The 144,179-nt window shown below is 40.5% G+C and overlaps 2 protein-coding genes and 1 non-coding gene across 6 annotated transcripts in view; 1 reads left to right on the forward strand and 2 right to left on the reverse strand.

The window, feature by feature from the left end:
• Positions 1 to 18,687: 18,687 nt before the first annotated feature.
• AFTPH (aftiphilin) lies at positions 18,688 to 87,770 on the reverse strand. 4 transcript variants are annotated; one of them, XM_087436660.1, is made up of 11 exons: positions 87,528 to 87,770; positions 61,636 to 61,737; positions 57,538 to 59,501; positions 45,080 to 45,231; positions 42,732 to 42,858; positions 42,264 to 42,320; positions 38,285 to 38,407; positions 32,187 to 32,247; positions 30,575 to 30,658; positions 26,543 to 26,666; positions 18,688 to 19,814 (listed from the first exon to the last, which is right to left on the reverse strand). In XM_087436660.1, exons 3-11 carry the CDS (start codon positions 59,467 to 59,469, stop codon positions 19,670 to 19,672), a joined length of 2,805 nt encoding a protein of 934 aa, XP_087292786.1. In that variant the 5' UTR covers positions 59,470 to 59,501; positions 61,636 to 61,737; positions 87,528 to 87,770; the 3' UTR covers positions 18,688 to 19,669. The 4 variants fall into 4 exon arrangements, 3 of the variants coding, with proteins under 3 accessions (XP_087292786.1, XP_004435679.1, XP_004435680.1); XM_004435622.3 differs by lacking the exon at positions 61,636 to 61,737; XM_004435623.3 differs by lacking the exons at positions 30,575 to 30,658; positions 61,636 to 61,737 and having other exon boundaries at positions 87,528 to 87,769.
• Positions 87,771 to 140,659: 52,889 nt separating this feature from the next.
• LOC147915944 (U2 spliceosomal RNA) lies at positions 140,660 to 140,841 on the forward strand. Its single transcript, XR_015553710.1, has one exon. It is a non-coding gene; the product is annotated as a U2 spliceosomal RNA (small nuclear RNA).
• Positions 140,842 to 140,879: 38 nt separating this feature from the next.
• Positions 140,880 to 144,179, reverse strand: part of LGALSL (galectin like) — a 7,768-nt gene continuing 4,468 nt past the window's right edge. The window contains exon 5 of the mRNA XM_004435624.3: positions 140,880 to 144,179. This exon is cut by the window's right edge and continues 91 nt beyond it. Coding sequence (XP_004435681.1) covers positions 144,127 to 144,179 — 53 coding nt within the window. The 3' untranslated portion in view covers positions 140,880 to 144,126.

The raw sequence follows: 144,179 nt of genomic DNA on the forward strand, positions 1-144,179 counted from the left end.
CAAGCCCACAGAAGAAGGAGCACCCCTCCACCTGCGCCCAGCACCCTGCCCTAGGCCACACCCAACCTCCCTGCTTTCTCTCCCACCCTCTCCCTCTGAACCCCATGCTCCCCTCATCCATTCCCCACAGTCCTTGAGCTTTCCCACTCAGATGACTAACATTTTTCCTGTATATCTAATTTTTATTGAGCCCTCACTTTGTGCCAGGGCCCATACTTCACCACCATGACCTTATTAATTGTTCACAGGGATGTTTTTGTTATCCCATGTTACAGATGAGGAAAGTCAGACTTGTTCAGCATAACTTGCCCAAAGTCACAGGGCATTAGGGAGCCCAGCTGGACTGTCACGCCATTTTGTATCATATACCTGACCCTCTATGTGCCTGTCCCCAAGGAGCTTAAATTCCAGTAGATGTGCTCCCTCCCTCCACTGGGCTCCCACTGCACCTTGCTCTGCTCTTCAGCATTTATCCCACCCTGCCTTGCGTTGGTATTTTCTGGGTACCTCTTATCTCCTTTGGCCATGAGTTGCCCCAGGGCAGCAAGTGTGTCTTTGTATCTCATTCATCTTTGAGTCTGGTACAATGCTTAGAACATTGTAGATTCTTAAATTATTTTTCTAATTCTAAAGTAACATGTGCTCATTATAGAAAAAGAAATAGAAAACACAGAAAAAGTAACGCAGAAAGCAAATAGCACCTATGATCCCACCACCCAGAGAAAACCTTGGTTAATATTTTGGTGAATTTCCTCCCAGTCCTTTTATACATACATATTTTTGCTCAGATAAATAATATGTATTTTGCGTAAACTAGACTTCATACAATACTATTTGCTATGCTGCTTTTTCACCTTATGAACAATTCCCACGTCATTAGAAATTCTTTGAAAATGGGACTTTTTTTTTGAGGAATATTGGCCCTGAGCTAACATCTATTGCCAATCTTCCTCCTTTTTTCCTTTTTTCTCCCCAAAGCCACAGTAGATGGTTGTATGTCATAGTTGTACACCCTTCTAGTTGCTCAATGTGGGACGCCCCCTCAGCGTGGCTTGATGAGCCGTGAGCAGGTCCGCGCCGGGATCTGAACCTGCGAACCCCAGGCCGCCGAACTTAACCGCTACCAGGCCAGCCCCTGAAAATGGGATTTTTTTTTTTTTTTTCCCCTAAAGCCCCAGGCAATAGTTGTATGTCATAGTTGCACATTCTTCTAGTTGCTGTATGTGGGACACGGCCTCAGCATGGCCGGAGAAGCAGTGCGTCTGTGCGCGCCCGGGATCCGAACCCGGGCAGCCTGCATCGGAGCGCACGCACTTAACCGCTAAGCCACAGGGCCAGCCCATGAAAATGGGATTTTTGATGGCTAGAGATTATTCTCTCATGTGACGGTGCCCATCTTGTTTAAGCCACTCCCATATTGTTGTGGTTCATTTACAGCCTCTCTGATTATTCCCATAAGAGAAATACCTGAAGCGAAATTGTTGGGACAAGGAGAAGGGATATTTCCAAGGCTCTTGACGTATCACAGTTGGCTCTGAACAAACCCCTGCTCTATCAAACCCTCTCCTAGCCTCACCCACCCAGGTGGACCCACCGACCAGCCAGAAGGCCCCATCCCCTAGGTCCCCCTCTCATTCCCAAACCCCCTGCCCTTTCAAACACAGAAGCAGGTGGGAGTGTCACCTGGGAGATGGGACTTGACCGACCTGGCCAATCTACACCCAAATCTCCCCCTCTCTCTGATCTGGACTCCATCGTCAGAATTACTCCTTTGGGTTAAGGGGATTGGGGCTCAAAGACCACTGGTTGTAAAATGGACTTCCAGTTGGAGACATTCCACTGAACCATGGCCACTGGGCTAACCTTCCGTCACTAAGTTAACGCGGAGACTTGGGCCTCAGGAAGTGGGAGACATTACAGAGTTATGCATGTTTTAAATTTCATTGAAAACATTATGTAAAAATATTAAAGAATATTCTTGGAAAAAAGACAAAATATGGCCACATCTTTTTCATTTTTCCACATTTTTCTAGGTGAGAGAAGTAGTCTCTTCTTATGAAATGCGAATAACCTTCAGTGAACCTTTTGATCGGTACCTTCAAATGTATCCCAACCTTCTTGGATAGATTTTCATTGAGCCTGTGAATGACATCCATGAAGCAGTGGCTCAGTTCTCCAGCAGACGGACATGTGAGCCGCGCCAGGTGCCACGAGCCCCTCAGGGGCCATCACAATAGAGGCAGAGCGCTTTTCCAGCTCCACTGCAAACAGTCTGGGATTTAATCTAAAGAGATGCTAAGTGGATCAATTCTTTGAGGAAATTTGTGTCAATTTCCAAGTCACTCCTGGTCATGATCCAGGAAAGACAATTTTTATTCAAGAACCCAGGGCTGCCTGCAGGAACAATTCTCCCTGTCTCACTGGTCAATAATCAGCACAGGTGATGGCTGCGCAGAACAGCCCGCTAATTGAGGAAACAAACACAGGATCGGTGGCCTCAGAGAACTCAGTCCACCCTCCCAGTGGAGCCGGACGGGCGGTGTCCGTGCTCCATCCAGAGCTGCGGTTCTCAAACTTTCGGCGTGCTGACAGTCTACCGAAGGCCTGCGGACACAGCTTTTTGGGGCCAGAGAGTCTGATTCAGTAGGTCTGGGCCGGCCGGAGTTTGCATTTCTAAGTTTCAGGGGGATGCTGACGCTGCTGGTCCCAGGGCCACACTTCGAGGACGCTGGCCCAGTAGGTCAGAGGGAGAGAGCCGGGGATGGCGCCCCAGGCAGACGGGACCGGGCTCAGATGCCGGGGTGCAGCGGGGAGCCAGCGTGCGGGCGGAGGCGGTCGGGGCAGCGGTGGGTGGGGGCGCGGACCCGGCCCGGGGGCCAGGACAGGGAAGCGGGAAGCTGGAAGCTCGGGCGCCGGGCTTGGTGCGGTTCCGCCGCGCGGGGCTCGGGTCCAGCGACCGGGCCGGCTCGGGTGGCACGGGGGCAGCGGGCGCCTCGGGCGCGTGGGCCGAGCAGGCTGTGCCCAGTGACCGGCGGGCAGGAGCCTCCCCCCGCCACCCTGGGCGCAATGGCGGCCCGTCCGCCCTCCCCGACCCGGCCCAGTGGCCAGACCCGGCTGCGCGCCCCCTCGGCTTCCAGTCCTCCGGCGCCCCCGGGCAGGAGGGAGAGCTGGAGTCCCACGCGCCGGGACAAAGGCGAGAGGAGGGACGGCCGCTGAAGCTTCCCTCCCGACTGTCCAGACAGACTGAGTCCCTGCCTCTCAAACCCTTCCTCTGCCCCAGCTGCCTGTCCCTGGAGCTCAGGGCTCTCCTCCTCGCCCGCAGGAAGAGAGAGAAAGCTCTGCATGCACCCCCTACCCACACCCCCACTGGCCACGCGTCTAGAGACCTGTGTTCTCTCTCCAGAGCCGTTCCTCAGGGCAATGTGGCCTGGAAAGCTCACTGTACCTCCCTGGCCTCAGTTTCTCCTTGGGTAAAGCATATGGGTTGGGGGGGAGGGGATGGTTTCTGAGGTTCCTTCCAACTTTAGAGAGCTATGATTCTCCACCTTGATGTGTAAGTGGCAGGTGGTGGGATGGGGTCTGGCGCAGGGAGGAGAACAGGGGTTGGGTACAGGCAGGGGCTCTGCGGTGGTGGAGGGAAAGAAGAGAGGAGGCCCTGCAGTCCTGGCCTCCAAGAGGGGGTTGGCTGAGCCCTTGCCCATCCATCAGGGAAGGTCCCATGGGAATCCCCTCACTATCTGGGTGCCTGGTTTGCAGTCACGTGTTGCTCGAGGATGAGAGAAGCAACAGGAAGGAACATGCAGGCTTGACTGGAAAATCCAGCTGGGCAGGAGATGGCCCATGGCTGTCTCACACTGGAGGCTGAAGTCTTGCTTGGCCCTGTCCCTGTGTCACAGGCCCTGCTGGATCTGGAGGAGCCTGGTCCAGGGATGCGGCTGCCATCCAGCTAAGAGCTCCTGAGCAGAAAGTCTAGTAGCTTTTAGCTTTATGACCTCACACATGTGCTCCCAAGACTGTGTGGAAATGACAGTATTTTAGACTTAAATCCGTTTTCCTATTGATTTACTCAATGAGTTCAAAGATGCTAGTTCTTAATTTATAAGCTTGGCAGCAGCTTCCAACACATTAACCCAAAGGCCTTCCTGTCCTCCCCAGCCCACTCCTGCCCGCTCTGCAGGAAGAGAAGCTCCCACAAAATGTCCAGATGGTTCAGAGAAGTATATAAGACAGATTGCAAATGGCAGAAACGTCCCTCCAGGTAGCTTAAAGATATACATACATATATAATATATAAATTTATATAGTGTTTTATATGTATATTTGGCTCAGAGAACCTAGATAAAGGTTGAATACTGGTAGGAATGGTAGAGATGTTGGGCCCTGAATGCCGTAGGACTCTCGGATGGCTGCTCCCAAGCTCAACAACTTGAAGTCTGCAACTTTTCTCCAAAATTCTAGAGCAAGGCACTCCTTAGCCAACCACACAGAACATTTGAGAAAGGTCTGTGGAGGCCCAGACTGATTCACCCAGGCCCTGGGTGCAAGGAGAGGCTCCTCTGGACCAGAACATGTGAAGGGCATGGAGAGCCTACTCTCTGGTAGTGGCTCCAGGCTACAAAGACCCCCACTCCCCAGGACTGATGAAGCCCACACGGTTCTCAAGCTGGGACCTACCAGCCAGTTCTCCCTGAGAACTGAGACCAGAGGGGTGGGGCCAGTCTCCCCGAAGGGCTGGCCACGTGGGAATTTGACCTGTTCAGCAGAAATGTTTAAGGTCATTGTGTGCGGTGGTGTGGATTGTGCACTGCAGCTCCAAGGGTGCCATTTGTACTGTTGCCTCTGTGAAGGCGACCCCTGGAGTTGTGCAGTGCACAGTGCATGTGGCCCTCGAGGCATCCCTGTTTCTTTTCAGGACAACCAGGCAGTCTGATGATCTTTAGAAAGAGAGCTTCCTGAGGTACCTGCACACACATGGCCTTATAAAAGAGACACCAGGCAATGGGACGGTGACTTGATTTCTCTGGGGGCCACACTGAGCTCTCAAGCGGTGGTACGCGGCGCTGGCCATTGCTGTAAACACAGATGGAAGCATTGCTTCTAGCCCCACCTGCTCTGTGAGCTGCTGAGAGCTGCCTTGCAGCAGCTGGGAACATTCCAGGAGTGGAACGAGTATTGGATTTGTAGTTAGAAACCCCAAGTCTTCATGACAGAGGAGCCATGTGACCTTGGTCAAGTGTCCTTCTCTGTATTCGTTTCCTAGGGCTGAGTAACAAATTACCACAAACCAGGAGGATTAAAACAACAGAAATTTATTCTCTCACGGTTATGGAGGGCAGAAGTGTAAATTCAGGATGTCTGCAGGGTTGGTTCCTCCTGGAGGCTCTGGGGGAGAAACTGCCTTGTGCCTTTCTCCTAGCTTCTGGCAGTTGCTAGCAATCCTTGCATTCCTTGACTGGCACACACTCGACTCCAATCTCTGCTCCATCTTCACCTCGCATTCTCCCTTCCTCTTCTCTCTCTCTGAAAAAATGGAATGGAATTGAATTTTTTATCGTGGGAAAATATCCACAGCATAAAACTTACCATTTTAACCAATTTTAAATATATGGTTCAATGGCATTAAGTACATTCACATCCCTTCCTCTTTTACAAAGACACTTGACATTGGATTTAGAACCCTCCCTAATCCAGGATGATCTCATTCTGAGATCCTTAACTTAATTACATCTGCAAAGACTTTTTCCAAATAAGGTCATCTTCACAGGTTCTGGAGAGACATCTCTTTTGAGGGGGCCACCAGTCAACCTAATCCAGCCTCCAAGCCTCAGGTTTCTCGTCTATGAGATGGGCTTCATCTCCTCATACTTCCTTCTCTAGCTCCTTTGCAGGATGGTTGTAGGGACTGCGGTGCCATCTATGCCGAGGGGTTGGTGGCAGGAGGCCTGACCTGTCCTATAACTGCCCTGTGTGTGGCCCCTAATGAGCCTGGTCTCCACATGGCCTGAGTTCTGGCACTGAGGGGATTCCCTCTCCCCATGAGAGAGGCCTCTCCTGCAGAACTGTAAATAGACACCTGGTCGATCAAAGTGGGACAAGGGACCCAAGTAGGAGCGTCGGGGTGGGGGCAGGCTGGGGAAGCTGCCTTGTGAATGGCTCTCTACCCATAGAAGGCACTCCTTGGGGGACCCCCGTGCCTTCAATGCAGAAGGGGGAATGAGAGTGGGTGTTAACCTTGAGACTGGGGCTCCATCCCCATCACCACAAGCCATCTCTCCTGGGCTGGGGCCTCTGGAAGGAGGCAAAATGATGGGGCCAGGGCTAGGACCCCTGCTTTTTGGCCCCCAGGAGCTGGCCCCCAGGCACCCGCATCTGAACTTGGTGGCCTTCCAGATTCCCACTGATCTGTGCTCAACTCCTCCCCTGGTCACCCCTGCCCAGAGTGACCTCTGGCCCCTCTGAATTCCTCTGACTTGTCTTCAGCTCTCAGCCCTCACAGCCCTCAGGGTGTGGACAGCCCGAGATGACCTTGGGCAAACTTCCCAACCTCAGTTTTATCACCTGCCAAATGGAGATCATCACAGTAGATACTTCAGGGGGTGGTTGTGAGGCTCCAATGAGATAACAGAGCCTGAGATGTCCCTTAGGCACACGGACCTGGAGCCAGATCCTCGGGTTTAAATCCCGTCTGCTGAGGGTTTGGGGCAAGTTAACTTAACCTCTCTGGGTGTCAGTTTTATCATCTGTAAGGCGAGATGAGAATAATGGTACCTGCATACCGTGTATTAAATGAGTGAATACATGGAAAGCACCTTGAACAGTGCCTGGCACACTGCGTACTAGGTCAGAGCCAGCTGTTGTTGTTGTTGTTATAGAGCTTAACACCATGCTGTGCATGTAGGAAGCCCTCAAGAAATAACTTAAAACAAAACAAAACAAAACACCCCACCCTACATCCTCCCGTTGGGCCATGTCTCCCCAGTTAGCCTGGGCTCCTGAGTGGGATGGGGGTACAGCAGGAGTTTGACACAACTCTGTTGATTCACATATCCTGACAGGCTGACAGGTGCTGTCTCTGTCTTCTTTACCTTTTCTTTTGGTGGTGGTGGGTGGGGGTGCAGTGTCACAAACTCTGTTGGGAAACCGATGAAAGCTACGAAACTGAGAAAGCTCTCCCCAGAAAGGAGCTCAGAAGCAAATATTCACAATATGTTGCACAGAGTTTCAGGGGATCCCTGGACCCCCTGAGGGCCGGGATGAGAAGCCCATCTTTAGATGACACACCCTCCCATGTCTCCAACAAACAAAAGGTGGCCCTCCTCCTTCACTCATCAGTGGGCTGCACCCTGGCCTCCCCTCACAGCTCCCAGGCCCCCCATTACCTTTCCCCAGGCCCCTGGCTCAGCGCCCACTCTAAGCCACGACCCTTGGCTGGGAGTTGAATACAGCACCTGTTCAGCATTTGAGGGCTAAAACAGAAAAAGCAGGGCCGGCCCCGTGGCTTAGCGGTTAAGTGCGCGCGCTCCGCTGCTGGCGGCCTGGGTTTGGATCCCGGGCTGCACCGACGCACCGCTTCTCTGGCCATGCTGAGGCCGCATCCCACATACAGCAACTAGAAGGCTGTGCAACTATGACATACAACTATCTACTGGGGCTTTGGGGGAAATAAATAAATAAATAAATAAAATTAAAAAAAATAAATAAATAAAACAGAAAAAGCAGACACAACTTTTAAAAAATCAGACAGAAGGAGTCATCCTCCAAGCCAGACGCCATAATTCACAGGCTCTTATTTGCTGAGTGGGACTAAATGGTATTTATGGCCAAGAGCGTGGACTCACCCCGACTTGAGCGGTCCAGGCATTGCCCAGACTCTGGCGGCAGCAGGGAGAGACCCGAGGGCTGGGAGATCAGACAACGTGCAGGGGGGAGATTTTTTTGTTGTTGTTCACAATTGATGATAGATTTTTTACCCACTTGATGGTAAGTGTAGCTTCAGAATTTTAGTACGTGTTTCTGGGAAGATAATAACCTCAAACAATTTCTGTTTACTTGAGGTCAGTTATGTGCTTGGAATTGGGCTATTTGCTGTGGGACCTATTTAGTCATTCTTCATTCATTCAGGGTTTATTAGGTGCCTTCCTTCCACGAGAAGCTGTTCTAGGCACTGGGGATAAACAGTGAGCAAGGCAATAAAGGGCCCTGTCCTAATGAGGTTTACAGTCTTGGCTGGAAAGACAGATGACACAAAGTAAACAGTGAATATATGTCGGATGGTAATGCCTGCTGAGAAGAAAAACACAGCAGGCAGGAGCTAGAGAGGGCTGGACGTGCTATTTTAGCTAGTGTTCAGGAAAGGTTTCTTTGAGCAGAGGCCAAAGGAGTGAGGGCGGGAGCCGTGAAGAAGGGCCCAGGGAGGAAGGAGGGCCATCCACCAGGTGGCCAGTCCTGGTTGAGTTGGGACAGCCCAGCATGACTGGTGACCCACAGGGCCGGTTCCCACAGCTGGGGTTTCTGGATGACAAGGCTGCTGAACGCCCCCAGCCCTCTGCCGGAACCTTTCCTGGGGCACATAGGTCCTTCCAGGCTGTGTGCTGGGCCTCCCTGCCATGCTGAGAGCACCGTGAGGGCTGTTTCCTTCTCATCCTTACCTCTCCTTATTGTACCTGCACTTTACAAAACCCAAAAAACTTCTGAAAGCTGGATGAAGTTGGCAGTGTTTCAAGACATTGACCTTTAGGAAGGCTATACTATTTGCTGTAGACTGAATGTTGATGTCCTCCCAAAATTTATATGTGAAATCCTAAACCCCAGTGTGATGGTAGTTGGAGGTGGGACCAATCATGGGTGATTAGGTCATGAGGGTGGAGCCCTCGTGATGGGATGAGTGCCCTTCTAAGAGACCCCAGAGAGCTCCCTTGCCCCTTCTGCCATGTGAGGGTGCAGTGAAAGACAGCTGTCTATGAACCAGGAAGCAGGCAGGCTGTCACCAGAACCTTGCCAAGCTGGTGCCTTGATCTTGGACTTTTCAGCCTCCAGAATTGTGAGAAATAAGTTTCTGTTGTTTATAAGCCCAACTTATGGGTGGGTGTAAATACCACACAGTCTATGGTATTTTTATCAAAGCAGCTTGAAGGGACTAAGACACTGTTAGAGGAAATATAGGGGACAGAGGGAGAAGCCCAATGACACCAGGAGGAAACAATCAGATAAATCCAGAATGTGGGAGAGTCTGCAAGACAACTGGCCTGGTCTCTTCACAAAAGTCAATGTAATAAAAAATACAAGGAAGAGAGAATTGTTCTAGATGAAAAGGAACATACAATCAAATGGGAGGCATCGTCCCTGAGCAGACCCTGGTTTGAACAGGCAAACTATAGGAGACCTTTTAGGGACACTTTGTGGAATTCGAATAGACTGGGTTTCAAATGGTATTCAGAAATTATTGTGAATTTTCTTTGGTGTGATATGGTATTGCAGTTAGAGAGGAGAATATCCCTTTATTTTGGTATGATGGTGGTGTGTGGGAGTGATGTGATGATGTCCATAATTTATTCTGAAATTGTTCAGCAAAGTAAATAAGTAAATAAAATCTAAGATATCTAAGGTTAGAGATGGCTCAAAGGAGGAGAATGAGATGCCTCAAGGGACATGGCTCTCTTTCCTGGGCTTGGCCGAGCCCAAATGCTTGACAAACCCCAGGGCGTGCACTTTCTGTGTGTGCAGGAAGGGAATGTGGCACAGAGGGGCTTAATCGAAGTTGAATGAATGAAAGGAATGAATGAAAGTGTTTGTGGGATTCACCTCCTAGGATGGGCTCTGGCTGAGCAACCCCTGCCACTCCACATGTTTACATCCCACCTACCCTTCAAGCCCACCACAAGGCAGTTGAAAACATGGGCAGACCGTCATGGAAGTGCCTGGGAGGGCCCTCTGAGGTCTCTGTGGATGATTCCAGGCACCGCTGCCAACTCCCCTCCCCGAGCCCCTTCAGCCTCTCCTGGCAGCCCCATCGTGGAGCTCGGTTCCTTCCGTAGCCTCACTGTTCGGGTCAAGAGTAGGTTGCTCGTAATCACTCGATCATGAACGCTGGCCTGCTGGTCCCCAATTATTTCGTTGAATCAGGTGCTACATCTTAAACAGCCTTGTACCCCAAAAGGCTCCCAAGTCAGGCGAGAAACATTGTCTATTGTAGACACCCAATAAGAACTTGGTGTCCTAAATAATAATAATAATGATACCTAACCTTACTGAGCACTTAGTATTTCCAAGTGTTATATTAAGTGTTTAACACAAATTATCTCTTTACTTCTCCTAAGAAGCCCGTTTTGGTGTTTTTTACTTTAATTCCGATCCCTTTTTGCAGACTGGTTCATAGGCTCACACTTAGGAAGTGGCAGTGCCTGGATTCAACTCTGGTTGCCTCCTTCCTGCTTCTCCCCCAGGAACCATGTTCAGGCCACCTCTTCTGTGCCCTTGGAGGCTCAGGGTTCCTCTGTTGTGGGGCTGGTGATGCTTGAGGACAGCTGCAAGGAAAGCCAGGAGCCACCAGGGCCCAAGAGCTGCGACTCCAGGTAGGTTCTCTGTCCCCACCAAGCTCCGGGTTGAAATGATTATCTGAAGGAAGAGCTCTTCCTCTCCCTTCACAGCCCTTCAGACGCACACCACAGGGCAACTGGAAGTCAGGCGGACTGACAAGTGTCACCTTTTATAGAAGTGCCTGGGAAGACCCTTTCCCCAGCTGTCAGCCCCGTGGAGGTGCCACCATGGCAGACACTCCTCTTAAGCTAGGGAAATGGTCATGTCTTCAAGTGCCTTTGGCTTTCCTGTCGGTCATTAGGGACAGGGATTCCTGGCGGGTCCCCACCAGCGTCTCAGCCAGGACAGATTGCCATTTCTCGCCTTTGCTGCTCTCTCAGGGCTGGCTGCCCATCCATCTCCCGGTCAGTGGAAGCTGATATTAGATAAATACCAGTTGTCACTGGTGGGCTCTGCCCAGATTTTCCACCTCCGAATGCATCCTTTCAACAGGTATCTGGTGACACAGGGCCCATGAGGTCCTGCCTGCCTCACAGATGTTAGGTTCCAGCCACAAAACCAAAAAAAAAACCTGGGGTGGGAAAGAAGAGTCCAGATTTCACTGAAAATGAAGCTTTCCAGGGCTGCTGACTCAGGAGTTTTCTTTCCAAACATCTGAAACAGCAAACAGATTGTAAATTACAAGGGAGTTACAAGATAGTAGCTGAAGGGAAACAACGCCTCCCTGTTTTCTGGGTGGTTGTTGTTGCTGCACCAACAGGACCCAGGCAGCAACAAAGGTGATGAAACAGGGTGGAGGAGAGGGGGTTTGAATGGAATAGGGGTGCTCGGCAAACATTAGGGTCCTGGGGAGAGTTCAGACCCCTTCTCTGCGCCAAGGAGAGCAGTTTATTCTGACAGGAGGTGGAACGCTTGTCTGGGTCATTCTTCTGAGCCAATGAATTAATGATTCCCACCCAGATCAAAGATCAGGCTCCCAAAGCAACTCAGCAAAAAGAAAGTGAAGCACACTGTGACCCCACTTGAAGTGATGTTTCCCACGGCCGAGGTGTGAGGTGAGGAGCTGGACGGTCCCTGGGCCACGCTTCTCCCCTCCCACTGAGTAAAAATAGATTTCAGTAAAATGTCTCCAGTCAGCCGAGGCTTGAGTTTATAATGAAAGGAGAGCCCCTGGTGTAGCTTGTTCTGGCAATAATCGTGCTGAATTTGGGGTCCTGGGGCCATGATGAGGAGCCTGGGCCCAGAACCTCAAATTTAGGAGTGAGTCGCCCTACCAGGACCACACCACCTCCAGCCCCAGCGTGGAAGTCCTGCTTTGGATAACAGAAAGGAGGAAAAGGAGTGAAGTAAATGGGATGTTGAAAGCTGATGGCAGGGCAGGTTTCAATATGGAGCGTACCTTCAGGTATGCTTGTTGTGTCACTTGAATTTAATGACTATCAGTATGACACCTTCTTTCAGGAGTATCAAGCTTTGTCTGAGGACCCAAGAGCGTGGTCATCTGAGCCCCTCTGAGCCACCCTCAGGCCTCGCTCAGGGACCCAGAGGCATCTGTATCGATTTCCCATAAACATCCACTCAGGACACCCTCTGGGGAACTGTCAAGATGAGTCCAGGTTTGGGAGTCTCCTACAGAGCTGAGTACTTTTCAGCTGGGGCCCGCCTGGTGGTGTGGGCTATGGAGCTGTGCCCTAGGAGCGGCCGGTGTCACCCCACGTCCAGCCCCTGCTTGCCGCTTGCGCAAGGCAGGGATTCAGGCAAAAACAAACCAACCAAAACAAACAGCTGTTGGCAAAATGGAAACCCCATGGGGTTGGGGTTGGTGTTTGGGGGCTGATTCAGAGCTTGGAGAATCGAGTCGGTATTCAAGAGAACAGGACGTTTTTTTGGAAAAATTCAGATGGGGGTTGAAGTGGGGTTCACAATATTTGCAGGCAAAGACAAAGTACAGATTCTGGAAGGATGCCTGTCCATTTCACTGAGGAGGCTCATGCAAAAACTGGTTTAGGAAGCAAATAAGGTGAAAGTCTGTCCATGTGCTAGGCACTGTGCCAGGGACCAGGGGGACAAACCTGAGTCAGACCCCGTCTCTGCCCTCAAGGAGCTCACAGCCTGAGGGAGAAAGATGAGCGGAGATGAGCGGAGTGGTCGTCATAAAGCAAGGCGACACCCTCATCACACCGAGAGGCTGATAGTCTGCGGTTAAGCATTCAGCCTCTGGAATCAGACAGACTGAGTTTTAGACTCTTCTGCTTTCTGGCTGAGTGGCCTTGGGGAAGTTACCTAATGTTCCAAGTGTGGGTTTCCTCACTAGTAAACTGGGAATAAGTACAGTTCTGGTACTTCTTAGGGTTACTGGGAGGATTCAGAGAGAGAATGCGTGCAGAGCATCGTGTCTGGTACTCAGCAGCGCTCTGAATAATGTAAACTAGGTTTATCATGAGTGTTATGGTATCAGAGAGGTTTGCCAAGCACTCTGGGAGGCTAGAGAGCTGGCTTTCTGGGGAGGGACGGGGCGGGGGTCCAGAAAAGCTCTCAGAGGAAGTGATGCTGACCCGATGGTGAGACAGAGCATCCCTGTGAGGGGGGCGTTGGGTGCCTGGCGAGGAGCTGGCTGTCCAGGCAGGAGCCCACGGTGCGGAGGGGACGCATGTGCGACATGCCAGGGAGTTAAGACCTTGTTGGGGAGGCAAAGCGGTACCGTAAAGGATTTTTAACAGGAAAAGAGCATTCTGTCGTCGTAGTGGAAGATTCGATGGGAAGGGAGGAAAGGCGGGGAATTCTGGTCAGTGCGGAGGCTGTTGCAGTAGTCACATGAGAGACTGGGGGCCCTGAAGGAGGCAATGGCTATTTAGGAGGGATAATTGATAGGACTCCAGAACCAATAGGATCAGGGATGAGGAAGGGGAGCAGGCTGAGAGTGAGTTGGGAGTTTGGGCAGCAACTGGAGAAAGGACCACCAAGGCCAGCAATGGGGCAGGGGTGTGGGTGGAGAGCTGGGCAGGCAGGTGAGAGCACGGACCTGTGGCGCACGGGCTTGGTGTCTGGGGTCTGTGGGACGTCTGGGTGGGGAGGGCCGGAGGCTGTGAGAATCTCCGTGCAGAGCTCAGGGGAGGGGCGAGGATGCGGATCTCCAACAAGAACATTTATCACCTGTTCTGACGGAGGATGCCATGTAGGAAATACCATGAAGAGCATGGCAGCCCCTTTTCTGAGGCAGACACAGCACTGATGACACACAACCTCCTCATTCTCACTCCTTGACCCTGTGACCTTTTGTAACCCTAGTCACTGACCCTCAGGAGAGAGACAGTGGCACGGGAGCGGTCATAGGCTTGGGTCAAAGGCGAGGACAGCGGGTGAAAGCCGAAGGAGCTCCAGTTACAGTTCACAACGAAACTCAGGGTGTAGACAAGGTGACCATCGTTTTAGTCCCCAAATGCTCCTTTCCCAGGAAGGAAGGGTGCAGTTTTGAAAGAGGTAAATAAATAAAATAAAATAAAATAAAATAAAATAAAATAAAAAAGATAAAAAAAAATAAAACGCTTATCTGAGGTGATATGAAGTGCTGTCCTCAGAGGGGGTCCAGGCTGAAAAGATGAACTAAAGTGACGGATGACTGAAACCTCAGAGATCTATTAAGGGCGGCCTGAGGATTCTGGAGGTCAGGCTGACTTTGACTTACCCTCGGGAGGACAGCCATATTCTCCTGCCATTAGCCTTTGATCTGCATGGAACACTGACCTGGATGAATAATGAAAATGCAAAGTGATTTACTGAGTGCTTACTATGTGCCCATGGCTATGTGGATTATCCTCATCTAATCTCCCATCCTGAGTAGATGTCATTTTCTCTTCCACCTGTTTTCTCACCCTTATGCTTCTTTTGAAGCACTAGTCACAGAAATTTTCAAGCTGGATGAGGTGCTGGAGATCCATGAAAGGCCACAGGTATAGTGTGGCCGTGCGTGGCAAGGCTTCGCCTGTTCTTAGGGTCTGCGGGCAAGGTGGAGAAATGTGGGTGTCACTGTGTTGAGAAGCCCCAGGCAGAGTCTCCTGGCTCAGTGGGAGAGGAGGTGCGGAGATTTGTGACGGTCAACACTTGGGTCGGGGATTGGATCACGAGGGGTATTTATCAATCTGTGGGTGACAAAGCTGAGGAAGGAGGGAGAGGCTATATACTGCATGGTAGAATTGGGGAGAATTGGGTGAAGGGGGTCAAAAGGTAAAAAATAGAAGAGAAAGAGATTTGGTGAGATGGACAGGCTGAAATAATCATCTAAAGCTAATAAAATAAAGTTGTAAAAGGATAAATGTAGAACTCTGTTTTTAGATTTAAAAACTCAATGACCACAAGTAGATAAGTGGATGATAGAGAAAATCTGGCTTGATGGCAGTTATGGAGAAAAGGCTGTTCACACAGTGAGTTAAAGATGCAACGTTGTTGCCGTATACAGTAATGTGATTTTAGGCCACTTTTAAAAGAAGTGTCTGAAATAAAATAAGTATGAGCCCCATGCCAGTGACGAAGCAACATCTGATCCAGTCTGGGGAGCACATTTTAGGAGGAACTTCAGCAAACTGGAACAACATCCAGAGGGGAATGTTTATGGTAAAGGCCTGGAAACCATGTCATCATGGGAGACCTGGTAGAAGGTGGGGATGCGGAACATGATAGTTGTCTTCAGATATTTATGGAAAAGGGATTAGGTTTATCTCATGCGGCTTGAGAGGAGGTACCTTGAACCAATAGGAGGTTATGGGGAAGCAAGTTTCCCCTCAATAGAAGTCCTAACAATCAATAGTGGCCACCAAAGCACGTGTGGTGGGGGGCTGCCTTGTGAGACTCTGAGCCCACATAAGGTCCCAGCAAATGTTCAGGCAAAGGCTGGACTGGCTACCCATTCAGAGGGGAGATGCAGGAGGGTGTAAATGAAAAGGCAAAGAGTCAGGGAAACTGGATTCAGGTCCTGCCTCTGGTTATAGATGTGTAATGTTGTGCAAGCCAATTTCCTTTTATGGGCTTCAATTTCTTCAGCTCTGAGAATTTAATCATCATTGGCTTTGAACTTTTGGTAGCAATGGAACCATTTTATCAAGTGAAATCTTCCGCAATCCACCCCCCCCCCCCCAACCCCCCGGCCTCCGAACATACAAGCCCAGTGTGTTACTACTGGACAGCCCCCTCAAGGCAGGGGGAGCCCTTCCCCCCGGAACACTGCAGGGCTCTTGGGAGTGGTTTGCAAAGCACTGGACCAGCTGATCTTCCAGCCCCAAACTTCCATGATTCCCTAAGGTTTCTTCGTACCTTAGTTTTCAATTCTATAGACCCCAACCATTCATTTTATGCATGAAGTACCTGAGACTTAGAAAAGGGATCTAGCCAAGAGCTTACGGCTGATCAGTGGCAGAGCTATATTTAGAATACACAACTCCTAGCCTATCTGGGGCCCCTGCTATCTCACCAAGCTGCTCCCTACTATCATCCATGATTTGTCTTAGCATTTGTTCCCCCAAGGTCCCAGCAAACCTGTGCTGCTCTCTACAGATTCTCTCTCCCTTGGAAAAGCACCAGGAAGGCAACAGATCCAGTCTGACGCATCGCTGCAGCCTGAGACAATGACGCTGGAATTCATTTCTCTATGTATTACTTTAACTCAATGAAATACTGTGTGTATGAGATGACAAGTGAAAAATAGGTGTGGTGCCAACTTCCGGTTGTCCTACATTATCTGTTCACTCTTTCTTCCTTACACTAGAATCCCTTTTAGATGGCAGCTCAGAATAAAAGTATTTCCCAGTTTCTTTTGCAGCTAGATATGGTGCTGCAACTGAGTTCTGGCCAATAGATTGTAATTAGAAATCTTGTGTATACATTATGGGAAGTGTCTTTAATGAGAGGGAGAATGCCCTTCTTCACCCTTTCTTCCATGATGCCTGGAATGCAGGCATGGTGGCTGTACCGTCAACAGCCACCTTGGACCATAAGGTAGAAACCTTATGTTGAGAAAAGTGGAACAAGATAGTAAGAGCTTCAGTCTCTAATGATCTTATGAAGCCCCATTAACAGCCGCAGACTGCTTTCCTCTTGTTTTACAGGCAAGAGAAATAAACTTCTACTATTTAAGCCACCATTACCGTTTTTCATCAATTCTGTCCTTGACTGTAGACAGCAGTAGTTATACATCACTAGGAAAAAGAAACCACTGCCAACTAAATGGATACCCCCTCTGATTGTATGACACATTCCAATTTCAGAGAAGAAGTTCAAATGTGACACAAGTGTGAGTCTTAGTACATGAAATGTAGTATTTTGGGTTTTTGTTACTCATAGCCAAGCCTAATCCTAACTGGTTCAAGAAACATGAGGGAACGAAAGGATGCCAAGTTCTAAATAAAGAACATGATAATCAAGTAGAGGGAAGAACAAGTTTCTATATAAAAGAATGACTCATAAAAATAGTAGTGACACATGACTCAATGTAGGGACAGTTCTTCTCTCCTTCCCAGTCTGGCTTGGATTGACTGGGGAATTATGTTTGCCTACTTGGATTTGGCCATCAAGTGAGACGACACGCAAGGGGATGAGTGAGCTGGCTTTAAGATATCAAGGACACACAGCTGATTGCTAAGCTAGTCTCCACTGTGTGTGATTTGGCTTTTAGGGTCTCAGACTCATTGGTTTCTTCTCCCCAACTCTGCAGGGTCCTCCTGGTCGACTTGGAGAAAACCAAATGGGCAGCTGCTTGGTGATGATCAAAACAAGCTTGCAGCCAGCAGGCTCTCCCTTAGCTGAGACCCCAGGGAGACGCTCAAGGCTCTGCCGGCACCAGCCACTGCTATTGCTTTCTGGTCTGGTGCAAAGATGAGCACTTTTGGTCCTCAAGGTTAGAGTCCTGACTTTAACCTATGACAATCCAATATTAATGTACCTGTTGTGATTAAAACATCAAAGGCCAGTATGATAAACAAAAGGGAAATCTAAAAGTGGATGTAAGATAAAATATCCATTTTGTGTGTCACTAAAGCAGGATCACTTTCATGAGGAAGGCCCACTTGCTTGTTTTTAAATAATAATGCAATAACTTGTTATTTTAAGTGATCCTTTCTCCTGTGACTGCTTCTTGAATCTCCTGGGACTCCAGGGGCCTTCACAGGCTTTGCTGACTCTGTGCTCTGGATATCATTTATTGACTGTCTCCTCATGTAACAAGTGTTTTACATTTATTATTTAATATATCAACCCCACAGGTAGGCAATATCATTCCCATTTTTAAAGATAATATAATTAAGGCTCAGAGAAGTTGATTAACTTTCTCACAGTAACACAGCTAATAAATGGGCTCTGAACTTAGGCTGGTGAAGGCTGCCATTATAATTTAGTTGTAACGTACTGCAGACGCAGCCTTTTAAGTTTCAATTACTGAAATGTGTAAAGTTCTGCTGGGGAATACTTTTATCTTTCCATTCAGAATGTCCACTGGGGACTGAAAACTTGTGACTATTCTGGAGGAAAGCCTTCTCTGAAAAAGACAAAAACAAGTTGGGGAAACAGTGGGAGATGGACTAGATAAGCATCATCACTCCATGCCATACTTAAATTACACTTAGGCAACTGTTCCAACGGCCTGTGTAATAACCTGGCAACACAGGAATCTCTGTCAATGACGGAGGTGCAAAAGGGCTTCACAGGAACATTCTCCTAGCAGATAAGGTGGACCACCGTCGGGCTGACCGCCTACTTCTAATGAAGTATGTCATGTGATCTTCTGCTGAAGCAATATCTAATAACATTTTAAAGTTACTTTCAGAAATTTTCTGCTCACCTTAATTTCATACATATATTTGTTTTGGAAAGAAAAAAATCCTCTATATATCCCTATTTAACCTTGCCAATTCTGAAGAAGATATGTCATAATGAATCATAGGAATTTCTTTTATGATCTCATGTTCTACATAAAAACAGCTCTGCTACTAAAAGTACTGATCCAATTCTTATGGGCCAGATCTAATTCCTTCTGGTTTCAAACAAAGTGGAAGCCCTACCAAATGATTTCCTCTGGATTGAAATACGTTAAAACGGAATGAAACTTCACATCCAAACTCATTACATTTTCCCTCAGATACCAAAGTATAAAGACACCAGGCAAAATTTGTTTTAAATTATTTTATTTTTGTGTAAGCTAAAAGGAAATTTACACACTGAAATCTCAAAAGACCTTGGGCATGCACATTAACCTTGTTAGAGGTTCTTCTACATGTCTCTCTTTTTTCCATAGGAATTTCCCCAAACATTTAAAACCCATAGTTTTTACTGTATATACAGCCTAAACCATAGCAATCTATGATTATGTCATTTTACACTGTGCAAAATCCTCAAAAAATAGTGGTACGATAGAACAAAAAAATCAGTAACAAGTAAATTTCATTGTAAGACATTCATATATTTTGGTCCTTCTCCAAACCAAAATGATTTAAAACAGAGACAATCTCTTTAAACCCCTCCAATCAAGTTCTGACAATGATCCATACGCCATAACAAAAGAGCAATCGATGAAGTACCTTGCAAGAGGTCAAACAGCAATATGCCAGATTGAAAAGATTCAACGAGTGCAAAAGTTTTAACAAAAGCCAGATCTGCAACAAATCCACCACATATAAAATTAAAAAAAGAAATTTAAATGGGTACGTTGGAGCTTATTTATGATAGCAAAAGTAATTCAACATATGAAAAATTAATATAGGACATTCAATGCAATCTGAAAAGACTGAAGGGGATTTCACAGACAGTGGAGATTTGAGTTTTTAATTTTCTTTTTTTTATTTCAAAAGTTTTGTAAGAAGGACACCACCAGTGTATTTCACAAAGACATAAATGTATACACCCCAGCAACACAAAAAGAATAAATCTTCAAAAATGTTCACCCCCGATTATTTACATTTTTTTCTAATATAAATTTAGGACTTCAGTATGTAAATAAATATACATTACTATGTATACCTTTCTAGTGCGGCTTACCAACAAATCAGCTGAACTTGAATTTTTTTTTTAATTAGAGCAGGTATGCTTTTGATGGTAGGGAAGGGATGGAGGGAAGGAAAAGCAATTGGAACTGTCCAGTTCACATCAGCTATCAGTCTGCTTTCTCCCGGGAGCGTGTGGAAGGTGTCAGTGTGGCCGGGAACATCAACACCTTGGCATGCATGAACGTTAGGTCAGGAAGGCTAGCGATCACCTTGACGGCTTCTTCACTCAGGTGCTCTTCTCTTTTCGGTTTCCTATTGACAAAGGGAAAAAGAGAAGTGGGTTAATGTGATTTTGCTGTAGGTCAAATGGGAGAAAATTCACTCTCAAGAAAGATCGTTAGCGATCTGCGGGAACCTGAGTATCTTTTCCTCTGCCAGTTCCTGAACCTTGTAATACTTGTGTGTTGTGTGCTTCCTGTGCCAGATGCCAAACCTCCTCTGAAGAAGCATGCCCTGTTTCTGTGTGTTCATGATAGCCGGGCACGTACATACAGATATCCACATGGACCTGTGTACAGCTCACAGCTTTACTGAAGGCCAGAAGCATCTACCCAGACATACTTTCAAAATGTTACTAAGCATAAATACAATGCTAAGCCCTAATAACACTCCGCCCAACTGGATTTCCCCTGTCCCTCTGTGAAACTCCAAAATTACCTCAACGTAAAACAAAGTATGTCTGGCACAAGACCTCGTAAGTCATTTTAACCTCAGGCTTTCTTCATGCCCAATGGGGAATTCCAGGAGAGAAAGCCCTCAGCTGAAAAACACCCAGTCTCAGCCCCACTGGGACAAAGACAACAGGCCCAAAAGCAGCAGCACGAGGGCCAGCTGCTGACGTTGAGAAGGACGTCCTTCCAGGCAGGAAGGACTCAGGGAGATGGGAGATGCTGAAATCCCATGGGTCCTGTAGATAGAGTACATTTACTGCACCAGCCCCCGTACGAGAAGTGGGCAGTTTGGTGCCTGGCACAGACAGGAAGAACTGGTGACCCAGCAGGTGAGGTGTAGAAAATGCCACCTGAGCCTCAAATGCGGCTCAAATGGAGCATATGACGGTAGTCCAATCTTCATTTTTTCCAGAATGTGAAATATACTGAAAGAATAGTTGTAGTCATACAGATACTAATTTTAGACCAAGTTCATTTAAAATTGTTGGCTCTCCAAAGCTCAATTTTCTTTCATGGTAAAGGATAATTGGTGTTAGGGGTGACACAAGTTATTTCTTCCACCTGCATATTTTCTTTGTCGTTGGGATGGGGAGTGGGAAGTCAGGAGATGAAGCAAGAAAGGAAAGAGAGATGTAGGTCTTTATTTTATACCTAGACTTTTCTGTTACCACTTTTGAAGTTAGGCTGAAATCAACAGATTTTATAGAATGACTGAAAAATCAAACATCAGACTTTTAGGACAAAAGGGGGTCAGCCTCAGGCACACTGAAACTATTAGCAGATCAACCAATACTGAACTCAGTTCTAGGGTTTCTCAGAAGAAGGGAATAGCAATCCAAAATTTTTCTGATTAAAACCTAGACTTTTGGGCCGGCCCCGTGGCTTAGCGGTTAAGTGCTCGCGCTCCGCTGCTGGCGGCCCGGGTTCGGATCCTGGGCGCGCACCGACACACCACTTCTCCGGCTATGCTGAGGCCGCGTCCCACATACAGCAACTAGAAGAATGTGCAGCTGTGACATACAACTATCTACTGGGGCTTTGGGGGGAAAAAAATAAATAAATAAAATCTTTAAAAAAAAAAAAAAAAAAAACCTAGACTTTTTAATTGCATTTAAATGGTGGCAAAACTATTAGGTGGATGTTTGATGGGGAAATGGATATCTGCATCATTCCAAAATAAAACCAGATAGTTCATTTTTTAGTCTTAAAGTGAAAAACTGGAAGTGTGTAATGGAAAAGGTCAGCATCTCACCAGTGGTCAATCTTAGCATCACTAAGAGTGGAGTCAACCAGATGTCACGTAGCTTCTGATGAGATATAACACCTATGATGTATTCTAGCCAAAATGTTTTGCCTGAATCCATCAAACTTATGGATATAATGTTCAGTTTACAGGAAATCAGGGGAATAGAGAAACATATTAAATACTACTTGAAGGAAGCAAATAGACAAATCCAGAGGTTGTCTGCAGGACAAAGGGACTGATCTTTTTAACAAGCTAGTATTAAACTGAAAAACAAACAAAAAGAGATGTGGATAGATATGCTAGGTTAAAGGAGACTTAAGAGCCATGATAGCCAGGTATAACAGTCCTCTGCTTTGTCCAAACCAATATTCAATTTATGTGAAACTGGAATATAGCCTGGGTATAGAAAATGAAAATTTACTGAAATTGACAGATGGAGATCACTGCCTGCAAGAGTACATTCAACTCAGCACAGACTATAAAATCTCATTTTTGGTTAAAACAACATACATAGGTGTATATTTGCATAGAAAAAGATCTGAAAGAATACGCACTAAGTTATACTGATCTGCGTGGTAAGAATGTGATACTTTAATGTTTAACTTTTGTTTGTATTTTTTAACTTTCTATAATATATCTTACTGCTTCTGTAATGATAAAAGGTTATTAAAAACAGTAACCGAAAAATTGCACCTAAATGCAAAGACTTGCTCTTTGTGGAGTGCAGTTGGAGTGTGGGAAAGGAGAGCAAGGAAGAAGCTTTCACCCAAGGAACGGTTGGTAAAGATTATTCTTGAGTTTCCATCAATGGCCTTATTTCAGAGGCACTACTTAGAGGCAATATGAAATTGTAATTAAAAAATAAGAAAAAAAAAACAGGGCCAGCCCGGTGGTGTAGCAGTTAAGTGCATACGCTCTGCTTTGGCAGCCCAGGATTTGCGGGTTCAGATCCTGGGCGTGCACCGCACCACCTGTCGAGCCACGCTGTGGTGGCATCCCATATAAAGCAGAGGAAGATGGGCACGGATATTAGCCCAGGACCAGTCTTCCCCAGCAAAAAAGAGTGGGATTGGCAGATGTTAGCTTAGGGCTGATCTTCCTCTCACACACACAAAAAAGAAAAAAAGTTTACATAGTTTATAGTTTGTGCATTTATCTACAGTCACTGTGCAATGATGTGATCTAGTTTTTTTAAGAATATAAGAAGAAAATGCTTGAGGAGAAGTTGAAAATAAAAAGTTATATCATGAACTTTTCCCAAAGCCAAAGCCAGTGACCTAATTTTGATATATATTCTCTCTAGCTAAGATTTATCTTTTTTGTCAATGGAATACAATTGAGAGCCCAGAAATAAACCCATACATTTCTGGTAAATTGATTTTTAACAAGGGTGCCAAGACCATTCAATAGGAAAATAATAGTCTTTTCAACAAACAGTGCTGGATATCCACATGCAAAAGAATGAAGTTGGACCTCTACCTCACACCATACTAAAATACTTGAAATGGATCAAGACCTAAATCTAAGAGTTGAAGCTGTAAAACTCTTAGAAGAAAACACAGGTGTAAATCTTCCTGACCTTGAAGTAGGCACTGGTTTCTGGGACAGCTATAATCAAAAAGTCAGACAGTAACAAGCCTTGGTGAGAATATGGAGAAATTGGAACCCTTGTACATTATTGGTGGGAATGTAAAATGGTGCTGCCACTTTGGAAAACAGTTTGGCAGTTCCTCAAAAGTTAAACATAGAGTTACCATATGACCCAGTAGTTTCACTCCCAAGAAAATGAAAACATTTGTCCATGTAAGAAGTTCTACACGAATGTTTATAGCAGCATTATGCACAACAGTCTAAAAGTGAAAAAAACCCAAATATCCATCAACTGATGAATGGAGAAGCAAAATGTGCTATATCCATAAAATGGAAGATTATGCGGCCATAAAAAGGAATGAAAGGTAATGACACACGCAACAACATGGCTGAACTTGAAAACATGATGCTAAGCGAAAGAGGCTAGACACCAAAGGTTGCATATTGTATGATTCCATTTATATGAAATAACCAGAATAGGCAAATCTATAGAGACAGAAGGCAGATTAGTGGTTGCCAGGGGCTGGGAAAAGTGACAGATAGGGAGTGACTACTAATGGGTATGGAGTTTCTTTTTGGGGTGATATAAATGTTCTGGAATTAGTGGTGATGGTTGCACAACCCTGTGAATATACTAAAAACCACTGCATTGTTCACTTGAGAAGGGTGAATTTTATGGTATGTAAATTATATCTCAATTAAAAGGTCAAAAAAGAAAAAAAGATGTATTCCTTTGGGCAACTAGTCCTTTTGCTTATATAAACTTCAGTTAGAGATCTGTAGCTACTAACTAGCTGGCCACCCACTGATTAAGATTAGGAAGTAATTTTTCTCTATATTAGAAAAGGAGTAAGCAAGAAGATGGAACTATTTTAAAATGAAGAACTTGCATTTCTTTAAAGAGTGAGAAGTCACTTTTACAACCTGCGTATGGAGAGAAGAGCACACGTACCTTCTCTTCCATATGCAAAGGCACTTGGAAACAGTATGGGATGCTGTTTGTTACATGTCAAATTCCTCTGCCTAGACCACTGTTTCTTCACCTCTTCTAACCCTACGGTCCCTCAGTGCTTTTGTACTCTATCTTCTGTATTGTCAACAGCCAAGAAGATTTTGCTGAGCTTTACTTGCTGTAGTTTATTTTATTCAAAAACAAAAAGAAAAATGAAACAAAACCTAAAACAACAAAGACACTGAAATTTTCTGAAACTATATATGCCACCCACCTTTCTCTTCCCTGTACGACTGAGACTCATTCATGGGGACATTTTACGGTATTACCTTCTAATTATAAGACTTGTGAATGTTTGCACTTCTTGCCATTTTTAAATAATTCCTCAAAACAGAAAATACAAAGTTGGCAACTGTTTTCTTTTCAATTTGTTGTGTTTTAAACATGAAGCTGGACAGGTACTACAGAGTAATTCAGTAATTCACTGCAGCTATAACACTGACCCTAGGATACACACTGTAGTTTCAGTTCATTCCATAATAGTACAGAATAAGGGAAAAAATGAAAATAACTTCTTAAAGTGATAGGAGTTGCAAAAGTTCCCTAGTGTACAGCATGTTTAAAGGATGAGTTAAAAGTTAGGAGAGCAAGCAAGTTAACAATACGGATTAGAGCTCCTCCTAATGGCACAAAGAATTAATTCTCATCATTGGGACTTGAAAACTCAACTACAGTTCCTTCAGTGAGACTGCAGAGAAAAAAAGGTAAGGAAATAGTAGGACTGTCCTTAGAAAAGATTGTCTTAAAAATAGCAGGGGAAATCTCAACAATAAAAGCGCAAGTCAAATGTGCATTAGCTTTTAGTTAACATATATGGATGAGAAATTTGTATGAGAAGAATTTCAATTTGAAAATATGATTTGGAAAGAGAAAAAATAAGACAGCAAGCAAAAAAATCCACCACAGCTTCACTTCCAAGCAGGCTCACTTGATAGGAGGCTTTAGCAGTGCCAGGTGGTGTTACCACAAAGAAACAGGGCAGTGAGAAGAATAGAGAGGATCTGTGGACAAACAAGGATGCACAGGCTACCCCTCCATTCCAGGAAAAGTTAAAGGTATCCATAATTATAAAACAAATAATAATGGCTTTTCATAATTATAAATATTAATAACAATAAATATCTGTTGAATGAATAGATACTTATGCTCACAATACAGTTTAAAAGGCAATGTGATAATTCAAGCCAAAGTTTTAAGACAGGTAAGCATTTATTATTCACAAGAAAAAAAGGCTTTTTTAAATAGATGTTTTTCTACAGAAGAAATGATTTAAAAGATAAATTTGGAGCCAGCTCTGATGGCCCAGTGGTTAAAGTTTGACGTGCTCCGCCTCGGCAGCCCGGGGACAGTTGCGGGGCGAGGAACCAGACCACTCATCTGTCAGTGGCCATGCTGTAGCAGCAGCTCACATAGAAGAAGTAGAAGGACTGACAACCAGAATATACAAATATGTACTGGGGAGGGAAAAAGAAAAAAGAGAGGAAGATTGGCAACAGATGTTAGCTCAGGGTGAACATTTCTCAGCAGGAAAAAAAAAGATAAATTTGAATTTGACATTTAAGTGGAACATATTTATTCAAGAGAAAAAGCTATCATACTTCTGCCAAAGTGGGCAACTAACAGGTAAATATTTCTTCTTGAAAATGCTGAGGAATCATGGAGTTGGGACAGCAGAGTTGGTGTGCCAGTCAACCAGTATTTGCTCTTGCAGTAGTGATTTCCTGGTTCATAATGACTACCTTCTTATAGGAACTGGCTTATTCTTATGGCTAACATGTCAAAGCAATGGCTTATTCCAGTGCTTAATTATGTAAAACTAAAAGTTTCCTGAATCCTAAACACAAGGCCCAAGTGACATTCCTTGTATCTGGTTCCAAAACTGAGAGATAATAACTGTTTTTCTAGAGGCCATACCCTGGAAGGGCCTCCCAGAAAGCTTGGTAAAGCAAGGCTTTCACATCCCAAATCAGAGGTGCTACACATCAGCAAAAATTCAGAAAATAAAACAGTGGCCATCCCCTACTCTATCTTAGCCCAGAAGTGAAAAGATTAGCCTAAGTAACTCTGGGAGTGTGAAACTGGGTTCCCAAAGATGATCATTTCAGTAGTTAGGAAAGGAAAGGGGGAATGTTTCTACAGTGGCTTTATGATCTCAATACTTAACCAGAATTCATCTCTACGAGTTGGAGGTGGCGGGGGGGAGGGGAGGGGGCACAGAAGAGAGAAAACCACATCTGTCAGCCCTTTCCAGTCTCTTATGAAATAGCTCTGCTCTAATAAAGTTCGTAATTAAACACATTTTGACACTATTTTCTGGAATTAGTCATTAATTGGTTTTTACAAATATAAAGTGAATCTTAATACAATATATTGAAATACTGCCAACTTATTTGCTTTCCTATTTGGGCTGTTTTGTTTAACACAGAATTAAATTAGGGTGTAATCAACACTAGACGTTTACCTGGTAGATGTGCTTGTCTTCTCCACTGTGGACATGAGTCTCGCAAATGCATCAGTCACTTTGAGGCTTGAGGTGGAGATTTCCAGCTTAGAAGTTGTTAACTCATACAACTCGGGATCCACACCTTATAGTATAAAATGATAGTCAGTGATGGCAAGCTGCAATAGGTTACTCAACTAGCCACAATCCAAGATGCAAAAGGCAGTTATCTGTAAACATCTGAGTCTTTTAGAAGCACAACACATCTTTAGAACACTGTAATATTGCATTTATTTTTTAAATTATAAATTCTTTCTAGAGTTTTTATAAATAGGGAAAATAGTTTAAAAATTCCTTTAAAATACTTTAAAATTCCTTAAATACTTTAAAAATTTGGTATCAATATAGCCTTAATTAATCTAACATTTATGTAGTAGATATCATGCAAATACTTCTAAAATTTTTCTATTGCTATAGAAAACTACCTCAGTTTTGGATTAGTTGGTGATACAAAAGTTATCAATGTTTTATAAATAGAGTGCACATGATTTGTTATATGACACCTCAATTTTTAAATTGACTGATTAACCTCATTTTTTGAAACTCTCTCCCCCTACACCTCCCTGATCATTTTCTTCTCCATTATTTTCTTCCACACCAAAAGATCAGGAAGCTAATATAGAGTCTCAAATATGGTAAATGATTTGGTTAGTTTAATATATTCTGACCATCTGAGGACATGAAATATTACTCAAAGCATCAAATCATTACTAAAGATAAATTATATACCACATTGTTCTTTCTTCAGGTAAGAAGAAAGGAGGGTAAAGTATTCTCAGAAAAATTAATAAAAGCACTACTTTTGAACAAAATGAAAATTGTCTCAAGGGTTAATTATATTTCCATAGTTTCATATCTGAATATAGTAGCTAATAGTTCAAATATCTTGTTAGAGGAAATTCAAAATGAAGCTGAGTTAGATTTATTGCAGTCTATAAAAATCCTCCCCTATCTGACCTCACTGAAATATACATATTTTTATATTTCCCTTGAATACAGACATATTAAATAACCACGATGACTACAAAAACACTGAAAATAACAAATAGTTTCAACTCAAGCTAAATTTTGGATAATAAAGACAATCAGATAAACAAATATTAATCCTACCCTCTCTCTGGCACCAGCAAATTAACTGGAGATAAAAAGCTCAGTAGTTTCAGCGTGTAACAGAAAAGCAGACTGTAAAAAGAACGTCTTATGGTTTCATCAATTTTTACTTATTACTTCTAAACAAGCCCTAAAGATCAGCAAAGAACATTATATACAAATGAAAATATTGATATTAACACGTTTCCTCCTTTTAAGATATTTCAAGGTTAAGAAAAAAATCAGGAACTGCCTTCTATTACCCAACTTTGCAGATGATTAGCAGATGTAAACACAGATCTCAGATGTTTACAGAAATCAAACAAGCAAAAGCAGCTTCCACAGTTCATGTCCAATAAGGGAGGAAGGCTATAGAAAATGTTTGTTGACTCTCTCAAGTTCTTAATATATTATTAAGGTACAGTTTCAAAGTATATTTAAAAAGGGCTTTTCTTTGTATTTCTCTAAGTATATACATTGCAATTAAAACATAAAAAATTGTAGATGTCTGTAAGAGACCAAAGGAACCCAAAGTACCTCCTTCCTCCACTGTGAAAGGTTAGATTTCAAATAACCACCACATTTAAGTTGATGTCTAATGAAGAATGCAGAATAAACAACTGCATTCTGATTGGCAACAAGAAAGTGCTAGTAAAAACTTGGTGGGTTTGTAAAACACCGGCCACTTGGCTGTCAAACAGTAACGTGGGAGATTTAAAAAACAACAACAACAAAAATAGACCCCACCCCCCGCAGAAGGTACTATATTGTATATTTTTCAAAAACAAGATAACTATTATACTCTACACTAATAGTTGGAGAGTAATTTTTTTAATGGAAGAGTTTGTTTGTTTTTAAGAACCTTAATGAGGCATAGTTACATAACTAAAGCTAGCCAACCAAGTTCTATGCCAACCTCTTAAAGTCTCACACACAAAATAATTAAATAACCGCAAGCTAAGACAAAATGACTTTCCCAGAAACAAGTCAGAAAAAGTGCAAGCAAGTGGTGAAATGGAATACTAAGAAAGGTGTTGATACCTTTATTAACCTGTAGCTTGATGTTAAGTTTTAACAAAACCCAATAGCAATAAAAAGAAGCCAAAGCAAATTTATAGTAATCAAGTTTATACAGCAGCTAGAGCATATTAATGAAAACGGAATGAAAATATTTAAAAGGTTCCAAAGTAATGAGGACTGCATTTGAGCATGCTAATTTCACTTCCATTACAGCTCTAAGCTTCTGAAACTACTTGCTCTTCTTGAAGTTGTGTATACTGAGCCTGGTTATCAGGCCATTTCTGTACTTCTTTATAAATTGGTCAGATTACTTGTGCTCCTATGGATGGTTTTTAACTGAGTTTGAAATGTAACCAAAAATTAAACTTAAACCAGGTTTTAGGCATCCAAAAATAGTGACCTCATTTAAATTATAATACAGTTCATGACAAAACAAAGCTGAGAGCAAATTAAAAATGGGAGCTTGGTAATTCATTCTTGGGAATACAGTAATAAGGAAACTGATACACAAGTTTTTTGTTGTTTTCTTTTCACCCATTAAGTAATAAAAACAACTAATTAGCTCACCCAGGTCATTCCATAGTTCAAATGTATTTAGAAATAATTTAAGTAATAATAAAATATCATTTTGAAGTCAAACCAGGCACAGATTGGTTTTTCGTATACTTGTAAAATCTTGAAAACAATGAAAATGATAACCAGGGGCTTAGATTTGAGGAATCCAGTCATTCTACCAAATGACCTTGGAACTTCCTTATAGCAGGATCAGATTTCCATAACCAGATTTTGGGGAAGGGCATCCTGGGTTCACGCTTACCCTTAGCTGACTCTGTCTCCCCCATTTCCCCACCTTGGCTCCTAAACTGCTGGGAATGGGTGGCAGGGTAGTGGAATAGAACAAAACCAGCAAATTCTCAGACACCAGGCTGGCTGTGTAACTGGCTACTAGTAGGGACAGAGAGGGATCCTTGCTGTGCATTCTGGGCATCAGCAACTATATGGCACCCCGACAGCTGTCTGGTGATCAATGGGCATGATTACCAGATCACAAGTTGGGATGACACGGACTCATTAACATCATATTAAATAAAATGTAAACATAAAAATGTCATTATATTTTAATCTTTTATTCAGTTAGAAAATGACAAAGTACATTAGTCCTTTGGTCAATGAACTGAACTTTTGCAGGGCTGAAAATTAATTTAACAGGCACTCCAGTAAGTTTTAATTTCTAGCTTTTAGTATCTCACAGCAATTATTTTCTATTAACTCTTGTAACACTTTTTTTTTTCCTCCATGGAAAACTAACAGTATACTTTCTATTTAAGAGCTACATAAAAACAGTAATAGTTCTATGTGGGACTATAAACTAAGTGCTGAACTCTAACATTCTGGATACCTTTAGCAGCACTAATAAACAACAAATTGAATGTTAGAATTTGTAAAGGTTCTATCATCACAGGCGACACAATGTAGTCATCTTTATGTACTAAAGTATTCTTATATATCTAAACTTGTATTTTTCAAATGGCTTTATAGAATATGCTTTTAAAAATAAGCATATAAAATATCACAATTTTCACTCACAGGAAAAAAAACCCTCTGCCTTTAACTGTCTAAGGACATTAGGGCTGTTTTATTTCTAGAAACTACTTTCAGCTCTGAATAGTACACTCTGAGTGAGACTTCCTTAAAATACATTTCACATAAGTCATTTGTTACAGTCAGATACCTAGAAAATAACAATAGATAGATGAAAGAAAATTATTAGAAAGACATGATAGAGAATACACTCTAGTTGTTTCCTTGTTTATAGGAAAGTCAAGTGATGTGGTCATGCTTTTAGTAAATAAACTAGAATTGTGGTTTGAACACTCTGCTGACCTGGGATTGTGGTGCTGCTGCTAGAGCTACTGTCATCCACGGGCCCAAAGAAATCAAGGTTCAGAAGAGTGGAACCTCCACTAGCTTGAAATTCAGTGACCGTGTTGGTAGTCAGCCACACAGAAGGTAAGCCAAGGGAGGAGGGGTTATGTGTAAAAAGGGGTAAGACACACACTTGAACATGCAGGTTATAATTAGTAATCATTACACATTTTAAAATCAACATTAAAACAATGTATACAGTATTAGTTTTTCATTCCTAAGGACATTTCTAAAGTAACAATTTAATTCAATGTACATCTTCTCATGTACAATGTAAGTAATTTAACACTTAGTAAGGTTTTAGTTAGGAGTTCAGTTCTTTCCATCAAAACTCGAAGCCATACCAGAAAGACCAAGGGGAAAGTGTACCCGTTAAAGGGAAACAATACTTTAATCTCAACCCAACATTAAATCACTGTACATGCCCAAATCAATATTTCATGTTAGTAATGCTGGTTTCTAATTAATGATTTTTAAAAAGTGACAAAGCTGTCAGTTTCAGGACACGCACCAATACATTAACTTAGTTGAAAATAACATAATAAGGAATGTCATAACTGCCCTACCCTGATGTGCAACCTCAAGCTGTACTGTTCCCCTTTAACTCTGGAACAGTAATCAGAAATAGTATACATTTTTAAAGAAGTTGTTTGTTAATAAAAAGCATGATGATTTGACTGAATAAGACACCAGACAACAGCAAAAGGTGCATCCAGGCTTTCCTTCAGCACTGTTATTCAATTGGATGCTTTCCAGATATCCTAGGACCCCCACTCTAAGGCAAAGCTGATAGAATGACAGGTGTTTTAGACAATGGCTCAAACAACTGATGAAGTATAAGGAGTAAGAGTAATTGTATCTCAGGGTCCAATTAAAACTTGTGGTGTCAACACACTGGAAAACTAGCATTTATGTTATTTTAAAGACCCCACATTACTGGAATAAATTACTCCTTTTTCAGTATTCTCTCTTAAAGCCATGAGTGAAACCACTTATTTCTGGAACTATCTACTAGTACTTTGAGATAAGTTTTAGAAAAGGATCATGAAAACCATTCATTTTTCCATTTACATATAATTGCTCTATAAAATATTATTAAATCTGAAAACTACTTTGAGTCAACAAACATGGACCTATTTGCACATTGTTTTTGGTTAAATAATTGTGCTTTGTGCTTTAAAGCAGCCTCTAGCCACAAGACTTTGCATCCAAGAAAATTCCATAAATTAAAACTACAGAAACAAATTTCAAGTAAATTGATCCTACCTAAAATATCATTTAAACTACCTAGATACTTGTAAAAAATAAAGAAGCCTGTTTTTGACTTAACATAAAGAAACTAAAATTTTACCTAGCTACTACTACCTATATTTGGACATTAATACTGTTAATAATAGTAAAGGTTGGTTTCTTGAGCAATTACTATTCAGAAAGAAAGCCTGAATTTCCAAAGATAAGAATAAGAAGTTATGTTCAAACAAAAATGGAAATCAGCAGAGAGAAGTTTGTCTGAACTTTGTAGCTTTCTTAACTCTAGCTCTGGTGCTAGAGGCTCTACGGAGAGACGTACCATCTAAAGGGTTAGTAAGGCCACTGCTACTCCAGTCAAACTGGACGGGTGGTAGAGACTCCTAGAGTTGAAAACCAAAAAATCAAAATTAATCAGTACAGGTTGCAGCAATGTAAAGAATCCTTTAAAAAACTATTATAGCAAGATCATTAGCCGATAAAATACCTAAAGACAAAATTGGGATAATTTACAATTTCAGGTTACCTGCAAATATTAACAAAAACTGAAATTGCAAAATTTACAAACAGTACAGCTTGTTGACATTAAAAAGTTATATCTGAAAAATGGAATTATCTTTACATTTTCAAACAGAAATTTATGGACTGATTTTATGTCAAGATTTCAATCTATTCTCAAATCATAATTTAGACTATTGCCTTGATTACAATAAAAATATTAAAATGTTAAAAACCATCACTGACTTTTTTCACTAAAGAGTCATCTACTTTATTTTAAATGACTAGCCACTTAAAGTTTTTAAATAGACCGTATAATGCAATAGAGAAGGTACCATACTGAAAGTGAGGAGATTTGCGTTATTCAAGACTGAGTAATTACTAGGTAACTAGTTATATGACGATGTAAGGTTAATTTAGTGAGTCTCTTTATATATAAAATGAGAAGGTTCAAAGCCCAAGGTCTCTGGTTCTTTACAATTTTCCAAACTATAAAAGAAATTATGAGCCAGAAAATGGGAACTACATTTACAAATTAAAAAAAAAATTTTATCAACTTCTCTAATTTAGAAATTACTTATAATCAGTATCAGAGTTTATTTTTAAGATAATATACTAAAAAGCATACTCAGAACTCATTTGAGGGGTTGGCCTCATGGCGTAGTGGTTAAGTGCGCGCACTCTGCTGCTGGCGGCCCGGGGTTCGGATCCCAGCCGGGCACAGATGCACCGCTTGTCAGGCCATGCTGTGGCGGCGTCCCATATAAAGTGGAGGAAGATGGGCACAGATGTTAGCTCAGGGCCAGTCTTCCTCAGCAAAAAGAGGAGGATTGGCATGGATGTTAGCTCAGGGCTGATCTTCCTCACAAAATAAATAAAATAAAATAAAATAAAAAATAATTTCTCATTAAAAAAAAAAAAGAACTCATTTGAATCTTCTAGGTTTTTAAATTTTGTTAATTGCCAAGCACAAAGATAAAATGAACAAATGGTATATATAAGATGGAAGTTAGTATAAGACATTTAAAAAATAAGCATTGCTTTAAGAATATTCTTGATGATGAAAAATTAATTTTTTTGGTTTTCTTTCTTCTTTTATTTTGGGAGTGTGTTGACAACACTTACTGAAATAACCAGTATTTCATTAGACTTAATATCAACATGTCGTCTTTTTTATTTTGGATTGCTTACCACTATGCTTTACTGTGAGGGAGGTACTATTAAAACTTTATACCCCTTTTTTTTTCCTGTATAGATAAAGGCATTGTTCCCTGTAGGAAAGGAGCATGAATCAGTTATTTAGGAAAATTTAATCCCATGATATCATAATACAATTGTCTTGCTAACTGGGATACCAATGATAGGCATGTTACTATAAGCATTTAGTCTCCCCAAATTCAGGTCAGGCCTGGAGGTTGAGGGGGGGAGGTATAAACAAAGCAAAATGCTAACATTAGTGGATGCCAGTGGTTAGGGTTAGTTGTGGGGGGTGCAGACGTGGGGGGTACTATTAACGGTGCTCTTTGTGGTGACAGAAGAGTTCTGTATCTTGACTGTGGTGGTGCTTACGTGAATCTACCCAAGTGACAAAATGACATATAACTATTCACACATATTGTACAAATGTCATATTCCTGATTTTGATACTGTACTATAATTATGTAATCATGGGGGAGACTGGTGAAGGGTACAAGCCACCTCTTCTGTACTTTCTTTGCAACTTCCCATGAATCTATAATTATTGCAAATAAAATTAAAAAAAATAATGCCGGTGAAAATCTAGTATACGATCTACTGCAAAACTAATAAACAACATTTAGAAAAGATCAAAGATCAAACAAACAAACAAAAAGCTCTAGGCATTCCGATAGATTCAACTTATATTATTCTACTTCTAGATCAGTAACACCTTTAGTCATATTCAGCATTGACTGGATGGACAAAACCCAGGTTTACGCTATAACAAAATTTCTGGGTAAATGGAGCACAGCTCTTTCATTAACATGTTTTATCTAAATGATATCAAGTAGCTGGATGCTTAGAAATATTTCAGTGATTTGCTGGAATTTAGGTTCCCATACAGGTGGGTGGCATTTTGAAGACACAGCCAATATTATAATAATGAGGTGCTAAAACATGAATCAACATTTAGTGGAAATGAGACAGATGAAAAACAGGATACTAAGCAATTACAGGCTAACTAAAGGCATTGACAAGTAAGGCAACTCAAAGAGAAAGCACAGAGAATGAAGCATTTTAAAACAACTTGGAGCAATGTGGTGTGAATGATTACAGTAGAGACAAAAGCACTAAGGAAACAAGGTCATAATAAAAAGTGCAAAACAATGGAGACTAGAGACAGGACACTTGGGTTGTAGTCCTAGCAGTACCACTGACGCATGATTTTGGGTAAATCACTGAGCCCTTCCAAATATGTCTTCTTATTGTAAAAAGAGAGCACAGTACTAGATAATCATTTTTTCTGTCTTCTAACTCTATAATTCTGATTCACAACTGAAACAGCCACATCAAGTAGCCTAAGTGAAGAAGTCTGCTAGTGGTGACTAGTCGGGTAACTGCTAGCCAGAAAGGTGACTCTACTCAACAGTAAAGTGTGGTTAAAGTATTGATCTTACTAAGAGGGGAATCAGTAATGGCACCATGAATGGTGTGACTTTGAAATTCAGTGGATAAAGAATAAAAACAAAAACAACAACAAAAGTACCACTACTGTTTTTTTTACCTATAAGCTGTCTTTTCAGGTAAAAGTATCTTAGAAAAAACACGATCAACAGCTGTTAATAGTTATTAAATTCCTAAACAAGAGATGCAACGATTATAAGATTGAGTACAAACAAATTTGCAAGAAAAAATAAAAATTCAATGGGTACCAAAATTGAGATAGAATAGACGGATCAAAAATCCAGTAGTCATAACAAGAATTATATAATTATGCTAAGTTTGAAAGTCGCTGTTTAGTGATGCCAGATACAGAAACATAAAAGCAATGTTTGGTATATATGTTTTTTGAAAAAAAAAATCAGGTATTGAACAGGCCTGTCCTGACAAATTTTGCTAAACTTCTAGCACTGAAAGCTATGGCTGTCTCATCTGAACATTATGACTAGCAGGATGACGTAACAGTGTAATTGCATGGCCAAAAAGTAAAGTAAAAATAATATATACATAGCATGCCAAAGTATAGTGGTAAGAACTATCACCTTTATATAAAGAGAATCCTACAATGCATTTTAGATATTTTTAAAATATTTGAACCTGAATCAGAAGTATGAAGCCACGCAAAGATCATAGAATTTATACCTCCATCATACAACGGAGGTCAGGCTCCATTCACAGTACAAAATTCTGCATACTGAAATCTTCAGTTTGAGTGTGTGTGTATGTTACCATGAAGACCTACACAGGTTCAAGTCAATTCAGAAATAATTTTGAACAACTTCCATTGGGAAATATTATTTTCATCGGTTCCCAAAAAAGCCTAAAAACTAAAGCTAATGAGGATCACAAACTACCAAAAAAAACGTACAGAATAAACTTGGTAATTCAATATTTATACGTGTATTTTTTTAAAAAAGAAAGGTGTGCACTAAACAGAATAAAAGACCGTATTTGAAAAGTTTTTTATATATAAGTAGTAAGAGACCAAATTCTACCTTCTAGCAAACAAGTTATATATGCTTAAACATTGCTGAAATTTCTACACTTGCCTATAAATAGGGAGACAGTAGTCCCTTGATTACAAGTATATAGGGGTATACGTATACGCACAGAGATGGCGGTAGCTGAACACGTATCATGGAACAGTGACTGACCTCCATTAAATTAATACAAATTAATTTCCATGAAAAGTCTTCCACTAAATTAACATACGTTTTTATTAGGTCATCTAGACTACTTTTAGTCAAGTTTATAATTAATTATATAAGAAAGATGATAAATATGAGGTATAACTAGAATGAAATATGTAAGATCGATCAAACCAGCTAGGGCAAAAATGACAGGTGAGAGCTAACTCTGATAAAACAAGCAATAGTTTATGGGCTATTAACACATGGAAGTGATTGGATGGAGCCGAAGAGGGGAAGGAGGCAAGCAAAACTAGCAACAAGTGGCCTCAAATAAGAACAGCTCCATTTTCAGTAAATGTCCCAGGTAGTTACTCAAATTACTCTCCCAATACCTAGCACTGTAGGAGTAAGAACGTTGATTGAGGCAGAAGTGGGAATGTGCTGTGGGAGAAGCAATTTTGGAATCTGCATAGACAGGGCAGGCTTGGGAGAGTAGTTGATAGCCAGAGGACAATATAAGGGCAATGAAAGGAAGATAACAAAGGACAGATTCTACCCACTGAGACATTTTGCCCAAGCCACCTTGCCTGTTGCCCAGCCATCAATAAGGCCACCCATTTTACGCATCAGGCCCCCTTGTCCACTAATTCAGTGCTAGCAATAAACTGGCTTCAAAGTGATGTTTAAGCTATGCCCAAGGGTAAACCACAGTGGTACAGAGCAGTAATATTAGATGTTTCTTGAAACACACCTGAAAGGGTAGAACCTTGCTTTACATCATTGTTTTCTAAAGTAAGTTTTTCAAAACACTAGTTCTAAAGGTATTATGACTCTTCTACCCTGGTCCCTGCAGAAAAGGGTCCTGCGGTCAAGTAAATTTGAGAAATGAATTAAAATTAAAGACGGTTCTTTACCGTAGGATTCTTCAAAGTCCTTAATATGTGTGTTGTGAATCTCCAACACTGGCTGTAGGGTATGATATGAAGTATTCCCAAACTTACCTCACCCTAGAACCCTTCTTTAATGGAGCATCTCCAGGGATTAGCGTTCAATGGAACACACATTTTGGGAAAGGTCGTCTAAACACACGTTTTGTGTTAGATATAACTGAAGATGACACTTAAGGTTAAGAAATGACACACACAGCAAGAATCTGTTTTAATTTTTTTTCCCCAAAGCCCCAGTAGATAGTTGTACATCCTTCTAGTTGCTGTATGTGGGACGCGGCCTCAGTGTGGCCAGAGAAGCGGTGCGTCGGTGTGCGCCCGGGATCCGAACCCCGGGCCGCCAGTAGCGGAGCGTGCGCACTTAACCGCTAAGCCATGGGGCCGGCCCAAGAATCTGTTTTAGAAATGGTAATGTTCACTTAAAAATATTAACCTTCTAAAAAACAATGTTTAGCACTGAGTCAGTTTCTCATTTGACGTGGGAAGTGAGAGGGAAGGCTTTGATAGTAAACATATTAGACTGAAATAAAATTTGTGCTTACATGTGCCAAGGAGGTAAAGGATAAGAAAGATAAGAGAGCATTCTTTTTTTCCTAATTCATAGGATGTTTTGTTAAATGCCATATCATTTTCAATTTAAATAACAGCTTTATTCAAACTCTTAAAACAACAGTTTTTGATGCATTAAACACACCTACATTTTATTACTTTATAAAATTTTGCAAGCTTCAGGAAAAACACACAATAGCAGACTTGAAGAGCTGGTATAAATGCAGTGTTTCCTATTTTTTAAAAAATCCAGCACTTACCAGATTTCTGTGTCAGTAATTATGATCATACAATGTTCAAGCTGCAAGAAATTTTTAGAGATGCTTGCTTCAAAGTCTTCATTTTATAGGTAAAGAGACTAAGGCCTGTATAGGTTTAAAGGACTTACCCATAACCAGCCAGTTCTCAAATTGTGCCTTCTTTTTTTGAAAATTAAAGATAATTTGTTCATTGTATTCCAAGGGATGTTAAGTAATCAAAATCACGTCCATCGTGAAATCAAATTTTAAAAAATATTTTAAAAACTAAAACTTATATATTAAGCTAAATAACAGTGTGTGTAGACATATGTATAGATACTTGCATAAACATATCTATATACATACAGATATTTTTACCTGGAATTGGTCAGATGTACATGTATTCATTTCTGGTGACATGGTGGTTGTCTGACCAATGGAAGCAATTTTTTCTGCAGCAGATAGTGGTTTCAATGGTTCCTTGGTGGGTTCCAACATACCCTGAAAGAGGCATATTAGCCATTAATTGTGTATCGGGGAAATCAACCCATAAACTTTACAGAAAGTTAATCTAGCAGAAAGCAGAAACAAAAAAACAGGTCATTTGGAAAGTACTAAAGACAAAAAGGAACTATTCTTAAATTTTGTTTAAAGAAAATCTTATAGCACTATAATGCGAAATGTTTCACAATAATACCTTTGGAACCCAAACTTTTTGAAGAAAGATCCTGTATTTTAAATCAGAATTGTTTTAAAGTGCCTAGTTATCACTGTCACACAAAAGATTACACACAATTTCGGATGACAGGGGTGAGTAAGAGGCAAGCACAATAGTATATTACACCCAGGACCTAAGAATCCAACACTTTTATGATGTTTCAGACACTGAAACTGCAGGAAAAGACACACTACACACTTGGTAGTGCCTGGAGAAGTGAGAGCTGATTCTAAAACACACCATACGATGTAATGACGTCTACATGCTTCAATGTGAATTTAGTGTTTGGTCCTATCCCCACCAAAGGATGGGGGTCTCAATACTTAGTTCCTTGAACTGGCAAAGTAGAGACACAGCCATTTCAGAGGGAAAAACATCTTACATGTTCCACTAGGCATGTTACAAATCTAACACACTTTTTGAATAAAAAAGGAAGACATTCAGGATGGGTGTAGAAACAAAGAGGGAAAAAAATAAGCATTTTGCATCAACACTCTACCAAACATTAATAATAATGGGTAATAATCTAGGTTAATGGCCTGAAAAAAAGCCAAGCTTTGACACATTTTAAAATAATACTCCATAAGCTCTTGAATGTTTATCAACTAGACTAAACAAAAGTCTCCCTTTACCGGGAGAAAAAAATCAAACTTGCTAAGTCAGGAAGGTTAGAATCTGTAAATTTCTAAAAACAAGCTGTCAGGAGAATCCCTCCTCCCCCATAAAACAGGGCATATGCTAACTAAAGCAATTTATAGACTCAATTCTTTTTTTTTTTGCTGAGGAAGATTGCGACAGCATGGCTACTGACAGAAGAGTGGTGTAGGTCTGCGCCCGGGAACCAAACCTGGGCCACCAAAGCAGAGTGTGAGGAACTTAACCACTAGGCCACCAGGGCTGGCCCTAGATTCAATTCTTAACAATGGTACATGTGAAACGCTTTAATCTAGCAGCTTGAAAAACAAAAATAAATTCATGGTTTAAATCAGTATCATATATATTATATAGGCTTTCTAGTGTGCCTTTATGCAAGGAGACGATACATGTGGTAAACAAATACTAGTCTTACCCAAATTTTCTGAAGTGAACTATCACTTAAACCAGTGGTTCTCAAAGTAGTCTCCATCAATAGCTTTTTTTTTTTTGTGAGGAAGATCAGCCCTGAGCTAACATCCGTGCTAATCCTCCTCTTTCTGCTGAGGAAGACCAGCTCTGAGTTAACATCTATTGCCAATCCTCCTCCTTTTTTTCCCCCAAAGCCCCCGTAGATAGTTGTATGTCATAACTGCACATTCTTCTAGTTGCTGTATGTGGGATGCGGCCTCAGCATGGCCAGAGAAGTGGTGCGTCGGTGCGAGCCCGGGATCCAAACCCGGGCCGTCAGTAGCGGAGTGCGTCCACTTAACCGCTAAGCCACGGGGCCGGTCCCATCAGGAGCTTTTGCATCACCTGGGAACTTGTCAGATGTGCAAATTCTCAAGCCCCACCTCAGCCCTCCTGAATAAGAAACTCTGGGGGTGGTGCCCAGCATTTTGGTTTTTAACAAGTCTTCTAAGCAATTTGGATGTGTATTAAAGCCTGAGAACCAGTGACTTAAATAATCATTTCAGGTACTATTCCTCCTGATGAGATCAAAAGATACTGAACAGATCTCATATGTGTAAAGCACCATGGGAAAAATTCAGGTATAATTAAAAATTTGAAACCAGATATGAAAAAGAATAAGTTCCTAAATATAAGGCATCACCAAGATGGGGTGGGGAGAGATACATTCATTAAATCAACTTTGGTATTAAAAGCTCACAAAAAGCATAAAATTATTACTAATAAAGATTGTAATTAAAATAGGAAAATAAAGCATAGATATTAGTCTCTAACTCCTCACAAGACTTAAAGAACTGGCTTATGTGCTGGGCCTAGACCTAAGCATTAAGTAGCTTACTAATTAAGCATGCTGAATGAAAACTCCTACAAATTAAATTCTTAGTTCCTACTCAGAACGTGACAATAACACTACCGACAATCTTTAGAATGCTACTCCTTGAGAAAGAAAGAAATCCAAATAACCAAAAAGTTAAAGAAATGTTTTGGATTGTATTTACCTATAACAGAATAGAGTGTAGGGATGATCAAGGTGTTTTGAAAATACAAGATAACCATTTACAAAGGAGCAGAAACTGATAAAAATGCTCACACAGAAAAGTTTTTGTCCAATTCCACAAAACAAACAAACTACAAAAACAAAACAAAGCAAAACGTTCCAACTCAATATCAGTAATTAGAGCATAGTCATGGAAACAGTTTGTAGATTAAAAACAGGTCATGTTTCACAGCAAATCCATTTTCACATGCACACAAAGGGTTATATTATTTAAATTCTATACCCAGGGTTCCTTAGTTAGTCTTTTCTTTCTTTCTTTTTAAAGATTTTTATTTATTTATTTTATTTTTTCCCCCCAAAGCCCCAGTGGATAGTTGTGTGTCGTAGCTGCACATCCTTCTAGTTGCTGTATGTGGGACTCAGCCTCAGGATGAACGGAGAAGTGGTGCCTCGATGCACACCCGGGATCCGAACCCGGGCCACCAGCATCGCAGCGCGCGCACTTAACCACCAAGCCACAGGGCCGGCCCCTTTTCTTTCTTTCTTAAACATAGTATTTTTTCCTTATTTTCAGGTTATTGGTGAAAGAATTTTAAAATATTTTTAGTTTAATAGGACATTGTTATTCACCAATAACTCAAAGACACACCAAAAACCACAAGCACATCAAACTTTAAAATGTGACTGAATCTTGATAAGGTACAGAATGAAAATTCCTCACTTATCCTAGACTACCTGGCATATCTGAAAAAACAAAATTCAACACATTTAAAACATTAATGGAAAAACTAAAGACCAATTATGGGGCCCGGCCCATTTTCATTTACTATAATTTGGTATTTCCAAGCTTTTATATACCTCCATAGCCTGAATATTGCATTATTTAAAACTGATTACAACTGGATTAAAACAAATGATATCTAAGCCTTCAGATATTCCAGCTTCTTCTTCTGTATTTTATTTTATTTTTTGGTGAGGAAGATTAGCCCTGAGCTAACAACATCCGCTGCCAATCCTCCTCTTTTTGCTGAGGAAGACTGGCTCTGGGCTAACATCCATGCCTATCTTCCTCCACTTTATATGTGGGACACCTGCCACAGCATGGCTTGATAAGATCCAGCACGCCCGAGATCTGAACATGTGAACCCTGGGCTGCCGAAGTGGAGTGTGTGAACTTAACCACTATGCTACTGGGCCAGCCCCTAGCTTCTTTTTAAAAGCAAATTTAGAGCAAAAGAGAGAGAGAGAGAGACCTCTGAAAGTGCATTTTACAAAGAGTTATAAGCACTAATATTACAAAGACAAAAACAAGTTTCACTCTAAAACAAAACAGTGTCTAATTAATGGAATATAGAAAAATTTCCTCAGATCAAGACTTTAAGGGATTTATGAGATCAAAAAGGACACTGTATTTATTCCCTTGATGATCCCACACTAAATGCCCCTTAAAATATACTTTCCATGTCACGTTATGTAAGATGATTTTACAGAACAAACGCAGCAATGATAAATATATGCAGAGACATTTTTGTACTTACCAATCCTGCTGCATACATGGGCACTATAACAGGCTGCTTCTTATTGCCCGTGAAGAGCTACACACGCGTTAGAGAGAAAGAACATATTTAGCGAACGATCTGTCATACAATGAAACAGTTTCCAAAATATGCTTGCAATGCTTTATTACATAAATTGTGAATGATAAACTGAAGAAATTGTTAAATTGCCCTTATGGGGTTATATTTTTGATCTGCTAGTCTAATTCTCTCATTTTATAGTTATGGAAAAACATTAAAACAACTTTTTCTAAAAATAAATAATGATTAGGGAAAAATTTAAATAGATTTATGTTTAAAAGTTAGCATATTCAAAATACATGAACATTTAGACCAACTAATATTTATTTTTCTTAGGAACTAGCTTATCACATCTTGAACAGAAGTGTAACAGTTTTAAAAACACCCATAGGTTGATTAAAAGATTTTCCAAGGTATTAACAAACTTACAATGTTTCGAGTGTCTATTCCCAAGGAGCATAAAAGCTTCTTGTTGCTATGGGAGCCACCCCACTGATATCTCAAGCCATGTGCATCGTGGATATCCTGTAGTTCTGTCCACACATCCAGCAGTTCCCTGTAAAGGTCACGATGAAGCCACCAACAACGGGTTACTCAATAGCTTTCACCACAAATTCTACTTTCAATGTGACTGTGAAATATTATACATTCCAATTAATCTTGTGTCTAACATGAGTATACAACTATTATCTGAAAGAAATCAATAGCCAACACTTTTTAAGTCATTTGAAAAGTAACTAAGTTAAACTCATTTGAAACAATATGCCAGTAATCAAGCAAAAATTGAGCCTGTACGTTATTCTTTTTTTTTATTGTAAAACAAAAACATTTAAAAGGAAGAAATCACTCAGCATTCCATTATCTTATTATAGCCATTTAATATTTGTGTTTTCTCCTTGAGTTTGGATCCACGAACACACAGTTGCCATTACAGCATATATGTAATTTTGTATTTTTTCTTCAGATTTTAAGCATTTCCTCATCTACATATCTATCTTTTTCAATGGCTGTGTAATGTTCTATTAGACTGATACACCATCATTTATTTAGCCACAATCCTACAGTTTTAAATAAGTTGCTTTCATTCTGCAGCTTCTGTTGTTAATAAGGCAAGAATACCTTCCTGTATTTTATGGTGTGTGTGGTTGTAGAGTGTGTTATTTTCTTAGTATGAATCTCCTGGAAAGATATTCTTGGGTCTAAGAGTATAAACTATCCGGACAACTAGCATATTTAAAAAAAAAACACATCTAAACAGTTTTAAGATGGCAAAACACAAAGGTTTTTGTCCTCTTCTCTTCTCCGAAATCACCCCAAAATAAAAATCAAGAAGCAAAAATAATCTCCACCTTCAATGAAATTAAGAGACACTTATAACCCTGCACTACAAACACAGAGGTCACAAAGAGGGACAAAGGAGACCTGCAGAGGGAGAGAATGCCTCCAGAGGCGGAGCATAATGAAACGCAAGAGGAGACCCCAGGAATGAGAAAAACTTTGAAATTAAAGTTAGAAAATCAATCTAGACCCTCTAAAGTCTAATAATTAATAGAAGCTCCAAAAAGAAAACAGAGACAATGGAGGGAAGGTAATTGTCAATACAAGAGAACTGCTCAATACTGAAGAACAGAAGCCAGATTGGAAGGCCCTACCTGGTGCTCAGTCCAATGAATGAAAAAAGACTCCTCAAGATACTTTGTAAAATTTCAGAACACCGGCAACAAAAGATCCTAAATTATAAATTTAATGTGAGGGTAGAAATAAAGTAAAATTTTACCTCCCATGTACCTTTTTCTCTCAGGATGCTATTAGAGGATGTGCTCCACCAAAATGGGATCTAAGTGAAGGCAAGTCCCAAGACAACACGTGTTTAAGAGGCCTAGACTGAATCCATTCCAGATTGGAATAGGAAGATGGAGGACTGCAGGAAAAAAATGGAATGGCCAGCCTGATAGGTTTGATCACAAGTAAAACTGTATTAACAGGTGTTGGAGGATAGGGAAAGGATTAGTAAATGAAAAAGAGAGGCAATAATAAGTCCAGGAAAAAGCTGTACTATAAAGGAAATAGTGGCTTAGTGAACACTATTTACATGATCTAATAATGAAAATACCAAATAACAATTTAACCAAAAACTATGATATAAGTACATTTGAAGACGAAGGGAGAAGAATGGCAGATGTGAGATCTAAATTCTCATCTATCATACTAGGAAGTCAAAAGATAATAAACTTGACTGATTAGAATATTGATTTAGAAATAGCAAAAAAAAAAGCTCAAAAATGGAGAAGCAGGGAGTTATTTTAAATCATGTCTTTTAGCACAATATGATTTTTTAAACTTTAACACAACGTTTTATGTATGTATGTACGTATTTATTTATTTATTTTTTGTGAGGAAGATCAGCCCTGAGCTAAATCCGTGCTAATCCTCCTCTTTTTGCTGAGGAAGACCGCCTCTGAGCTAACATCTATTGCCAATCCTCCTCCTTTTTTTTTTCCCCCAAAGCCCCAGTAGATAGTTGTATGTCATAGTTGCACATCCTTCTAGTTGCCGTATGTGGGACGCGGCCTCAGCGTGGCCGGAGAAGCAGTGCATCGGTGCGCGCCCGGGATCCGAACCCGGGCCGCCAGTAGCAGAGCGCGCGCACTTAACCGCTAAGCCACGGGGCCAGCCCAACACAATGTTTTAGAATCAATGTTTTAAGATAACTTTATAAGTTAGAACAGTTGGAACTAACAAATATATGTGCTATCTAAAAACTGTCTACTACTTACCCACTTTCAGCTAAGGCCTCTCTTGTTTTTATTGGCAAGGGGCTTGTTTCCAGCAGGTGCTTCAGGGAAGTCACTTCCTCTTCAGTATCAGAGACAAATATGGAAGGAAAACATGCTTCGAAAATTCGCTCCAGGCGGTTTAGTAAAGCTGTCTGCATCAAAACACCCCCCAAAGGTTTATTTTCATTTGTCTGATTTTAATAATGTCATAGTTTTATCATTAACACACACACATACCCTCACCCCGGCACCCCGTCCCCTACTCTAAGAGATAGAGGGAAACACCGGTCAGGTACAGGAAACACCAGGTGAAAGGAGCATAACTACTCAGAGAGCAGCTGTTCTAAACGATTACTTTAAACAACCATGGTGATACAGTGGTGACAAATAAAGGCAGTTATACACCAAGCACCATACCTGGTACTTCACAAACATCATCTTATTTAATCCATTACATAATTCTACCAAGAAGAAATTATCACCCAATTGTACAGTGAGACAGCAATCTCCAAGTCTGAATAATCTGCCCAAAGAAAACCAAAAACAACCAACCAGACAGCATTCATATTCTTTCCACCACACTGGCATGTTTCTTACTACCACTCACGTACTCTAGATTTAGGAACAAGATTGGATGCTTGTGAAAAGTATTATACAGAACCTTTTTCTTGGACATAAACACTTGAATTTTGAAAGCTTTTTAGAAATATCTCTGCTGTTAATAGAACAAACCAAAGTAGGAAAAAATGTCTCAATTTTTACTAAGAAATTCAACAGCTCATTTATCATTTTGATGATCTGTGTCGTCTTTTAGAAATTCCATTTCTCTACTCTTCTATGGTGTGTACACGTATTTTTGAATAGAACACTGCCTTTCCTCCAAGCAAAGCCTGCATATTCTCTAGAATATTTTCACTGAGAACATTGGCATTTTGGAGTATTTTAATTAATTAAAACTTGTTGGATTTAGATTAACTTACATTCTTAGGGTACTACGAGGTTTATTCTACATATGCAACCTACAATAACATTTATTCTCACTTTCCTAACTGTATTTCAGATATACACAAAATACTTTCAACTTAGCTCAATCTACTACTTAAACATCAAACAGGAATGCAAACTGTTAATAAGTTAAAGCTTGGAAGATTAAATGTACTACCGAAATGACACCCAGTGTACAAGAAAATGCCACAGCATGGTGGTACTTCCTGCCAAATGACAAAAACAAGTTAACATTTCATTTCTGTTGTTTAGTGTAGTCAGCAAACAGGAAAATGAAAAACAAAAGGAAAAATTTTCACAAACATATTTCCCAAACCAAAATCTCTCTTTTGGAAGCAGTACCAGAGCATACAACTTAACACTGCATAATTAGTCTCAGGGTACTCTTCTGCTATCTCTACAAAAGTTACTCTAACACCTTCATTACATTCATGTGTGTGATATGGGAAAAGGTTCTCAGTATCAATTATGAAACCTACAGTAAAGAGTAGACTCAAGATCCCAAGGCTTGTGAAACTTGAGTGTGTCAAGGGGACCCGCACTTACTTGCTTCAACAAAGGGAATGGACAGACACTACTTTTAAAGGGATCAGATAACCATCTAATTGGAAACATGATAAGCTTTGGCTCCTCCTGGGCAAGGAAGGTAAACAAAAACTCACATGTGACCAAATTTTATTTCTCTGTTAATTAAAATAGACTCTTTCTTGTATGCTCTTTGTTATCCTTTTAACAAGATACAAAAAATATTTATCAAAGGAAAAAAGAAATGACCCCAAAACACATTCAATCATTTGGGCAATATTACACATAACTACCAGTTCTTATGTACACTGGTGAGCGAATTCTCAAATTAGCAGAGTGTATTTGAGGAAACAGAACATTATATTAACCTAATCATTTTTTTTTAACTTCTTCTCTAACCTTTTCTCATAAAGAATATAAATTACATGGAAATTTAAAAAAAAAAGTTCCATATGTCTTTATGATTAGATATGACATTCAATTGCTTCAAATCTTTTGTTGAGTGAGATAGAGCAAAGGGTGGCAATTTCTTCTATATAGGGCCAGAAAGTACATATTTTCGGCTTTGCAGGTCACCCATAAACAAATAAGTGTGGGTATGTTCCAATGAAACTTTATTTACTAAAACAGGCAGCAGGAAAGATTTGTCTCTTAGGCCATACTTTGCCGATCCCTGAGGTAGAGCAATAAATAAACAACAAAGATTCAAATAACCTGAATCCACTAACTGAAGAGCACTGCCCACCACAAGGAGGAACTCCAACAATTCAACAAGAAAGCAGCTAAGTGAATTAACAAAGATTTTGATTAAAATTAAAGTTCCTCTGTCATTTACTTTTTTATTTTTATTTTTTTTGTGAGGAAGATCAGCCCTGAGCTAACATCCATGCTAATCCTCCTCTTTTTGCTGAGGACGACTGGCTCTGAGCTAACATCCACTGCCAATCCTCCTCCTTTTTTTTTTCCCCAAAGCCCCAGCAGATAGTTGTATGTCATAGTTGCACATCCTTCTAGTTGCTGTATGTGGGGCTCGGCCTCACCATGGCCGGAGAAGCGGTGTGTCGGTGCGCGCCCGGCATCCAAACCCGGGCCGCCAGTAGCGGAGCGCGCGGCGCACTTAACCACTAAGCCACGGGGCCGGCCCCTGTCATTTACTTTTAAAAGTACATCAATTTCCAACTATCCACAAGACCAGTTTGACGGTAAAAGGGTATCCTCTAAAAAGAGTTTCTTACTACTATCTTGTTCATGGTAATAAGTAATGTCAAATTTCATTCACTACTAGTTAATTCCAGTAAGTAAATCGTTGATGTAATGATAACACTTGAATAGAAAACTATGGACCCAAGAGGCTGAGACTCAGTTTCTGGATTTATAAACTGGATATATCAGGGCCTACCTCACAGAGTGGATAATGAATTGGAGGATTAAATACTTGGCACTCAATGTGTGCTCAAGAAGGGGTAGCTTATATCACTACTATTGTTATTATATAGATGATACACATGGATACAGTGGCCTGCCAGGGAATAAAATAAACGTCCAAACTAGGTTCAAATCTCACTAAGGATGTTTCTCTACCACTATTTAGCATTCTAAATCATTATGAAAATACTTATCTCAATCTATCAATTTCTACCATATTATAAGAAGAAATTAAATAATCCAAATATTTTGCATCCTCCTTAAGATCCTCCTATCAAGGTGGAAAAAAAGTACTTAATTTAAAAATATCTATCTAATTTTTTTTGGTGAGGAAGAGTGGCCCTGAGCTAACACCTGTTGCCAATCTTCCTCTTTTTGCTTGAGGAAGAACAGCCCTGAGCTAACATGTGTGCCCATCTTCCTCCATTTTGTATGTGGGATGCCGCCACAGCATGGCCTGACAAGTGGCGTAGGTCTGCGCCTGGGATCTGAACCCACGAACCCTGGGCCGCTGAAGTGGAGCACATGAACTTAACCACTACACCACCAGGCTGGCCCCTAAAAATATCTATTTTTAAGAGCCACTATATAAATAGAACCTGTTACTGCTACTCTTTGTGGATTCTGAACTTTGGAAATTGATGAACATTTTGGTTTACTTGTTGGCATTTGTGACTTAAATCTTGATCACCTTTATGAAATACAAAGTGTGTAAGCCACACTTTAGGTGTGTTTAAGAGACCTTTACTTCCCAAGAAGCACAATGAAGTTAAAAGTTCAAAAATGTGATGGAGTAACTCGGTAAGTAGAACAGGTACAAGAATATAATTAACAACGCTCAGAAGAGAAGTTAAAACAACCTACCACAAGAACAGCTTGTCTTGTGACCAAGCAGACAGGTTTCTTTCAAGAAACAGATTTTCCAAAACAGATTATAATCAGGAACTAAATTCTTAAAAAATCATTGTTATTTTGAACACAAAATTTGAGCATGATATAAAAGGTATATCAAAACTGTGATATTGGTAAAGGTTTTGAGTTTTTTAATTTAAAAATTATTAAATAATTTTAACTGTTTTAAAATATATACAATTTTTTCCTCAACACTATCAGCGAGGACAGTTTAATATATGTAACAGCCTTAAACCAAATCAGTAATAAAATTAATATCATATCAAAACTAGAGTCAGTAAAGTAAAATATTATTTAAACTTGGATTTATTCTACTGTGCATGAGTAAAAAGGAACTTTATTTATATTACCTTACTTAGATAAACTCTTGTTTTTATATGGAGTATATCTAGCCATAATAGAAAGTATACTTCTGATTTTGATTAAATGGGTGCACTACTCAATTTTTTAAACTACTTGTAACCGATTAATTCAGAAAAAGAAGATATAAATTGAACAGTGATATTTATTAATATGTTAGAGTATAAGTGGACTTGTATTAGACGTTAAATTCCAAAAGATTAGATTATTTGGAATTAGCGGTCAAGTCAGACTGGCTGAACTCTAGTTTCCCTAGGCAGATGAGGCAGCATACGTAAACAATATCAGTATAACCCAGTTCAAGAAAGTGAAGGCCTAAATTCAGCAAAAGACCAAAAGATGTTCACTGAAATAGTCAGAAACTGCAAAAGTCTGATATGGTGCATTATGATTTTTATTTAACGCTTACATAGTGCTTACCACGTGCCAGGCATTATTCTACATGCTTTACAACTATTAGCTCATTTAAGTCGCATAAGAATCATATGAAGGAGGTAACAGTAATATTATTACCCCCATTTTCTAGATGAGAAAAATGGAGCACTGAGAGGTTAACTTGCCCACAGAATGTGACATGGGGAGGCTGAATCCTAACCTAGGTAGTATAGCCTCAGAGTCCGTGCTCTTAATCACTATGTTATGTTGTCATTAAAGCAGTTCTAAGTTCAATTTCTAAAAATTACAGGAGCTTTGAGGGCAGGGACCATGTCTTATCTTGAATCTCCAGTACGTAGGTTCCTGCACATAGTTGGTACAGGAATGTTAACCAAATCAATGTGCACTAGATTACAAAAAAAAAAAAAAGCACTTCACTCAGTTTAACTTAAGACTGCAGGGGGCATATTTGTTCTATTTATGAAAGTACATCTTGTAAGCCATCTAAGTCTTTTTTGTACAGAGGTTGGATATATTCATATAATTATAACATGTATAAACAACAACTGAATGCCTTTATGTAGTAGGTACTATGCTGGATGCTCTACATATATTACTTGATGAATCTTCTAAAAGAAACCCTGAAAGATAAGTATTATTGTTTCCATATTACAGATGAAGAAAATAAAGCTCAAGATCAACATAATTAACCACAGTGTCATGCTGGTATGGTGCACAGCAAGGATTTGATCCAAAGTCTGACTTTAAAGCCTACTTTTCATCACATCATGCTTTTACCCACTTTTTGTGGTCTTTCAAACATTTCTAGCCATTAGATAAGGGATTCAGCTGTTAACTGCTGAGATGATGACTACTTAAAAAAGTAAATTATTTCATCTAACACTACGATTCATAGTTTTCAACAAAGCAAATTGTAAATTTTTACTGAAGAGTCAGTGCTGCACTCTAAATTAATGTGAGGGTAACAAATAAGTGCACACACACAGCATACTAAATATTTAGCTGGCTTATAATAGTAACTAAATAGCAAACTAAATAAAATAATATTCACACCATTTACTTGAATTTTAAATGCCTTCAACTTCAAAGTCAAAGAGGAAAAGTAGTCATCCGTTTTCCCTTTAAATTGGAATTAGGAAACTGGTGATTGATTAGCTGAATACCAGTTTATGTAACTCAGTCGTGTCCTTCAACTCATACATGTATCAAATTTTAAGCCTGGCAAACAGCAGCACATCTGGCCATTAAACATTTTAAGAACTGGGGGCTCTGATAAATGTAGGGTTGAAAGTCAAATGCTGTTTAAGGCAGGTGCCAGGCTCCCTTTTTCTTTTCTCTATTTGTGTCCAGTGCTAGAAGCCTCAGGAGAAGGTCTGCTACTCGCACAGAAGAGCACTTGTGCTCAGAAAAGTTCTTACCTGCCAAAACTACTCTGAGACCAGAAACTAGCCCAAAGCAGCAGCTTTGCTCTCAAAATAGTTTGACAGAGGAGTATATAGGCAGAACTGGGGGTATTCCCACACAAATTCTCATTTGCACCCCTATTACTTTCTCCTATTCACCAAAAAATTCAGTTGGCAACACTATTTCTTGTACCTTTGAAGACTATTTCCCAAGAAGTTCATTTCTGAGATTATTCAGTAACAGTTCTCATTTATTGAGCACTTATGTGCAAGACACTGTGCTAAGCACCTTTACATAAACAATTTCATTTTATCTTCATAATGAGAGTTTTCAAGTAAGTACTATTATTCTTCTCTAAATCTGAGGTTCAGTTAGTGCTAAACCTGGATCCGAATCGAGCACTGTGACTCCCGAGTCCTGCTTCTAAGCAGTGTACTATACCCAGGGCCAACTTAGGCAGTAGGCACAGGGCCTAGGACCCACAATAATTTTAGGGGTTCATGAAAACGTTTTAATAGCTAATATTAACAGACTCATCTTTATACTAAGTTATAAAATACAACTTTAAATATTTTTTATTGGGAAGGGGCTCACAAAAGTCATATGTGGCTTTGGCTATACTATTCTCCAAAGGTACACTGGCTTTTATAGCATTTCTCTATCTTTCCCAATTTTCTCATTTCTCATATATTTGTTTTCCTATCAGGGTCCTTTATTACCTTGAATGTGTCTATAATTACTTTTATTTCTTTCCAACCAGATAGGATTTCTGGGAAAGCAAAAGTGATTAAATACTCAAGGGTTTAATTCATCAAAGGGGCCAAAGCATCATGCATGAATTCACTCATACTCATTCCCAGTCCTGTCATATCTCCATGTCTGGGGTTGGAGGAAGAAAGACCTGGGGGATATAAGCAGCCATTTCATTTTACCCACTGGTGCAAATAAGTCAAAATATCTAATACAGAGCTTCCCAATCGGTATGCCTGTGATTGTGATTGGTATGCCTCAATCACAAACAGGTTACAACTCTTCCAAAAATCCTGAAAGCTATATATGAACATATGGTTTTCCTCTTGTGATGGTTAATTTTATGTGTCAACTTGACTGGGCCAGGAGGTGCCCAGACATCTAGTCAAACGTTATTCTGGGTATGCCTGCAAGGGTGTTTCCAGATGAGATTAACATTTGAATTGGTAGACTGAGTAAAGCAGATTGTCTTCCCTAATATGAGTGGGCCTCATCCAATCAATTGAAGACAGCTTGCAGACTAGATCTTGGGACTTCAGCCGCCATAATTGCATGAGCCAATTTCCTATAATAGATCCCTTCCCTGCCATCTATCCTCCTGGTTCTATTTCTCTGGAGAACCCTAACACACCTTTATTTTATAAATGACTACATTTGAGTATAAAAAGATTAAGTGTATTGAAAGTCTCATTCAGTTTCCCAAAGGACTGTGTAAGACAGCAGCTAGGATCTTAGACTCTGGTTCTTATGCCACTCAAACGCATATCTCCTTTCAAGTATCTTGTATTTAAGGTAATTCCTAAAATTCCTTCAACGTATTTCTAGTTAGTTTTCCTTTCTTCCTTAGGAACAGAAGTTGATTAATGTCAATAGTTTTAATACTGATAGCATTAGTTAGGTCTTGCTCTTAAGTGGAGGTTTAGAAGAAACATAAAATTCACTGGGTAATTTAACCTTCCATTTAAGAGGATACCTTATGCCTCACCACCATGAAATATTAAGTAAGATATCAAGTGAAATCTATAATTGTATACTTATCAATCCCCCATTTCAAGCTATATAAGAAGAGTGACCAATTGTAATATTTGCCACGCTCTAAAAAGATGGTTTGCCTTCTCTGCACAATTTCTGGATAAATTTAATAAAGTATTTCTATCTCTTTTAGAATTAAAGACCAGAATTTCAAATTTTCTGAGGGAAAAATAACAAAAGGAATTGTGATCCAAATACTTCAAATAAATAAAGAGCTATCAGGTCAAAATTTTAATTTCTTTTTTTTTTAAATTAAGATATAATTGACATTATATTAGTTTCAGGTGTACAGCATAATGATTCGACACGTGTATAGATTGCAAAATGATCACCACAATAAGTCTAGTTAACATCCATCATCACACATAGTTAAAAACTTTTCTTGTGATGAGAACTTTTAATATCTACTCTCTCAGCAACTTTCAAATATACAATACAGCATTATTAACTAGATCCACCATGCTGTATATTACATCCCCAGGACTTATCTATTTTATAACTGAAAGTTTGTACCTTTTGACCACTTAATTTTATTGCTTACTTCTGTGTTCAGTCATAAGTTCACCTACAGAAAGGAAAACTTGCACAAATCTTAGGTAGATGATTAAATAAACAAAGGTGAAAATGTAGGGTTAGTTACATTCAGTTTAAGAATGCTGACTTCCTGGTGAACCGACCAATAACTTTGTCTCAAAATAACATAAGCTAAAGTATTAGTGATTCTGTTCTTTTTCCTCTTTGTGATACTTAATTTTTAAAGCTCTCAAAACCAATCTTCATCTAATAACACTTCCCCAGTAGCATTATCAATTAGATGGCTAATAAGAAAAAAATGACTCATAGTTTCCTTTTCTATAGCCAATTAATACAAAGAGATTACTTACCAGTTACCCAAATTCTCAAATAACATCCAAAGCAACATTTTTAAAATTTTACAAAAGCTCAGAGTTAAATGCAGTGCTTATGACATTGTCTCCTTTACCATACATCTAAGAAAAAGTCATCTTGGCTATTTCAATCAAGGTTCCTTCCTGGAACATTAACAGGTTAAAAAAAGAATAAAGAAAACTATTAAAATAATACACATAATGGTCTTTTGGAAAAAAAGACTGCTTTAAAAGTAAGGAGGATTTTGTTTTTTTGTTGTCGTTTTGTTTTGTTTTAAATCTTGGCCCAAAAAGTGAAGAACAGTTTTGACCTCTTTCTAATTTGTACAACAGAGATACCACTACTTGCTTTTCTCCACAATTTATAAGATTGTAAACAAGAGAATGAAATATACTGAACTCTGGGTTCTCAGAAAAAAATATTCACAGAAGTGAAGAATATTTTTCAATAAATGGTCATATATGGCTTTTATATCAAGGCCTGAAACTTTTGAGGCTTGCTGGACCCACATCTGCGACTTAGCTTGACTAAGAACATTTTATACATTTGAAAAATTTCTTCTTGGTTGACTTTTCCCTACCTAAGTAACAAATTTTTGCAATAAAGCTGCAATAAATGATTGTCTCTTGACCCAGGGAAGACATTTTATTAAAATGTTAAGATATCCTTTTGGTAGGCTAAAAAAAGGAAAGTACTAAAAAATAGGGACCTGGACAATGTCACAAACCAAATATAGTGAAAAGTAGAAGAAATCTGTAATGACAACTACACCATTTGTCTCACTTCACAAAACAAAGAATTGTTCCTCATGTTTGTTTAATCGAATTAACTGAGCTCTGAATTTTAAAAGACACAACGTTCTGTCAAAGCAGAATTTGGACAAAACCACTTGATGGCACTCTATTCAGGGCAGAATTGTTGCATCCAGGTAAAATTCAACAAGAACAAATCATTTTAAGTTTTACCATTAAAAAACCTAACGTTTACTACTGTCATTAACATGTGAGGATTTTTGTGCTGTCTCCAACACTGTAGCAACTAGGAGAAACATCTTAAGAAAAATATTAATAAATCTAATCATCTCCTAGAGGACTAGATTAATGTACTTTTCCATCAGATTCTGGAAAAGGAAGAAACTGCAAGCCACAAGCCTCCTTCACAACAGCAGGATAAGAATGAAAGTCACTTCCGACTCAGTCCCTTACTCAGCAGGGCTTACCCATTTCCCTACCTCGACTTCCTTCCAAACTTCTCCTCCAGCCCCTTCCAGCAGTTTCTCCTTTCCAACATCCATTTCCAAGTTCTGCTCATTTTACATAACCCATTCAACAAAAATAAAAGCCTGAGGACTGAGCCAAACAAATCTCAAGAAGTCTTAAGGCATCTTGCCATATCTACAGTTTTTGTTTTATTTTTACAAAATAGAATCATACTACAAAATTCTTACTTTTTAGTATTTTTCTCATTCATTTTAAAGTTTACTGCCATTTTATCTTCACAAAAGTCCTTCGAAGTAGATTTTATCTCCTTTTTACAGACAACTGAGTTCAGAAGTAACTTGTCCAAAATCATAAAGCTTATAAGAGGCTGAGTCAAGATTTAAACTCAGATCTGTAAGATTCCGTAAAGCCCATATACTTTATTACTTCCTGTATCTAGTTACCAAATTATATATAAATAACTTCAATCAACTTGTATGATGCAAAAAATTCCCCCCTTTTTTTTCCTTGCTGAGGAAGATTAGCCCTGAGCTAACATCTGTTGCCAATCTTCCTCTTTTTTTCTTTGAGGAAGATTAGGCCTGAGCTAACATCTGTGCCACTCTTCCTTCACTTTATATGTAGGTTGCTGCCACAGCATGGCTTGATGAGTGGTGTGTATGCCCATGCCCGGGATCTGAACCCATGAACCCAGGCCGCCGAAGTGGAGCACGCTGAACTTAACCACTACACCATGGGGCTGGCCCCCACAAAAATTCCTTCTTGAAGTGGTCGTACTTTTAAAAATTCATTATTGATGTTAAAAATTCTAAGGCTATAAATTAAAGATCATCCAATATCACTGTCACCCTATACTCTAGTAAGATAAAACTAAATAGGGAAAGGATTAGGTCAAAACTAACAGTCTTCTGGTTATAATTAATTCACTCCTTGTTTAAAATTGCAAGTTTCTGCCTCAATAATAAGTTACTTCACAGGAATAATACACATTAGCCAAAGCATGTAATAACTGAATTAGTAAATTAAGCTATTGAGACACTCAAAGTGAAATGAAAAGTGATTAGCTGAGCACACCAACTGGTAATAACATAATTTCCACAATATCTTAATGTATCAAAGGTATCAAAGCAATGATGTATAACCATTTCAATTAACACTTAGTCTTTGGAAATACTTCCAATTGCAAATGGTTTGCTTAGAAGAAAAGATAACTGGAGAAGTAGAGTTCGTAAATTCTGATTTTATTATAGGTATCCTTAAAATAAGCCTCTGGACCAAGTGTTACATATATCATTTGTCAGAATAAAGCAGTGATTTTCAAGGGAGTGCTCTCTTCCACATCCCTGGGGTTGAGGAAAGGTTAAATTTAGCACAGAGTACAACTCAGGACTGGGAACAACCTGGATATCAAGCTGCACCTCTAGGGGCTACTATAGGTCAAAATAAATCTTTTTTTTTTTAAATTATTTTATTTATTTATTTTTTTTGTGAGGAAGATCAGCCCTGAGCTAACATCTGCCAATCCTCCTCTTTTTGCTGAGGAAGACCGGCCCTGGGCTAACATCCGTGCCCATCTTCCTCCACTTTATATGGGACGCTGCCACAGCATGGCTTGACAAGTGGTGTGTCGGTGCACGCCCGGGATCTGAACTGGTGAACCTCGGGCCACTGCAGTGGAGCGTGCACACTTAACCGCTTGTGCCACCGGGCCGGCCCCTCAAAATAAATCTTAATGAATCTTCTCTGAAAGAGTCTGAACCAGAAAAGGACAAAGTATAGGAGCTGGGGGGTAAAAATATTCTCTTTGACATACCTACTTCCCAAGAAGAGTAAACATAAATGTACATCTGCAAGAAATTATAAGCAAATAAATATAGCCACAATAAGTCAACCTACGGCTGTTGCTTGCTCTAGGTCTTAACCTAAATCTATCTCATACCCTCACCCCAGGTCTTTTAGTAGCTGTTAAATTATGAGGTCCAAATCTGCTTTTTTCAAATTCTTTTTCTGTCCTTCAATTCCCTCTAGCCTTCAACGCAGGTTGAGATTTCAAATTCTGCTTGTTCTCTCCTGCAGTTGAAACTGTACTTCAATTTCCTAGGTCTTCAATAGACAAAATTGAGACATTATTTTCTGAATCTTAAAAAAAGTCATCTAAATCTCAGTTTAACCTTCTTTTAAAATCACTGTAAAGGTAAAAACTGAAGGATTCACTGGAATAGTTAATTAGCTTATTAATGAATTTTTACATAAGTGGTATTTATATTCATCAAAAAACCAAGTTGATGAATTTCTGTAAATATTAAAGCAACTCACTGAGATAAAGAAAAATCTTACCAAGCATTATTATAGAACTGTCTATTTAAAGTTTACCAAACGGTTGTGAAAAATTTAATTAATCTACAAATGAGGCAAGAAGCAATATATATCATAAAGACTCCTTTAACAGGGACACAATTTAAAAACATTTTTTGAAAAGCTGAATTAGAAGCCTCCACAGCAATTAATATCTTATACAAAATAGAGAAAATTAGTAAATACCTGAACTGAAGTGGCTGTTTCCTGTAAATGGCCACCAGCAACTGCTCCTTTGGGAGTTGCTAAAGGGACACTGTGCGTTTTGGGGGTTCCTGGAGTATCAATCTTTTCATCTGTCCTATGTGACTGCCAGGCTTCCTTTCGATGATGAGATTCAATAGCCTGCTGGTCTCCAAAAGCAGCCCAAGAGCAACTATCTTTCTGTCCATCCTCAAAAGCATTCCAATCTACAGCTTGGTTAGGACCAGCTGAACTGAAGTCTGCAAAATCATCAGAGTCTTGAAAAGCAGTGCAGTCATCTTGAATATTTGGCACAGAATCAAAATCTCCAAACTCACCTTCTTGCCCAATTTTCAGTTTTGAAACAGGGTCAGTGCCTATCTCAGTAGACTGTCTTGCCAACTCACATTCCTCTGATAAACTATCAGAAGTCTGCTTTAGGTCTGACTCGGTAAATATAACTTCCTCTTGGCAAGAAACAGCATTCGTATCCCCAAATTCTCCAAAGTCATCACCTGGTTCACTAAAATGTGGAAAGTGCTCTGAGGATTCTTCAAAAGTGACATCACTCATTGAATCTTGAGTACCAGCAACAAAAGGTGGAGTTGTGCCACTGGCTGTGCCAAAGTCACCAAAATCATCCTCATTAGTATCATTGCAAGTCACAAAGTCGCTACTACTATCACCATTTTTTATACTTATAGAATCATCCAAAACATTTTCTTCTGTAGGATCAATGCTGGGGCTTTGGGAATCAGTAAACTTTCTGCTTTCTTCTTTGGAAGAACCAACTTCATCATCAGCATCAGAAGTTTTAATAGAATCCATGCATAGATCAGCACATTTAGAAGTAAATAAATCAAGTTTTTCCTCAGTTTTACATTGTTCTCTCCTACTGGCTTCTGAATCATCAGCTGAGTCTACCAAACTCCAAGCCTTTGATTGAACACTTGAATCTAAAAATTCATCCTGTTGCAATGTTGGAAGGCCTTGTTTTTCAGTACTGAAATCTCTGGTACTCATTATGCTTATTTCTGAAAGACAAACCTGATCCTCTCCATCAGTGTCTCCTTTATCGTCAAAGCTTCTACCCAAAGACAATTCTTTTACGGAATCCAGTTCATTGACTCTATTAATTTTATTGTTTTCCTGAATGGTTAGTGCTTCTCTCTCACTTAAAATTGCACATCCTATTTCTTCTAGATGTATCCTTTCCTTTTTGGAAAATGTGGCAAAATCTGCAAATTCCTCAGCAGGACTAGGGGCACAGTCTAAATTATACTCAGTACTATGAGTGCTAAGAGGCTTTCGTCCTTTTGAATCAGCTACAGTGTCCAGATCATCTATTCCCTGAGGATTTACAGTTTCCAATACTGCAAACCCATTTGTTAGAATCTCCAGACAAGGAGGCTTTTCACCATTGCAGCTCTCTAACTGCTTGTTTTGATGAACAACATTCATATCAGTTCTAAAATCTCCTGGAGAGAAACTTTCAGGTGTTCCAACATTCTGTCTCTGCTCCTCTACTTTATTTAAATATCCTGGACTTTCTGTGTCCTCAGTGGAAGTACCTAAAATTTTAGATGAAACTATTTCTTTGCTGGTGGTAGAAAGTAAAACATCAGACTGTCCTTTCACAGGAGAGGAAAGTTCAGCAGTGATGTCCTTATCATTATCATTTTTAATGGACTTAAAGCTTGTAAGGCTATCTACTTTTTCTGAGAAATCATGAATTGGCATAAAATGGTTTGAAGGTACAAATTCTTCCTTGGGAGGAGTATAACCTGGTGTATCAAAATCAACAAACCCTACACCAGAAGGGCTAACTTCTGAAAACCCACCAAATTCCCCAAATTCATCATCATCATCATCCTCAGCTCCATTGTCTAGTGGTGGTGGGGATGAAGAGTACATTCGAATGATGTCTGGCTCCATTGTTCAATTGCTTTCAAATAATTAATTTACACCTGAAAAAAAAAAAAGATTTTTTTTGGAGGGGACAGATTACATATAACAAGGTCTTTCAAAATTCTCTCAAAGCTACCTCAAAACAATGCAAATTTACAGTGCTCTGTTTTGTATCTTTTAAACTATTTTTCTCTTAGGTAAGATTACTTTACACAGCTATAATATAATGGCAAAAAAAAAAAAATTCTCTCTTCTAGCGCATGTTTCCAAGGGTATTGGTAGTATATTACTGAATTTGGGGATTCCAGAAATTTTTGAATAAACACTTACAAAAGGACATCTACAAAATGCTCTCTTGGGTCACTTGCTTGTTCTCTTAAGCTCTTCCCAGTTCACTGGGGACTCAGGGCTTGCATTATGGATTTATATGGGTTCTTTATAAATAAAAGACATGAAAATTTTATCTTTAGTAACTGCTACAAATATTTTTCTCACTTTGCTTTTCAATGTTTATTTCTGACCCAAGATAATTTTTTTGTTTTAATAGACTTTATGTTTTAGAGCAGTTTTAGGTTCATAGCAAAACTGAGCAGAAGATATAGAGATTTCCCATACGTCCCTTACCCCCATTCATGTGGAGCCTCCTTTATTATGAACATTCTCCACCAGAGTAGTATATTTGTTACAACTAATGAACACTACATTGACACACCATTATTACTTAAAGTCCACAGTTTATATTAGGGTTCATTCTTGGTATTGTACATTCAATGGGTTTGGACAAATGTATAAAGACGTGTATCCACCAATATAGTATCACACAAAATTTCACTGCCCAAAAAATCTTGTGTTCCATCTATTCATCCCTCACTCTCCCCTGCCCCTGATAACCACTGATCTTTTTACTGTCTCCATAGTTTTGCCTTTTCCAGAATGTCATATCGTTAGAAAATATAGTATGTAGGCTACATATTGTATGATTGGCTTCCCTCCCTTAGTAATATGCATCTAAGGTTCCTCCATGTCTTTTCTTGCCAGCTCATTTCTTTATAGCACTGAATAATATTCCATTGTCAGTATGGACCACAGTTTAAGTTAATTTTCTATAACTTTCAATTTTGAAATCATTTAGGGACTCACAAGAAGTTGCAAAAATAGTACAGAGCCTTCTCATGTACATTCCACCCAGTTTTCTCCAATAATATGGTAAATAATAATACACGATCAAACCAGGAAACTGACATCAGTATAACAGTATTAACTCAGCTACAGTCCTAGTTTAGATTTCACCAGTTTTTTCTTTGTGTGTGTGTAGTTCTATGAAATTTTATCACATGTGTAGATTAGATTCGAGTAACCATCACTACAATTGGGATAAGAACTGTTGCAAAAATAGTTCAATAATATTCATCAATATAAAGAAACTTCCTTGTGTTACCCCTTAACAGTCACACCCTTCCCTAAACCCTAACTCTTGGCAACCACTGATCTATTCTCCATCTTTATAATTTTGCTACTTCGAGAGTGCTAGGTAAATGGAATCATACAATATGTAACCTTTTGAAGTTGGCTTTTTTCACTCAGTTTAATGCCCTTGAGATCCATCCATGTTTCTGCATGTATCAACAGTTCATTCCTTTTTATTGCTAAGCAGTATTCCACTGTATAGATGTGCCACAGTTGGTTTCTCCATTCACTCTCTGTAGGACATTTGGGTTATTTCCCGTATTTTACAATTACAAATGAAGCTGCTATGAACATTTGTGTACAGACTGTAATGTGAACATGAGTCTTCATATCTCTAAGATAAATACCTAGGAGTGAGAATGCTGGGTCACATGGTAAGTGTATGTTTAACTTGATAAGAAACTGCCAAATTGTTTTCCCAAGTTAATTTTTGAAAAGTCAAATTAATTGATCTTTTCATTAGTAATTTTCTTCATTACTCTGCTATCATATTCACTTTTATTTTCTTCTACTTTTAGAGTGGTTTTTCCTTTTTTTCCTTTTAATTTTTAGTACATCTAGAACTTATTTTGGTGCATGATCTAAAGCAAGGGTCTAAGTGAATTTTTTTTCTAAATAGTCAAGCAATTATCACAATCCCACTTATTGAATAATCCTTCCCATATCCATTAGTTGATGATATCTTTTTTCTTATATTCTTAATATTTCTTACATTTTAATACTTACATGGAATCTATGTCTCTGAGTTATTCTGTTCCTCTGTACTGTCAAAAGTGCCACAAAACAGACTTAACAATAAAAGCAAAGGGAGGAATAACAACCAAAGTCCTAGAATAAAACGAGCCCATAAACAATGAATTGATACTTTCTCCAATTCAGTTGGCAAGTTAGATACATGAAGAAATGTTTACTACAAAATTCAACCAGTTTAGCAAGCTAAAAAAAAATCACTTTCTTACAACTCTCAGAATAAACTTTCATAAGATCTTCCAGTTTTAGGGAGAAGGTACATTAGAAACCATATATTTTAATTTAGAAATTAGGAAAATGAGGCCTACTGGTGAGCAACTTGCCCAAAGGTCATACAGCTGGTTAGTAGAGAATGACTTCAGAATTTTGAAAAGGATCTTTGAGGTCAATGACTGGTCAGCACCGAGAGTTATTTGAAAGAAATGAGCAAGTCATGAGAAAAGTAAAAGACTACATTGTAATATATCTGCTTTAAATTGTCTTCCTCACAAAATCAGTATCATAAAGAAGGAAGTAACTGCTTTAGTTCTGAGATACCTTCTCTAGGATGCTGATTTAAAGAGAAAAGGAAAAAAATAGTAAAAGACACATATAAACCCTATTTTCTTTCTTTGTCTAGAGATAACTAGACAAAGATTACTCCTTCTAATGTTTATTGTACAGGCTAATCTGATCTCTAACAGTTTCCTTGTAATTATGATGTTCCTATTTTTTAAAAATACCCTCTGATCATTAACGAGAGTGTGGAGAAAGGGACACTTGCACACACATACTGCTGGTGGGTGTGTAAACTGTTACAAGGCTTCCAGAAGGCAATCTGGCTATACTCTACAAAAACAGTAAAACAACTCCAAAGAGATTATTTGAGTAAATTATGCTATATTGTTACAGTAGCATACTATGTAGCCAATAATATGATGATTTCTTTTTTTTTTTTAATTTAAAAGCATTCATAATGATGGGAACATGTCAAAAGGACGCAAAAGCTAGCTTGAATGGGTTCCTACTGGTTAAATCGGGGACAACCTGAGCATCAAAATACAGATAATAATGGATTATAATTCACTGAATAAAATAAATTATCAGTCCTCAGATATAAACATGTAAGTAAATAAACTGAAAGTTAGATGAGGAACAAGATATTGCATAGTTTCAAAATACCTTCCCACAGCATACTTAATTATAAAGGGAAAACGTGTAAGTCTACAGTGGTGAAGCCTGACACTTAATCAAGTGATCAAAGTGAACATCATTAATAATGGGAATATAGAAATCATGCATCACCTGACAAGATACAATGAGAAGAACACAGGATCACTTCTGGAATATTCCTGCCAAAAATACATAACCTGAATTGATTCATGAGGAAAGTTCAGACAAACTCAAATTGAGAGACAGTCACAAAACAACTGGCCTGTAATCTTCAAAAGTATCAATGTCATGAAAGTTAAAGAAAAACTGAAGAACTATTCCAGATTAAAGATGACTAAAGAGATATGACAAGTAAATGCAAGACTTGATTCTCAACTGGCTCCCCTTTCTATAAAAGTCATTATGGGGACAACTGTGAAACTTGAATAGAGTCCAAGGACTAGACAACAGCAATGTATTGATGCTAATTTCTTGATTTTGATGGTAGTATTGTGGTTATGTAAGAGAATGTGCTTGGTCCTTGGCTGTAGGAAATACACACTAAAATATCTGGAAGAGATGGGACATCAGCTTGGTAACAGTTTTAAACTGTTCCAGAAAAAAACCTTATTTGTAATGAACTTGCAACTTTTTATAAGCTGGTGATCTTTCCAAAATGAAAAGTGAAAAAAAATTAAAAGCATTCAAGGAGGGGCCGGCCCCGCGGCGTAGCGGTTAAGTGCGCACGCTCCGCTGCGGTGGCCCAGGGTTCGGATCCCAGGCGCGCACCGATGCACTGCTTGTCAGGCCATGCTGTGGCGGCGTCCCGTATAAAGTAGAGGAAGATGGGCACGGATGTTAGCTCAGGGCCAGTCTTTCTCAGCAAAAAGAGGTGGATTGGCGACGGATGTTAGCTCAGGACTGATCTTTCTCACACACACAAAAAAAGCATTCAAGGAGATTTACGTTTGCATTTAAATATGCATGTTTTATAATAAACATGTATTACTTATACAGTAATAATGCCTTATTTTTTTAATTGTGGCAAAATATATATAACACAAAATTTAACTATTTTTAAGTATACAGTTTAGTGGTATTAAATATATTCACATTGTTGTGCAACCATCACCACCATCCATCTCTAGAACTTAGCTTCCAAAATATCAAAATATCTTCTGTACCCATTGAACAGTAACTTCCCATTCCCCTTCCCCCTCAGCTCCTGCAACCACCATTCTACTTTCTGTCTCTGTGAATCTGACTACTTTAGGTACCTCACATAAGTGGAATCATAGCAGTTGTCCTTTTGTGACTGCTTTATTTCACTTAGCATAATGTTCTCAAGGTTCATACATGTTGTAGTATGTGTTAGAATTTCATCCTTTTTGAGGCTCATCATTCTACTGTATGTATATACTATCATCTGTCGATGGACAGTTGGGTTGCTTCCACCTTTTGGCTATTATGAATAATGCTTCCATGAAGATGGGTGTACAACATACCTTATTTTTTTAACTTTTTATTTTGAAATAATAATAGACTAAAAGAAAGTTGCAAAAATAGTAGAGTCCTGTGCACCCTTCACCCAGCTCCCCCTAATGGTGACATCTTATATAGCTCTAGGACAATAGCAAAACTGGAAATTAACCTTGCTGGTACATTACTACTAACTAGACTACACACTTTATTCAGTTTTCACCATTAAAAAAAAAACAACTTGCATTCATTTGTGCTTGTGTATAGTTCTGTTCAATTTTATCCCATGTACAGATCTGTGTAACTACCACCACTATCAAGATACAGAACTGCCCCCACTCACCCCATCCCTGTCCTTAGGCAACCACTAATCTGTTCTCTATCTCACAGTTTTTTCATTTCAAGAGTTTTAAATGAAATCATACAGTATGTAATTTTTTTGAGGTTGACTTTTTTTACTGAGTATAACGCGCTTAAGGTCCATGCTGGTTATTGCATGTATCAATAGGTCAATAATTTTTATTGCTGAGTAGTATTCCACTGTATAGATATAACAGTTTGTTCAACCATTCACCAACTGAAGGACATATGGGTTATTTCCTGTATTTTATTATTATAAATAATATATATACTGCATTAAATAATATATATACTAATAATATATTTAAATAGTATATATAATAAAGATGCTAAGAACATTTATGTACAGGTTTTTTGTGTGAACGTAAGTTCTCATCTCTCTGGGATAAACGCCCAAGAGTGTGAATACTGGCCTATGGTAAGTGCATGTTTAGTTTTGTAAAAAACTGCCAAACTATTTTCAGAGTGCTATACCATTTTACATTCCCATAATACTTTTTCGTGAGAAAGATTAGCCCTGAGCTAACATCCAATGCCAATCCTCTTCTTTTTGCTGAGGAAGATTGGCCCTGGGCTAACATGCGTGCCCATCCTCCTCTACTTTATATGGGACGTCACCACTGCATGGCTTGACAAACGGTGCACCAGTGTGCGCCCGGGATCCGAACCTGTGAACCCTGGGCTGCTGCAGTGGAGCGGGTGCACTTAACCACTACGTCACCAGGCTGGCCCCTGTAATACTTTATTTTTAAAGAATCATCTATGATGTTTCTTTTTAGGAGACTCTATTCGTGGTTAACCTATTGCTTTTTCTAAAACTTTTCATTATTTGAAAAATGAACTATTTTATTGAGTCAACGTCTATTTCAAACTCGGATGTTAAGGCAAATACAAAGATCTGAATCAGGAACTTTGTAACCAAACCAACAACACAGTAAGTAGTTTTTCTTCCTGTCACACCTTGGTAAGGTACTCTCTCTCTCTTTCCTGCTAGGTGCAACAGGCTCTATCAGCCTCCCAGACTATAAACATTTCCATATTTTTCAAAACTGTGTCTCCAATTGATGGAAAGAACTTGGGCTGCACATTCTGCTTCAGCTGGTCTGGGCTCTGGCCCAACTCACCCTTCAGAAACCTAAGAGAGTGGCACTGCTCCCAAGTTTCAGCCAAGAATGCCAACCAGCCAGTATGGAGGAGACCCGAAACTTACCAGAAAATTCTTATGCGTCTAGGCCAACTCGGTAAAATTTGTTAATTGAAGTATTAATTGTTAATTGAAATATGATTTGTATAATGAATTTACATACAGTCATGCGCCGCATAACGATGTTTTGGTCAACCATGGACCGCATCTATGATGGTGGTCTCATAAGATTAGTACTATATCGCCTAGCTGTGTAGTAGGCTATACCATCTAGGTTTGTGTAATTACACTCTATGAAGTTCGCACAATGACGAAATCGCCTAACAACGCCTTTCTCAGAATGTATCCGTCATTAACTGAAATGTGACTGTATTATATTTGACTTAGATAAATCTACTTTTTTTACATAGAAAATATGGACTTTAAATAGCTATTCCCACTTAACAGGAAAAAAAAAGGGATAGATGAGCTACTTTAAAACTGTGCCTGGCACAGCAATCTCAATAAATGTTTCTTCATTTTCTTTTTTTTTAAATAATTTTATTTATTTATTTTTTTCCCCCAAAGCCCCAGTATATAGTTGTATGTCATAGCCGCACATCCTTCTAGTTGCTGTATGTGGGACGCGGCCTCAGCATGGCTGGAGAAGCGGTGCATTGGTGCGTGCCCGGGATCTGAACCCGGGCAGCCAGCAGCGGAGCGCGCGCACCCAACCGCTAAGCCATGGGGCTGGCCCTCTTCATTTTCTTAATGGACTACTTACTCCACACCAGAAGAAGTCTGAATGAGTCATCCAATTTCTTTACAACCTAAACAAGCACTCATGTACGTGTTTGCAGGGAGGGGGATGTGTTCAACTTTCCATTTTTATGTCTGCTTATTCCAAGACCTGTTAGAGGGGAGTAACAATTAATGGGGGTATCTAGGAAAGATTCAAGCCATAGTATACACAAACAGTAGACATGAGGGGCTATCCCAAAGGTAGTCAGAGCATGGAGACAGAGAATTTGGGGAGACCTCCTGTACTCTGGCGATCTGGGAAATCACATCCTTATAGAGAGACTAGGGGACAATATAGGTGAATAACAATAACTAAAAATGCAAGCCAAAGAAGACCTGCAGGGCTAGCAACCATGATAATCACAGGGTCTTCGGTTTGGAAATTCTGGTACAGGAGGTCCAATACAGTGGGGTCAAGGGAACAATCCAGAAGTCCAGCAGCAATCAGCAGTGGAACCCTAAGCCCTGTGCCAGATTAGCAGCCAGAGTGACAGTGCATACAATGGGTGAAGTGATTCAGTACTAACCTTTCACAAGAAGAGGAACCACACTTGCTTAAGGAGTTCTAGCCTCAAGTCTGAAAATGGTCATGAAAAAGAAGAGGTAATGAGTCTCCAGGCTGAAAGTTCTGGGGGGTCAAGTAGCAAGGTGGGCTGCGGAAAGCAGAGGAATGAAAAGAAGAACAGGCCCAACTATCTGGCCATTTAAAAATAGTTTCTCAAGAATAAAGTTGGAAGACTTAAACTACAAGATATTAGGACTTAGTTTAAAGCTACATGGTCATGTGATAACAAAGATGCATTTGCAGTGTGGTGGGGAAAGGACAGCCTTTTCAACAAATGGTGCTCGATCAACTGGATATCCACACAGGGAAACATCTTTGATTCTACCTAATATCTTACATAAAAATCAGCTACAGATAGATTGTAGACGTAAATGTGAAAAGTAAACAATCAACTTTCTAGAAGATAACTTAAGAGATCATTTTGATGACCTTAGGGAAGGCAAAATGTTTTAAACAAGACACAGAGGGCAATAATCTTAAAAGAAAAAACTGATAAATTGGACTTCATTAAGATTAAAAACCTCTGTTCATGAAAAGAATAACATTAAGAGAGTGAAAAGGCAAGCCATTACCTGGGAGAAGATATTTGCAATACATATAAACTGTCAAAGAACTCATATCCAGAATATGTAAAGAATTCCTACAAATCAATGTGAGACAACCCAATAGAAAAATGGCCAAAATATCTGAACAGGTATTTCACAAAAGAGGATATCCAAATGGCCAATAAGCATATGAAAAGTCATCAGGGAAATGCAATTAAAACCACAATAAGACACCACTACACACCCACCAGAATGGCTAAAATTAAAACAATTTTAAGCATACCCACTGATGGCAAAGATGAGGAACAACTGAAGATTCTCATACTTTAATGGTGGGAATGTAAACTGGTATACCCATTTAGAGAACTGTTTGGCAGTATCTACTAAAACTATACCAGGTATATACCCCATAAAAGTGAGTACATTTTATGCACTGAAAAGACACGTTGAGTACATTTTATGCAGTGAAGACTGTTCACTGAAAGCCATGTACAAGACCATTCATAACAACTTTATTCTTTTTTGTGTGTGTGTGAGGAAGATCAGCCCTGTGCTAACATCCGATGCCAATCCTCCTCTTTTTGCTGAGGAAGACTGGCCCTGGGCTAACATCCGTGCCCATCCTCCTCTACTTTATATGGGACGCCACCACAGCATGGCTTGACAAGTGGGGCATCGGTGCGCGCCCGGGATCTGAACCTGCAAACCCCGGGCCACCGAAGTGGAGTGTGCGCACTTAACCGCTGCACCACTGGGCCCCCATAACAACTTTATTCTTAACTGAAAATAACCCAAATGTCCATCAACAGGAGAATGGTTAAAATAAATCGTGGTATATACATACAATGGGATACATGACAATGAAATGAATTATTACGACATGCAACAACATGGATGACTATCACAGACATAACGTGTGAAAGAAACCAGATAAACAAACCCAAAATACATTTTGTATGGTTCCCTTTCTGTGAAGTTCAAAACAGGCAAAACTAATCTACAGTGGTAATTCAGAATAGTGGTTACCTACAAGGGGTAGAGTAGTAACTGGAAGGGGGCATAAAAGAGCCTGCTGGATGCTAATAATGTTATTATCTCTTGATCTGGGTAGTAGTTACACAGGCACATACATCTGTAAAAATTCATCTTGTCGTACACTTAAGATTTGTGCGCTTTGCTGTATGTATGCTATACATCAATAAAAAACAAAAAATGTTTCTCAGAAAATCAACATACTTAGACTAACAGCAACTATGTTACAAGTGAATGAATATATGACCATAGTTATCAATATACCATTTTATTAAAAAAAAGTTTTGCTTATTTATACCTTGGCTTATTCTGGGGGTTTAAGGCAATATGTGTGTATGTCTCAAGAGGCAGTACAGTATGGGGTAAAGATCATGGACTTAGAGTCAGATAGATCCTAGGTTCAGATTCCAGTTTCCCCATATACTAAATATGTGAGTTTGCCTCTCTGAGTTTCAGTTTGCTACCTATAAAAAGGGCATAGCAGTCCCTACCTTTCAATGCTGTTGTGAAGATTACAGATAAGAGAACTTCAGTACCTGGCACGTTTCGTGCACTCAGTAAATTATCAACTATCATTACATTTTAACTTTCACCAAGTCTGTGGCTCAAACCATAATCTATCCTTAACATAATATAAGTCAAGGTTTGCTTAGTCGGCACAAACATTCACATGACTCGGCATATGCTTTAAAAGGTCACTGAAAGAATAAGTCATTTAAGAAAAATATTACCAACTACACTAAAGATACATCAAGTTGACTTTATTGCTAATTTCTATAACCAATCCCTAGAAAATATGAAACAATACCCAAGGTTGAAGGACTGAGACCATAACTTCTGAACTAACTCAAGGGACCAGTAGTAGTCTGTTAAAAGATGGAGGTTATGAAGTGGAAAAGGACAATGCAACCCAGAAGCTCTCACCAGCACCCTGAAGTAAACTGGCTGTAGATACTATCCAGTTAGAGGAAAGACCACAAAAATAAAGACTTCTCAGAAGGTGCCTGGTTGAGATGGAAAGGATTTTACACATTCCTCTAAGAGAGTTAATCCTTGACCACTACTCTACTCTCCATTATCCAGACAAAGTATTAACTGCCCTAACAGTCTTTGAGCTCACATTTGGTGGTAGGGGTGGGGTCTCTAAGAGGCCCTCCAAGAATCTCCCAGAATCAAACATTGAGAGTTCCTTCCAGACAAGCTAAAAACTCACCAGAGAGAAACTTGCACCTTTCCCAGGGCACCAGCCCAGCTGCATCAACGTGTGGATCAACTTTCAAGGCCAGATAAGCACACCTAAATTACAATCCAGCTTTCCCAAGCACTTTTCACTCTAAATTTATTTTTATAGGGACTGGGATGGGGGGTGCGGAGAGGAGGAAAACACAAGCAGAAAGGACAGGAGTAAGAAAATGGACAAGAAAGATAAACAACTGTATCTGAAGTTATGCTACTGACTTAAATAGTACAAACTATACTAGCAAGATTTATTTAATGGATCACACACAAAAAAACTGCTACCTTTTTTACCACAATATGTCTGAGGTTTATAATTAGTCACTTTCTTTAGAAAAATGAATGAAAATGTTACATAAGCAATTAAAAACATCAATTAGCATTACAAATTTGCCTGCTATTGCAGTAGTTCAAATTATTCAAATCTGTACTGTAATATCCTCATGGGAGTTTTAAGATACTATCAAAATGTACTGTCAATGAACCTGCCCAGCCTACATTCCTGCTTAAGAATCATTTTGTCATAAAGCAACAGAAGACAGAGCCCTTTTTTTGAGCCATATGAAGATTTGGATTTTAGTTAACTTTTTGGTTTTCAGTACATCTAGAGATGACTGGACCAGGATGTCACAAAAGTTTTCATGCCTCTAAAATTTAAAATCTATGAAAATGCTAATTTTCATTTTCTCTTTTTGAGTGGTTTGTCCTCAGCATATTAGCTCAAAGGCAGCTAACAAAACGGGGAGAGTGCCTAAAGACAGATGCTTTTTAGTAAAGAATTGAGCAAGGTTTTGTTGTTGTTGTTTGTTTTTAGAACTATCATCCTCCCTTCAACAGAGGCTGCAAACTTTAAGGCTACTTAATCAAACTTCCACAATCTCAAAGCTGAATATTTTTAAGAGATCTCATAATTCCTTCAAACTTGCCAATTTAAAAACAAAAACCCAAGACATCACAGACATCAATTCTATCAATATGTCATCAACTGCATAATAATATGCAATATTATTTAAAACATGTTAGATAGTATATTCCATGTGCGTTCATTCTCTGCTTACACCAATATCAAGTTAATACTTATTCAGTGCTTACTATGTGTTGATACTACATGAAAAGCATTCCTGAATTATCTCATTTAGTCCTCACGATATGCTTTGAGGTAGGAATTATCTTCATTTTGCAGGTGAAGAAATAAGAGCTTTAAGAGGTTAAATAATCCCTCACAGTAGTCTAACTAGTAAGTGGTAAATCAGTCACACGCTAATAAAATACTTGAAAAATGTCTTATTGCAGAAATAATTGACAGAAAATATTAGAATTACAAGAATCCTCCCTAAAAGGTTTCTGAGTTTAAAGAAAAAGGTTTCTGAAACTTCCACAACAATTTGGAAGGAGAAAAAAAGACGTTTACAAGCCAAGATGAAGAAAGTATAACCAACAAAAACGCCAAGAAGTTGTTTCAATATTAATGTACATGGTGGTAAAAATGTTGTAAACAATGAAAATAAGCAGCAAAATATCTTTATACCTAAGTTGATCACCCTCAAAAGACCAGACTGCCAAAGTGACAAATATTCTGTCTTCCTGGTTTTGATGTTAATGAGGTTGATTCACCAAAGTACAAATACCATATATATAAGGTAGATGACAACATGAGTAGTAACACACATCCACTCTTCAATGAATGCTGCTAAACCAGCAATAAGAGTTATCATTTTTTTTTTTAGGAGGATTGGCCCTGAGCTAACATTTGTTGCCAATCTTCCTCTTTTTCTTTTTTCTCCCCAAAGCCTCAGTACATAGTTGTATATCCTAATTGTAGGTCCTTCTAGTTCTTCTATGTGGGCCGCCGAAGCAGAACGTGCAACCTTTACCACTGCGCCACCGGGCCGGCCCCAAGAGTTATCATTTTACAGAAGCTGGTTTTCAAAAATTCCTAAGAAAGAGCTTTTCTTTTACTATATATTTTAACCTTCTACGCAAATTCATAATGCATTTTACTTGTGTTTGTATAGTTTCACAGTAAAAATCAACATAAATAAAAACATTAGAAATTGTTTTACCTTTAACTCGTCATATCAACTGACCACATTCGAGAGTTTATTAGCTATTATTCCCAAAACCTACTTTGACTTGAAATTGAATAAATGACACTGGATAACTGGTGATGACAAAAGCAACAAAACAGAATCAGCAATGAGGGTTGATGCATTAGCCCTTGGAAAACAGTATTTATTCTCTGCTCGTATTATATAGTTGCTGAATAAATTAGCCACTCTAATTTTCTACTCTAATATCCCTGAAACTTTACAATGAAAACAGAATCTAAAAGTAGTAACTACACTTTAATTTCCTGCCCCTTCAATAAAATCTCGCTTACGTCCACAATATCGTCTACAGATAACCCCCGGACCTTTTGTTCTCTGTCTCAATTGCTTGCTCAGGGAGCTCTTTGAATTTCTCTATTACTAACTGATGCGTTCTCATCAGTCTGTAAATGTTCAAGACTCTTCCATCCTCAAACAAATCAGAGCAAAACAAACCCCTCCCTTCCATGCCCTTCTAGCTCTCCTCCTCCTCACCATCAAGCTTTTTCAAAGGGCCCTGCCTATTCACTATCTCTACCTCCTAACTTCCCACTCATTCCTCAACCCAGCAGAATCTGGCTTCCATCCTACCACTCCACTGAAACTGCTCTTGCAAGAGTTACTTTACTTGAGCTCAAAAGACTGAAAATGTTGTGCAGGCATACGTCTCTGTTGTTGACCACTGCATCCTCAGCGCCTGGCTCACAGTAGGAACTGAATATATTATTATTGTTCTCTCTCTCTTTTTTTTTTGTGAGGAAGATCAGCCCTGAGCTAACATCCGATGCCAATCCTCCTCTTTTTGCTGAGGAAGACTGGCCCTGGGCTAACATCCGTGCCCATCTTCCTCTACTTTATATGGGACGCCGCCACAGCATGGTCTGACAAGCAGTGCGCTGGTGCACGCCCGGGATCCGAACAAGCAAACCCCGGGCCGCCGCAGCGGAGCACGCGCACTTAACCGTTTGCGCCACCAGGCCAGCCCCTATTGTTCTTGCTGGGACATTATTCCACTGACCAATCTTGAACTGCCTCCTCCTCCACCCACTGACTAGGTTTCTATAATCCTAGCTCTGGTCTCCTAGTGCTCCACGAAATCAGTTAGGAAACAGGTATCTAAGTTCAAGCAAGGTAAGTGTGATGTGAGAGAGGCTGGCCTGAAAGGCGACACATGTGAAAGAAAACAAATCCAATTGTTTGTGCTACAACCTGTCTGAAGAAAGAATATGTTGAGAGGGGCAGTACTTATTCGCAAGCTAGGAAAAAAAACAGCTAAAGGACAAAAATTTGCTCATGTGTTTTCAACAGACTAACATGAATATCTCCTTTGATATGAGGCAGTTTCTCAGCATAAGCGGAGGTGTCAGCTGGTGTTTCCAGAGAGTGATGCTCCTCTGGTAGTCCAACTAATTTCCCTTGCTCTTGTTCTCTGCTCCCAGCAACTTTCTTTAGTACTTCATGTAAATTTTCCCACAGATTTTGCAATCAGCCGACATGAATAGCTGACATGCTCTGAAAGAAATTTCTTGCTATAAAGTTTTAAATTAGCATTCCAGTCAAGACAGATGAGTTCAACCTCAAGAGCCCAGGGTGTTCTGGAAAAAAAAAAATCTACTTTGTGGACTTTCAAAATTAAAGACACCACTCTAGTCTGTAACTAAAATATGCACACCTTGGCAGGCCCTTGGCAGCTCCCCTTTCTCTGACAGTGCTACTCACTATATTATAAATGCCTACCATGAAAGCAACTCATCTTTTAGAGAAAAAGCATTTAGTAAAAGTTATAAAACTGCAACCAAGTGCAGTTAGAATTCAATTATCTGAGCTAATGAGAAAGGAGGCAGACAATGTCCTAAATAATCTAAAACTCACAAATTTGGCCTTAAAATATGACCCATGTAACCGCAGATTTACCTCACAGGTTATATCTTTGCCAAGTGCTATTAGTTTTACGTTAATTTGTTCTCTGACCACCCATCAATTGAAAAAAAGATGACCTAGAGACATGTGAGGCAACAGAAGGAAACCAGACAATGAATGAGCTTTGAAAATAGCCATAAATTATCCACAGGTAATAACATACAATGACATTCTTGGGGTGAACTATCATAAAACAAAAGCTTTGTATATCTGAAAAATCAAACATAAACACATTCCAAAATAGCGCTCATGAGTGTATGTGGTGTATGCAGGTGATGCCACAAGTGGGTCTACCTGAACTGATAACTTCAAGGAAACTATGGAAGGAATGCCCACGGCAAACAGATTTCTAGCTGATTGACCTTTTAATGGTGTTGTTGCTTGGTTTAAAGTTTTACTTTCTCCTGTGAGGTAGAAAGGCTAAAGGGTAAAAAGAAAAAAAAAGTTATTTATTATTTGCAATGTACCATTATTACCTTTGGTTAGAAATGATGTGAGAATTAGCCTGTCATATAAAGCGAAATTCTTCAAACTTTTTCCCCCCATAATCCACAGAAGAAATACATTTTGCATGATGACCCAACATATACATACATACATTACAAAACAAGTTTCACCAAACAGTATTTACCCTTACTCTCTGTGTACTCTTGATATTTTTAGTTCTATTTCATTTTTTCTTACAAGCTGGTCACGACCCCCTAAATTAATTTTATAAACCTAAATTTACAAACCAGAAATAGGTCATAACCCAAAGTAAAGTCTGACAAAAGGGACACTGAAGAACTTAGAGAAAATGACCAAAACTTATAGTCAGTTTCTCCCCAAAGACTATTAGTATCACCAAGGTTAGGGAAAGGCAGTGGGTCCTTCCATACAGGTGTGGTGAACAATGTCAGGTAATTAAACAAAACAAAACAAAATACAAGCTGTGAAATTTGTCCATATTTTTTACTTTTAAATTATGTAAGTGGTGCAATTTAAGGCAACTTAAAATTTCTGCAGTATTTCTACTTTGCGTATTTTCTAAGACATTGACTCTCCTAAGATCAGTTTTACAAGAATAACTCACTTTACAGCCTTGGAGCCATTGCTTCAAGTTTGCTATAAGAAGCAAAAACAAAAACAAAAAAATTCAAAATATTTCTGTACAAAATCTTAGCACAGAATTTGTGTTGGTAATGTCAGTATGTCTACAACAATGACAAAAACTGTATGCATCAATTTTGTTCAAGGTTTAATCCATCTCATAATACTATCATTCTCTTCTGATCCACTTCCTCTAAATTCAATTTATTGCTTCCAGCATATAAGAGGAGGGAACACAGCTTCTTTTAAAACATAGAATTCCTCCTTGATCTGGTGCTTACAAGAACAAAATGCATTTGTAAATTCCATTATTTGAATGAACAATTAATTTGATAAACGAAAGTTCCTTTTCTCTTTATAGAATTTTGCATAAAAGTAATAAATAAAAAATACTACTTATTTTTCAAATTCATACTACCTTCAATCTAGGGAGCAAGCCACTTTAAGGATAAAATTAAAGATACTATTGGTGGGAGTATATATTGGTTCACATACTCCAGGCAATTTAGTAATACGTCAAAAATTTTAACGCGCATTCTTTTGACTAAGCAATTTTATCTGCAAGAATGTATCCTACAGAAGCATTCATCTAAGTATGCAAAGATATTTCCATAAAAATGTTAATTCCTGCATTGTTTGTTTTACATAAAGCAACTGAAAACAACTTAAACATCCATCAACAAGGAATAGGGTAAATAAAAAGTATAGCCATTAAAAAACAAGATAAAGCTATATTATTAATAGGGAGAGGTGTCTTAAAACACATTTTTAAGTGAAAAAGCATTTCTGAGAGGCATTCTCTCTTGATCCTGCTCCTACCTATCACATCCTTTCTTTCCCCTCCTTCAATGGATCTGCTGCTTCTGCTTGCCTCATAAACGTCAGTGTTCCCAGGCCTTGGCCTCCCTATTTTTATCCCTGAGAGATCCCATCCACCTTTTTTTTTGTGAGGAAGATCAGCCCTGAGCTAACATCCATGCTAATCCTCCTCTTTTTGCTGAGGAAGACTGGCTCTGAGCTAACATCTATTGCCAAACCTCTTCCTTTTTTTTTTTCCCCAAAGCCCCAGTAGATAGCTGTGTGTCATAGTTGCACATCCTTCTAGTTCCTGCATGTGGGACGCGGCCTCAGCATGGCCCAACCAGCGGTGCGTTGGTGCACGCCTGGGATCCGAACCCGGGCCACCAGTAGCAGAGCACGCACACTTAACCACTAAGCCACGGGGCTGGCCCTCACCTTTTGTTTTTATATGTTCATGACTCCCAAACCTCTATCTCTCTGCGGGCTGCCCAACCCCAGATCTGCCTACCCAAATGTCTTCTCAAATATCTCTATCTGGATGTCCCAAAGACATCTCATATTCTCCAATTTCAAAACTGAAGTCAACCTCTACTCAGAGAACAAACAGAAACCACTTGTTCCTATACAATATTCTGAATCCTAAGTCCAGAAAGGTGAGTGTTATCCCTGACTGCTCCCCCTTTGCCATCCCTCTCCCACGAATTAAATCCTTAACATCTCTTACTATATTTAACATCCCAGGACCAATACCTTATTTCAGGGCCTCATTATTTTTGGCCAGGATAAGTGCAGTCTACTTGAAGCTCCTTATCTTAGCCAACATGGCCAAGATACTCCCTCTTTGCTCCAGCCAGACAAAACTACCCCTGGTTTCTCCACTGGCACCATGTTACCTCTAGGTTGTCACATATGCCACTTCTTCTAATTTCCTATTCTTATCTGTCCAGAGAATCCATTTACTAAGCCTTCAAAACCCTACTCAGGCCTAAAGTTTTCTGTGAAGTGAGATCACCAATATTTATCAAGTTATTATGTGATAGGTATTATGCAAGGGGCTTATTCATACACTACCCAATTTAATCTCAACCATCTATTTTGTAGATGAAGGAACAGGCTCAGAGAGGTCAAATAATCTGCTCAAGATCCCACAAAAGGTAACTATGGAAAGTAGGGCTCTAACATTAAAGCCTGTGTTCTTTTCATTACGTCAGGTTGCCTGTCTGAATTAATCCCTCTTCCTTCTATCTACCTCTTGATATTACATTTAACAAAGTGAATCAAATTTGTTTCCATGTTTTTCTCCCCTAGGAGACTATAAACCAATGCTTCTCAATCTTGGCTTTGTATTAAGTTGCTTTTTTTTAATAGAATAGGCAGATCTTAATATCTGCATTAAAAAAAAAATTTCAGGGCTGGCACCGTGGCACAGCAGTTAAGTGCTCGCGCTCCGCTGCTGGCGGCCCGGGTTCGGATCCCGGGCGGGCACCGACACACCACTTGTCAGGCCATGCTGTGGTGGCATCCCATATAAAGTGGAGGAAGATGGGCACGGATGTTAGCCCAGGGCCAGTCTTCCTCAGCAAAAAGAGGAGGATTGGCATCAGATGTTAGCTCAGGGCTGATCTTCCTCACAAAAAAAAAAAAAAATTCAAAGATGATTCTGATGGATAGTGAAGGTTGAGAACCACTGTGTTAAACTTCCAGAGGATAAGAATATCACTGGACTTGAGAACTCTGGGGATGATAAATGTCTCTAAGCTTCACTGCTGAACTCACTGATATAGGTAAATCAATGAAATAGTACTTTTTCTTATAAAAAGTTTTCCCTAACTTACAATGATTTGATTGTACAAATATTTCTTGAAGTTTTTTTTTGTTTTGTTTTGTGAGGAAGATCAGCCCTGAGCTAACATCCATGCCAATCCTCCTCTTTTTGCTGAGGAAGACTGGCCCTGGGCTAACATCCGTGCCCATCTTCCTCCACTTTATATGGGATGCCGCCACAGCGTGGCCTGACAAGCGGTGCGTCGGTGCCCTCCCAGAATCCAAACTCGGGCCGCCAGCAGCGGAGCATGTGCACTTAACTGCTACGCCATGGAGCCGGCCCTGTACAAATATTTCTTAAAGTTCTGTCATACACATTTACTTGAGACTATCACTAAGAAATTTAAAACTCTTAAGATTTCAAAAACAAGGAGTTCACAACATTAGATCTTCAATACTTCTCTCAAAAATGAAACTTGGAAATTTTCCTTAAAGGATCAAATTTAAAGTACTGCAATAATCCTTGAAACAGATATAATTATGTATATAATTTAAATGTTATAGAATTCTTGGAAAAAATAAAATGTTTAAAAAATGTCTTGGAAAAAATAAAATGTTTAAAAAATTAATCAGTTTCTCTTGCAGTTGAACATTAAGAAATGAATATGTGAACAGCAACAACAGAAACTTTCCTCCACTTCCAGAAATCAAGGTCACTGGTAATCTGATTAAAAATCTGCACTTTTTATTTAGCTGTAACACTTGCACTGTGCTTCAAGTAAACTTCTGAAACCTAATGAGACAGAAAGCAATCACTTGCTGGCTCATTACGATACAGGGGAATGAGTCTGAAATACGGAAAGGAATAAGAAGAAATGGTGACAACTAGAAGTAAAAAGTAATGAATATTCAAACAGTCTGTTTGGGCTTCAGATAAGAGAAAATTTAAATCTGATACCTGAACCTCTTGGTATAAAGTGTTTTTTTTTAGGAACAAAGATGCTATTGAAAATATCCAGAGTTAAATTATCTCTTAATGTTAGTTTTTATACTATTTCATGACTTTTTATAAACAGCTACCAAAAACAAAAGCCTTAAGAAAATAAATCAATGCTTCAGATTTTGAGTGTCACTGTAGCAAACGTGTTTTACCTGCAAATACTCCAGGTCAACATTTCTGCATCTACACAATAAAAAATTAAGATGAGAGATGATAAACCACAGCAAAATAGAAAATACTACAAAATGTAAGCAATGACCAAGAAGAAAACAATAAGAAAAATATTCACTTGGGAGGCGGGGTGAGGCAGATACACTATTCATTTCATCCATTTAAAAAACTGTGGTCTCATTAAGATGTATGCAAATATTAAAGATCCTACTCCTAGAAGTCTTGATTTGAGAAGTGTCATTTAAAGTTAACATTTAAAGAATATGAAGATGTGCCTTAGGAATGATCTCCTCTACTATCTAAACAAAGAATTGTTAATTTTGTTTTTTGTTTTGTACTGGTTTTTGTGAGTGAGATGAGCTCTGAGCTAACATCCAATGCTGATCCTCCTCTTTTTTGCCGAGGAAGATTGGCCCTGAGCTAACTTCTGTGCCCATCTTCCTCTACTTTATATGGGACGCCGCCACAGCATGGCGTGACAAGCAGTGCGTCGGTGCGCGCCCAGGATCCAAATCCGCGAACTCCGGGCCACTGAAGTAGAGTGCACGCGTGCACTTAACCGCCTGCGCCACCGGGCCAGCCCTGTTAATTTTGTTTTAACAAAAAAAAAATGAATCTTAGCAATGTAGGGTTTTTACATTTGTTGTTAAGTTTATTGTTGAGTATTTTACCTTTTATTATTTTTTTTGCTACTCATGTAAAATGGGGTCTCCACTTCTATCCTATTTTCTAACTGGTGAGCACTGTTCATAAAATTGAAAGCTCCTGGTACTTGTACAGTACACCATCACATCATAAACAAATTGGGGTAGCCTGACCTTTTCCTTTCCAATTCTTATGTCTCTGTTTTTCCTTATTGATTGTGCTGGCTAATGCCTCCAATATCAAATCTAACAGTAGTGGTGACAGTAGACATCTAGTATTCCCCCTTAATGAAAAGACTGATTTTTGGTTTGAGGTATACATGTTTTATCATATTACAGAATTTTTCAGTAATTCTTATTTTAAGTTACTTTGTTAAAAAAAATCAGAAATGGGTTTTAAAATGCCTTTTCAATATTTATGGAGATAATTATATAATTTTTCCTTAGATCTCTTAATGTAGCCAAAATACCAATATTCATAATTGTTTGCAGCCTGTTCTATGGTTAGAGAAGCCCAATTTGTTTTCTGCAGGAAAAGGGTATTGTCCCAATCAAATAAGCATTGTATTAGGTTATCTACTTGATCACGCGTATGTTAAACAGAAGTATTTAACTTATTTGATCCAACTTACACCTTACTTTCACTTTTACAATTAGGCTTCAAAACAAACTGAAAATTTCTCATAAGTATTAAACATACTCAATTTAGTAGCACTATGAGTTCTTCCAGGTTTCATCCACGCTCTCCTTACTCAAACTCTCCCCCAAACAATCTCATCCACCTAAGGCTTTAATGACCACATTTGAGGATTCCCAGATTTATCCCTACAGGCTAGCCCTCAAACCTGAGCTCCAGCCCAGCCAAGCCAACTCTCTACTAGTTCTCTCCACCTGAATTCCTCCAAGACCTCAAACTGAGCTTAACAAGAACAGAACTCAAGCTTTTCTTCCTCAAACCTGGTCCTCTTCCAGGGCTCTCTAACTCAGTGAATGGCCCTACTACCCACCCGGATACTAAGCCAGAAACTTAAGAGCCATCCTTCACAAAGCTCTCCACCCTCCACCATCTCTAAAGAATGGTTTTTATCTCATAAACCCCTCAATTCTGGAATATCTGTACCTCTTTCCAGCTCCCCTGACTCCATTCTGGTCTACGCCGCCATTATCATCTAAACTAGTCTCCCTAACTAGTATTCAATCATGCCCAACCCAAGTAATCTTTTTAAAAGTCAATCTGATCACATCAACCCCCTGCCTGTGATAAATATTTTTTAAAAAATCTTTAATAAAGTCTATAAGCCATTCCTATCTCTCCAGTCACGACTCTCCCTCCTTTCCCCCATTGTTTTCAATGCTTTAAGCTAGGCCTTCTTTCAGTTTTTGAAAGGCAGACAATAACATTCTTCCATGGCACAGGGCCTTTGCACCTGCAGTCCCAGTGCCTAAAACATTCCTATACATCCTTCAATTCTTAAATGAAGGATCAATTCCTCAGGTAAGTTTCCTAACACCCTCCCCAAGTCCTACATGTATTTTCTTTCAGACCATAAGAACTGCAGTAAGTTATAGTTTGTAATCAAATACTTATAATTTGAAAAATGACTGTGTAAATTGTGTATACTATGAAAAACAAAATGATAGGCTTAAAGGTAAGAAGTGATTTTTAAAAACCTATTTACTACTTTCTAGAACAGTGAAGTTAATCTTATATTTCTTTTCCACAGATAAAAATAAGTCAGTGTCATGCTCTAGAGCAGCACTGTCCAACTGAAATACAACACAAGCCACATACACAATTTAAAATTTTCCAGCAGCCAATTAAAAAAAGAAACAGATAGGGCTGGCCCCGTGGCTTGGTGGTTAAGTGCTCGCGCTCCGATGCTGGTGGCCCGGGTTCGGATCCCGGGCGCGCGCCAAGGCACCACTTCTCCGTCCATCCTGGGGCCGAGTCCCACATACAGCAACTAGAAGGATGTGCAGCTATGGCATACAACTATCTACTGGGGCTTTGGGGGGAAAAATAAATAAATAAAATCTTTAAAAAAAAATAAAAATAAAAAAAGAAACAGATAAAATTAATTATATTTTACTTAACCCAAAGTATCCAAAATATTATTTTAACATGAAATCAATGTAAAATATATATTTTACATTAGTTTTCAAAATATGGTGTGTATTTTACACTTAAAGCACATCTTACTTTGGACTAGCTTTATTTCAAATGCCACATATGGCTAGTGTCTACCGTACTATACAACATAGTTCTGGAAGATAATATTGTATTTTTTATACTTAAATAGCTTGCTAACAGAATCAGAGTTATTTTAAAAAGAGCATGACAGCAAGCAATTTTTTTTTTCCTCCCCAAAGCCCCAGTGCATAGTTGTATACCCTGACTGTAGGTCCTTCTAATTTTCCTATGTGAGCCACTGCCACAGCATGTCTACTGACAGATGAGTGGTGTGGTTCTGTGACCAGGAAGCGAACCCGGGCCACCGAAGTGGTGAGTGCTGAACTTTAACCACTAGGCCATCAAGGCTGGCTCAAGCAATTTTAACTGCATATCAGACAAGGACATCTCACGTTTAAATTCTTTGAAAAGTTTTAAATTATGCAAACATTCCACACTGCTGAAAAGCCTAACTCCGAAATAAAAATTCAGGTAAACAATTTTAAAACTGAGTATTTACTGATCCTCTGAGGAGATTACAGGAAGATGGGTACTCTCAACCACTGCTGGTAGGAGTGATTTTATTACAACCTCTTGGAAAACAAGTGGCTTTCCCTCTGATTTAGTAACTCCACTTCTAAGACTCAGTCCTATGGAAATAACCAGACAAAGATTCACATACAAACTTGTTCACAGAGATACAATATGATTCATACATACATGTACGTGTGTGTATGACACTCATATATCCATAGGAAACAAACCAAAACTGAATGTAAACCAAAATGTTTACAGTTATCTCCCTGTAGTGTGATGACTAATGATATATTTCTTCTATTATTCCTTTTAATATATATTTATTGAGTGCTACTCTGTGTCAGGTGTTAAAACAGATGGGTCGCTGTCACCAAGGGGCATACCAGTTTTCTTTACACTTTCCAAACTTTCTATAATAAGTATATTATTCTTTCATAATTTTAGTAACCAGAAAAATATAATATGGAATGGATGTTGATCTGGGCAAATCAGTTGTAAACGGACGTTTTTCAGTCAACTGGGGAAGAATCTGAATATGGTCTTGAATATTAGTTTAGATGAAAATTTCCTGAAATAGTAAGGGGAGTCTAGTTTACTAAAACAAAACCTACAAAACAGTCAGTATGATAAGATTTCATTTTGGTAAAAAGTGCACATATATAAATATGTACAAAAACGTGTAGAAAGATATGCACTAAACTGTTAACAGTGGGGATTTCTGGGCAGTGGGAATGTGATTTTTTTTTTTTTTTTGCTTGCCTATTTTCTATGATGCTCCTGTATGCTTCTGTAATAAACGACTATTTTTAAAAATTAAAATATCTATACACCCACTATTTACTGAGCATCTATTACATACAAAACTGTGCTAAGTTCTATGAGGGGTACAACTGAGTAAAAGGAAACACAACCTTAAAGAAATTTACAATTAATTACAGTGAACAATACAAGAAAACACTAAGAGTAATCAATGCAAGACAGAATATAAACATCAAATGAAGTAAAATATAGTTAAAAGGGTTCTAAGAAAAAGATCTCATTTGACTGGGAAGAAGAAGAATGGTGAAAATGAGAAAAAAGCTTCATGAAGGAAAAAGAATTTGAAATGGGAAGTATTTTAATAGACACAGGAAATGGCAGGCACTAAAGATAAAGCATGGAGCAACTATCAAGGAGCGGGAAGTCACATAAGGGTTCGGTTAGAATGTAGAGTATACGAAGGGAGTAGACAGTATGTTGAAAAAGCAGGCTGTGAGGGCTTTGAATTTTCAGAAGGGAGTAAATCTGTAAGTTTTTGAGTTTAGCAATAGGGAAATTAGTAGAGGATCCAATTCAAGAAACTGTCCTACCACTTGTCACCACCTCTATTGCTACCATCTTGGTTCAAGCCACAACCATCTCTTAGCTGCCTCACTGTAACCGGCTCCTAACAGAATCTTCCCGCTTCTACTCTTGCACTCATATAGTCTATTTTCTGCACAGCAGTCAGATTCTTTTAAAACACAAATTATGTCATGTCTCTCCTCAAAAACCCTGCAGTGGCTTCCCATATCACTCAGTAAAAAGCCAACGTCACTAGAATTTCTACAAATTCCTATAACCCTGCCCACTCACCCTCTAACTCGGATCATCTACTACTCTTCCGCTTGCAATTCTTTCCCTATTCCAGGTATACTTCTGCTTCCACCACCCTTCTCCTCCTTCAGGTCTTAAGGCCTTCTCTGACCCCATCCTGTATAAAACAGCAAGCCCCAACAACCTTGCACTCCCAGCTTCAAGCCAAAAAGTCTGTACTTCCCTATCCCACAAAACTGACTCTATTTTTCTCTAGGATACTTATCATTTGCCATCTTTATATTTAGTCTATCCCTATACACATACACAAACGTGTGTGTGCGCACACCTACAAATGCAAGAAACTGAAGCTCTCTGAGGGCTATTTTTTTCCCCTTGTTTACTTCAGTATCCCCAGCACCTAGAACAGGGCCTCACACAGCAAGTAATCAGTAAGTATTTGCTGCATGAATGAAAGCAAGAGAACACTATCGTGTTAGTAGACATTTAGTTGAAATGGTTTGTGGCATATTGTAAATATTCATAAATAGAACCTACAGTGAATTTATTCTAATTTACTACTTAATTTTCTTCTGGGAACTGTTCACCAAAATAGTGCTTGTAAATGCTTGGGGCATACAGACAACCTTTAATTTATTAGCAATTTCTCTCTGCAAGGTTCACTTAAGTTAGTTTTTTGGAATAGTGAGTAGTGATGACTGAGGAACGACAGAACAGAGTTTTAACTCTCCTATTTTCCTTCTCTTCTCACTTCTCCCAAAATAATGAGCCATGACTCCCCATCTTCCTGCTTCCTCCCCACTATCTAGTTTCTGACCCTTTCCCTTTCCCAGGGAATAGGTCTAATCCAGACCAATGAGCTCCCACCCTAGGGTAAGGTCAGAAATAGAAACTAGGAGTGCACTAGAGGGCTGCTGAGATGGTTGGCAGCAGTTAGAGGCGAGCCCAGACAGGGGAAGTTACCGCAGAGGAACCTCGGGAGGGCAACAATTCTCAATTCAAATATTTTGAAGGTAGAAGCTCCTTATATTTTAAAAGGAAGTCAACGCAAAATAACACTAATTCCCTGACCTCTTTTTAAATATACAATGGTGAAACACAGAGTGATACTTTACATATGTTTTTAAATGAGAAACTTGAACTTTTTATTAAGATTTAAGCATACAACAAAGTTTAGAAAAAATATATATAATGATCAAGTACCCACCACTTGGCTGTGTCAAATCTTAATCTTTTACCAAATCTGCTTCATGTTTATTTTAAAGACAGTAAAGTTATGGTTGAAAAACCATGGGCCTTCCTAGATCCTTTACCCCTCTCCAGTTCTCCAGAGGTAACTTCTACTCTGATTTGGTGTTTATCATTCCAATGCATGTTTTTATATTTTGCTACATATTCCACGATTCCCAGAAAATATATTGTATAGTATGGCATGTTTTAAAAATTATATAAGTATGATAAATAAAACTATCATATATTCTGGCTCTGTCACAAGCTGTTTGATGTTAGGCTGTTTGATGTTAATATCTCTGTGCCTCAGTTTTCCCTAGGAAAAATGGGGATAATACCAACTATTAGCTTATAGGGTTGTTGTGAGGATTAAATGAGTTAATATGCTGTATATAAACCACTTAGAACAGTATCTCGCTCACAGGAAGTAGTGTACATTACTGTTAGTAATTATCATATAAAGCTGCAGAAGGACATGTGTTTGTGTGTGTACACTGATTGAGAAAACATTAATTACCAAAATGTTATATATATATATATATAATTCATATAAATGCCAGATATTTTCAAAATTGCATAAAAACTAGAAATATTTATGAAGTTCAGGCTGGAAAGGATCACTAGCTTACTTGAAGAGGAACTGAAAGTTCTAAGCATAGAGGAAAGTCTATTTTTAAACTTACAAATTGTAGGTAACATTAAATTAGAATATAAACATTTGACTTAAATAATTTTCGACTGTTTAAAAATACCTAAATACTCAATGGCCTCCTTTTATGAGCTCTGGGGGATAGGGCTGGGAGAGAAGGGGTAATCCCTCAATGACATACTATTTAGACTGTTAAGAGAGGCATTTTAGATTTCACACAAAATAAAACATTACTTGATATTCAAATTTCACTACTTTTCTGAACAAGTTTTTAAATATAAGCAGAACAAATCAAAATTTAAAATGATGTTTTATAATAGGATTCATCTAAATTATAAGATTTTCATAAAGACAACTGGATTCTGCAAAATTTATCGATGCAATTATCCACACATTATCTTTGTTTTAATATTGGGTTATTTTTATAATAGTCTCTAGGTCAAAAGATCAGAAAACATCAAAACTTAAATGCCCTACATATTACGTGAATTCTAGTAAATTTCTTTCAAGAGTTTTTTAAAGATTTAAAAATATATCTATGCTCTGACGATCAATTAATATATCTGATTGATACATAAAACAGGAATTCGATCTAAGGAGCATTTACTAGGTGCCACTTACCGGGCTTGATGTTTTACACAGGATCTGTCTTTTAATTCATGTGAGATATCTTCATGGACAAAATTTAGAAGACTACCATAGATATTTTGTTTAAACACATATATTTCTGCAAAGAGTTAAAAATGACTACTACAAAAACCAACATTTAAGCCGGCAAAGCATATAAAATGTAGATGAGCTATGCAAATTATATCAACACAACAGTGTTGAAACATTTGCTTCCCCTAGAGTTTAGCATATATTTCTACGTCTAAAAGGTTAACTGAAAGCAACAATTAAACATAACATCAAGGATTAAACTCTCTCCCCCTCCCACCCTCCAAAAAAACAAAAACAAAAACAAAAACTCTGAGTACGAGAACGTAGCCAGTGAAAAGGACGATTAACGTTCAAAAGTAAAGTTTTACTTTTCTTCTCCTCAAGTGAGAACTTTGAAACGAAACCACTGCTTTTGTTTCATTTACCCCCACCTCCTGTCCCTAGTAAAATATTTACGTGTATGAGTTAGTCCTTTCCTCGACCCCAATAGAAGATTCAGTGGGAAACCAAGCTATAACTTGTATTAACCAACAAGAGAAATACCTAGCCATTCTCAGTACTTTCCTAATAATGGAGAAAGGACCCACCACCGTTCACCCTATACTCTGTCCCCTGCCCAAGCAAGACGCAGACCTGCCAAATTGGGCGCTTAAAGAATAATGGTCCAACTTTTCGAAGGCAATCTGGGGAGGAGACGCAGATTATTTCTTGAGGAGTGCAAGAACGGAGCAGAAAAGGTCCTCTCAGCAAGAGATGCATGAGCTTTCGGGCTGTCTCCTCTGCCTGCCTGGAGCATTAAAAATCCGCTTGCTTCAGAGACCCTCGGAAGCAGCACACTCCGATAGCGGCCGGCCTCGGGCCTGGGCGAAGCAGGCAGTGTTTACACCTGTCACGAGGGAGGAGGAGGAAGAAACAGGAAGCCCGAGCAAAGCCCCAAACTTCTCAACAGCTCCCGGGAGGGAGCGGCCGGCGCGGAGCTGTAGGCAGGTGGAAGCGGAGGGGCAGGGCGAGCCGGCGGCGACCGGGGAGGTGGGAACGGCTCACACTTCCCGGCCGGTGCCCGGGATGGCGAGGAGGGGGCCGAGCGCCGCCGCCGCCGGCGTCCCCGCACCCGCCGCGGAAGAGGGCAGAGCCCAACCCGCAGCCCGCAGGCCCGCAGAGCCGGCACCATCCTCAAAGCCCCCGCTCCGCAGCTGGCAGGTGCCCCCAGCCCGGGCGAGCATCCAGCCGGTGGGCCGCGCCGGGTCCCTGTACCCTCTTCCCCCGGCGCGGCTTGGGGAGCGGAGCGGTGGCGCTCACCTGGCTCGTCCGGGGCGGCAGCAATGGGCATGGCTCAGGGGCCCGGGGAGGAACTGGCTCCCCGGGGAAGGACCGGCTAGTCCGACGCGGAGCTGGTGAGAGCGGAAGGCAGGCTGCTCACAGCCCTGTCAGCGAAGCAGCACCATGGGCGCCCACCCGGAGTTTCAGCGCTGCCGCGGGACCCCCATTCCATTACCCTCCGCCCTCTTCCGCCGCCTCCACATCCTCCTCCGCGGAGACCCCCCGCCCACTCCACACACTCTCCCATCATGCAGCGGGGGACCGCTGCCGCCGACACGTCACTTCCGGGCGCAGGTGGGTAGGTCGGGGCCGGGCGCTGCTGGGTGCTGGGGGGTGGGGGGAGGACACTCCAGGGGAATTAGTGTCACAGAACGCTTACCCCTGCGCAGGCGCTGTCGCGCAGAGCGCCGGCCGCCATTTTGGGTGCGGGCAAGCTGCCCTTTTCCTTTACTTCCTTGCCAGTCATGGAGCTGTGGGAGGGAAAGACGTCCTTAGGCACTTCGTCGCCCGGTGAGGCGGCGCTCCCTGCGAGGGCAGGTGCTCCTCAGTCGGTTAACGTTAACGTTCAGCTTGGGACCGAGAGGTCCCTTGGTCTCCAAATTGCAAAGGTTTTGAAATACAGAACCATATCTTCTCCACCAAAACCTACTGGAGAACAGTTAGCAGCTTGCCCTTTTCGCCCCGAAAAAGGACTTTTTCATTCACAGTCTTTTAAGTCCGTTTCTCTTTTTAATTTAAGCTGACAGAAGGGGAAACTGATATTTAACAAATAACAAAGAAGAGGTTATTATAAATCAAACTTAAGATGGGAAGCAAGAGGGCAAACAGCCGCCGAACTGACAAATCGTCTTCGAGGCTAACAAAAAAATTAAAAAATAATAGTAATTGGGGATTTTGCTAACGGATGGAGACAGTGGTCGTGTTTCATAGATGCTGCGGGAGAAGAGCCAGTGAAAAGAAGTCAAGTCAACTTCTGCATTTCTCTAAGAGTTCCTAACATTCTTTTTCTATCATCAGTCCTGAGCAGTTGATCGTTTGCGTTTTTATAAGCTTTCCGCATCCTTTATCATGAATATCTGTTAGAACACCGGCCACTGTAAAAATTAGTCTACAAGGATTATTGTTATCATCCGGGATGATAAGTCCTACCCTATAAATCATGAGCCCTGACGGGTGCTGCTTCTGCTTTTACCAAACCCGCACCGGTAATTTGAATATTTTAAAATAGTTCCCAAACAGCAAAGCTCAGCAGCTACGCAAAGAAACCTGGATGAAAAACACCCCCTCAGCCACAGAGAAGTGTCCACCCCTTTGAGTGGAGGAATTAAACGAATCAGGGGAAAGATAAGGACAAAAGCAGTTCATCACGGTTTATCCCGCCTCTGCAATGGTCTCGACAAATTAACTTGGAGCACTAAAATAGACCCGCATTAGTCTCTTTACAACTCGATCGCTGTAAGATATACGGAGACTGCATCACTTTAAATTGGAGTACCTATTGCTTTGTGGTGGTGCTGAATTTTTTGTTATTGCTCAGTCGCTAAAGCGGGAAAAATCTGTACGGCTTGTCATATTTATTCTTATTGTATTTCGCCCCCTGCTGGTTTAGCCCGCGTGCAAGCTTTAATATATATATATGTCACTGTAAATGTTTATTGACCAGGAAGGAAAGAAACAAAAATATTTGTGTGTGTGTGCGGAGAAACTGGAAATGCATTGAATTTAGATGAATACATGCTTGTTTTAATTTGATAGCTCTACTAAACAGAAATATCGGAGTAAGAACATATGTCAAAATCCTAAAGCAGACCCTACACTAAGAAAAGGTTTAAACTGAAATAATGAATGTAAACATCAAAACATTGAAAAGAAAACCGTGCTTTTGGAAAAATTTCTCCCTGATTTCATACATAACGTGATTTTTGTCAGGTAAAAGCAGAAGCCAATTCTATTCACTTAAGAACAATTCAGAAATCAGCATCCAACTTTGTGCCTGGAAATTGAGTAGCTATTTGGCCAGATGACTTGTGAGTGCAATCAACCAACTTGTAATTGGTAATTTCACACACAATTCTGAAGACCGCATTCCAATGCCTACAAAATTGTATTACCAAATGAAAGTTTTTATCTTTGAATATTTTTAAGGTGATGAATCTGTGGGAAATATACTTATTAAAATTTATTGCATTTGGATTCAAGGATAGTATTGCTTTTGTTTACTTTTTAAAAATTATGACCATCACTACATTACCTAAGATTTTGCATCAAGAAAAGAAAAAAAATAAATGACTAGTTATAATCTGTTGTATTTACTTCTAGTTTTTTCTCTGTGCAGACTTTTTACAAAGTTGTAATCATAATGTAAGTTGATTTTGTATCCCTTTTTTCATTTAATATTATGTTGTAACCATTTCCTCCTATCACTTAACATTTTATAAAACCTTAATTTTAATTGCCTACGTAGTAGTCAATGGAATGGACATACTGTGATTTATCCATTATCCTATTAGTGGATATTTTCCACTATTACAAATAACACTTTGATGAACATTTTGTGCATGTAGCTTTGTCCAATATTAGGAAATTTTTCTCTATATAAAAATGATTGAGGGCCGGCCCTGTGGCTTAGCGGTTAAGTGCGCGTGCTCCGCTGCTGGCGGCCCGGGTTTGGATCCCGGGCGCGCACCGACGCACCGCTTCTCTGGCCAGGCTGAGGCCGCGTCCCACATACCGCAACTAGAAGGATGTGCAGCTATGACATACAACTATCTACTGGGGCTTTAAGGGGAAAAAAATAAATAAATAAAATCTTTAAAAAGGATTGAGCCAGAAGGCTATGAATGTTTCATTGGCACTTCATCATCTCAAATTATTTTCCAAAAGACCATACCAATTTACAATGCCACCAGTAAAATAGGGGTGTACCAATTTTACCACCTCCTTGCCAGCAGTGGACAATAATTAAAAGAAACTTGGATTGAACTTTATAGACTAAAAGTTGAAATGAACTTAACTCATATTATATTGTTTAAGAAAGCAACAAACAAGCAAGCACAAAATCCCAGCAATGTGGTATTCTGGAAAAGCAATATACATAGACCTGGTTCCACAAACAGGCCCTATTATCCCTATGATTTTGCGTAAATTATTTAACCTCTCTGGACCTCAGTCTTTTTATATGTCAAATGAGAGAGTGGAACTACACCATAGGTTCTCAACTCTCTTAGGACAAGTGACTATTTAGTATGTGTATCTCTTGGAGAATATGGTCAAAGCTTTGGCCCTCTCTGCAGAAAATGCTCATCCCAAAGACACTCAAATTTCTTAGACCTCCTAAAGCTCATTTGTGGAAGAGGATCTACAAACTATAGCTTAGGAAACCCTGCACCAGATGATCTCCAAGGTTCTTTCTGTATCTAAACATTTTCCTATGCTTTTATTTTATAACCTAGTAAAACTTTCTGGCTAAATAATACTTTTTAGTGGATAAATAAATTGTCATATATTCATAGATGGATTAGTATTCAGCACTTAAACTAGAGCTCTAGGCATCAATATGGTTAAACTATAAAAACAAAAGTGAATGAAGTTTCAGAATGAGTAAAATATGATATGAATTTTACAATGTATTTAACTTTTAAAAATAAACCAATACTTTGTTCTTCATGGATATACATTTTTATGGTAAAGTATAAAAATATGGACTGGAATGATATACACAAAATTCATTAGGGGCTAGTATAGAATGAGTCAGACAGCACTAAAGAGGACTTTATCTGTAATTGCAATGTTTTATATCTTTAAAAAAATCTGAAGTAAATATGACAAACTATTTACATTTTTTTCTTTTTTCCCAGCTTTATCAGGATATAATTGACAAATAAAAATTGTGTATATTTAAGGTGTACAACTTGATGATTTGATCAAACCATTTACATTTAATTCTAGGTGACGGGTACATAGGTGTTTGTTATATAATTCTCCGACATGTTCTGTATTCATTTTTTTCATGGTTAAAAAATAACTTTTCCAGAACCAGTTAGTTTAAAACCGTGAAATATGAACAGCATCCTAGAGATAATTCCTGATGCTAATGCTAATATCTTAGATTTGCACAACTTTTCAAAATGCTTTTAAGTATATTATCTCTTCTGATTCTCACACAGACCCCCGTAGAGCCGATTAATACCATTTTACAGAAGATGTGATCACAGATTTTGGGATTTGTACAAGATTAAAAAGTTAGAGATGGACTTAGGACTGGAACCACAATCTCCTGATTCACCATTCTTTCCCCCTGTATCATTTGGCCTTCTAACTTTGTAGAAGAGTAATATTGTAGTCCCCCTTTTCCTCATAGGTAAAGACAATTGTCCTCATTTTATCATTTAATACACTTTGCTCATTTTCTTCATGTTTGAATTATTTTCTAATGGAGCTTTTTTTCCTTCTCACAAAGAGTGTGGTTAATAAATGGAACAAACCTTCACTATAAAGTATTGTATATATAGAATTTGAGCCATTGATAAATCTGCTGAAAAATTTTCAGCAACTTGAGAAATCATCTGGTCCAAAAGCAGTCTCTTCCCCACCTCCCCCTCCAACTTTACAGTAGATTAATAATGTTATAAGAGGTTAAATGACAATGACATCCTCAGTCATTCCATTGGTTTGTAGAGAACTAGGTAGGTACTAGAAGCCAGGTTTCATGTTTCTAATCCAGAGTAACCTCCATTTTTACTCCACGTTATTTCTTGTTTGTTACAATCTTCTCTTTCCCCCAAAGCATGTAAGAAACCAAACTATTTGGGAACCCAGATGAACTTGTTTTCTGTATCCTCAGCTGGCTGTGGCCATAATACAAGATGTGCTGAAAATAAACATTCATGTTAGATATAAATTACATTAATCATGTGGAATAAAAGTATAAAAAGAAACTTGTTCTATAGTAGGAATGCAATCAAACTTTTTTTGTTGCTAATGTTTTTGTTTTTGGTTTGGTGGGGATTTCACCATTTTACACTTGGTGAAAGTGTGATGAGCAACAGAGATTTTGTTTCTGAATCATTCCCACTGGCCTTTCTTGGACTTGCTTGTCAAGTTTATTGTATAAATGATGACAATTACAATTTAATGTCGTAGTACTTTCTGGCCTACTGGATAGCTAGAACATTCTGGACAAATATTCAATATTTCAGGGCTGTGTAGACCTTTCCAAGGATAGTTTTGAAGGATAGGCTCCTGGGGTAGGAATTCACACTAATACATAACATTTAAAGTAAAGACCTCAAAGATATTTCCTAGACGTAGGGTAAGATGGGCTAATGCCTAAACTTGACCTCTTTAGTTGGCTTTATTAACACATTGAAATGATTATCACATAAGTGATTGGCTAATCAAATGTGCTGCTTAAAAATAACTAGAACTACATTACCCAATAAGGTAGCCACTAGCCACATGTGATTGCTGAACACTTGGAATGTGTGTACTCTGTATTGAGATATGCTATAGTATGAAATACAGGATTTTGAAGACCTAGTACAAAAATGATCTCATTAATAATATAAAGATATTGATTACATGTTAATATACTATGTTAGATATATTTTATTAAATAAAGACTTTTAAAATTAATTTCATCTGTTTCTTTTTAAAAGAATGTAGCTACTAGAACACTTGATATCACATATATAGTTCAAATTATATTTATATTGGACAAGGCTGAACTAGAGTATTACCTTTGCAAATAACTTACATCTGTCTTTAACTTTGTGTGGTAGATCCAGGGAAAAGTGACAGAGATAGTGGGCAGAAATTTCTGTCTGTCTTATTCACTTCTTTAAGTGAATAAGAAAGTTGTATTCCCAACTTCAAGAACATTGCCTGGCACATGGTTGATGACAACAGACATTTGGTGAATGAATAACATTCTCTTGAATCAGTGGGATGAGCATTTCCAGAAAAAATTTTTTAAAAATACTTAATTGTTACTAGCTTTCTTGAGGCTTTGCTATTTATCATGTTCTTCAATGGTTTTATAGTTAAACTATCCTTGATTATTTTTGTAATTTGTCTTTTAAAATTAATTAACAATTTACTGAACACCTTTATGCACTCAGCATTGTGCTGAGGGACTATTAAGAAAGAGGCCTTGGTTCTTGCACGTAAACAAAAGAGATTATAGTCTGGTTAGGGAGACAAGACCAACATACTTGAAACAACCACCACCTTGAAATTTCTGAGTCTATAAAATGGAGAACAATTAAACCCTGAGCTTCATGGGATTGACAATAAAAGTAACTGGAGTTCAGAGAAGAGGACTATCTCCTGGAATAGTTGGGAAATGCTTTGCTTCAGTTACGTGTTTGCCCACTAATCCAATTGGTTCTACTGGACGGGCACCTCTCCAGATCCTCAATGCCCAGTGCCTCAGGCCCTGCCCCTCCACAGCACAAGCCCTTCCTTGCTAGGGTGTTCAGTGAGCTTCTCTCAACTCTATGCTGTTTCAGTGAAGTGCGGTTTGTCCAGGTTCTGTTCTCATGCTGCAACTCCTGAATTATCTCACGCTTCTTTGGAGCCTATGATCTCATATGTTACTTAAAGAACATAAGGATAATCTTCTCATTGTGATTTCTCATGGGCCCACCACTTTTTTCCTCCATGTTTTTAACATGTTCCATGTTTTCCCAACAAAGCCAGGTCTTTGTGACCCTCTTGGCTATGTCTTCTTCATGTCTTTGGTCAGGCCAAGTAGCAGAAGCCCTGTGAAGACCACCGGCGGAAACTTCCCCATGCACCCTGACAACTCTGACCAGATCAATGCTGCTGAGCTGGAAGCTGCTCCCTGCCCCAAGCTAATGCTCCTTTGAGACTGCCCCTCACACTCCTAGGCCGCTTTGAAGTTCAGTGCCTGCAACCAGGCCTGGAACGCTGACATTCTGGAGGCTGCTCCCTGCTGTCAGAAAGAGAGGCAGCTTGGTATATGGACAGAGAATTAGATTTGAAGTGGGATAGACCCAGGTCAGAATCTTAGCAACATCATAGAACCCTGGTGAGAACTTTCCTCAGCTGTAAAAATCAAGACAATGCCCCTACCTCCCAGAGCTGCTATCCAGATGAGGTGAACCAATGTATGTAAGAGATTCCAACATAGAGTCTGGTGTTAGTTCCTTAATGGAAAACCCTACTGCCACTCAGCTGACCCTCCCCCAAGACCAGTGATTCAAAACCAGGGGTGGTTTTGCCTCCCCCTCTCCCCTCCAGACATTTGGCAATGTTTGGAGAAAATTTTAGTTGTCACAACTGGGGTGGGGGTGCAACTGTCATCTAGTGGGTAGAGGCCAGGATGCCACTAAACATTCTTAATGCAGAGGATGGTCCCACAACAAAGAATTTTTCAGCCCAAAATGTCAGTAGTGCAGAGGTTGAGAAACTGCTCCAGACCACCCTGAAGCTTTCAGTTGCTACTGTACTGCCTCAGCTAATTCTCTCCACTGGGGCTGCTAATCCCAGGTTCCTCAAGTGTCTGCTTCTGCTCCCCCAAATTTAAAATCACTTCAAGAGCCAAACTGCCACATTGGCTTTCTGGAGAACTCCCTACTGCCATTTTGGGCCTCTACTGGTGTGTTAGAGCTGAGAGAGACACTAATTCCAGTGCTCTGGCCTATAGGCCCATATTAAATACACTAGACCCTAAATTCTTATAACTCTGTAGATCCCATGAAGTAAATGCTGCTGTACTGCTTGCCCTATTAGGAAATCTGGCCAGACTTCTCCCAAAACAGGGCAAGAGAGACTTGTGCAGGGGCTGTGCTGGCCCTTCCTCTTCTCTGAAGTAGACGAGGACTTGTCCTCAGACCCCAGCCTGGATCTTTGCCTCCCTTCATTAACACCATCAAGATGGGTGTCTCTCCTCTCAGGTGAGCTAAGCGCTCAGAAGCAGCAGCAGCCCCCGGGGCTGGCTATCACTTCTCTCCACACCTTTAGTCCCGCTGTGACCCTGTCTTAGACTATTTTGCCTCATCCAACCTGGTGGACATTATTTTTGCTCCCCCCTCAAACTGAAAGACAAAGATACTAGGACACAATGAGCCTCCTGATGTGATGCAATGTGAAGTACACAGATCACAGAAGTATGGCGATCTCAGAAGTACGCGGTACTCTTGCCAAATATATTTAACCTGAATCTAAATAAGCCTTTAAATCTACCTTCCACTTTACAGGAAATACTGGAGGGACAAGTTAAACAGGACTACAAAGAAACAATCACACCGTACCAGTCCAGTACTTGAATTATTTTACAAAACAAAGAATTTGGCCTCTTCAAAAGGGATATTCTAGATTAAAAGAGACTTAAGAGAAACAACAACCAAATGCAATGTGTGGTTCTTGATAGAATCCTTATTTAAATAAATCAGTTACAAAAGACATTTTGGGGATAACTGAGGAAATCTGAATATGGACTGGAATTAAAAGCTCTTGAGGAATTATTATTAATTTTTTTGATATGATAATGAAATTATGGAAATATATGAGAATGCTCTTTCTTTTTGGAGGTGCCTAAAATGTCATGATATACGTAATTTTTTTAATATAGTTCACAAAAAACCCCATATACAAAAAGATAACGCAAATATGGCAAAATGCTAGCAGTTATTGAATTGAATCTAGGTGGTGGATATCTTAGTGTTTATTGTACTCTCCTTTCTACTTTTCTGCTATTTGGAATATTTTTGTAGTGAAAAGTAAAAGAAAAGACTGTTAAAAAATACCTGAGTATACAGATGAGGTCTGGATTTCCCTTATATTTATTTCCAAATTTCTGCATTCCCTAGGCAATCATTGTCAAATACACATTTCCAATTCTGGTGCAGCTCTTTTTAATGGTGATCTTGTACAGGGTTTTAAAGATGTAGAAAGGAGAAAACAAGCAAGGTCTGCAACTACCAAATCAATTGTAATTAGTTTAAACCCTCTAATATGCACAAATACAGTAGAATTACAACTCTGCTCAACAAGGAGCAGTTCTAATGCAGTGTTAGCAAGAGACCAGCAGGAATTATATTATCATGAGTAGTGCACTATTTAAGTGGCAGTATCAGCCGAAGCCCTCTCTGTGACTTTCCAATACTGTTCCCTCTGCTTGGAATGCCCTTCTTCCTGCTTCTTACAGTGGACAATTGTCTTTTTTTTTTTTTGAGAGCTCAGCATCTGAACCTCTTTCCTATGTTTGGGAAAATCACCAACTTATGAGTCTAGGTGGGAGGCAGAGCCTTCCTCCCAGTATGAAGGCTGAAAGTACCAGTGTGGGGAATTAAAGACAGCTGCAGATTTTTTGCCACTCTTTACATTTTGAGATGGGATTTCTCGCTCTTTTTCTTGAGTGTGTGCTAGTTTGTGGCTTGATTTAACTAATAGAATGGGTGGAAGCAGTGCTGTGGAACTTTTGAGGCTGAGCATTAGCAGATCTGAAGCGTCTGACTTTGCTGTTTGGAATGCCCCCATCTTGGAAAAGAGGCACCATGTAAAATGTACAACTCCCCTGAGAGCACCATGCTGTGGGAAGCCCAATCTCTGTGAAGAGGCCCCATGGAGAAGAGCTGACCCTTTCTGGCTGAGCTCCCAGCCAACAGCCAGCTGTGTGAGTGAGCCATCTTGGACATTCCAGGCAGATGAGCTTTCAAATGATTTTAAACCCCGCAGACACAACTTGGAGCAGAAGAACTTTCCAGTTGAGCCCAGTCACTCTACAGAATCTTGAGACATAATAATGGTCATTGATGATTTTTAAGCCACTAAATTTTGGGGTGGTTTGTTATGCAGCAATGGGTAATGAAAACAGGCAGATACTCACTTTCCTAGCTTCCTTTGCAGCTAGATGTAGCATGTGACCTAGGCTTTCCTGAGAAGATGCTTCTCCCCAGACTCTGAATTAGGAGCTAATGACAAATGGAAGCAAGATCCACAGAGAACTTTTTCTGATGGTGATGGTAGCAGTTGCAGCAAGACTGAACTTCTGAGGCAGCAGGGGCTGGTTGCTGTTTAATGTCCAGGGCCAGTGGCACTGGCAATACCAACTTCAGTAGCATCCTCACTGGACCAGATCTCTGGCATGATTTTGAGAGATGTTTCTGGCTGTGTGGACTCTGAACCTAGTCCCCAAGTCATACAGGAAATTCTGTGAGCTACCTGCTATCATTATAATAAATTGCTTTTCTACTTAATCAGCTAATGTTGATTTCTGTTGCTTGTGACTAAGCACTCTGACAGATGCTTCTCCCAAATTAGCTGGCTTCTATTTTTTCCTTAAGATAAAATTCAAAACTCAAGAACTTCTTCTTGGAAACCTTCACTGATGTCTTCTCTGTACTTCCCCCCAAATTTGTTGTTCCTCTTCTAAGCTCCACAGTGCCTTGTGTGTATCCATAATATTGTTCTTATCATATCTATTCTAATTTCCGATATCCTAAACCGTCTACCCCATGAAACTGATAACTTTAAAGGAAAGAACTGTATTGTTCATCTCTCTATCTCTAGTGCCTAGTATAGTGTTCATCTAACATTTGTTGTATGAATGAGTAATTGAACAAATGAAATTGATGGTATGAAATTTAGTATGTTTATAACAGCTCTGGACATAAATAGGCATCATTTCAAAGTTTTCTTTTTTTACCATTTGCATTCTTGCCATAATAGAACATTGATAAGTTTCCACTGACATTAAAATAGAGCAAATTTTAGAGTATTGCTTTTATAAATTGTAAATTCTTTTGTAATTTCTTTGGATATTACTATCCATAATCTTAATGGATTCCTTCTCTACCTAGTATCTATTTCCCTTTTATGTACTGCCAGAGAAGTTTTCATTGTTATTCCAATGATTACTTTTATTCTTTTTGATGTAAAAATGTTGAAAGTGTGGGTTTAAAAAAGCCAGTTAGTGATATTCCCTAGAGTGCTTTAAGTATTTGAGAGGAAGAGTTGTGTAAGAAAAATCGTTTTAGAAGTAAAGAGATGATAGATACACATCACGGAGCTTCTCGGCTTATGATTTAGTGAAGTGATGGCAAACACGTTTTCATTTGACAAGAGCATGAGTTAAAGGTGAGTGAAAATATTTGTATGGTCAAAAATCCAGCTACTGAATCAAGATTTTTCACTGCATCAGGACCCCCAGGCTTGGGGGCATTGGCAGCTGTCATTCAAAGTTCCACAGGTGATGGTGAAGTGCACCGAAAGCTGAGATCTATTAAGACAAAGGACCATTTATTTTCTTTTGGCTATTAGCTTATTATTTAACCACTTATCAACATTAACTAGTATGTCAAGGCTCGGTCCCAGGAGCTGTGGGGGCATGAAGATGAATAAGATACTCCCTTTCCTCCAGGACTTCTTAGCCTGGTATCATTGCAAAGATTTTGCATGTTTTGTGCACTTTTCTATATATTTTATACTTCAATAAAACAATTGTTAAAAAGTAATAGTCTCATGGGGCCGGCCCAGTGGTGTAGTGGTTAAGTTTGTGTGCTCTGCTTCAGCAGCCTGGGGTTCATGGTCCTGGGTACGGACCTACACACTGCTCATCAAGCCATGCTGTGGCGGAGGCTCACATACAAAAAAAAAAAAGAGGAAGATGGGCACAGATGTTAGCTCAGGGCCAATCTTCCTTGAGCAAAAAGAGGAAGATTGGCAACAGATGTTAGCTCTGGGCCAACCTTCCTCACCAAAAAAAAAAAATAATAATAATAGTCTCTGTCTCATAGATCTATATGAGGCCTAGGTGAGATGCTGTAAATAAAGTATTGAACACAGGGCTTGGAACATAATCAGTACCAACAACGTTAGCTATTGCTGATGATGTGGTTGTTCCATGGGTGTTGTATCCCTACCAGCTGGGAGATAGACCTGATCTCTTCCTGCTATATCAGCTGCATGAAGTTTGAGATTGACGAGTCATGCCAAGAAGAGGATGGCACATCTCCAAATCCTGTGGCCCATCTCAGGACTCCTGAGCACGGGTTCAAGTGGGTCAGTGTTTCAGGTGTCTCAAGGCCCTTCCTTCCCTGTTGTCCTCAAAGCAGTTCCTGGAGTGGGGTGAGGCAGGGCTGAATGTTGGGTTGTACTTGGGTATAAAAGAGAACCTATAAAATCAATGCACTAAGAAATTGAGGTTGGTGGTTCCCAGTCCCCTGGCTAGTAGCTCTTTCCTCCTTGCTTTTGCCAATACAGTTCTTAGAAATAGCAAAGGCTTGTTTTTAAATTCTGAGTCTGACCTATTTTTTATCCCCACAACATCTATTTGTAATTTTTTTACTTTTATATTACATAATTAAAAAATAAAAAATTAAGTTATAAAATTATAAAAATGCAAAAAATCCAGAAATATCTTTTGTCAGATAATACATCATAATGGAAAACAATACAAAGAGAAAGTGTCTGCTACCTTAACTCCATGATTCTCCTTCCTTAGCAATAAACAACGTTAGCAGTTTAATAATGTGTGTGTGTGTGTGTGTGTGTAGTTATAGGCTCTTTTGCCTATATAAATACATACAAACATTTTTAAAAATAAAGGTAGCATAATATTATAAATACTATTTTATGATCTGCTTTTTTTCTATTAGAAATATGTTGGGTACTTATTTCCATATAAGTATATAAAAACCTATCCTAGCCTCTTTACAGCTGTGTTGTATTTCATCAAATGGAAATACCTAATTAATTTTAACTAGTCCCCTGTTGAGGTATATTTATGTTTCAATTTTAAAGATATTATAAATAGCATTGCAACATTTCTATTCATGCACTTTTGAGGACTTGTGCTACCATTTCCTAGAACTGGAACTGCAAGATGAAAGGGTATACACAATTTGGATGATGGACATTCTAAAAATTAGGTGAAATAAAATTGCCTATGAATGTCAAACTATAAAATCAACACACTATAGATCAAAGTAGAAATATATGCAGTTCTTCTTAAAATAGTCAGAATAGGTCTTAATATGACTGAAGGTACAAGCACACTGCAGGAGATGTCACTCAGAAAAGGGCTGGCCAGCAATGGACACAGGGAAAACAGAGAGTAGGAGATGCAGACACCTTTTGTAGGGGAGAGGAACCTTGGCTCTGCACCATGTGTTGATTAAACTGGTCTTTTCCCGTGGTGGAGAAGGGAGCATCAAACCACCACAGTTTGATGACACTTGGGCTAACTCTTCCCACACACTGAACTACCCTCTGATGATCATTTCTCACAAAGGTTTGGCCACAGACAGAATACACCAGTATCTGGTCCACCTGCTATTTATCCTTCTTGTTATAAAGCAATTGTTTGATGCTCTATTCAGTCTTTTGTGAGTGTGGTTAGCATGTGTCATATTACTGGATCCTGACTATCCCTAGATGTCCATGGGAAAAGGAATAAGAATGTAGAGCCTCCTCTCTGAGGGAGAAGAACATGAAACTAGGGTATCTACAAAACCTGCCACAAATATTAAATGTAGTAACATTTTAGAAGCATTCTCTTTAAAATCAGGAATAAGACAAAGATGCCTGCTATCACTACTTTATTCTGCATTGTATTGAAGGTCCTAGACCACGTGCTAAGATAATAAATATATACATATAAAGACTGCAAAGAAAAAAATGTAGAGACAATATGAATGGCAATATAGAAAACCCAAAACACTTTATAGACAAATTATTGGAGCTCAGCAAGTTTGCTGGATATAAGAGTAACATGCAATAATCTATTGCATTACTATACATAAGCAACAGTGAGAAAAGTGCAACTTAAATATACATGTCATGCAGAATAGCAACAAAAATATAAAGATTTGTTAGGAAAATAATCTAACGAAAGATGGGCAAGATCCTGTGGAGGAAAATCATAAATCTTTATTGAAATGTCTTAAAACTGACCTAAATAAATAAAGAGGTATATTGTGGTCACTGAAAAAAAATTCAATATTATAAAGAAGTCAAGTTTCCATGAATAAATTTACAAATTTCATGAATTTCCAACAAAAATCCAAATTTTTTTTTGCATAAAATTTAACAAGCTGATTTAAAAATTTGTTTGGAAGAGCAAAGGGCCAAGAAAAAGTAAAAATTTAAAGAACAAGGTGGAATAATACACCCTAGCAGATATCAAGCCTTAATATAAAGCTATAGTTTTTAAAACAACATGTATTAGCTCAGAGATACACAGGTGAACCAAGGGAAAAATCAGAGAGCCCAGAAATGGATCTGTACAAATACAGAAACGTGATCTATGACAGAGCTGTCATCGCAGACCAGTAAAGAAAGAATGGACAATGGGATAAATAGTGCTGACAAAATTGCTTATCTGAATTTTCCATTCAGATATAAAATTAGAACCATACTTCAAAATAAACAAAAAACAAATTCCAGATAGATTAAAAATCTGAATATGAAAAGCAAAATTTAAAAACTTTTAGGAAAGATATAGGATAATATTTTTATGACCTCATGATAAGGAAGTATTTCTTAAATAAAATATAAAAAGCACAAACTATAAGTAAGAAGGTTGATAAATTTGAATACATTGAAATTTAGAACTTAAAACCTCAATAAATTAAAAGACATATTTTAAAAGCATAAAGATACACCAAAACTGAGAAGATAATTGCAATGCATATAACAAAGTATTAATATCCAGAATATATAAAGAATTCTTACAAATGAATAGGGAAAGGTAAACATTCCAATATAGAATGAACAAATAGTAACAGGTAATGCACAGAAGATGACGACTCAGATGACCGATATACATAAAAGGACTCCCAACTTTGTTGGTCACCAGGAAAAAAAATATTAAAAACACAGTAAGACACAATTTAACATCTATTAGTTTCCTAAATCAAAAAAAACAACAACAAAAAACTGACAGTACTGAATGTTGGTAAGAATGTGTAGCAAAGGAATTCTCTTTTCCTGCTGGTAGGAATTTAAATTGGTACATCCATTCCGGACAACAATTTGACAAAATCCAATAAACAAATAGCATATGCCCCATGAACTAGCTGCAACTCTACCTCAGAAGTTCATCTCAGAGAATCTCTTGCAAGCCAGCATGAGACAGCAATATGAATGCTGATGGCAACATCGTTTGTAATAGCAAAAATTTGGAAACAACTTATGTCACCATCCAAGAGAATGGATAAATAAACTATGGTACAGTTATATAATATAAAACAGTTGAAATGAATGAGTTACAGGTACAAACAGTAAATGTAATGTTGAGTGAAAAAAATAAGCTGCCAAAGGGGCCAGCCCAGTGGGGTAGTGGTTAAGTTCTCGCACTCCGCTTTCCAGGCCCGGGGTTTGCAGGTTCAGATCCCAGTGCGAACCTACGCATGGCTCATCAAGCCATGCTGTGGCAGGTGTCCCACATATAAAGTAGAGGAAGATGGGCACGGATGTTAGCCTAGGGCCAGTCTTCCTCAGCAAAAAGAGGAGGATTGGCAACAGATGTTAGCTCAGGGCTAATCTTCCTCACCAAAAAAAAAAAAAAAAGCTGCCGAAGGATACATACCATATGATACTATATATATAATATCTGAAAACCCTACATTATCATTTATCGTTTAGGGATACTTAACATGTATAACAAAAGCATGAAGACCTGCTTGGAAATGATAAACTTCAAATACAGGAAAACGGTTTTCATTGCCTGTGGGTCAAAGAGGGGAGCGTAATTGTGGAAAGGGTATGCAGAGAGCTTCAACTGTGTTTGTAAAGTTTTGTATCTTGTGATGTTGGGTACATGGGTGTTCACTATATTACTCTCTATGCCTTTTTTGTGTGTTTGAAAGTTTTCGTAAAGAAAAAAAGTCTTTAAGAAGGCTTAGTGTGAGGGAGAATAGAACTGGAGATGGCGACTGGGAGAGGTAGGGGCGGGTGGTGGCAGGGTCAGATCAGAGCTGTGGAGCTGGCTTGGACTACACCTGAGGATCCCAAGGAGCCATTGAGAGGCTTTAAGCAGCAGTGTGGAGACTGGCATGGAGGCTGGTGGTGAGTTAGATGAATGCTGCACAATTCAAGTAGGAGATGACGGTGAGTGGTTAAATTAGGAATGGACATAGTGCCTCGTTGGTCCCTTGCTGATTTCCCAGGCCCCTTTGCCAGTGGCCACTGGGTGGCTTCAGTTCATGGAAGGTCCTAGTGAGAGGTCAGAGGCCGGAAGGGAGAAGCCTGGGTATTTCTCCTCTATCCCTTTATCTGCTTCATGTGGCCTCTCCAACAGGGGCTGTGCCTCCTCCATGGTCCAGATCCCATGAGAAACCTCTTTCTCTCTGGAGCCCTCTCTCACCAGGCAGCCCTGGCTTTGGGCCCTGGTAATAATTTTGTCCCTCCTGCCCAGAGGAGGTGATGGCTTCCAACTATCGCTAACCCCTGGGTTGCAGCACTGCCCCTGCTCCGTATCTCAGCTCTTCTAACACCTTGTTAACTGATTCTCTGTATTAAATCCCGTCTATTGATCTACAGTTTCTCTGTTTGGACCTTGACTGATATATAAACTTTTTGAGCTTCACACTCTGTCTTCTGTGGGAAAGAGAGGCTATGGTGACAAAATGAGCAGGAGCTGGAGGCAGCTAAAGCTCTGACTAAGGCACTTTTTTATTTTTTATTTTTTTTACACAAATGGTGGAAACTGCTGAGATGACGTAGCTTCTTCCAGGGATATCAATAACTGCCATCCATCCAGTCAGGCAGACCCAGTCACCAAAGGTGACCCTGCCATTAAAATCAGCTTTCTTGTTTGAGGAGACATCCTGATACTTCTTCGGGAAGGCACAGCAGTGGGGAATCAGGATATGGACTGAAGCTTCTTAAAAGCAATTTCTTTTTGTTATTGGTCTCTATTATTTTTAAAAATAATTTTTATGGTTACAAATTAAAATACATTTATTGTAAACATTTTGGATGATTCAGAAAGGACTATGTTTAAATTTGAAACACAAAACCCCAGAAGTATATTTTCCCTTAAGGGAATCGGTTTTTATTAAATGGAATCTGTGAAACAAATCACTTGGATCTAAAACATTTTGTTTATTCAGTGTCGTGTTGTAAATGACCTGCTCTTTGCTGATAAGGAAGCTGAGATGAGGACCTAATGAAATAAACAAAAAGCCTTTGTTAACTGACTACTGGGATAGTAATGAAGGTCTCAAATTAGAATAAATTTGTCTGCGCACTGATATCCATCAAGGTAATTTTCTCATTAATTACAAAGGGATAAAAACACCATTGTTGTCCAATGGTTTTTCTACAGAGCCTTATCCATGTCAGATGTAAACCCGCTACGTCCGTAGCAGGGAAATAAAACAGGAAATAAAGGAAATAAAACAATTGTAGGAGATGATGATGGTTCACAAATTACCAATTATTAATCATGTGGAGGTATACACATGAACTTCCATTAAATTCAAAGCATTTTTTTTCTTCTCCTCTCTCACCTTTCTCTGGGTTTTTCTTCCTTAAGACCACACAGTGTGATTTCTGGTGTTCGAGGCAGGAAACACCAGCTCTGTTATCTTCCTTCTGCAGTGGTTCAAAAGTAAATAAGTAAAAGTTCTTCTGACACTTTATAAACCTAAAACTCAGTGAGGAGTTTTGTTTTTCCATCGTGAGTAAAAAAAAAAAACATTCTGAGCTAAGAAACTGGCTCTAGAAAGTGGCTAGCACAGCACAGCCCTACACGACTTGCAGAGTGGCTGGCAGGACCTCTGCAAAGTAGTTCCTCTCCCTACGGCATCTCTCTCGTCCTTTCTTTTCTCCTGCCCATCCTTCTCCCAAAGCTGCCTCCTCCCAAACTCTCTGAGGCAGAACTGGCTCTGGGTCTCCACCATCTCCACCTCCAGATCCCCTCAGTGTGGGTATATTCAACACAACCCAGCAAGGTGAGTCTTGGGCCTTAGCCAAGCAGACTACCTGTTGTTCCTCAAGCATGCCTTTGAGGTCTCAAGACATCTATGAATTTTTTGTTTTGTTTTATTTATTTTACAAAGATGGAATCATCTGACTCCAGACATAGTTTTGGGCAAATTACCCTTTTTTTTTTAAACTCAACAACATATTATGGACATCTTCCACTATCAATGCATGCAGTACTTTCCAGTTCTTTTTTATGGCTGCATAGTACTCCATAGTGTGCGGACCATAATTTTTTTTAATGTTGATTAACATTAAGGCGTCTCTACTCTGTTTTGCTGTGACAGATAATGCTGTGGTTTCTTGATGGATTTGTCTGAGGAGTGGGGTAGAAAGTAGAAGGAAAGGAGGGTAGTAAGTTTGGAGCGTGTCAAAGGGCTGCAAGCCTGGTTTTGTATGTTATGATAACTTCAGCTAGGCCAAAAGCACTCCAGAGTGCAACTGGATGCCTTGGAAATAGGGTGAGAGTGAAGAAGAGAAGAAGTAGAGAGGGCAGCAGAGGAGATGGGACAGTGCCTGGACCAATGCACAGGCCTTGTTCTTCCCACCATCCCACTCCTTTTTAGGCAACTGGTAATTTCTATCAATTACCAACATGGTGTTAGAGAGACCTAATGTTAACCCGTCTTTTCCCAAACTAATGCTTTAACTACTGGCTCTTCTGTGCCTTAGTTTGGTAAGGCAGGCTGAGACCAATTTGTGGAGGGTCTTGAACTCTGCACCAAGGGGTCTACGGCAATAGGGAGGCTGTAAGTGGATTGTGCTTAGTTGAGACTTCAGTTCTCAGCTCAGAAGTTTGCTTTGCAACTACTCAAGTGTTCTTAGGAGATAAACAGCACAATTAAAGAACAGCCAGCCTTGGGAAAGAACACAATACATCACCTGTCTGGTGGCCCTTCAACTCAGTTGTTTACCTTTACCTTCCAGAGGTAGCCCCGTTCTGTTCATCTAACTCCATATTCTTTGTACTCTTTGACTGTCCATAGCTATGGCCCCATAGCATTACCCATCCCCATAGCCCTGCTGGTTCCCTCTCCTCTTTTTTACCATTGGTGGATTCAAAATGCACACTTGCATTATGTATCCAGCATACCCTCTAGACATAAATACAACTTGGCCCCCAGGCCTGACTTTTTCGAAAGCATTTAAACTTACAGTTACTTTTCCTTCCCCACAGAATCACTCCTTCAGTCATCACTTATTTGGGAAGCTGGTCACATCCTACAAGGCACATTTTGCAAATAGCAAAGTAATTCTAATAATTACAGCAATATGTAATATGATATGATGTGTATGTACGAGACTACACACCTAACTACATTCTACCACCAGCCCCCAAATAACAAAATGCTGCAAATTCTAAATTTTGTAGAGTATATTTGAGTCTCTTAACTTTATGAATTCAGTCTTCTATGCAGGGATGACTGCACAGGAAGGCTTTTATTCCCTTTCCTTCTATTGTTGTTCACCTTTTGGTCAAAGCATGGCTCTGCTTCCAAAACCTCCTCCAACCTCCACTCTGTTCTTGGGTTCCCTTTCGGGCAACCTGCCTCGGGGCTTCTGTTCCATCTGGGGCTTCCCAAGCTGCGTTACTCAGTCTTGGTTCTCAGGACCAAGTGAGAGTGACTCTCCTCACTGCTTCCTGTAGGCTATCATTTGCTGAGAGCTCAAGTCCACGGAGAAGCCCTTTAGGGCTTGGAAAAAGCGGCAGTCGACACTCGGTACCTTGCTTCTGGCATCGGTCCCTTGCATCTCTCCTCCACCAACCTTTTCCTACCTGTCTCTGGAGAACTGTCTCTTTTCTGCCAGGGCTTTCAGCCTTCATTTCCCCAGGAAATGATTTTCTCAGTCTCTCCACAAAAGCCCAGGAGGAAAGGAACCGGCCTTTCATTCATAATTGGCCACAGCGTGGTATGGGAGGCAGTGGGAGTAGGAGTAAATGTTCTCCGCAGTTGACATAAATGCTTCTTCCAACAAAACCCAGCTGCTGCTGTCACTGGAATGGGTAGAAAGCTTACTTTGTTTGGAATGATCAATGATGGGATTACCAGAAAGTCCATGTGTCAAGGAGTGACTTAGAGTATCTTACTGGATAAGGAAATGAAGATCGATTTATTTTATTCATGGTGTGTATGAATGGGTACTTGTGTGTGTGTATAATTTCCTTCCTTTGTCAAGGAGCTAGCTTCTGAAATCGAGAGGGCCAGCCTTCAAGGGGATAATTAGGATTTTAACAGCTTACTGTGAGTGGAAAATTTCATTTTTCTAAGTATTGAGAAGTGCTTGCTAATAGTTATCCCAGCCATTAGTTAGTCTGCCAAAGATTTCTATCAGCCCTAGACGTTCAGATGGATGTTCCAATAAGCAGTACAATCAGCAGAGACTTTTCTACAGGAAATCAATCTGTACCCAATGCATTATCCAGGCATGTTTATTTTTCAGTTTCCTAAGTCATTTTGTTGTCAGAGCAGCCTTTTTATTCCCCTTGACTTTCTATTGAATTCTTTAAGGCAGCCGTCCTAAATCTGTTTCATTCTTCTTAAAGAACTTCTGACCTCCCTCACTCCCTACAGATGACCTCTACACCTAATTTCCTGAGAAGGTCAAGGCCTCAGCTCTCCTCTCCACTATCTCAATTTTGTCTGCATCATCATCCATCCTTTGCTTTTTTCCTTCATTCTTTCTACCTATTTCCAGAGAAGCCACATCCTATCTTTGTTCCCAAAACCTTTTCTGGGGTTCTTTTTTTTTTAATTTTTTTTTATATTTATTTGTTTTTTTCCCCCAAAGCCCCAGTAGATAGTTGTATGTCATAGTTGCACAGCCTTCTAGTTGCTGTATGTGGGACACGGCCTCAGCATGGTCGGAGAAGCGGTGCGTCGGTGCGTGCCTGGGATCTGAACCCGGGTCGCCAGCAGCGGAGCGCGCGCACTTAACCTGCTAAGCCACGGGGCCGGCCCTCTGGGGTTCTTGATTTCACCAATAATTCTCCACCTTCACCACCAGTGACCATTATCTCCCTCTTTCTGGCATCTCTGAGGTCTTATTCTCCTCTAGCTCCTCGAAAACATACCCTAATGTCTTGACTGCAAAAACCTGTGCCATGACTATGCCTCCCTATCAGATTGCTAACCAATCTTTCTGGAAAGTGTAGGCTATAGTCAATTTATCTGGAACCATCACAAAACTAGCCTCTCAAAAGTCATCGTGAACTGCTTAAACACCACATCCAATGACCTCATCCTGCTGATTTCTGTAACTCTTGACCCTCCTGATTGTAGACCATGCTTAGAAAAGGGAGACAGTGGAGATTAGAGAGTGAAAAGGAGGTAAATGAGATTCCAGAAGGGAAGCCCAGTTTTTGCAAGCAGCCATTGAAGAAGTAAAGCTGACTCAAACACACCAGGACCTTGGGCCTGGTTCCTTTTTTGTGGAGGGTGAAGGGGGCAGAGTTGGCTCCCAGCCCCTTCTCTCAGAGCCAGGACAGCAGGTCCCATCCATCCTGGTAGTCTTGAGTGCAGCACTGCTTGGGCAGAAGAACGGCCATGTGGCTTTTGTTTTGGGGAAAGGAGTTGGACAGACATTCTAGAGCCCACAGGGAGGTTTCCCCTTACTTTACAGAGTTAGCCACATTGATAGCTCACCCCAAGTTTTTCCAATCTGAAGAACCCAAGTTACTCCAAATCCAAGACTGTACCAAGGAGTGGAAAATAACCTTGGATGCTCTCTCTTTCTTCAGATTCTTACCATGGCTTTCATAACATCATGCTATTTCTCCTTCTCTGGCCTTTCTCTCTCACTGGCTTACCTGTTGCACGTGCCGTACAAGTTAAAACACTGCAAGTTTCCCCTTCAGGCTGACTCCTCTTCTCTCAGTGCATCTAACCTTGCTTTCTCATTCATTCCCATGCTTTTTGAAAGCCTAGTGAATCTGCTCCTGCTTTGATGTGACCAAGAGTACACTAGATCCCAGGAGGCTCAGTTTATTTTGGATAATTTTAAAAGGTATGCAAACATGCATTAGGCTACCCCACCCTACCTTCACCAATTTGGAAGGCTGTGGGTGGTGATGGTGGCCACATTCATTCATGTTAGAAATTACATCATCAGTTCCTATAGAATACAATAGTGCTCATTTCATAGTTCCCTTGATGTTGCTACATTCTTTCATTGTTCATGAACTTTAATTTAATGGCAAGTTTCCTAGTCCCATACCAGAGGGCCTTTTCCTTTGAGAAGCTCAAGATGCACTGATATGTCATGATAACTAATTAGGAAATGTAGAAGGAATGATGGCACTAGAAAATTACTGTTTGGCCACCACCACAGTAATAATTGCTTTAGGCAAGATTCATCAGTAAAAGCTATAATTAGTGGGAAAAAGTATGATGAGAAACAGGATATTTATACAATCTCAAGTATCTCCCCATAAGATGCTTCTTAAAAAGGTAAAAATAGTAATTTTACAATGGAGAATCCTGGCAGATACCACCACAACCAAGTGATCAAAGGGAACATCACCATTATAGGCATCATGTGCCTCTAGACATGAAGTATTGAGAAGGCCACTACATGCTTCTGGAATATTCCTGATAAAAATGCATAACCTAAATCTAATCATGAGGAAACATCAGACAAACTCAAACCGAGGAACATTCTACAAAATAACTAGCCTGTACTCTTAAAAAATGTCAAGGTCATGAAAGACAAAGAAAGAGGAACTGTTTCAAATTAAAAAGGGCTTAAAGAAACATGACAACTAAACACACCATATGATTCTGAACCATCCTGGACCAGAAAAAGGACATTAGTGGGGCAATTGGTAAAATCTGAATAAGGTTTGTAGGTTAGATAATACTATTGTTTCAACGCCAATTGCTTGATTTTGGCAGCTGTACTATGGTTATGTAAGAAAATGTCCTTGATTTTTAGAAAATATACACTGAAATATTTAGAGAGAAAGGGGCATCATGTCTGTAATTTATTCTCAAATATTTCATGGAAAAATTGCATGTGCGTAGAGAGAGAGAGAATAAGAAAGCGTGATAATGTATTAACATTTGAGGAACTGGGGAAGAAAATATGGAAATTATTTGCACTACTTTTGCAACTTGCCAGTCTGGAATTATGTCATAATATAAAGTTTAAAAAATCTAATAATAATAACACTAACATTTATTGAAGACTTGTTGGATACTTATCAAGAACACACCTTGTATGTATAATCTCTTTTAATCTTCACATTAACCGTATGTGGTGGGTACTCTTATTATCTTCAAGTTTAAAGATGAGGAAACAGATTTAGAGAGGTTAAAAAACTTGGCCAAAGTCACAATGTTAGCAATGGTCGAGCCATAACTTAAAGAAAGCCTGTCTGATCCCAGAGCTCATGCACTTCACCTCTGTGTCATGTATAATTTACCAAAGATTGCTTAGATAAGTCAGCCACCTGGCTGGCTAGCTCAGCTCTCTGGAAAATTTCTCAACAACATCATATCATATAGATATAACCAGGTGGCTCTGGCTGAGACTAGATGCACAGTTTTAATCAGGGGTAGGGAAGAAACTAGTACTTCTTACTTCTCTCTAGTTCTTTCTCCTTCCCTGGACACATGGACACACTTTCCAGACTTCTTGCAGTCAGGCAAGCCCATGTGACTAGTTCTAGCCAATAAAATGTGAGAAGGAATGATCTGTATCATTTCCAAGGTGAAGCATTTAAGGGCAAGTGTGGCCCCTCCATGCTCTCTTTTCCTTATCTACGGTGATTTTGAAGCCCATAAGTTGAAATGGCAGAGCCACAAGATGGAAATAACATGGATCCTGGAGTCACTGCATGAAGGACAGATGCCTGGGGGAATCACCCCACCCTGGTTGGATTTTGTGTGAACAAGAAACAAATCTTCTGTTAAACTAAGCCACTGAGTTGGTGGGGTTTACTTATGGCCATAGCCTAGCCTAGCCTATGTAGACTACAAGGGCTTAAAGGCCTCCAGAGACTTGACCAGCAGGTAATTAAAATGAATGAAGCAGCTAAGAGCGAGACTAAGAAGAAGGAGGAGGGGTGGGGAGGGGACTGTGTTGAATTGGAGATGCATGTCCCATTATAGGGGAAGAGCTGCTGCTCAGATTTAGTTCATCTTCTCATGAAATAATTTGGGGCCAGCATTGCCAGATCTTAAGTGAATATTTTTTTCAAGAAAAGCTGGAAATCTGGATGTTGATATGAAATCTCCCAATTTTTATGTGTTGGCAGCTCATATGGATTAACAAAACAAAACCAAAACCAAAAAACAGACATCCTTGCTGTTTCCTAAACGTCATAGGTATGTTTCTGCCTCTAGGTTTTTGCACTTGCTGGTCCTTCTGCCTGGAATGTTCTTCCTCTAGACACCTGCAAGTATTGCTCCTTCTTCTCTTCAGGTCTTTGCCCAAATGTCACCTTCTCAGTGAAGCCTCTCTTGACTACCCTCTTTAAAATCACAACACCTCCCTCCCACCTTCTACTTTCTCCACCTTCCCTGTTTTCTTTTCTTCTCCATACTCTTTGTCATCTTCTAAATAAATAATAATTTTTTAAACTTATTGATTGACCTGCCTATTTTCTACCACTATAATCAAAGTATATGAGCGTGAGCACTTTTTGTCTTGTTTTGTTCACTTTTGTATGCCAAGTACCTAGAATAGTCCCTGGCACATAGAAAGTGCTCAACATTTATTTCAGTAAATGAATTTTTAAAAACACCCCACTATGTGGGTCAGACAAAGCACAGCTGGAAATTTGATTCAGTTCATGGGCCATCGGTGTGCAAATTCTGTTGTAGACCTATATTGAGCAGTCCTTGGAGAAAAGTGCCATTAAGAATAGCAAGCAGCTTTCTGTCTCCCACAAAGTAGACAGTTGATTTATTTTGTCCTGGGAAATGGACCACAATGAGTTTTAGGAAAAGTCCTGTAAATTCCAGGGCGCCTGCCTATGCCTTCACAGAACACTGTGAAAGCAGTCTACCTTGCATCTTGTCTCTGCTATAAATCTTGGATTTGTTCACACCCAAATTTCTGTCTCAGTCCTGGATTGTGGACCAGTCCTATTCTTCACAGTCACATGAGCCAATTCATTCCCTTTTGCTTATTAAGTGGGTTTGAGTTGGGTTTCTGCCACTGTGGATGAAAGAGTCCTGACAAGTTTAATGTGACTTTGGGCAAGCCGCTTCAAGTTTCTGAGTCTCAGTTTCCTCACTGATAAAAAAGAGGTGGTCAGGTTAGCTGAATATGAAAGTCTTTTCAAGGATTTTAACATTTCAGGATTCTAACACATTTAAGTCCCCCGATCTATGGAGCCCAAACATTTTTGGCTGTGGGTGAACTTGGTTCCCTGGAGCCACACGCCACTCTCTGCCCGTATTACCACCAGCCCCTCTGACTTATGGTGTCTACTGCTTCATCTCCTTTGGGGTTGGTTGTTCTGGCCACATGTTCAGGATCTGCCCCTGTTGGAACAGCCACTTGTATTTCAGTTCTAGTATCTCCAAATGTCCTTCAACATGATCCTTGTTGGCACATATGGCACATTTTTCTTCTCTCTGACCCTGACTCTTTTTTGCCTCTCATTTGCCTTTTTTCCCTTCTCTTGTTCCATGCCTTGCTAAAGTCATATTTACTTGCTAATCTGCAGCGTTAAGACATTTTTAAATCTTTTGTGCCAGGACCCTATTGTGTGTCTAGATTGTTCTTCTCTTCTATGCCTCCTTCCATTTTTCTCTGGGATGGGTAGGAATCTTACTTTATCAACTCAGGTTAGAAAGCTACATTATTGTCTTTAAATCATAACAGAAACTGACTCCGAGTCCCCATTTGGCAGGACTGGAGGGAAATTCAATCTTGGTTATTATTATGGATTCTTCCCCTCACCCCAGGGTCAGACAAAGGTCCTCGGGATCTTATCCAGAGGAAAACACTTGGAGGGGTCCCCTCAGTGCAAGGCATGCTGGTTACTGTGGATATGCTCATTTTCCTAGCCTACATGGCACGCTAGTGTCTGGTAGCTGCTGGGCCACACACTTGGGCATGAAAATCATAACAACCATTAATGTTTATGGAATGTTACTAAAGTGCCAGGGAGTTAGTAGTGCTCCACATAAATAATTTCAGATGGGCCAATTACTTTTTCATCTAGAACACACTTTTCCCAGATAACTCACAGTTCTCCCTCATCTCCTTCAAGTCTTTGCCCAGATACGACATTCTCAATGAGGCCTCTCCTGACTACCTGCATATCTGCCTCATCCACCACAACTCCCCATCCTTTTTCCCTGCTCTACTTTTGTTCCATAGCACTTACTTGCTAACACAATGTAGTATGATTTACATACTAACAGTGTTTTCTGTCTGCCTCCCCCCACTAGAATGTAAGGTCCATAAGGGTAGGATCTTTATTTTGTTTACTTTTGTCTCTCAAGCTGCTAAAACAGTACCTGGCATATAATTCAATAAATGCCTGTGGAATATGTAAATAATCTTCATTTTACAGATGAAGAAACTGAGGCACATAAAGGGAAGTGAATATCCCAGTTCACATAGTCAGCAAGTGGCAGAGCTTGAGTTCAAACCTGGGCCATCTGATTTTTTTAACCACTACACTATCTTTGTGTGGACTAGGTATCCCTAGACCTAGATCTAGCCTCCCCAGGCACATCAGTCCTCTCAGAGGCCCTGCTGTATCCCTGGGGCACCGAGAGAGCACAGAGTGTAGGTCCCAATGCTCAACGAACCCATGAATCTTCCTCTTCCTTCAGCTCAACCCCCATCCCTTCCCCAAACACCACCAACTTCCAGAATAATATAATATCTTCAATGAGATTAAACTTTCATTTAGGCCAGAAAAAGAGTTTATCTTCTAGAAATACCAGGTTTCCACGGAGCAAGTGCTCCTGAGGCTAAGAAATATAAGGATTGACCACTTTCTTGGAATAAGGAGGTGAACTACCCAGAAAACAAAACAGAATTAGCTTGTAGAGTGTGTGTGTGTGTGTGTGTGTGATGAGCACGCCTTTTACACCCCGAGCTCCCCTTCTCACACCAGCTGCAAGATTCTCTCCTTCTCTTCTTTAATTCTAGACCTGAAATCCAATCAATACCTGTGGAAACACCTCTGAATGGGCTTGCACAAAGCCCACCTCCCAAGAGGGCTGGAGGGAGGGGAGCTCCCACTGCAAGAGTAAAGGATTGTTCTTCTATTACTGGATGATTTCCCAGTGCTTCCTCAGTACCTTCAGCTGCAGCATTCAATTACAGCCTCCTGCAAAAATGACTCCTTCACCTTTGGTGAGAAAGGATAGCTTTTCCGTTGTGGAAAGTCCCCTCTGCTCCCCACCCCACCCACTGGGTAAAGATGCAAGTGTGTGTGTGGTGATGTTTTGAAACAAAGGAGCACAGGACCTTTTGCAAAGGCCATAAGTGGAGAGGACAGAAAGACCTTCTGTGGCTAAGCGCAGCACTACGCCGACAGTGCTTAGAAAAGGGGGCCATCGTTTTTCCGCTCTTTGAAAGAAAACTGTGTCTTCAAAGTACAGTCTCCCCTTTGGGACCCAATCTCTCTGATGACATTAACAAAGATACTAATATTAATAAAGATGCTATTCTTTTCTTCTTTTCTCTTCCCCCCGCTTCTAGAAAATCAACACTTGTAAATACCGTGGGGAGGGAGAGGCAGAACGTTTCCTTCATTCCAGCCTGCCAAAAAGACCCTGGTACTTATTTGAAAAGACATCTGCCATATGACCGGGCTAAGCGGGATGTATTTCCATCCTCGAATGTTTCCTGTCTTTCTAGTGACTTCCTATCTGTCTGTGATTGACAAGTATTTTTGAATGCTGGAGATTGATTAAAAACAAAACCAAATCCTGTTGTGATCCTTTCACAGCTGAGCCCTTCATGTTCCATCTCTGAGCTAGTGGCAGGCAGGACCAATGTGATCCAAGCAGAGAAAGCTGAATGCAACATCACCGCTGAGGCGAAGAATACAGGGCGAGGGGCAGAGAGAGTCTGTGCCCTGGGCCCAGTGCTCTGGTCTAGCCTGAGAGCGGCAGACCTGCATAACTGGCTGTGCAGAGCCCTGAAAACCACAGCACGGAAGTCTGAGGAACCCCAGGAGGGGCAATTTTACTGGCCTCTCTTTTCCTCTCATGTAATTTGGGAGGCTTGGGGGAAAATTCCCTGACAGGATTGCCTTGGGCAAACCACACATCCTTGCACCTCACTGTTGTCACTTGTAAAGGGAAGGGGTATGCAGTAGGTACTCTGAAATGCTGAGGTTCTGAGGTCGGTAGAATGCAGGAGGGGCCAAGTCTCCTGAAGCCAAGCTATTAAGTAGGGCTTCAGAGGTGGGCCACACTGCTCCCAAACTTGAAAGTGTGCCAGAATTCCCTGGAGGGCTTGCTTCAGCACAGACTGCTGGCCCCACCTCCAGAGGTGCCTTTCAGTAGGCCTGGGGCGTGGCATGAGAACTTGCATTTCTAACAAGTTCCCAGTTGCTGCTGCTGCTGCTGGGCTGGGGATCACGCGTTGAGAACCACTGCTGTAGTCGTCCCCCGCCTCAGAGGAGAAGCCCTCTGAGAAGAAGATCACCAGGTGGAGCACAGCCCACCAGGATTGCAGCTTTCAGGATGCCTACGTTTCCCTCCCACCTGAAGGGGGCAGCCTGGTTCTGCCTCAGCCTAGAGGAAGGAGCCGGATAACTGCGAAGTGAATCCCTGAGAAAATACTCCCATTTCCTGAAAATCCTAGAGAGTGGTAAGGCTACCCCACGGGCCTGGGTCTAGGCCCTTGGCTGGGGAGCCCCTTTAGTCTGAGTGTTCCCACCCTGGGCTGGCCAGGGCTTTACTACCCGACAGAGGACAGCCGTTCTAGCTCTGGCCTCCCGAAGGCAGGGAGCGTGTCTCTTTCGCCTTAGTGTTCTCACCGCTCACAAGGTGCTGTCTCGGTGTCAGGGCCCAAGAAATGTTCCGTAAACAAACAAATGAAGACCCTGAATATTTGTGCACGAGCTAGTGAAAGAGAAGGGTAGAAAGTGGTGGAATGAGTTTTAAACATGATCAGTCTACCAGAGACACTGACCACTGTTTCTGAAAGCAAGAGTGTCTTCTGAAGCTGGGTGATTCTTTCTCCTCTGACACCACGCTGGACTTTACAAAGGCTGAAGCGTTCCGACAGGCAGAGGGTGGCAAGAGCAAAACCAGCCAGCAGGGGGAGCCTCTACACTTGCTCTGTAGGCTCAGCCCAAAGTGAGACATCCGCCACTCCCCCTCTTCTTATTTAAAAAAAAAATCCTGTTGTACTGCAGGATGGCTCAAACCTTTATTTAATACAAGGTAAGAATAAATAAGCAATACATAAAAAATTCCCAAGCTGAACGAAAGCCTTCTATTTGTGCAGCAGAGACAGTCTACCCAAGCCAGAGGTAGACTGCTCCAACAGATAACTCCCACTCAGGAAGCGGCCGGCTAATAGACTTACCTGGTGTGGAAAAGGAAGGAATTCTGGGGAATGGAAGGAGCAGAAGAGGCTCTGAGATGGACAGAAGGTGTTTTGGGGGAAAAGAGAGAAGACTAGGCTGATTGGAAAGATTCCTCTCCTCCCTCCATCCCTCGGGCTAGGAGGTCAGATATGGGTAGAGACTTGAGGCAGGGCCTGAGGACAATCACAAGTCATCTCCTTGGCCCTAGAACGCTCAGTTCTCCACTACCAGCAGATTTCTGTCCAACCTCTAGATGTTTAGAAGATGTGAAGGTGGTACCACATGGGGCCCACTGTCATAGGAGAGGTCTGCTGTTTGGGTCTCTAAGGGTGGCCCTAGGCTTGTACTGCTCCATTCCCACACTCTCTCAAAGTTCCTCTAGTGACCATAGTGATCATGGGGCATGATCAGCCTGTAAGACAAGCTTTGGATGCGGGACAGAGCAACTTAAAGTGATGCAGTTGGGGATCAACCCAACAACTGACCCTCATTAGCAACATTATCTGTTCCCTACACTGGTGACTGGTCACATCGTTATATAGCATTTTTCACTAAAGTAGTTCCTCAAGCTTTTTATCACCCCTCTCCAAAACTGGTCCTCCTCCTGTATTGTCAATCTGCTTTTAGTAATGTCGTCATTTACAAAGTCATCTAAACAAGAAACTTCTAGTTATTTTTCACTCTCTCTACCATACACATTCAACCAGTCAAGAAGTCCTGATCATTCTACTTCTTAAATAATCTCTATCTTCTTCCCTCCATAGCCATAGTTAGGACGCATCTCGGTGGCTACTTGTCTCTGTCTTCTCTAATTCCATCCTCAACACTGATTTCAGATGATCTAAAAATCATATTTGATCATGGAGATCCCCTGTTTAAAGACCATTGATAGGTATAAGGCTGCATTGCTTTCAGGAATGAGGCAGGGTATGAATAAATGAATGAATGAATGAATGAATGAGAAACAAACAGATGGGGAAGAGGAATTGGGGTAAGAGAGTTTTTTGAATTCCTGTCATGTGGGAGACCACGCACTGTGATCCTGTAAGCTATATCATGCCCTGGAGTTGAATTCCTGTCAACACAGGGGAATAAAAATTATATTTAAAATTTTTTATTCCATTATTCATGCCAGTCCAGCCAGGCCTGCTTCTCATTTCCTTCCCCACTCTCCTTATAGATTCCAAAAGCACTTGCACCACTTCCCTAAGATTTACACTAATGAGAAATGAGGTGCCATGTGGTTAGCCCCATGTAGCACAGCAGACTGTCCCCCAGAGGGCCTTTCTGTAGTCGGTAGGGTGGGTACTCCCAAAGAATTTTCCCTTCTAGCCCAACCCAGCCTCTAGCTGGAGAAAAATGTGGTCTCAGAAGTAGAGAAATGTTTCCTTTTTTAACACAGGCCCTTGTCTTTTACTAACCTTAGAAAAAGATCTCTTTTTCTGAACACTCACACACAAACACACACACTGTTTAGCTTCTTATAAAAACGCGGTTACTGTTACTGTGTTTTCGTCCTTAATATCTGCATTTTGGGGATGGTTGGCCATTGCTGCTGCACTTGACAGGAGCTGACAAGTAACCACTTGAGTGTGTCACCGATGCTGTGACTGGAGTGTCTCAGGGATGAGGCGATGAGGAGCTGGTTTTGTGTTTATGCACCCGGGCAACCGTCGTGTTTACTGTCTCTTTGGTTAGCTTCCAAACCAGCAGCACCGCACCCGCTGACACAGGGCTCCGCACTGGTTACTGACAGGCTGGCCTGCCAGTTGTGAGGAATTGTTACTTTTAACTTGAGCAATTGGTGGTTTCGTTTGAGGAGTAGTTTTACAAACACACATCAGAGTTTCGCCTGACAAAAATCCTTAATGCCTAACGAGGCAGTGAAACCAAAAGGTGTGGCCATGTACCAGTCAGACTGTCTGCTCCTCTTCTTGAGAGACTGATAAATATTGTGTTTATCAATCCCTTTGGATTTGTTGAGATCCTACTGTGTATTTGGCATTGATCTAGGCTTCAGGAACCCAAAGATAAATAAACAGTGGTCTACCAAGAGTGATAAATATGTGAGCAGCTAAATGTAATGCAGAGCCATAGGGTTAGAAAAGCAGGCAGGAGTAAAGTGCTGTGGGAGTACAGAGAAGGTGGAGGGCAGCTGGGGAAGGTTTGTGGACTGGTTGATATTTGAGCTGGGTGTAAAAGGCAAGGAAGAAAAACATGTGCCAGAGACCATGCTTGGTGCTTTCCCTGCATTGACTCATATGCAATGCTCACAACAGCCCTGTGAGAAGGGAACTATTATTACCTCCAATTTACAGATGAGGAAGCAGAGACTTATGGAGGTTAAGTCACTTGCTTAAGGTCACATACCTAGTAAGTCAAGGAGCTGGGACATGAGATACTGCCAGCTACAGAGTCAGCACTCAGTAAACATTAGCCATTATTATTATCATCATTAAACCCAGGGCTACAGCCTCTAAAGCCCATGCCCCTGACACTGTGTTATCATGGCCCCAGCAACACATGAAAGAAGCACGTGTCTGGGTCTTTCCCTGGATCATTGGAGGCATGAGTCCTTCTCGGTGGAATTCTTCAAGTTCTCAGTTAAAACCTGGAGGCTTGCCTAAATTATGAAGAAGGCAGACTTGGTCTTTGGCCCCCATTGGTCACAGGAGTGCCCCCTTTCCCTCTTATGTACTCCTCTTCCTTCAGCTGCCCCTCCTGCTCTTTCCTCACTTTTGAAAAGTCTATTTCCTAGTAAGGGGTCAGACAGTGTAAGTCTGAATCTTAGAATTTGAAATGTAGAAAAAAACATGGAGATCATTTAGTTCAGCTCTTTGATTTTACAGATGCAAAAACTGAGGCTGAATTAACCAAGATTCTTTTTGCTTCAAGAGACATAACCCCTTTAAACTATCTCAAGTGAAAAAAGGAGATATATTAGCTTTCAGGGGTAGAACTAGCTTCAGGGATTTAAAAAAATGTCACTAGTTTATTTGTGCTCTCTTTTTAATCTCAAATCTTTTGTCTCTACTTCAAAATATGATGGCTTCAATTGTTCCTGTTATCGTTGGAATTCCTTTATATGGTTGGTAGAAGATACAGCCATGGGAAACCCCAGGCTACATCATTCCATGTTAGTGATTTCAGATGAAAGAGAGATCTTCTGTCTACTTGTTTCAGTCTATATATAAATCACAGGGAAAGACTCTGATAGGCCAATCTTGGGTCACATGGCTACTTCTTGGACCAATCATTGTGGCCAACTGGATGTGCTATGATAACTGACCAGACCTGGGTCTCATGCTATGCCAATGTGGGGTGGGAAGGGGATGGCAGGTGTTAAGAGCAGCTCCACCAGATTCATATGTGCCTTTATGGAGGAAGGAGGGTTGCTCTTACCAGGAGGGCAGTGAGGTAATCAGCCTTCTAAGATGGTCCCCAATGATCACTACCTCCCGGTATGTAGGCCTTCATGTAATCCCCTCCCCTTGAGTATGAGCTTGACCTAGAGACTCACTTCTAATGAATAGAATATGGCAAAAGTGATGCGATATCACTTCTGACGTTATTTTATCAAAGTCTGTGATCCCCCCCTTTTCCTTTGCTCACTTGGATGAAGCCAGCTCCCGTGTTGTAAGGTGCCCTTGGAGAAAGGCTCACATTTCAAGGAACTGAGCGTTGCCTCTGGCTGATGGCCTGCAAGGAACTGAGACCCCCAATCCAATAGTCCACAAGAACTGAGTCCTTCCAATGACCACTGAGTGAGCTTGAAAGTGGATGCTTCCCCATCCTTGCCTTGAGTGAGGGCAACTGTGGCCAACTCCTTGATTGCAACCTTGTGACAGCCCTGAGCTGGATGACCCAGCTAAGCCACACCCACATTCCTGATCCATTAGAAACTGTGAGATAATAAATGTGTGTTGCTTTAAGCTGCTAAGTTTTGGGGTAATTTGTTATGCAGCAATAGAAAACTAATACAGGGAGGAAGGACACTGAGCAGACAGAAAAAACACACAGATATCCACCACAGAACCTACTGGAATACAAAATAGCATCATTGTTCTGGTTTCTGAAAGTCCTAAGCTTTCCTTCTCAGACTTTTCCTTCCGGCTCTGTCTTCCTCCTTGCCTGGATTACCCTTTTTTTCTTTATACCTTTTATTTCTTTCCATTCTCCATGCTTTCATAAGAACCAGCAGGAAAGGGAAAGGAACAGGGAAGAGAAATATGTTAAGAAACTAGGAATACTGAGGGCCTACTATGTATCAAGCACTTTGCAGGCCACTTTCCGTGACTGATCTCATTTAATCATTCCCCTAAACCCTATCAGACTGGTTTTATTAGTTCTATCCTCCAGATAAGAAAATTGAAGCCTGGAGAGTTGACATAACTTGCTCAAGATCACTTATCAGGGAAGTGGGACACAAGCAAAGCATGTTCATTCCACTGCAGCCTGCTGCCTTCTGGCAGGCAGGTAATTGTTTTTATCCAATAATAGGCTCACCTCACTTGTCCCTGCTGATGTGGCGCGGGGCTGCCTCCGACATCAGGCCTTCACTCACAGAGGGCTGACCAGCTTGACTGTACAGCTTTCACAGAGTTACTCTGTTCTTTTCTATCTGTGCCCATAGGTAAATTTATAACCAGACCCGCTGCCAGCTAAACAAATCCCGCAGGAAGGAATCCCTTCTTCACTCTCCAAGTCAAATTGCTTCTGTGATAAACCAGAGGCTGAGCATGCCAGGGAGGACGCAGTGCCACCTGCTCCCACAGGCACCTGTGACAGCCCTTGTTTACAGAGGAGGGCTGCACACCCCAGTCGACAAGGCTAGCCAGGAATTTTGGGGCCCAGACAGGATGTCCCAGACCTCTACACCAAGAAGCGGGCAATCTCAGTCTTGGCTTCTCCTGCCACACCAAACAGAGACACATTATGGAATGGAGAGGTTCTATTTGCAGATGTAACTCTGGCTCCTTCACCAAGAGGGCACCACAACGTCTCATCATCTGAACAAGAGAAACCTGTAACAGAGACTAGCCTATAGGCCTAGTTTCAGAGACAGAAAAATAATTTCCCTGAAATGCTGTTCTGTGCCACGTGAGTCATAGCTGAACTGCCAAGGGAAGCATTTTTAGAACACCACAGAGGGGACAGTCATAGGTCTAAACCTTTAAAGGACTACATTTTTAAAAGGTCAACTCCTTTTTCCCTGGAGGGGGTCCTTCTAATAGGGACTATAGCAACGGATAATTAATAATTGTGATATTGAGAAAGTGGCCTGAAAAAGGAAAAAATTACTTGGAACCAGCCTCTCATCCAAGATGTGCCCCTCCCTTCCTGCATTGCTCTGATCTAAGGATGCAGTGATGCTTAGCCAAATTTCCAGTCCTTTCCGACTTGCAGTTATGTTTTAGTATTAATCCAATTTATACAGCTAAGAATCACATTTTAGCAGGGACTACTACCACAGAAATGTATCACAAATTCTTTTTTCTTCATTTATGTTTTCAGTATTCCGTATTAATTGCCATAATCTTTTCCTCATGACAGACATGTGATGTATTTGTGCACAAACCAATATTGAGCGCATACTGGATGTGTACTAGTAGCCTAATAAAAAAAAAATTGGGGGAAGGAATTGGACGTATGATGTTTGAAGGCAGAACTGCCTCCCATTTCTGGGACAAGTCACTCATTTTCAGTTTCCATCCTCACTTTAAGGATTTCTCCCAGGCTGGTCTTCAATCCCCGCTGCCCCTGAATTCCAAGCCTTTCTGTCCCTGCTCCCTGGGCTGTTCTGCTGCCTCTTACCAGATTCTCCAAGGCTCCCTCTCTGCTGGGACTCTGATCTGCTGAAGCCATATCTTCCCAATATTGTAGCTGACCGCAGAATGGGTTAGATATTTTTGTCCAGCTCCTGCAGCTGGGGTGTTCTTGTAAGGCTCCCCCTACTCCAAGAGTTGTTAATAATGAGTACTCTTATTGAGCACTTAGAATATGCTAGGCTTGTGCTAAGCTCTTTATATGCATTGTCTTCATTAATCCTCACAAGGAGCTTGTCCCTCTTGTCATCCTGCTTTACAAATGAGGACACTGAGGAACAGAGAGGTTAAATAACATGCACAGAGTTGCAAATCTAGTAGTGGTGCTGGAATTCGAATCCAGTCAGCCTGGCTCCAGAGGCTGTGTTCCTCACCACGATGCTGTTGGTTAGTTCCAGATCTTAGCCCATTTCCTACAAGGTCCTTTGGGTCCTAGTTATTTGGGTCAGGTGCAGCTGCATCATGAGATAAGACAGGTATTCAATAAATTCTACTCAAGAATCAGGTGTTGAACATCTCTTGGGTGTGGGGCACCGCTAACTCGCAAACCGGGGGTGATGGGTTTTCGTGTGGGAATGAAGCATGCTAATCTTTCATTGAATGATTGGGAAGGGACTTCTTTTGCTTGCAAGAATAGTAGATCTGACCCGAGGAAAAATTGTGAGGTCTCTGTGTCCCGCTGTCTGGCCCGTCTTGAACCCTGTTCTGTTCTTTCTTCAGCTTAGGAAGCTTCTCCTTCTCCTCCACCCGGGATCTTCTCTCTGTGCCTCTGTACCCAGCAGCACTGCACTCAAAAGTAGGTCACACACACCTCACTGCATCTTTGATGTAAGCTTTATCTTCGGATTATCCAGGAGTGCATGCTTCAACACTTACTTAGTCGCCTGCCTCTGAAGAGGCCACAACAGGTCACAGTATCTGGTATCCTCAACCTCACTGAGCTTATACTTTGGTAGGTGAAGGCAGACATGAGTCCCTTTAATAGGGTAAAATGAAATAAGAACTCTAAAGGGGAATACATAAAGTGAGGTAGGACCCAAGTCCTAATTAATAAAAGGCATTGGTCTTTTCTGGGGGTGACGGAAATATTATAAATCTCGATTGGTTGCATAGGGAATATATTTTTCAAAGCTCATCAAATTGTGCACTGAAGACCTGTGCATTTCTCTGTGTGTAAATTTTACCTAAATAGAAACTTTTTGTCTAAGAAATAAAAAAAGGCATAGTTTAAAGGAACACCGGTAAGCAGACACAGAGTCATTCCCAAATGTCATATAGGCAAATCATGTAAAAGCCATTCATTTGAAAATATTTGCTGACCACTTAACATGTAGTGGGACAGTTCTAGGATCCATCAGTGAAGCTTCGTGGAGCTTACATCCTGGCAGGACCCTTTAGAGGGTGGAGGAGGGGGAAATTTCTGCTGGTCTCAGTAGGAGCAACTGGAAGCTCTGTTCTCAGATGGTGTCAATGATCCATGAAAAAGGAGATTAGTGAAAAAGGCTCAGAAAACAGAAAGCAAAAGACCTTATATGCGTCAGAGACTAGAACTGCTCTTGCAGGTGGGGCCCAGAGGCTGAAAATCTTCCAGCCCCAACCCCAGAGTCTCCCTGCAGCTTGGGAGGGCAGCGTCCACACCACCTCCCCACCAGCGACTCCGTGGGCTGAGAGGATAGCACCTCTGCCAGAGGTCCTGGGCTCTCTTCCTGCACATCTGCGAACAGGGCGTGGGGCCTAGCCAAAGCCAGCAAACCAGGAGGTTGTAAACTTATTTTTTGAGCACTGAGAGAGGCGGGGAGGTGTTAGCGCTTTTTGAAACCAAACTTTTGTCCTTAGAAACACCACAGAAGGCTTGGCAGAGTCCCCGGGAGTTGGATGGTGCTGCTGTGAATCACAGGAACCCCAGGCGAGAAAAGGCCATCTGAGAGGGGTTGCAGGTTCTTTTTTTTTTCATGATTTTATTTTTTATTTTTTCCCCCAAAGCCCCAGTAGATAGTTGTATGTCATAGCTGCACATCCCTCTAGTTGCTGTATGTGGGACGCGGCCTCAGCATGGCCAGAGAAGCGGTGCGTCGGTGCGCGCCCGGGATCTGAACCCGGGCCGCCAGCAGCGGAGTGCGCGCACTTAACCGCTAAGCCACGGGGCCAGCCCTGCAGGTTCTTTTGAAGTCTCAAAATCTTTACTAAATAAAGGATCCAGGAAACCTTGATCTTAGAGCAAAGTTTAACAACATTATATATAATAAAGGATAATGAAGTAACATATAGTTATCGTTAATTAAAATGATCTAAGTGACATATACCCTCTGAATTTACAAAGATAGCACAACTTATACCATAAATCATGTTTGCAGTCTTTTTTTAGTAACAACAATAAGATGATATTGTAGGGGTAGAGTTGAGGTTGCAGTTTGTGAGACTCAACATTTCGCATCTCTCTCCCCAATTTTTGCTCCTCCTGTCAACCATTTTTTGTCCTTGAGTTGACCACACTCATTTTGTTTGTTTTCTGTTCCATTAGTTGAAAACATATTTAGCGCTTCCAGGTGATACAGGAAATTCATTTGGAGGTTAAATAAGAGAAAAGAATTAAATTCAGGAAGTTTCCTTAAACTGGAAAACATGAAAAACTTCAGCAATGTTACAAAAAAGACCAAAATGCCCCAGTGAATCCCAGGACTAAGCTAGTATCCAAGTTCCTCCCTAGCACATCGGGACTCTTCCCTTGAGGTTGTCTCATCGGGTGGTTTGCCCAGGGTAGCATGGTGACCCACAAGGGGAAAGAAACAAGAGAGGAAAAGACACAGTCAAGAGAGACCAACATGCGTTTGGAATTTGGAAAGCTGATGTATTTTTGCAGGCGTCATCAATTTCTTTCTGTAATGGTCCAGACAGTAAATCGTTTAGGCTTTGTAGGCTCCAGGATCTGTGTCAAAACGATTCAACTCTGCCATTATATCATGAAAGCAACCATAGACAGTAAGTAAACAAATGGGTGTGGCTGTGTTCCAATAAAACTTTATTTACAAAAACAGGCCCTGGATTGGATTTGGCCCACAGGTGGTTGTTTGCCAGTCCCTGTATTATTGGTTAAATGACAACACACCAGAGACAACTAAAGACAAGAATGGGGGAAATGGGGCTGGAAAATGGAGTCAAGGACAGCTATGTGTTCACTAAACTCCATTTCCTTTTCCTTATGGACACGTAGGTAGCCTACATTTTTCCAGCCTTTCTCAAGTGGGGCCATGTGACTGGGTTCTGAATAGTGGAATATGGACAGAAGTAAGATATGCCAGTTTCAGGCCTGGCCCCTTAAAAACTTCCCAGGAGATCTCCTTGTTCTCACTTGCTCTTCCTCTATCTGCTGGCTGGGTACAGAGGATGCAGTGGAGAGCTCTGAGGCCCTGGAATGCGCAAAGTCACTTGGATGAAGGAACCTGGGTTCCCAGATAGCAGGGTTGAGCAGAGCTTCCCTGCCAACACCATCAGACTTTGACACGAGCTAGGCATTAATTTGTTGTGCGTGTGTGAGGAAGATTAGCCTTGAGCTAACATCCGATGCCAATCCTCTTCTTTTTGCTGAGGAAGATTGGCCTTGTGCTAACATCCGTGCCCATCTTCCTCTACTTTATATGGGACGCCACCACAGCACGGCTTGACAAGCGGTGAGTCAGTCCACGCCTGGGATCCAAACTTGTGAACCCCAGGCTGCCGAAGCGGAGCACGTGAACTTAATCGCTATGCCACGGGGCTGGCCCCTTAACTTTTTATTTTGCTAAATCACTGAGAATTGGGGGTTTGTTTGTTACAGGAGCCAGGGTTACTTATTGTAACCAATACAGAATCCAAGGATCATGTTACTTTGTGCCACAGACCCTCAGAAAGCCCAGGAATTGGATACAACACGTACTTTTTTGTTGTTGTTGTTATTGAAAATTTATTAGTTTCTTTAGGAAGCAATTTTAGGGCAGGCTTAGATTAATATCTAATTCTTCTTTAAAAATTATTTTATTGAGGTTATATTGGCTTATAACATTGTGTAAATTTCAGGTGTATGTTATTATATATCAGTTTCTGTATAGACTGCGTGTTCACCAATAGTCTACTTTTTATCCGTCACTATATGTATGTGCCCCTTTACCCCTTTCACCCTCCCCCCACGCCCTTCTCCTCTGGTAACCACTAATCTGTTCTCCTTATCTATGTGTTTGTTTATTTTCCACATATGAGTGAAATCATATGGTATTTGTCTTTCTCTGTCTGACTTACTTTCCTTAGCATAATACCCTCAAGGTCCATCCATGTAGCTGGAAATGGCACAGTTTTGTCTTTTTTTATGGCTGAGTAGCATTCCACTGTATATATATACCACATCTTCTTTATCCATTCATCTTTTGATGGGTGCTTGGGTTGTTTTCACATCTTGGCTATTGTGAATAATACTGCGAGGAACATAGGGGTGCATATATCTTTTTGAATTATTGATTTCATGTTCTTTAGATAAATACCCAGTAGTGGGATAGCTAGATCATATGGTATTTCTATTTTTAATTTTTTGAGGAATCTCCATACTGTTTTCCATAGTGGCTGCACCAGTTTGCATTCCCACTAGCAGTGCATGAGGGTTCCCTTTTCTCTACATCCTCTCCAACGCTTGTTATTTCTTGTCTGAACATGTGCTTTTGAACATGGGGTGAAAGTGGAGTTGAAATCAGCCGAATTGTTTGAATTTGGGGATAAAAAAACAGTCAGACCCTGAGATCCTACCCTAACTCGCAAAGTCAGGGGACAGCCTTTTTAAAGGAATTTTCAAGTGTTTCATATAAAATGAGTCTATTTGATTCTCATAGAAGCTTTGTGAGCAAAGGTATTAGTTAGAACTCTTTAGTTAGGAGAAGCAGAGACCGTTTAAGCTAGCTTAAGCAAAATTGGGGAATTTATGTTAAAAATATAGGGGCATTTTCCCAGACTTGAAGATAGGAATAAAGCCCAGCCTCAGATCAGGCCAGGGTTCCAGAACTGGAAATCCATCAGGACTATCTCTTAGCTGTGTCTCAGCAAGCTGCTTGTTCTTCTGGAATCCAACTTCCTCCATCAAAGATGGCAAAGCCCAGAAACTGAGGTTTTTCATTTCGTCCTTTCAAAAAACCAGCCCAGTGCCGGCCCTGATGGCCTCTTGCTTAAAGTTCCATGCTCTCTGTTTCTGCAGCCTGAGTTCATTTCCTGGTCGTGGAACCACACCACCCATCTGTCCGTTGCCATGCTGTGATAGCGGCTCATGTAGAACCAGAAGGACTTACAACTAGGTTATACAACCATGCTTGGGGCTTTGGGGAGAAGGAAAAAAAAAAAAAGAAAGAGGAAAGATTGGCAACAGATGTTAGGTCAGGGCAAATCCTTCCTTGCCAAAAAAAACCCCCAAAAAACAAAAAACAGCCCAGCCCAGACTGAACCTGAGTTTCTTGGTGCCCATTCTAAAATCTCAGGCGAGGAAGTCTGGTTGGGCCTGCATGAGGCTGGTAGCCATTCCTGGTCCAATCAGCTGTGGCCATGGGATACAAACACAGCTGCTGAGGCCCATCCAGGAGCAAAGTTGGCTCTTAAGAGGTTCAATGTGAGCTGAGCAGACTCTCCATGCAGGTAGACAGGGCAGATGTTTTTTTCCTCATTTCATACAAGTAGCGACATAGACAGATGTTATGGCTCCCATTTTTCCCGCAAGGAAAGCGTAGTACAGAAAGGTTAATGAATTTCTGAAAGCCACCTAGATGCCTCAGCAGGGCTGTACCACAGCCACCCTTGTTCTTCATTCAATTGCTCCATCTACTCACCATAGGTATCCTTCTGCTTCCAGCATAAATTAGTAATTGCCTTTTGATATTTAACAAAAATATGGCCTTCTCTAAAAATAGGTCTGGCTTTCCTTACTGCCTTTCCAAAGATTTTGCTTGATTTGCCATGGCAAGCAGGAGTGGGGTGTGGGAGAAAGATCCAGAGAACCATGGGTTTTTAGCACTACTAAGGTGGTTTGAAGACTAGAACTATTTGGAAGCCTCTGATATAACTCACTTCCTGGACTTTAGGCTGAAAAAAACCTAAATGGTATGATTACTACTATTAGTACAATAGGACTAAATAGTATGATTAAAAAAATAATTTAAAAAATTGCACAAGTAGCAATAGACCAAAAAGTTCTGGTGGACAGGAATCTTATCTCTTGGTACTGACCTAGCACAGCCCTTGTTACTCAAGAAATATCTGTTGAAAGATTGAGTGAATTTATGTGTCATGCAGAAAAATTAGGAATTACTGAGCAGCAAAAGGAAGACAGTAAGATTCACACATAACCCCATCACTACCTCTTGGAATGTGTCCCTCATACATTTTTATAAAAATAGGATTTTATTGTAATACTGTTTCCTTTCCTTCCCTCCCCTCCCCTTCCCTTCCATTCCCTTCTCTTCCTCCTTCCTCCCTCCTTCCCTCCCTCCCTCCCTTCCCTCCTTCCTTTCTTCCTTCCTCCCTCCCTCCCTTCCTTTCTTCCTTCCTTTCTCTTCACAATATTTGGGACATCATTTGTAGTGGAAGTCTAGGATTCCATCTTATGATCACACTTATTTATTGAAGCTGCTCTCCTTTTAGGTTGTTTCCAGTTTTTTCCCTATTCAAAACAGGCTGTAATGAATTCCCTGGCATCTCAATCTTTAAGCGTATCTTAGACTCTTTCTTTGGGGTAAGTTCCTAGAAGTGGAATTCCTGGCTCAAATGGCATATGCACTTTTGATGCATTTTGCTAAATGGCCTGCCAACAAGTCTGCTCCAACGCACGCTTCTACCAGCACTGTTTGAGAGTACCTACAACCATGTGTCTCTTAATAACGGGGATGCGTTCTGAGAAATGCATCATTAGGCAATTTCATCATTGTGCAAACATCACAGAGTGTACTTACACAAACCTAGATGGTATAGCCTACTACACACCTAGGCTATATTGTACTAATCTTATGGGGCCCCCTTGTCTACGTGGTCAGTCGTTGACCGAAACGTCATTATGCGACGCATGACTGTATTTTCAAAGGTCTGATTTTTAAAGAGTGTTCTCTTCTGATTTATCAAATGCTTTTAGGAAGCCTGTCGGTTCTTCCTGTCCAGGTGAGACTCCCGACAGGAAAGATTGGCTTGGGCATTTTAGTGTTTCAGGAGGCGGCATGCTGGCAGGTACGTGGGAAGCCTGTCAGGAGAGTTTTGATCTGGAACAGCCTTTTGGTCCATGAGTTGCCCTTTGCAGTTCAGACAAGGAGCAGAAAAAGGGAAGTCTCAGTGTTCACACACTCTGAAGCTTGCAAAGTGTTGTTTGACAAGCAGAGGGACTTCTTTTTACAATGTTTTCAGCAGAAACTGAGCCCTTTTGAGACCAGAGCCCCAGGATACGATGGCTGCAGGAGCATGACATCGACCAAGTGCAGTGTAGTGTGAGTTCAAGGACCACACAAGGCAGCCACCTGGCTCCTTCCCACCTGGGAAAGGAGATGGGCCCGAGTTCTGCTTGGGCCAAAGCCCTAGATGACCAGGCTTATTATCAGTGACCTGAGTACCGTTAATGAATTGAGAACCAGAATGTATTATGCCTGATGACAAAGCCTATATCTTAAAGCACCTTCATATTGAAGATAATTTAATCATCGCAATGACCAAAATCAAGGCCATAGAAACTGTTCATCACATGTACAAATTGTCCTAGGTCACACAGCTAGTAACTGGCAGTTTTAAAATTGGGGATCAGTTTCCCTAATCTTTATTGTTTGGCTTTTTCACTGCCCTGTGTTGAATATTCTCATCCTGTCCACCCCGGCTTATACCATCTTCAACAGAACCATATCATGGGGAAACTCGACTCCAGAATAAAAACACTACGTCCATTTATTAAGTGCTTACTGCCAGGCTGCCTGGTGACTTTCTAAATGATGGAGGCTCCATCAGCCTGGATCTCTGAGTGAGGATAATGTGAAGCCTAACACCCTCCAACCTGAGATAGTCATGTAGCAATGAGCAAGAAATAAACCTTTGTTGTTTTCAGTCACTAAAAGTCAAGAATTGTTTATGACTGCAGCATACTATCTAAAATGGAGGGGAATGGGGAGGTTGGTGGGGTACGGTGGAGAGAAAGTTGCCCAGCAGCAGAGCCAAGCCATTCTTACCACCTTTTCCCTTAACACCCAGGTTACGCTTGGCCTTCGTGTCTACCACCACCTGCAACTCCCACCTTGTTATTGGTCAGTTATTGGAAGGAGAAGTGAAAAGCTCATCTTCTTGGGAGTGTGGTGGTGAAGAGAAGCCTAGAAACTAGAGAGTCGGGCTGTGAGGACAAATGTCTACCTCACAGAACCACAGATGCCCCAATCGAAGGTATGTGGAACTGCAGACTCCAGTGCCCTCTCTCTGTTCTCCTCAGCCTCAGTGACACAGGCAGATGCAGCAGGCCCCAACTCTGCAGTGGGCCCTGCAATTTAGCCTCCTGCCCACTGGGGAGCCAAATACAGGTACCGTCCCTCCCCTACATGGACTATGCAGGGCCCTGCTTCACATAGGATGAGTGGGGACCCAATACACTTTGGGAAACTTGAGGCCCAGCATCTCTATCCTCCACATTGTCCCCACCCCATGTCCTCTCAGGGTCCATATTCCCATTTGCTGACCTCACATGGAAGGCCCCTTAGAAACCCTTGCCCTTCCTCATTTCGTATGGATGAACAGTCCTCCACAAGGTGGAGAATCCTAGGACCCATGGATGAGCCAACCCTGCAAGCCAAGGCCTGTTTGGAGTGTGGGCAGTGGGCACCCCTGGCAAAGTTGGCCCTTGGCACCTGTCTTTGGATAATTCTGTCATTTCCCCATACCACAGATGATAAATTTATCCCTGTTCTGTTTCAGCAGACTTTCTGCTGGAAGCATCTCTATAGATCTGAACTGTTGACAATGCTTCCAGCAGACTACTGTATTTGCATACAGCTTTCCAAGTTCACCGACAGTGCTTCATTTCTGCCCTCCTCTTTTGTAGGGCATCTAACTAAATGGAATAGGCCCTTCTCTCCTTCTGCGTCTTTTCTCTTACCCTTGAAGCAAAATTCAATTTTGCGGAGGGTCACCTTCATTATTCTCTAAACTGGGATAATCCTCAGAAAACGTGACATATTTGGAGTACTCAACTCCTCGCCTTTTGCTGCCTCTCCAGCAGCCTTGGAAACTCCCATCTCACCTCTACTTCTCATGTTGCCTCCTCCTACTCCTGACTTTTCTCATGCAAAGAGTCCTGGCCTAGGAAGCGGGAGATCTGCATTCCATCTCTGCATCTAACTTTGGCAAACTGTGTGATTTTAAGCAAATCTCCCTGGGCCTCAGTTTTCTCATCTGTAAAATGGCAATATTAGGTCACCACAAAAATGAGCTCCACGCCTCCTGTCAGTTCCCTCTGTCATTTTAGACCTATCCTTCCAAGGCCCAGGCTGCAGGGCCAATATGCTGTCTTTGCAGATATTTTCTTTGAATTCTTCCCAGGTCCCTTCTAGAGGCAGGACTTCATCTCAGAGCATGACTCTCTTGGTGGGAACACCACACCCTGCGTCAGGTGGGTGAGTGATATTCTGGAGTGTGATTTTGTGGTGTCCACCACCCACTGCAAACAATCAGCCACCCAGAACTTGCTTGTCTAGTACTCTCTTGTGCCCAGACAATTCACTTGTAGCAAACTTAGCACCTGTGTAGGAGTTTTCCCTCTTTTAGGCCACAGGTGGGGTAGGGTGTACCTCGAACCTAGTAGTGTGAACTCAGATTGAACTTTCATGGTGGTGTCCCATATGCAGAGTTTTTCATGAAAGCCTGTGGCACGCACTAGATCCTACCCCCCCTCACCTAAAAAGGGTTGGGTGCTTTGTTCACGGCTTAACCGGAGAGTTACTTATTTGTGGAAAAGAGAAAATCTGGCCCCTTTCTCCTCTAGAGCCCTGGGTAGGTTGTAATAGGTTCTAGAATGGGTTCAAAAAAAATAAGCGTGTGCTCTTTGGGTTAAAGATGTAAGCCATGCAGGTGAATTAAAGAGAACTTGAAACCAGGCCAATACAAACAGTCTCATAATCTTGCATTTGCAAATGACTGAAAATGTCAGAAAGATGCCAGAAATGCCAGAAAGTAGGATGTGAGTTTGGATAACTAATCAAAGCAGGAGCCTGCCCAGTGAGGAAAACCTTAAAAAAAAAGAAAAAAAAAAAAGCCATAACAAACAAAAAAATAACAAACCAAAAAATCCATAACAAACAAAAAACAAAACAAAAACACCCGAACAACAAGATGGGATAATTAGTAAGGCTCTCAGGACACCCCAGAATTACAGCTGAGCAAGCTCATTAATGCCTAAGTGGTGTTTTCCATCTGGCTTTAGCTGCTGGATGCACTCGGGTGGCTTGCTGGAATAGGATGCCCTGTCACTGCTGTTTTACGAGACACTGATTAATCGTTTCACGCCATCACCGGGAGGTGGGTCAGGCACATGAGCCTCCCCTGAAGAATCAACCGAGACAGTAACCAGAGTCCCAGCTCACCCTAAAATGGCCTTGGGGAGTCTAGACAGGACACTGCTATCTCGGGCCACTCGTCACCCTTCCCGAGCTGCTATGTCGCCTTAGAGAGCCTTGTCTAGGATCCTGACAAGCAGCAAAGTCATACTGCGGATGTCACCTAAGCTCTCTGGACTGGTTTTTCTCACCTGCAACATGAGAACCTTGCAAGCTCTACTATTCGGGTAGCCTCAGAGCTGCTAAATTGAGGTCTAGCATATAAAATATCAGGTGAGGGGGTCGTCACTCTGATGTAGTTCTCACAGCAACCAGTTACTGAGCTCTCATCACAGGCCAGGCACTATGCTAAGTGCCTTATGGACCTTCTTTTGCTTGATCCTTACAATAATCTTGCAAGGAAGATTTTTGCAACCCCTATTACTGCAGGGAAAAATGAGACTCAGAGTGATCAAAACTTATCCAAGGAGATCACCAAGCTGGCAAGTGGCAAGATTTGAACCCCAGTCTGTCTGTCCTAATGCTCTTTTCCTTTGTACAGTATCTCTGAGTGGAGAGAAACTGATTCCCCTCAAAAATGTTGCCAAATACAAAGAAGACACCCCAATTACAGAACCCCAATCAAGCCTTCAGATGACTGCAGCCCTGGCTGCTAGCTTGACTGACACATCACAAGAGACTCCAAGTTAGAACCACCCAGCTAAGCTGCTGCTAAATTTCTGACCAACAGAAACTGTATGAGATAATAAATCTTTATTGTTGTGTTAAGCCTCTAAATTCAGGGATAATTTGTTGCACAGCAATATCTAATACAGCATCTTGGCTACCAATCATTCATGCAACAAACATTTCTTCATTGTTTATTGTGATAAGCACCATGCTAAGTGCTCAGGATGCGGTAGTGAACAAGACTGGTACGGTACCTGCCCTGGTGGAAACGATCATCTAGCAGGAGAGATGGACATGAAGCAAACAAACAGAAAAGGGAACACTGAGAGGGAGGAGGCACCTTCCTTAAAATTATGTTGTTGGGGAAGTTGAAGAGGGGACATGAAACCTGAGTCTTGAAGATAGAAAGAACCAGGAGGTTCTGGCTTTTTCCTTGCACCCTGTTTTCATCTCACTTTTTGCTGCCTGAGTTCTTTTGGAAATGACACAGGGTGTTAAAGAAACTAACAAACGAATTGATAGAGCATTCTTATTTTTCTTAGGGGCAGAATCTCCCCCATGGAGAAAATGCCTTTGCTGGGTCAATGCTTTAAAAAGCCCCCTGGGAGAGCTGGTACAGGCCAAATAGCTCTGCATAAGGAAGGGAAATGAGGATATTTAGAAGAAGTCTAGGAGAAGGTTGGAGAAGGCTAGAAGCTAACAGGGATTTTTATTCCTTTGTTTGTTGAGTAGTATGTGGTGAAATGCTCTTCTTCCCACAAAATGGCCAGTAAAGTCTCTTGTTCCCTAATGCTTTCTGGAGTAGGTTGGCTTTTTGAGGATATGACAAAGCACTGCATCCTCCTTCAAGACTGGCTTCTGGTGAACCCAAGGCTGTTGAAAGGAGTCTGGCCACTTACGCGTTAGACAAACATGTAAATACAATAGCATTAGTCATAAAAATAGATAAATGCTTCTGATCATCACTGCAATTCTGAAATGGACAGCTATGCTCCTGATGCTTGTCGGTGGCATCAGTGTTACTGCTGACCTCTGTACAGTGGTTGCTGAAGCCTGAGGTCCAGGCAGCGGCTGCAGTAGCTGCCAACACTGCTGATGGCATCTAGCACCATGCCTGGTTCTTAGGAGGTGCTCTGGAAATGTTGGCTGGATGCACGACTGAATGCTGCCCATGCTGCTGCTGCCTTACCCTTCAATGCTCCAGGGAGTGGGGTTCATGGGAAGCAGGGTGTTCACTGCAGCTCCTTGTTCTAGAATTCAGGCGTGGCTCCACTGACCTGGGCCTGGGACAGTGTGAGTGACAACACGGAACTGACCACAGAGTTGCCACTTTCTTCTGAAGCTTGCCTGCCTTCCTGAAACAAACTGCCCTATGGACTCTTTCTTCCTCTGGGTTAAGTTCTTTCCCAGGGGCACCTTGGTCTTTTATATGAATAGGCCTCCATTAGTCTGCAGAAAGTGCCTAGACTTCCCTGAATTTGAGAGTGAACATGGCTCAGGTTTAAACAGGAACTTCTACTACCTACAATATTGCCTGAGGATCTAGATCAAACATAAGCCCAGCAGGGTCTGATGTTCTAGACCTGCACTGTCCAATATGGTAGCCACTAGCCATGTGTGGCTATTTAAAGTTAAATTAATTAAAATAAATACAGTTTAAAATTCAGTTCCTCAGTGGCACTAGCTACATTTTAAGTGCTTAACAGCCACATATGGCCAGCGGCTGCCATATTGGACAGCGCAGATTATGGAACCTCTTCAACACCACAGAAAGTTTATTGGACAACACTGTGTCTAGAGCCAGAGCCCAGAAAATGGAGTCTGCTATCAAGGAACTGGCTATTATGGGTAAACAAGAAAACTAGCCACTCAGGATAAACAGTGGAAGTTTGTCTCACACATGGGTTGGGCAAAAAAGTCAGTATATAAGGCAAAAATAGCTTACTGTCAAAATTTCCCTTGAAGAATCCCTCAGGAAGGGGTCACTTTGGAGGCTAGTTCTCAGTAAATCCAACCCTGCAGTTTTTCGTCCAGCGTTGGAGCAGACCTTTGATTCTTTGGTTGAGCGCCAGAAGAAGGATCTGGCCTGTAGTTAGGAGCAATGCACAAGGAATAGCAACGGTATTTTAAACAGGGCTGTGACTCTGCAGGGAGCTAGAGGGTTCAACTATGAGAGACTCAGGGAGCAGAACCAACTGAAGGCACATCTGAGTCACATCACCATTCTCAGGCTTTTTGCTCTTTCCATGGGATGCCAGGTGGAATTGCCCACAGTATCTAATAGTTCTTTTCTACACATGGTGTTTTTTGTTTTGTTTTGTGTTTTGGTGCCAAGTGTGTGGAGCTGAGGTCGAGTGCATTAAATGCATTTACGATACGATTTCCTCATAGATATTCCATGAAGCAGCCCTTTCTTTGCCAGGGTCTTCAGTAAATGAAGGGTCTCTTCTCTACCAGAGACCTATGTGTTTTGTAATTAAAGAACACTAAGTTCCTCCTTGAACTTTTTCTTTGGGAGACCAGAATTTCAACTACATCAGATCAAACCTGGAAGTTGGTAGATACTGGGGAGTTTGGGTGCAGAGATGCAAAGGGCATTCAGGCCCTTGGAAGCCCATGTCCTTTAGACCCAGACACCCTCCCCCATTACCCCAGTGAGCAGCAAGCTCTGTCCTCTGGAACTCTTGTGGCATGCAATGTTCTGCCCACTCAGTCTGGCCCTATTTATTGACATTCAACTTTATGTTTATTTTATATGTACATAACCTGTCTTTCCAGTTAGATCATAAATTCTTCAAGGGCAGACGGCATATGTCTTTTATCTCTTTTTATCACCCACAGTGTCTAATATGGTGCCTTCCTATAAAAGTGTTTCATTCATATCTAGCTTCATTAGCATCTGTTATGAGCGACTCTCTTATGGGAGAGCGGAACTATGGACATGAACTAACTATACAGACATGCTTTAAGAGCGCAAACTATATAAAAGGCCAATATTTTCCCTTTTGACTTAGCAAGCTGAATTTTTAAAATCATTTATTTAATTTTGAAGTTATCGAGGATTGCAAGGGGACTCCCAAGTTAAGAATTTATATCATTTACAAAATCAAAGAGAATGTTAGTTGCCTTAAAAAAACCCCAAACTGTGAAGTAACCCCAATATTTACTTTAATCAGAGCCTTATGAGGGCAGGTCTATTTCCAATCTTTTCAAATAAAGAGACCCCGTGGTCTTGTGCTCCAGAGTGTGTATGAGTTTTTTTTAATTTGAGGATTTAAAAAATGTGGGATACAGGCTGGCCTGGTGGTGTAGTGGTTAAGTTCGCCTGCTTTGGTGGCCCGGGGTTCACAGGTTTGGATCCTGGGCGCGGACCTACAAACCACTCATCAAGCATGCTGTGGCAGTGACCCACATACAAAATAGAGGAAGCTTGGCACAGATGTTAGCTCAGGGCCAATCTTCCTCACCAAAAAAAAAAGTGGGATGAAAGAATGGTTGATTAGAATCTTAGAGTAAAAGACCACACTACTCCATGATTTTCTTTAAAAAAAAAAAATTGTTTTCAGGGCCAGCCTGGTGTCACATTCTGCACATTCCGCTTCGGCAGCCCGGGGTTCCCAGGTTCGGATCCCGGGCATGGACCTCTGCACTGCTTATCGGGCCATGCTGTTGCAGGCATCTCACATATAAAGTAGAGGAAGATGGGCACAGATGTTAGCCCAGGGCCAAGCTTCCTCAGCAAAAAGAGGAGGATTGGCAACAGATGTTAGCTCAGGGCTAACCTTCCTCACACACACACACAAAATTGTTTTCAGTAGTTCCTCATCTTGTGCATATCTTCCTTGTTCACTTTTTAATATAACAACAAAAATCATTTTATGCTGAACTAAAGATCATTTTTATTGCATTAGGAGAAACTCATGCTTTCTAATATTGGAACAGCCGTAATAATTCAGAGTAAAAAAAATCCCTAAGTATATTTTACAAACATCATTCTAAAAATTGCCTAATACCCTGCTAATTTTGGCTAGATTTTAAATAAAATAGACTTCAATGAAATGAAATGAAAAGTATGTTCTAATGGATTAGACACAGTCTCAAAGATTAGCACTTTTAATACTGTTTCTTTACAAAATTGTAGAGGATTATTATAGAAATTGGTCCCATGATTATTTTAACCCTGGCTTTATCAGGTGTCAGAAATGTTTTACTCCTGCCCAAGCTGTTGTCACCTCTGGCTCTCCAAACACAACGTCACAAGTGTGGTTATTTCCACTTCCCATGGGAGGCAAATTAAGGCTGGAGGTTTAAAGAGCCGCCTGAGCAGACACAACACATCCCTGGGGCCCCAGTGTCCCATTCCCTCTTCTCTTACTCCTGTTCCCAGACCAACTGTTTAGGTAAGCTTTGATTATTTGCATCTGTCTTTTTGGAATTAGCGACAGAATACTGACAGAAAGGGAGGTGCTGGTTATTAGCACAAGTTTGTTATCGTTCCTACTCATGAAAGCTTGGAAGGTCCCCAAAACCCCACAGCAGCCCCAAGGCCTGTGGCCGGCTTGCCGCTTCCCAGGGCCTATTATTTAGGGACTGTCTGCGGTGCCCTCTCAAATAACTAGGCCTCCCTACCCTCTGTGTTTGCTCACCTAGTCACCATCTTCCGTGAGAGACAGAAGGGTGTATCAAAGCAAGAGAAAGTGTCAGTGGCTATTTCTTCCCCTTCTGTCTCAGTTGAGTATTGTTTCGGCACCTTGTGTACACCCATTTTCACTAATTATGAAGTATATGTCTTGCAAGGCAGTTCTTTGCCTTTTGCAGGAGACTTTTTTTTAGGGAAAAATCATTGTGAAATGAACATGCTGATTAGGAAGCAGGCGAGCAGGCAGTATCACATACAAACTCAGCTGCATTTTCTTGTGGAAGGAAGACTTTAAATTCATTTCCCAAACGCCATAAACAGCTTACTTGGGCCATTACCGCTTGCCTTGTGTGCTCTTTACAAGTGATAAGCCACATTGTGTATTTGCCTCATAGAACAATTGGGCCCCACCCTGGCGATTCTCCAATGAATAACTAATTGAAATACCTTCCAAGAAGGAAGACAGGCTTCCCTCAGAACCTCAATCTTTCTAGGAGAATCCACTGTTTAAATAGGTGTCAGGATGCTACTGAGGTCCTAAAGCAATCCAAATAAGGAGGATTTTGACAAAACTCATTTGAAAGGCACTTTCTTTTACTGCAGTGTTTTACACTTGGGGTAGGGACAGGAGTGAGGAGAGAAGGTTCAGAGATGATGACGCATAGCTGCAATGTTATAATGACAGTTGCATGATTTTTTGGGGCAAAACAGGGTACCCCAGTGTTGAAGTTTTCACAGAAAGATATCCACAGATCAGAATCTCAAGCTCTGCACAATTCAACAGTTTGATTCAGTGAATGTTTATGGAATTCCCGAAGGCACAGCTGCTTGATTTGGGATCCAGGACCACCCACACCATCCAAGATGTTTCTTATAAATACGAACTCCTGAGACCTACTCCAGACCTACTGAAACATAATCTCCCAGGGCTGAGGCTGGAATTCTGCCCCATAGAGAGGCTTTCTGGGTGATTCTCAAGCACACTGAAGTTTAAAACCACCAGACTTTTGTCTGTTCTACTCATTGATGTATCCAAGTGCCTAGAACAGCAACTGACACAGCTCAATAAACATTTGTTGAATGAATGAAGGCCCGAAGTGTTTGCGGCACTCAGAGGCTCCAATTATGGATATCTTTCAGACTGTCTAATCCAAAATGCTGTCATAAAACAAGCATAATGTCATATCCCACAACGGACCTTCCTAGCTAGACTGGGGGCAGGAGAAGCTCTCCTATCTCTGCCCAACAGCCCGAGCAAATTGTCCCCACCTTAACAGGCGTCTCCCTGCCTATACTTAACTGCAATAGCTGAGACAGAGACCAGCCTCACAGCTTTGCATCTGTAAAAAAAGAAAGGGATTAATAAAACTAATTAAGGTATAAGTAGGACTCTAGATCCAGCATGTAAGTCTCTCTCTGCTCACCACCCATAACTGAAGCTAGACAAAATTCTACAAGCCACAGTTTTATTTGTAGGCAGAATGGCCAAGAGATCAAGTTTCCTTCCTAATCATTCAAACCACAGGAAAGAGAAGGCAACAGAAATGCAATCTTGCTTTTGTGTATATACTGTGCTAAGACTATATTTAACGATTTATTAAGAACCAACTGCATCCTTAATAGGGGGAAGGATAAAGAAATTGGTAGATCTATACAATGGAATATATTAATTCAGTAACAAAAAGGAAAAACTATTGATACACACAACCTGAATCTCAAATACATTATGCAAATGGAAAGAAGCCAACCTCAAGATATACACTGCAAGATTTTTTTTATATGACACTCAGGAAAAGGCAGAACTGTAGGGAAAGGGAATAGATCAGTGGTTGCCTGATTGGGGTTAGGAGTGGGGGAGTTTAACTACAAAGGGGTAGCACAAGGGAATTTTGGGGGGTAATGGAATGATTCTGTGTCCTGACTGAGGTGGTAGTTACATGAATCTACACATGTGTTAAAACTCATAGAACTGCTTATCAGTTTAATATCTGATACGTCCTCTATCTGAGGACAATATATTAAATGGATTTTTGGAGCAGGGAGATGGAATAGGAGCTTGCTCTGTCAACTCCACGCATTGACCTGGTACTGCAGTACTTACAGGAACAGTGCACCCCCTCAAAACAAAACAAAAAAGAAACAAAAACAAACTCATAGAACTGTACAACAAAAAGTGAATTTACTGTATGTAAATTACATTTAAAAACCCAGTGCATACACAACATAAACTCATTAGGTCTCTGACGGCCCTGAGACACTTTCCTTCCCTTGATCAGCTTATCAGTGCGGGACACACACGAACAAGTGGTCTTGCACTTGGAGTACGAGTGTGAAAGGGAGGGAACACTGCCATACCACATGGTCTATGCTTAGTACATCATACCTGGTGCCAAATTTAGCATGTTATAAACTGGAAACCACTTTGTAGAAAATTCCTTTATTATAGTGCAAATAACTTTTAGCAGTGACACAATGTAAGAACACATTTAGCAACATTTTACACCACGCAGTAAATAAGAAAGTGTTTCTTTGAAAATATGTCATCATAGGAACATTATTTCTACATTAATGCCGGGAAATGCCAAGGCTGTTTCTTTCAAGGCAACAGAGTTCCCTCCCTCTTTTTGGATATTTTCTTAATACAAATGAAAGGATTTGCCATTTTAACAAATCACCATCAATTTTAGAGTGAACTCTTAGGGGGTTTTGAAATGAGCTTGGCAAGATTTGAAATGGGGTTTCAAATTTTAAAAAAATAATAATTTTAAGACAATTCTGGGATAGTCCAGAAAGTACAAGTCACTTCTATTAACTTTTAAGTAGATATATACATTCATTCCAATTTTGATGCAGAAATGGACAGATTGTCTAAGGCCTGCCTTTTATTCCCCCAGAGCCTGACTGTTATTTATACTCCTTGGTTTTGGTTATACTGCAAAATTAGGGCTCTGGTCAGAAATAACACCCTACATACCCAAATGCTTTCCTGTGAAGCTTTAAATTGCACTTTCTACCCTGAATTCCCACCTTAGATCTCACGTGCCAATGAGAGGATGAGAACGTTGTTTCCAAGTTACAGCCAACGATTAGTGCAGCTGGATTAGCCCCCTGCCAATTTAGCTAGACCTGAATCAAACCATCACATCATTTAGGTAATTCCAATAGGCTTAACCAAGAGGTTCCCACTGACCTCATAGAGAAATGAAGGGTTAACAGTGTATCTTTATACTTAGCTGCCTAAGGGCTTGGCTGCTAACAGGTTAGCTGATAGGTAGGGAGAACAGAGTGTCAATTCCAATCAGTTACACTCCCAACTCCTCTAGTTTCTGCTGAATTATGCAGTGCGTGGGAATGGATGAAGACTCAAAGGAAACCTTCTGAGGGGGGTCTTCTACCATAAGTAGAATCAAAACCCCTACAAATATATTTCACGGTGCCCTTTAAGTCTCTCTACAAACACTCTGCAAAATCTGGTGGCTTTACAAGTTAATCACAGGCTTGAAAATACCTGGAGCCACAGAACACCCTTCTTGGCTGAGTATGGCTGATGAAGTCAGCTGGTACATAAAGCTTTTCAACGCTCAGCCAGTCTTACTGGATAAAGTATCTTCTTATATAACACAGTGGAACTGTGCTAAACAGTTTCAAAGTTGAGGAGAATCCAAATATATCACCTATAAAAAATTCACAATTTTAGTTTGCTTTTTCTTAGACTTTGGTACTGAAACACTGTCTACATTCTCGACACGTGAAAAGGACGTGGCCACTTCAGTGCCTCTGCATGTTGTGTAAAAAAACTCAAAAGCAAAGCAGGACAAGGACGTGTCATAAGACGCAGTATGCTGTACAAACAAAACCTAAATTATATATAAATACACCCCCACCCCAGCACCCCTTTTTCCCCCGACTACCTGACCAAAGCAATGCCAAGGGTCCTCCTCTTCAGGGCCAACGCAGTTTGTGAAGTCCAGCACCCAGGACTCCAACCATCCCTTGCCTTGTAGTGATATTTACAGAACTGCAGCCTCCTTCTAGAGAGGCTCTGCTATCTGATCAATTCCACAAGTGAAGAGAAACTCCTACAGCTTAATTGGAAGCATTCACACTATTGGCTGGACTCAAAGACCTGGAGTTCTGGGAGTTAACCTTTCAGATACACTAACTGGATCATTTCCTAATCTGGATCCCATCTTATCCTAATATCTCAGCAGAGCCAACTCAGTGGGAAGCATTCTTTACTCTGAAGTTCCAAAGGCATTGCTTAGGGATATTGGTGAGGGTCACAAAACAAAAGTTATACAATGAGCTAACAGCTTAAGTTGATATAAATTATTTCCAAGTAAGTTATTTGGGGCCATTTGCTTCTGCTTTACACTGCATTCCAGAATCATTTTCATACTATACTTTTAAACGTTTATATAATAGTCATTTAAAAAACTGTCTATGCAATCACCTCTTACATGTTTTCAATTAGTTTAATACAACTTAATGAACTATTATGTAAATCTAGGGAAAAGAGTTAATTAGTCTCAAGGAAGCCAATACTGTGCTAATTCACAGTAAGGAGAAAAAGCAACGTAAATAGGATTTTACACAATCATCAAATAACTTGAAAAGCAGTTTTATCGAAATGTTGCAAAATCTTCCCAAAAGCACTTACAGCAATTTATATCAAGAAATTCTACGTTTAGGGGTATTGAGGATATGCCTCAATTGTTCAAGGTAGAAATTCACCTGTTTCATGATTGTAATATGTAATTTTCCCCCTCGGACCTAAGATATTTGTACATTCAAAAGTTCATAACTTGCTGTTCTTGAGACATTAATCATTCTCTAATATATATGTTGAGCATAAATAAATAACTACGAGAAAGCTTTAAAAATCTGAATTAACGTTATGCTGTGCGAAAAAAAAAAAAACAAAAAACAACCAAACCTTGAACAACCTACATTCCATGTAAATACCCTGACTAAAATGTTGGTTGTGCTACACGATTCCGCTTCAGTGCAGAAATGAGTTGATTTTGGTGTACCATCTTTGTTGTTGTTAAGTTTTTAGCACTTTTGCTTCCAAACATCATCTTGCTTTGAAAAGATGAATAACTTGCTACCAAATCACAAATCATCACAAATCCATTTCAGTTTAGTCTGAATAAAATCCAGCATAAACATATTACTTTGTTCTCAGAATAATGGCTCGGTGTCTTTGTTCCAACAGCTTCCTAAGGGCAAACCACGGCTGAAGTTGTCATTTTGGGCTTAAACTGCACAGAAAGAAGAGACAGTGAAGCTCGCCTTTTGTTTTTGTTTTCCTTTTAAGTCTCCAGATCTTGCTAGGACATTTCTTCCAGTCAGATAGTTGTGGCACCTGATCCTATTTGAAATAGAGGTGGTTTAAACAACATCAGCCAAGCTTAGTGATCTGGAGGTCCCCATTTATCTTTATAGTGTCGATCG

Source organism: Ceratotherium simum, chromosome 11 (genome assembly GCF_057802395.1).
Source record: "Ceratotherium simum simum isolate JZ-2026a chromosome 11, ASM5780239v1, whole genome shotgun sequence".
NCBI lineage: Eukaryota > Metazoa > Chordata > Mammalia > Perissodactyla > Rhinocerotidae > Ceratotherium > Ceratotherium simum.

Excerpts from the sequence above, each read along its gene's own strand:
- AFTPH (XM_004435622.3), bottom strand. The coding sequence starts at position 59,469 with ATGGAGCCAGACATCATTCGAATGTACTCTTCATCCCCACCACCACTA. Across the intron at positions 42,321-42,731 it reads GAATAGACACTCGAAACATT|CTCTTCACGGGCAATAAGAA; the intron begins GTAAGTTTGTTA and ends ACGCGTGTGTAG. Across the intron at positions 38,408-42,263 it reads CCATGTATGCAGCAGGATTG|GGTATGTTGGAACCCACCAA; the intron begins GTAAGTACAAAA and ends TGCCTCTTTCAG.